At 40.6% G+C, this 121,896-nt stretch overlaps 4 protein-coding genes across 5 annotated transcripts; 3 read left to right on the top strand and 1 right to left on the bottom strand.

Annotated features, from left to right (window-relative positions):
• Positions 1–457: 457 nt before the first annotated feature.
• On the bottom strand, positions 458–88,607 carry prdm6 (PR domain containing 6). Its single transcript, XM_076729884.1, has 10 exons — positions 88,492–88,607; positions 85,910–86,390; positions 85,651–85,747; positions 74,102–74,250; positions 72,797–72,955; positions 52,117–52,244; positions 26,520–26,644; positions 17,184–17,559; positions 5,955–6,131; positions 458–749 (listed from the first exon to the last, which is right to left on the bottom strand). The coding sequence occupies exons 2-10, from the start codon at positions 86,372–86,374 to the stop codon at positions 635–637; spliced, it is 1,791 nt and encodes a 596-aa protein (XP_076585999.1). The 5' UTR covers positions 86,375–86,390; positions 88,492–88,607; the 3' UTR covers positions 458–634.
• On the top strand, positions 28,016–38,067 carry LOC143320595 (uncharacterized). Its single transcript, XM_076730393.1, has 3 exons — positions 28,016–28,085; positions 35,900–37,339; positions 37,412–38,067. The coding sequence occupies exons 1-3, from the start codon at positions 28,016–28,018 to the stop codon at positions 38,065–38,067; spliced, it is 2,166 nt and encodes a 721-aa protein (XP_076586508.1).
• LOC143320345 (GTPase IMAP family member 8-like) lies at positions 43,841–48,934 on the top strand. 2 transcript variants are annotated; one of them, XM_076729882.1, is made up of 4 exons: positions 43,841–43,900; positions 44,007–44,079; positions 44,733–44,808; positions 45,360–48,934. In XM_076729882.1, exons 3-4 carry the CDS (start codon positions 44,781–44,783, stop codon positions 48,125–48,127), a joined length of 2,796 nt encoding a protein of 931 aa, XP_076585997.1. In that variant the 5' UTR covers positions 43,841–43,900; positions 44,007–44,079; positions 44,733–44,780; the 3' UTR covers positions 48,128–48,934. The 2 variants fall into 2 exon arrangements, with proteins under 2 accessions (XP_076585997.1, XP_076585998.1); XM_076729883.1 differs by lacking the exon at positions 44,007–44,079 and having other exon boundaries at positions 43,867–43,900.
• Positions 88,608–97,704: 9,097 nt separating the features above from the next.
• Positions 97,705–103,875, top strand: ppic (peptidylprolyl isomerase C). Its single transcript, XM_076731450.1, has 6 exons — positions 97,705–97,945; positions 100,159–100,272; positions 100,798–100,891; positions 101,195–101,262; positions 101,462–101,578; positions 102,543–103,875. Exons 1-6 carry the CDS (start codon positions 97,841–97,843, stop codon positions 102,669–102,671), a joined length of 627 nt encoding a protein of 208 aa, XP_076587565.1. The 5' UTR covers positions 97,705–97,840; the 3' UTR covers positions 102,672–103,875.
• Positions 103,876–121,896: the final 18,021 nt, after the last annotated feature.

Genomic DNA, 121,896 nt, shown 5'->3' with positions numbered 1-121,896 from the left:
TACTTACACAATAAAACCAATATTTCTTGACGCTGAAGTCAGCTGACAAAATCAGTATAAATACTGACAACACCTGCACCCTGAGAAGGCCTACACTGACATTTAAAGTAAGCAATCACAGAATGAGTCAGAGGCGACAGACTGCTGCCGTAATCTAACAGGCTTACGTTGTACTTTTCTAATTGCTCAGTTTCAGTTTCTTCTGTGTGCTCATTAACTGTATCTGTAACTACTGATCAGTGTTCTGGTTTCACGATAGGAATATTACAGCAGATGGGGAAATAAAATCATTGAGTCAATAAATAAAAACTCCTCCTGTGTGCAAATCATGGAGGCGACTGTAAAATCATTTTTGTCCATTCAACTGCTGATATCATTTGGCGAAGACAGCATGTCCGCATCCCTGGACAGTAACAACACAATGGAGGCCTGAATCAGTGCGGACTCATGTCACTTTTGATTGAATCCCTCGTAAAACACAAAGCAAGCACTTTCAGATTCATCCGCTGCTTTTTTGTTTTTTTAAATCAGCAGTGTTAATGTGGATGGAGGGCCAAAAACAGAGAGAGAAAGACGCGTTTTCAAATTTAGCTGCCTTAATGTGGGTGTGGTGTCAGTATTTTTCATTCGGGGGTTAATCCACCTCGATGGACTCGCTGCTCTCGTTCACTGGTTTACACTCATTGGGCAGTCGCTGATGGCGGCTGAGCTGAGTGGCCTGTGTGAAGCTTCGGTCGCAACGCTCGCACCTGTCACACACACGCACGGAAACACACAAACAGAAAGAGAAACACACAAAAGACAGATAAGAAACAGTGATTAGTTTGAGAGTTTGTATGAAGAGAAGCTCAGAAAAACACAACACTGTGGAAGAGGAAGAGCACAGGACCACACAGAACAAACACACAGATGCCACCTTCACATCTGTCAACACACGTGGACACACACGTGGACACACACACACACACACACACACACACACACATATCTCCCTGTTAACTCTAATATCCAGTGACGGTATAAAGTGTGTGTGAGGCCCAGTGGAGCAGCAAGCTGTAATTGTTGCCCTGATCTTCACAACCTGACCAACAAATTACACACATACACAGGCGTGCGCGCGCGCGCGCACACACACACACACACACACACACACACACACACCAGGGTCCACCTGTCAATAATCCATCTAGTGGTCTGGGGAGGGTATTCCCATCTCACACACACTTAAACACACAGACACACACACAAGCACAGACATCTCAAGGCCTGATAAAGCAGCGTCACTGTCACTTTCAATTGAAAGAGAGAAGAGAGGGAGCTTTTAGTGTGAGCTGGATGGGGGTTAGGGGGCAGTTAAATGTATATAAATGTGTGTGTGTGTGTGTGTGGGGGGGGGGTGCTCTTCAAAGAGAAAGCTGTGTTGAGGTATTGGACTTAGCAGCCCTGAAACAAGACTAACATGCTGTTAGATAGATAGGAGGAGGGGGAGGGAGGGGCATGCTAGATAAGAACTGCCGGTTGAACAATCGGAATTTGAAGCTCTTAAACTTGAGTTTTTGCTCATTAAATTTCATAAAAAACAGAGATAAACTAAAAATCAGTCTGCTAATAATTTAGTAACCTGGTAAAAGTCAATGTTAAGTGTTAATCGCATGTGTTAAAACTTGTGTCAATGGAAAAAAAATCTGGTTAAAGTTAGATTTTTGCTGGAGACTTGACTTCATGGTCATACATAATTCATAATTATTTGGCATTTAGAGGCTAAAAGTAACACCCTTTGTCATAATACATTAGTTAGTACCAGGGATCACGTCAGCTGGTGTAGTACTTCGGCAAGCTAGCCAACGAACAGCGAGCTGTAACTTAGCTACGCTGTATAGATCAGGCGTTGGTTCCTTCATAACATTAGCTGATAGAGTTTGCAAACAGCAAGATAACCAATTTACCAGCCAGGTCAGCCCTGAGAGTCTGGACTAATTAGAGGGCATTATCCACTCAAGACAATATTTAGCGAGCTAGCAGTTTTCCCATGTTAGCAAGCAAGCTAAAGTTAGCTAACATCAGCACGCTAATATCACATTATGTTTCCCATGCTTTGCAGACATGGTAGCTTTGACTTTGGACTTTGTGTTGGACTCTCTGGTGCCCTGAAAGATCCACGACAGTTTTGGTATTAGTCAGTGACACAAATTTGAACTCTAAAGTTTGAACTAAAGTAACCACACTTTGGTTAAGTTATGTAACTATTTCTTACAGATAATTAATTTATTAAAAAACATACAGAGAGTAAGAGAAATCAATTAATTTTCTACATCTTCCTATCACACTACTGATTGTGGTGAATATTATAACCTTGCATGAATGCATCTGTTAAAGAAGGTTGGAGTATTTTTTAGTTATTACATGAAAGCCAAGTATTGCAGTTTGTAATTAAGTATATTTAAATGTATGTGTGAGACATCTTACAGTCTTGTACACAACAGCATTCGTTCTGAAAAGACGTTTAGCAGATGGACCTTCCATTTGAGTCTTTCTCATTTTGTAAATTTTCTTACAGCACAAGAAAAACAAAACAGAGCCCTGACTGAACTGAACTGCTCTGCCCTCAAGGTGGTCATTCCTGCTCTAATTCATCTGTATATCTACAAAACCCGCAACAGCGACTGACATCAAAGCTCCTCTGAAGCTTCTCTGTCACAGCAACTTATCCACCAGGACAGACACGAAGACGGTTCTCTGGCGCAACAAAGAGCGGAGCTGAAACAAGGCGGCTACAGTCCGCTGGCTATCGACCAGCCACTGTCTGTTACCGGACGAATCCTTCTTTTCTCAGCGGGGAAAAATAACGTTGAGCACTTTGTCCTGACAAAATGACAGAGGCAGCTTTAATCACTTTCCCTCAAGGATCAGTGAAGTTTCAGCTCACTTCTTAATCTTTTCTATAAAGGGGACAGGATGGGAAGTAAACAAGTACAGATTGTGTTCAGTCACATACTGATAGGACTGATGGGACCAGAAAGAGGCAGGGGGACGTGTACAAATCTCCATTAACAGCAGGGTTAAAATTTACTGTTGGAGCATTCAGGCAGCTGCTCAGACAAATCATCACATCTGTTTTTACTAAATCTGACCCAGAATCTGATGCTTGTAAGAGTGTTTCTGATGAACCTGCAACTTACTCAAGTTTTTCTTCTTGTTATAAGTTCTACTGAGTGAATATCTTTGATATCAATACATCAGCAATGTGAAAGTGCTGCTGTCTGTGCTGTACCCACTGACAATCACAACCACACAATCATGCAATCACAGCTTTTTCTTTTTCTTTTAGTTCATAGTTCTAGTTCTCCTGCTACAGTTAGACCGTCGCTCAGACTCTCACCAAACTTCCATTTGAATCCATTTTCTGAATCCACAGTACACAACCAACCTGGCACCAAAAAGCATAGAAACACCAACTAGCTGATAAAGATAGATGAGATTCATTTGTACCATTCCACCTTTAAGGCCATTCTTGGTAAATGTCCTGTCTTTTTCTGTAAAATGCTTTCTTCAGTAACAGCTGTTCTACTGTGTCATCTAGATCAGGAGTGTGATCCTCAAGAACCTCTGAGAGCTGAACCTCAAGCTCCAGCAGCTTCTCAGCTCTCTGCTTTCAAATGTGAAATCATCTGAAGTGAAATTAAAACTGTGGAAACTACCAAGAGGAAACACGGTGCATGTTCCTGCTCTGCAAGAACAAAAGCAGCTATGACATCTGAATATGCTGCTGAGTGAGAAAACTCCTTCAGGCGTTTGGTGAGAGGTTTCAGGACATGAACACTGCCATATTTCATGTGTCTTAGGTTTTTTCTTTAGTGCTAAATGTGTTGAGATTGAGAATGAGTGTTGCATGAATGTTTGTTTTTATATAATGTGTAAACAAATCTTGATTTCTCATGTAAAGGGATAATGTGTCTCTCTGAATTTGGGACTTTCATCATTCAACATTCATCAGGAGGACACAAACGCTCCAGTGGGATTATAATGTTGTTATACATCTGCTGGATGTGGATGTACGCAGTTGTTTTTGATCTGTTATCACTTAAACTTTACTTTCAGATGATGATATATAGGTGCTGTGTTTCTGTGCGTTTGAGTCATAAAAAAAAACAACAAAAAAAAAGTTGTAAAAGTAAGAAGAGTATAATGCAGCTACTGCATGTGCAACTCAAGTCCCACCAATCACAGGAGAGAAATCAGGCTTTTGTTCACACAGAAGGATGGAGCCACTGCTCAGAGATCAGATTAAACTCTTCAGACAACAAAGAACATACTGCATATACTCCAATGCTGAGCTTCAGCGCTACAGGAAGTCAAAAGTTTAAATTGTTGCAGTTTAAAGCAGCCCTGAACAAGCGGGAAAGACAAAGTGCTTACACAGAATACAGTAGAACAATAGAAGAGCGGCGAGAACAGCAGCAGCCGTTTGACAGGCTCCACAGTCCAGCGAGTCTCAGTGCTGAAAAGCTGCCGACCACACAGAATCCCTGCCTCTGTCTCCTCAGCGGGAAAATAAAGTTGAGCGTTTTCCTCCTGACAAAGTGACAGTGGCAGCTTTAATCTATTTGCCGCACCGTCCAAAAGGAGATAACTCCCCAAGGCCATCGATCCGCTAAAGATTTCTGACGCCCGTCCATGATTGTCTTTGTCCCGCTCCGCCTCCACTGAGACTCTGAAGTGCTGATGAAAAGGTTCGGGGTTTCCTCCGATTGCTTATTAAGAACGCTGATTTGCTTTAACCGGATTTCTCTCCGGCGCCTGTCGTTTCACTTTTTACACCGTGATCTCTTGTTCCTCTGCGCTCTTTATCTCATTTTCTTACTTGTTCTTCCTGCCCTTTCGCTCCCCACGTCAATGACAAGTTCGGATTCCTCTGATTGCTTATTAAGGAAATTAATTTGCTTCCCCCTGATATGTGTCCTTCAGATTTCCCACAACTCAAATCCCTTATTTTGCTGTCTTCACTTTCTCTAGTATCTCTTACTCTTTCGCCCTTTCCCCTCTCTCACCCTCCTGCCCTCTCCCTGAATGCTGACCTGTGTGTCCACTGGGGGAATCTTTATTGTCCTCCACCACTGACGGGATGACAGCATGACAACAGCAGCTTTCAGAAACCCCTAATTGCAGTGTGGCTTGCCCTCTATTTATATCAGTCTTCACCAAGTAAAAATGGAAATGAGCAATCTCAGGGTGCAAAGATTCATTACCAAGCTGCTAAGTGCTGTGATTGAGCCGCTTCTGTATTTACACTGAATGATGTGTATGCATTTTCACTGAAGCTCTCATCCACAGAGGATCACGATTTTCCTCAATGGCCAACATCACAGGAATCATTGGTAAGGAGAGCAAAGGCTTGAGGTCACAGCAGCTATGACAGCAGATGTAACAAAATACTCACATAACCACAGAGGGATCACGAATAATGGAAAAGAGCTACAACAAGAAAAAAGGTCCAAGAAAGGCAGAGCAGTTTTTTGTTTGTTTGTTGGTTTTGTTCCCCGAACCGGACCCTCACCTCTTTTGAGTTAAAGAACTAAAATGTCAAGAAGGAAGACAGATCTAGAATAAAGATTTCAAATTTGTATTTAAAGTCCCCAAAGGGCTCATAATGCTTTACTCTGTGCACATTAAAATATATTTTTTCTAACCTTCATGGTGAGGCTGCATGGGTTGTATTTGGATCACTTAAAATGAATTATGCAATATGTAGAGAAAGTGAGATCCCAGACAGCCAAGTTGCCAGGTGAAGCGGTCAGGAGGGTGTCAGTAGGTGGTTAAGAGGATGTCAGTAGGTGTTAGCTGGGTGTCATAGGTAAGTGAAACTGGTCAGGCTAGCCGGAGTCTGCGGCAAGCAGGCAGGAGGGAGCAGAAGGTTGGGTGGGTTGGATGGGTGGGGGGTACTCACTGTTACTTACTTGAACGGCTTCTCCCCTGTGTGCGTACGAATGTGGTTGTTGAGCGTTGTGGCACCAGCGAACGCACGGCCGCAGTATCCACATTTGAAGGGTCGATCGCTTGAGTGCGTCACAACGTGGTTCCTCAAATCTGACGGCTGAGAGAAGGACTGGGAGCAGTGGCCACACTGGTATGGTCTGAGAGAGAGACAGGTGAGAAAATAAGGGGGTGTGTTTGTGCGGCCTGTGCTCCTTCCAGGTCTTGTAGTGCAGAGCTGGAAGTATGATGGAGGTCTTGGTGGAACCTGGAAGATGCTCAATGATGCTCGGCAAATTTGAATACATGCTAAATGTTGTTTTTACGGTAATTATATTGTGATTGTGCTACCAGCTCTGATTCTTTATAGCTCTTGTTATATGATGTAATTCTATTATTGTATCCAGCAAAAAAGAAGACAGAAAATGGAGACCTTTGCAGATAATCTGTTTGCATTGGTTGCTTTCATATTGTATGTCTTTTTGCTGTTTGTGTGTAAAACATGTATTACTTTCTTTTCTACAGTTTAGGATCATGCACAGTAGTATGCAACAATTGTTTTTATTATTAAAATGATTAATAGTTTCTTAATGGAACATCACTGACCTACTGAAAGTCTTATTTTTATGAGGTATTATCTTGTGGAGATTAGTCATTTCAGTGGTGCAACATGAAAATATAAAGACAAAAGAATAATTCATTCATTCATTTCTTGTACTTTGTCGTAAAGATACTTGATAAGTTTGTCTTTATTACTGTCTGCCTGCTGTTGCTCTGTTTCTCCAACTTTTCTCCTGATGCAGTTCTTTTCTCATTGAGTTTAGCCCTTCCCAAATCGAAGACATCAGGATAGAGAGTGTCTTATATTATGCAGATTGTAAAGGCCAAGAGACAAACTTGATATTCTGGGCTAAATAAAGGTGACTGAATGCAAAGTAGATTCACAAATACAGCTAATTAGACAAAAAACTCATACAGAGATTAAGCATGTGGACACAGAAATAGACAGAGAGGCATGAGGCAAGGAACCATAATGTAAGGTCTGCAAACACAGATAGCCTATACATACACACATACACACACACATACACACACACACTCGCATGCACACAGCAGGAGACACTGCTCCGGTAACCATGGCAGCATGACCCTCATCAACAATGCAGGCCGAGATCATGACTGGACCATCTATCACTGTGTGTGTGTGTGTGTGTGTGAGTGTGTGTGTGTGTGTGTGTGTGTGTGTGTGTGTGTAGTTAGAGAGAGTAAGATAGAGACAGCAATAGAACAAGAAAAAAAGATAGAGATAGATATAAAGAGACTGAGTGTGTGAGTTTGAGTGTGTTAGTGTGTGCGTGTGTTTGTGTGTGTGTGTGTGTGTGTGTGTGTGTGTGGGGGGGGGTCCCAAATGGGCACTTGCAGTAGGACTGAACCAGACTGAAACAAACAGCCAAACAATAGCTGTGTGTCTGCTAATAGAGTGTCCTGCTTCCATACAGCAGCAGATCTAATCTTACACCATTTCTATTTATTGAGTCCAACACACAGTCTGTTATCATTATCTACTTATTTTGATTTAACTTCCACGACACTTCCAGTGTGATCACTTCCTGCTCATATCTTGCATCCTCTCTCAATTTTCCCTTATCATCTTTCCTGTTTCTATCCATTTACAGACATGGGAAACCTGCTCTTATTCCTAATCAAAATATTAAGAGGTAGCAATCTTGTAAGCATGAAAAATCAGGGCCATTTCTTTGTTACTCAACTCAAATATTCAGAGGCACATTATTCTATTTGCAGCTAACCACTTCCCAAATAAAGCATAAAAGGAAAGAAGCAGACAGTCCAGAGTGCGCCCTTATAGAAACCAAAACTAATGGTACGTTCAGACAGCTCTTGTCAAAAATGTTCCCCTGCTAGGAAGATTTGGCAACAGCATTTATGGAATGAAATATCAAATTCAGTAAAAGTAAAGGGTAACTAATACCTGTGTAATCTATAATGCATTAAATGTTATTTAAGTACTTTTATGGACTAAAAACATCATCGTAACTACACTTGCTCCTTGACCTTAATATAATACAAACAATAACACAACACTAATGGTCTGACCACCACCTCTAACTTATGACTGTGTTAATGAGCTTCAACCTCAAGCCCTCAAATTCCACAAAAGTGACTTCAGTCACAGCTGAGTGATGAAAGTAACTCCTTTTTTTCCAAGACAAAATGTGATTGTTTTTGATATTAAATTCTCAGTTTTTCTTCAAAAAATTATTTAAAGTACATATGTCTATTTTCCCCACATACTGAACAGCATTTTCACCTTACAATCCTGACGAATTTTAACATTACAGTCCTCTGTGCAGCTCTCATCACCATATTCCACATGGTGTAGGCAGGAATGTCTTTCTCTGTACATTACGTATCGTGCCTGTAAAGACATATACAGTATATGTCTTTACTTTACCTTGTTTGTCACTGTGTTCTCTTCTACCGTGTTAGTTAAAGTGTTTCTGCGGCAGTGCGACCGGGACAAAATCCTGTGTGCTGCCTGTAGTCAGAAAATAAAGTGATTCTTATTCTGAAACCAATAAGACAAAACTCTGACATCAGTACCTTACAAATAGGTAAACACCCCAGAACTAGAATAAAACAAATAGACCAACATCTTCACCGCTTCAATAAATCACAAACACCTACTGTACCCTGAGAGGATGTCGAGAACACACACACACACGCACAGAGGAAAGTAATAAGAGTAAAATAGTGTAATATAAAATCGAAAAATTCTCACTTGCAGTTTTCCACATAAAAGGCGTCTCGCCGTGGGGGTCGGTTCATTTATCAGCCGGCTGGTCTATAACTTCACGCCTCAGTGGGCCGCACCACTATTTATTAGGTGGGTTTTCTATGAAGAGCTGCATTGATTGTGAATAGTTTAAGTTGATGAATGTGTGGATATTATTTATTAAGGCAGCAGGCCGGGAGATTAATGCCCGGTTATTGTTTATTACAGTGGAGAGAGGAGGAGGAGGAGGTGAAGCATAAACACCTCCATCACACACACATGCATGCACACATACCCACACACACACACACACACACACACACATACAGGTATGTGCATATGTAACCAAAATATTTGTATGTACAAGCACACGCAAATATGTTCTTGTGCACAAATGAATACAATCTGCAAACTGTTGCTAACAATCACATGTAGACATGAATTACCACATGGTTTGGGTATTTGTACTGTATTGTTTAGTACATTGTACATACTCATAAAACCTGCAGCTCACAGTTCGACAAACCCTCAGACTAATTCACGGAACTTAAACCCAAGTTGTAGCTGTAACCATGACAGACAAGCAGGACGGGAAAAGATCCTCATGTTATCTCAAATGTATGAGGACACTGAGTCTCTTCTGTGGCACAAATACAAAAACACACAAATGCAAACATATATTCAGGCTGCGTCCATGTACCATTAACACGATGTGAAGTCCCCTCCTTCACATCAATAAGACAACTGTGTTGACACAGCGACGATCGTGATGCAGCGGGTCCCAGCAAAAAACACAACTTTGCCTCAACTTTTGCCACAACGACATCTGCAAATACACTGCACTGGTCAAAGACAGGCAAGCACACATTCCTGATCGATCACTGATAAAAAAGACTGTGAGCTGATGTCCTCAAACACATGGATCTGTCACTCAAAACAGATTTCAAGGTACCAAATCAGCAACCTCTTTAGTTGAGACTCTGGTTAGACTCTGGTCCAAATACAACAGAAAAGAAGTTACAAGTTGAACATATAACTAACAAATATCTCATATATTTATAGTTATATATGTAATCATATGAAATGTCAGAAAATTCAGAGGAGAGAAGGAAATCCTCATCCTCCGCAGCAAATGTTTTGGATACGTGCTTGTCAAAATGATCAAGTCTATTATCAACATAGCTGCATATTCATCAACTGATTGTTTCACTTTTTCTTTCACTCATATTTCAGCAGATCTTAAAGCTGATGATATAAAATCATGTCTGTTTTCTCTTTTGTTGCTAATCTCCATTACAAACAAGCCTGTTCCTCTTAGGCCGTTGCATTGGACAGCTAACTGAGCAGCATCTCTCTTGGTGCCCATTAGCATCACATAGTTATTCAGTCTGATGGTGTTACAGTCTGTTGACAGCACAGACAGCCACATATGTTCAGAGTCAACACAGCGACAGGCTAACAAAAACACAAAATAGACGCTTGGATTTGGTTCACAGGCAAACTAATAATACTTGGTTTGGAAGGGCGATGAGAGTAGAACTGGCTGCCATGTTGTTCCCAGTTTGCCCTGTCTGTGTGTGTGCGTGTGTGTGTGTGCATGATCTATAAAATTTGTCATTTTCAACACATCTGTGAAAAGCAGTTCAGGACAATAAACCTTGTGTGGCCTTTCAACACAACATGTGGTAACAACAACAGAGTGGGTGTCAACGTGTCGCTGTATGTCCGCACCTTTAACACATGAGCTGATGAAAAAGACAGAATGTGTGTGAGACCCAAACTGCATGCCAGCCAGCTCCTCACAGCTCCAGTTATTAAGACTACATGGGAATGGAGTTTCTTGGCACAGAGACACATTTTCATTTCATCAGAGGGAGGTCAGAGGTCAAGACGGTGGTCATGAGTGGAGAAGCAGGAGGTTTGGTTGTTGCATGTGAGGAACAAGTCAGAACACTGTCCGAAATCTTATTTTATGAAAACAAATGAAAATTTTCCACTAGATAATTTCAACTGTTTCCAACACAAATCAACTTGTTGGATGAACTCTGTTGAATCAAGCATCATTTTCTTGATAGTAAAGTCATTTAACTTGTCCTGCCATGTGTCAAGACACTGACACTTACTTCCAGCTAAGGATGAGGCTGATACTCTTCTTTTAATCAATCAAACCCATAAAGAGACCAAAAAACAAGTGTTATCTGTGGCTGACATAATCTGTACAACACATCACTGACACCCAGAAGCTAGTGAAAACAAATTCTTAAATTAAAATCTCAAATGTCAATATAACTTGTAAGGTGACGGGTGAGCATCATTTCTAGATGAATATATACATCGTCTATTAGGACTTTGCCTCAGCAGCAGTTTGGCTGCGTAATGGAAAATATAAATTATCACTGAGAATTGCAGAAACAGAAGTTGCAGGATGAACGAAAGTAAAAACAAAACAACACTGGATCACTAGCAATTTGCAATAAGCATCACAGACACAGTGCATTCGTGTGCCCTGTAGGTCAAACACTGTTCTTAGCAGAAAGAGGTTTTTGAGCCTTAAAGTTGAGCCTGGACGCAGTGAGTCTGTGTGTGATTGCAGCATGCAGTGATGCAGAATGAAGTGTGTTGATTGACCCGTATGGAGTCGTCTAATCCATATGGAGTTATATCTGTGCTGTGAGGACGACTCTTCTGTCCGCCGCGTATGAAGACATTATTCCCCCGCGACCAGCAGCTATAAATCACTGCTCCCGTCTCATCAATACACAATCAATGGCTCTCTGAACACACTCACTCACTCACACACACACACACACACACACACACACACACACACACACACACACACACACACACTGCATGTGCGTGAGCAGACATGTGCACAAATAAAATGACTGGTAAACTCCCATAGAAACACATAAAACTCCTTCATCTGCTTCTTGCTCTGTCTCTTCCACCACATCCATGTTTCCCTCTCTCTTTCTTCCTCTCTCTCTTTGACTGTATTGACTGAGCTATTAAAGCAGAAAGCTCAAATTATGTCTCATCAACCAGTTGAACTCATCAAGTGAGGCCAGAACGACAAACCAAGCTAACAGCCACTATCATGTCATCACAGCGAGTGCTGTGTTTGGATTATGGGTATTATAGCTTATGAAGAAATTGCAGTCATTAGGGAGAGTTTATTATCTCACCATACATATGTTACCATACATTGCCATACATTTTAACATGTGAAGGGTCTTGTGGCACCAAACAGAGGCACTGGACCCAGCCACAGTAAAATACAACAAAAGGCAAGAGATGATATCTGATAGCCTGCTGGCAGCCAGTTGGTCATGCTTTAAAAATAAAGTGCCATAACATTAAAACTAAATAAATAGATTCATCAAAAAAATACAAATTAAACAAAATCAGGTCCAATACAGCAACTGAAACAGAAAAATGGGAAATTTATATTACTAACAGCATTACACAGAGCTCTACTAAAACCCGTTAAAATGCACTCGTATGCAGATGTAACACAAAGTAGGTTTTTATTATAGTGGCAAACATGACAGATACAAATAGACTTTGAAGGAATTTCTACAAGCCCGTCCATCAAAGTGATGGATCATTATTAGTTACTCCTTCGGCTACACACTGAAAAAAGAATAAAGTCATTTCTCAACACATCTGTGAGTCCAGCAGGGACAACACACATCTGTGTTAGTGTTAAATGCAAATATGTCCTCACTGTTGGGTGATAAATCTCCTAAATGTCAACTGTTTAGCAACAAAGAGAAACAGTCTTGTTTTAGCCTGACATGCAAACATTTTGAGTTAATTGTGTTATTGTGAATTTTCTCAGCTCACAGAGCGGCAAGTCAGCCTTGCAGGTTTGGATTAGATTTAACTCTATATGGATACACTTCAGTCAGATGTTGCTGAATATCAACAATGCTGATCTCACCTCAAAACTACCAGTGAGTTGAGCAGTTAGCCCAACGGAGAAAAGCTCAACTAAAATCATTTAACAATCTCTGAGAAAGACGAGCAGATGATGTAATTAACACTGTCTTAACTATAAATAAACTGAGTCCATCACTCAAATTTTATAAAAGTTGATCCAGTCTATTAATGTGTCAAACTTCAATCAATCATCATCATCATCATTTCGTAATGGCAAATGTGAGTCTTTCCTTACAAGGAACAAAATTGCTTGCTTGTGAATCAAGCTTAAAATATGAACACAACACAAAAAAGCAGATCATTAGAGTCGATCACTGAAGGCTAACTGGACTCAACTACAATCCTTCAACAAATGACCTTCAGTAAACGCTCACTTCAATGAAAACTGACAGACATTTTTGGTAGATAAACAAAATTTAACCACGATTGGATAAGTGGTGATGACTCAGTGTTAAGTGTCTTGGGAATTTCTACTGTAGATGTTAATTAGCATGTTGGAAGCCACACTGGAATCCCAAAGGTGTAGGTGGAAAACACCAATGTCAACACTAAACGTCCTGAAACTGCTGCTATTCTGGAGGAACCTCACGTCTTCAGTGTTTTGCACCGTCACATTTGGTCAGACTTCCTTGTTATTTCACCTGAATAAGCCAAAGGTTGCATCTAAAGTGGGGGTCATCTTGAAGTATATTTTACTTGTGTTTGAGTAACATTGCACATTTTGCTGCCAGTCCCAGATATTTTGTAATTATTGTATTGTACGTGTGCATGATTTACCTGCAAAATCTGACTCAATCAAGGCCTAAATGCTCCTTATTATTCTGTATGTTCTCAGAGCACAAGCTCCACCAAACATTGCAAGCACCATTAAATGAAAATATCATCATGAGAATGAATCCAACATCACTGACATACAAGAAAACATCAAAATCGAAAGCTTTTTCATTCTCATTAGTGGGAAGACTTATTTCCTTGTCAATTGTCTTAGTTCAGGGTTTCTAAGATTTTCCAGTGATAGAGTTAAACATTTAACACACCACATTACTCATTTGAGATTATCGTAGTCCTTACACAAGTAATAGAGAATGTTGAATGTTTAATGCATCACTGGAAAAACTGAAGAACAATGTGCTGAGGCCAAATCATTGACAAGGCATTGCTGGATGGTAAAAACAAATGACAAAATGAACATTTAATTCCTCTATAGAGTCAACTCGATGATGATACACACTTTCAATCAGCTATAAACTTTCTGTCCTTTGATAAACAAGCGTGATTATATCCATATACACATACATGCGTTATTCATAAACAACATCAGCCACCAGAAGGAGACCTGAATCGTGAACACTGGAGATCAAAGTGCTTAGCAAAAAATACCCCATTTTCAGTAAAAGCACTAATGACTCTTTTAAACACCAGCACAGTAAACACATCAATCATAACAGCAGTGGTTATTAATTGTGTTCATTGCAGTGGTTTATATTGCGTTGCTTTCGTAGTCCATTGTTGCTCTGACTTTTTTCCTGATTCATCACTCATCGCCATCACAAAAGTTAAACAGTATCCTGCATCCCGACACCAGTTTAAAACTGAAGCGAAAGCACTTCCAAGGCCTCATTGACGTAAACAAACTGCTCTTCTGATGATGGATTCTGTTGAAATGACACAGAGGGGGAAAAATGACACGGAAGACGAAAAAGTTCAGAAAAAGAAACACTCAGCAGAAAAAAAAACAAACCTAAAAGAGATGGAGCTGAGAGGAGGTGTGTGGTGTTTTTTTGAAGCTGATATAAAGAGCCATCAGTCTTCAACTCCAAATGTTCCCATCAAGTAAACATCAATAAATATGTATGAAGGGAGAGAGGGAGAATGAGAGGGGAAGGGAAGGGAAGAAGGGAAAGAGAGGGAGGCAAATGGTGGAAAAGCCAGACTCCTGTACTCACAGAGCAGCTATACTGGTTCAATGTCTAAAGACTGACACATGACTCTTCGATGATAATACAAATAGATGACTAAATCTAGTAGAAAAACAAAGGGTATTAATGTGGCAACAGCATCAATGCTCCTTGCCATGGATGTTCAACCATCTAAAACCTCCTTGAGGACCGCAAAAACCACCTAAAGGACTCCTTCAACCTCCTAAATGACCATTAGCACCACCCAAAAGACTGTACAACTTCCTCTATTACTGCCTGCCTCCTCAAGGTTCCCTGAATGATCACAAGAACCACCTTAAGGACTCCTCAATGACTGCCATGACCTCCTAAAGGACAACCAGAACTCCTTACAATAATCGAAGTTGCTCCTCAATGACCACAAGGACCCCCCTAAACCACCACTAGAACCACCTACAGGACACAAACAGGACCACACTTCTCACTTAAAGGACCTGTAAGACTTCCTCAAGGGCCACTGGAACCAATTGCAGAACCTCGTCTGAAACTCATCTTGTTTTGTGGCTCCTTTACATTAACACTAACTAACTGTCACTAACTGAAGACCAAAACATTAAGAGTCTTAGAAAAAGAGTGTGGTGTTGTAGTCAAACAACTTAAGCTTTGATGAGGTTTTGACAGTGCTTTCATGTTTGCATACGGCTTAGGTTCATGGGATTTGTGGTTGTTGAATGCTTGCAAAAAATAACTGTTATAACTGCCTCTTAGAAACACTAATAAAGGAAATTCTCAATGGGAACATGCTAGGGCAAAGGCTGTACATGACGAATTTCAACTGAAGCTGATCTGACTTCCCAGTTTAGTCCGATGATTAGAATATTTTGGGGGTTCTTCAAAAGTCTACTCTCCTACAGGTTTTTAATATGGTGCAGCTTACCATGCTGTCATCCTCTGGGGTTCTGTGGACAATGACAATTTGAATCAACAATTGCCTGAACAATTAATCGCAATATGGTCGTGTGCAACATCCAAATGTGATTTTTTTTGATAAGCTGTCACAAAATGAAGCACTGTGGTGCTACAGAGATGCCAAGGCCTACAAATCATATCACAATTGCAGTATCTGTAAAAATAATGGCAATATGATTTTTTTCCTTTGCATATAGTTCAGTATCATCAACATTCAAGTGGAAGCCATTGAAAATATGTTGTCTGGCTAGGGCCAGAGCAGGACTTGAGCTTTTTATATCCGCAGAGTGATGCTGTGATGGGCTTACTGGTCTAACTCCAGTCCACATCAGTGCGAGGAACAGTGCAGCCTTGGAGCTCCAGGACTCAGGTCTGTTTGGCTTGTTCAGCTGAATTTTATCTGCTCCTCTGTCCCATAAAACCTTCCTATTGACAGGCAGCTCCACATCGACCCTCCCTCCCTCCTCCATATCCAGCCCACATTTTTCTTCCCTATGAGTATTAGTTTATTGAATAAGTGGCATCTGTTTTCCTGGCCCCGTCACCGTAAGGCGAGGTATTTCTCACTGACGCACAGCACTGATTTATACGCTGCTCTGACTCTCCCCGCAAAAAATAAAGCTAAGCAAAAAATTTCCAATACATCCTCTGTCCACCCAACACACACACGCACAAATACACACAAATCTCCTCTTCTTCCCTCCTTCCTCCATCCATGCTGTATATAATTAAGTTGGCAGATGTTATACACTCTCTAAACACTTTTACACTCTTTTCGAGCTTATCCACAAACTCCCACTTTCTGTCACACACTAATGGTGCGATGATGAGACAACCAAAGTCGTAAATTACAACTGAATGTCTGGCTCGTCAGCTGACTCTGAAAAACTGTAACAAGAGGTTTAAAAACTTGAATGCTGTCTCATGTTCAGTGTATTAATGAGTAATCCATATGAGTATTCCTGGCTTTATTATAAAAATATATACAGGTGCTGAAGTTGTATAAGTGTCATTTATGCTTCCATGATTCCATAATTTTATTCTCTTATGCCATTAGAAGTTACAGAGACAATTTTAAACCTAGCTGGAGTCTTGCATTAAAATATAATATAACAAAAATATTTGGGAATCGATGGCTGTCTATGCTATACAAATTACACTTATCCAAAATGCTTAGCAGTAAAAATCTTGGTCTTGGACGTGGTCTTCATTTTGAAGCACAGCAACAGCCAATAAAACAGCGTGTGCATCATAGTCTGAATGTTTTGTAATCAACAATTTGCACAATAGGGCACAAAAATTAAATAGAATGCAATGAATTGGGCTCTGGACTCATATTGCAGCAGTGTGAATACAACACAGTTGGCTTGATCTGGTGATTCTGTTGAGAAATTTGATGGATGATTCAAACTTTTTTGGAACTACAGACTTATACTGGGAAGGACATGTCAACATTTTCTTCCACAACAATTCATCTAATCTGTAGGAAAACATCAAGAAAACCATCTTTTGTCTCTGTAATAGTTTTCTGGTCGCGATATTCCATGTAGGGGGTTTATCCAGCATCAGCATTCATACAGAAATAATCTTAATAGATGCTGTCTTACCTGTCTGGATTCTGCGGACAGACATGCATCTGCAGCAGGATCCTCTGGGTGAAGGTTTTGAAGCACTGGCCACACTTCCACAGATGCCAGTCACTGAATTCACTGCTCAGCTGGCTGGTGGAGGTTGGGCTCGCCAGGATCCGCTGGTTCTTTGACCCCAATTGGCCGAAACTGGAGTCCGACTGAACCGCGACCCCGACCTTGTCCAACAGGGATAAATTCCGAGAGCAGGGGGAGTGGGGGAAGACCATGGAGCGCATGAGGGCGGCGGTGGGGGTGGAGGAGGAGGAAGACGAGGAAGGTTTGCCATTCTTGCTGAAGGATTGGAGAGACTCCTGCCTGGTCATGGCCTCCACCACTGTGCCTGGGACGTTTACTGGACACAAAAAATGAAAAGACAGAAATGATTTGGTGAAGCAGTTAGTTGGTGGTTTCAGTGTTTCCCCTTCCACTGCCTTCAATTCTTGCCCTGTATGTCATGACGTTGGTTCACATTTGTTCGCTGCTCTGTGTGTTAAGGTAGCCAAGCAAGCTTTCCCTGTATTGCTATTACTGGACAGATTTAGGGAGCAGAGCAGAGGAGAGACAGGTGAAGAGAGGATAACATTACTTGAGGTGACTACAGCTTGTCACGTTACTGTAAGTGGAAGAAAAGCTTCTGAACAAGAGCAAATTCTGAATGTAATCTTTCTCAAACCAAAGATGGACAGACATCAATCCAAAATGAAATTCAGGCCAAAATATCTGTGGTTTTTAAAGACACCCAACATGTGTCTGGTGACAGTGGATGATAGAAGCTGTGCTGCTGATGGGAAGGAATCTAGCTTTGGCCAGAACACTAGCTGCTCTCCTGCTGTACAGACGGGTGGATCAATTGACCCATTCTTAGTTCAAAGCAACTCTTGAGGTGGCCCTCTACATGTCTATGTTTTATCTGTCACCAGGACACATTTTTGTCTGTGTGCTGTGTTTGATGAATACAAGTAATTCTGATTTTGCTGTTGTGATGGAACCAGAAAGCCAGCCATAATGTCCTAACTGGGGCCAGATCCGCGTGGCTAGCCCAGGGCAAACTGCAGCTCCCACTACCAGTGCATGAATTTATTACGGGTCTAGTTAGGCTGTTTGGAGTTTGGTAGTACAGTTACAGTGACATGCTGTTCTTCTCTGACCACAGAAATGTTTCTCAAACTATGGTTACAGTTCAGGGCCCAGGCGGGGCCTCCTGCCTGTTTCTTGGGGGGGGGGGTACCACATGATAGCAGTTCTGTAGAATTTACTTGGACAAACCCACAATGTCAACTGTTACTGATGCTATTACTATTGTAATAAAGGATGCTGCTACTCTTAATATTATTACCTCTGCACTTACTTACTACTACTGCTACTACTACTGCTACGATGACAATGGATACTTTAAGAATACTGCTATTATCAGAAGACCAATTACTTTTACTACCTCTGCTTTGGCTTCTACAATTACTTAATACTATTTCCACAACCAGTATCAGAACTAGTGCGAGAACATTAAGAACAGTCTTACTTTGAGCTGTCCATATTTTATTTCAATTATTGTTTTAATTATTATAAATTGTCCTTTGTGTAATGTATTCTTAAGGTTTTTATGTTGTGCTCATAACTGTATGTGTTTTGTGAGACACTTCTTATTTCTGGGAGTTCTGCTTTGATAAGTGCTTTGTAACAAAAATATGAAAACAGAAGACGGCAAGATAAATGTATTAGGCCGGGTAGATGAACAGATATAGGATACAGAAGTGTTGCTGGTGAATAAAACAGTCAAGTACAATGACATTAAAAGGAAAAAAACACAATGTATAAAAGTGTGTAAATTAGATTTTGGCTGAACCAGCTGATGCCAGCTGTCCTCACTTGACCCAGAATTCAACTGTGTTCTGTTCTGTGGTCTGACCAACTGACAGACCTGGACTTCATAATCCTTCATTATGTTTCAAATGACATAAAAAGGGCTTGTCTTACTTTAATTCACTGTGGATGGTTTCATTTTTCATTCTGTAAAGCTGGTTTGTTTGGAAAAACTTGGCATATGGACTGGCAGGAAGTGGGATCATCTGACTTGCTCTTTCCAAAACTAGCTTTAGCTTTGGTTCATTATTTTGTCGTTTAGTTAGAAAGCATTCTGAGGGGCCAGCATAGAAGAGTCACTATATTTTTCTTTTTTTTTTAATAACCATGTTAAACCAGTCCAACACCTCTTAGAACAACTTTGCTTCTCTAGGACCCGCAGTACATCTGAGTGTTTGGATATGTTTAGGAACATGCCTTGCACTAATCCATGAAGACTATGTTGTCTTTGCTTTTGTTTTTATTCTCCTCACTCTAACTTTGCCGTGCTGTACATCAGCAGTGGAGTCATCATAACCATTTTCCATCCTTCATCAGCTCAACTCTGCCATCAGGCCACCAGGCTCCATTGATTCTCTAATAACCTTATGAGGAGATAATTACACCATCTGTAAGTTGCCCGACGGCACTATCGACGCCCACGTTACGCGCCGCTCGCCAACACTTAATTCATTTTGCAACAAACATCGCACATACAAAAAATGCAAGTCAATACAGTTTGGGCTGTGCATGAAATGCATCATCGAAATGGGAGAATTATGCAGATGCAGTTTGCAGAGTCTGTGTTTTCTTTCTTTGTAAAGGGTGTGTTCTCATCCATAGAGGTGTGACAAGAATACAAACTGACCACAGACTCTGATCTCAATGATGGAGCGAGTGCAAAGTTTTAAAAGCAACTTTTCAAGCCAAAAGGCAGTAAGTGTTTGATACTTGGGTGGAGTATCCCTCGACCCTCGATCTCTGCATCAGCCTCTCTGTTCATCTATCAGTTCAAGCCTCATTTTAACACTCTTCCTCCTCCTCCTCCTCCTCCTCTCCTTAATGAGAACCACATGACGACCCCTCCCAGCCCATCCTGTGTTTTATTTTTTGTTTATATCTGCTTCTCTTTGTCATTTGGTTTGACAGCATGTACATTACACTTGTCAACACAATGAAGTCTAAAAGCTCCACAGAAAACACAAAATTGATTCGGATTGTGGGATGGAGTCACACTCCTCCTGAAAAGCATGTGTGGACACAGACTGGAGAAAATAAACTTTTATGTCCTCAAAATCAAAAAGATTCTTTCACAATCTGAGCAGAACTGAAATGATCTTTACTCACTGCTTAGAGGAACAAACAGCAATGAGCTGGATAAGTTGCATACATGACTGAACATGGAACACAATCACATTGATCACAAAATGTTATGCTATACTTTAACACTATAGTTTTGATCATGCTGTGCATTTGTTGGGAATTATTTTTATTAGTGAATTCATTCTGATTTGGTGCTCTTGGGTCTTGATTGAAAATAAACTACTTTGAGTCAGTGTATGGTAATGACAAAAACATGTCACATCGGGGCTAAACTCTGGCTCATTGATGTGTTTTAATAGTTTCTGGACAACGATGGAGCTCGATGGCACAGAAGAAGAAGACGAAGCAGACAGATCAGACTTTGATATACACACAATACTTCTTGGTAGCATACATTCATTGCCGGTTTGGCTCTGCGGTTGTACTTACATTTATACATGTATTGTTATACTGACATCAATAAAGTGCAACAGGAAAAAGTTTGACTTTGACCCCAGAGATTCCCCTGTTTGTGTCTGTGTTTCCTCTAAATGTGTCCCTGTCTTCTGCTCTTTATTTCTATGAAGTACATTTCAGATTATATTGCCAAAGCACTGTCAGTAATCGATGATGATAAGTTACCAAAGATGATAAAGTCTCATAAAATCAATACAGGTAATTATAATAACGGCAATAATAATTTGTTAAATAAAGAAGACACGTGAATACGAAGTACAGAGGAGTTTACTGCAGAGGTGGACAAAATGTCTGCTTCACATATATTTTCCCTCTCTCTGTCCTGTCCTCCTCTGAACTCATGCCTCCCTCTCTATTTCTTTTAACCATACTTCTCTTCTCTCCTCTGTCTGTCCTTCAAACTTTTTACTGAGTCCACTCGTGTCTCTTTCTATATCGTCTTTGTTTTTCCTGTCTCCTCTCCCACCATCCTCTACTTCTATTTTTCGCTTCCCTCTTCTTTTGCCTTCATCTCTCCTGTCTTCTACCAGTTTCTTTTCCCTCCTTTCTTCTTCTCTCTTCTTCTCCTGTTCTCACTTCACTCTCACTGCTTTTTACCTCTTCGTCTTCATCTCACGTTCCTACATGCTGGAGTGCAAGTAGTTAAGAGAATGGAGAGGAAGACAGAAGAACGTGTTACAGAGGATAAAAGGAAAAGAAGAGGAAAAGAAGTAGAGGAGAAGAAGGATGAAGAGACAAAGAGGACATATATGAAGAGGAGACAGATTTTTCCTTTTCTGTCAGTGCACATGTTGTTGTTGTTAGGCAGCGGCCGGGCTGCGCAGCGTCAAGCCGACAGGCTGTGATTGGATGGAACGTGCATGAGTAAACAACCACAGGGTGTGTGTGCTTTGATAGTGTGTGCGTGTGTTGGGAGGGTGTGTGTGTTTCTCTGTTGTGTGCTGGCGTGTGGTTTGGCTCTAATGTGTTCTCTGTTTGTCTTTATTGTGTGTGTGTGTGTGTGTGTGTGTGTGTGTGAGAGAGAGAGTGAGTGCTCATGTTCTGTGTGTATTTATGAGTTCTTGTATGTGTATGTAAGCATGTGTACAGGGGAATGTGTGTTTAAAGGAGTGTGTGTGTGTGTGTGTGTGTGTGTGTGTGTATTTGAATTGACTTAAATGAATGAAACATTACTGTCAATTTTTTGGCATCTTTATAAAGCTGTAATTCAGGCTTATTCCAGCTAGAATTTCTTTACATTATTTTTCCCTTAATTTTCTGGATTCAGTCTTGAATGAACTTCTTTAGTTTCATCTTATTCAGTTTAAATCTAAATTAGAACAAGTGCAACAAAAGCATTTTGTCTTCCTCTCTGTTCCCATTTTGTGAGTGAGGATTTGTTCCATTCATTACTGTTTGTTGAATTTCTAACTGCATTATATATAATTATTTTAATGAATTGTTTCCATGATCCCATAACATGGTTTAAACATTAAGGCTTTTTTTGGCCTGAATTATTTTTTTCTAACTAAGGTTTCTTAAAACCTAGAAATTCAACCACGACTGCATTTTTACTCACCGGTGAGTTTGTGTGTCTCCCTAAATGCTGCATGATCCCTGTTAGAGTAGGTTTGGTCATTAAACTGTTATGTACAGATGAACATCTCCAAAACTCACTCAGGGAACATGTAAGGTGTCTCTGCATTTCAAATGGTGGATCTCAGTGGAATTGAAATTCTGACCATGTGATCCAGGTATAGAATACTGATGATCTGTGTAGTTCAAAAAGCTGCCTGGTGCGTTACAAGTTTTACTGGAAATGAATAGTCTCAATGAACCGGCTGCTCCACTCCTGCCTCCTGTGGCTTCAGATTTGTGAGAATGTGGTTGCTGGTTAAAATCTCTGGACTTACACTGATAACAAACAGTCTGTTTCTGCTGCCTGAGAGCTGTTTGGCAAGACACTGAACTGCAGACTGGCCCAGAGCTACATGGTGACCAACAGCAGAACATTTACCTGAAAATGCAAGCATGTATGTATTTTACCTTCCGTATTTTCAATCTAAATACGCCTTTAACACAATGTGTCACTGTGCTTCAAGCTTGTTTAATAATGAATTCTGAAAATATAAAGTCATTGTGTGAAAGTGGACTCTGTCACAATTTAAGTCAACGTCAGGTGTGGTGTGTTTATAACAAGAGAGAGGATGCCAGTCAGAAGGATCTATTTTACAATTTTAACCCATTTCCCTTCAATCTTTCAGTTTTTTTCTTAATGAAGCAAACTGACTAATTCAATGGATGGCAGACATACTGACACACACACACACATCAATTATGTCTCTATCTTGGTTTAAAATGTCACAGAACGGTGTTATTTTCATGCAGCAGGTTTGGGATTTGCCAAATTCATTGACAGACAATTCATGGGTTCTGACATGTTAAATTTCTGTCACTGGCAGGGTGCACATTGTAGCACCCAAATACAACAGACAAGTACAGAGGTACAGAGAACTGTGGCTCTACAGGACAGTTTCCAGTCTGAATGTGCTCTGTTGGCGCTTTCTGCACTGATAAAGGTCAAAACTTTAAATGTCTGTTCCACTGAGGACACAAAGTCACAGTTCTGCCATCTCCAGGGCAGAGTTTTGACATCACACTCATCCTTTGTGGGCACAATCAGCAGATAACGATGCCACGGAAAACCCAAATGCAGTTAGTAGCTAAATGTCCTTAATTTAGAGCAGAGCTGCTGTCTTTCAGTTTGTACAAAAGAAGCATAATCTAATTTCACTTCATTTGGATGTCAACAAGCAAAAGCAAATTCTCCAGTCTTTCGTTGCCTTCTGCCAGTGTGTGTAGGTATACCATGTATGTGTGTATGTGTGTAGAACTGTGTGTTTTGTACATCCATGTTTTTGAGGACTACAGGGATAAAGACAATTTAAGTCATATATACAGTTAATGAGGACATTTTGGCAACTTTTATTGTTTGAGTTTTTGTTAGTTGAAGCACAGGATTTTAGTTTGTTGTGCTGGCCTTCAAATGATGAATGAATTGACAGCAAAATCATCCATGTCAAACTGATAGATCCCTGGATTCTTCACTCTGGCACACCATATTACTTTAGCATACACACAGTATTACCATATGAAACAGGGACTGAGGTATTTCAGTCAGTTAGTAACAAACACACTCTGGTAGACATCAGTGTGCACATTACACTACATATATTAGCTATGATAAGCAGGCAATGTGATAATGTTTGGGACTTATAAAAACGATCAGTCACATAAATAAAGTCATTATTTTTATGGACTGACGTGCTGAACAAATGGAGATTTAGACCTGCTAAAAGTCAAAGGATCACCAAAGTCATTAGGATCCACCCTCTGAGGACCACAAACTGTCTCTACCACATTTCATGTCAATCTATCCTGTGATTGTCAAAATATTTTACTTTGTGTTAACATGTTGTACAAATCAACAGACATGCCCATCACTTCAGCCACACAGCTACTGTGGTTCACACTTCTTTTGTTTAAATTAGGAAAAAGGTTTTGTTAGTAGTGTACTGGCAAAACAGGTCCTCCTAAGCATAGTAATACAACTCTGTGTGTGTGTGCGTGCGTGTGTGTGCAGAAGCTGCCACGGTCCTGTCATGATGAACGATGTCATGTAAAAGAGTCGTTCCATCTGTAAAACAAACCAGTTTGTGGCCAAACGTCTCTAATTTGCAATCAGCACGATCTCATTTAACTGCGACTCTGTGAAAGATGAGCTCCTAATTCAATTCATTTCAATTTAGATTCCAAAGATTAAAACTCCTTCTTCATGTTTTGTTTTTTAGCTCCGTAACTGTGTAAGAAAAAAGGAGTCCAAGTTTGTTTTTCCCCCTGCAGGGAGTTACTCTGTCAAATCCACAGAAAAACAGTTTGAATGGAAAAGATATAAACAGGCTGACTGAGCAGAAAACTGGGGGAGATATAAACAAAAATAAATTAGTGACAGAAATAGAGAGGACGGACTGAGGGGAGCGAGGTGGAGGAAGAAAGAAGAGACAAAGGCCAGGAAAGACAGAAAAAAAAAGAAAATGGACTGTGACTAACAGAGACGAAGAAAGACAGAAGAAAAACTTCACCAGCATTCAAGAACATTTCAACCAGCTGAAATCACCAAAATGCCAACTTTGAGGAAACTTTCACCAAACAGCTTGACTTTGAGTGTCATACTAGCATCTGTTTATAAGCAGTCTAATGTTTATAAAACCTTTTAAGACTGTTTTACAAATAAATATACGGTAATTTAAGTCCAATCAGTGAGTAAGGCGAGCAGCTGAATGTAACAGGGAGCATTATGCATGCCTGGATTTTTACACACTATAAAGCTTAGTTTTTGTTCAAGAAATTCAATTTTTATCAGACAAATTTTGACAAAAATGAAACAAGAATCACAGTAAATGTTTATACTGAAATTAAGATCTCAGAAATTCAGAGTTAAGACCATTTTGTGACTCTTAAACTAAACTAAAATTAAGATACATGAATATTTTGCCAGACACACCATAGTATTTTCTTCACTACAACAAGATAGAAACTAGAAGAGACTCAAAGATTTACCAAAAAAACACATGAACAGAGAGCTTGAACAAGTGACGGTAAAACACAAACTGCTCCTTTTAGTCATTGTATGAACCGTTTCGACAGGACTCTTCTTCAACTCTTGCCAGAAAAGTAATATATTTATTCAAAATGAGTCATTTGATTTTGTAACATACCCTGAAAACTGCCAACCCAAACAAGAACCAGGTGGACTAAGACTGAGTCAAAACATGAACATCACAAAATTGGAGTTATGAGGTTTTCATGAATCATCAGACATGAGATGGACTAAAACGGACAGTCCCAGTCAAAAGATGGAGGCTCACATATGTGTGCACTTTTGTTTGCCGAAGAAGAGGATGCAAAGTTTGGATCGAGAAACGCTGGTGTTACAGCGAGGAGAGAAACAGGGAGAGAGGGGCAGCACGACGACACCAGGCCACAGAGTGCCCATGTTTTAGCAAACAATAGACTTCTTCCATTCTTGTTTTGACTGGCTCAGTTGGTCAGACAAATAAATCAGACAGTGGCAAGTTTGTGAAAAACCTGCCTTCACTGCGTTTGTTTTTGTGGCGGGCCAAAAGCTTTCTTTTCTCCAGTCTAAGAGTTTAAATACTGTCGGTAATGAAATTAGAGCGCCATCCAAAGAAAACTGCAGCTTTTTTCCTGCACACAGACCAGTTGCAGAGCCAGAACATAGATTTTACAGTCACATTTACATCTGAAACATTTGGCTGGTGGTTTTATCAGCGTTAAGTGCCTTGCTTTAATTTTTCCTACCTATTCAGCTAAGATAAGACAAACTTAATTGATTGCACACTGGGGAAATTCACTAAATTCGCTTTCTTGCTCAAGGACACTTCAGCAAGACATACTACAGCAGTTGGGAAATCAAACTTGTGACCTGCTGGAGTTTTAGAAGAGACAATGTAATCTTACAACACTAAATGTCTTGTTTTCTTTCGCATGGGTCCATAAAATCAAGGATTATTTTTAGAGCTGTCATATTCATATTTTGAAGCTGATGCTGATTAAATATAAACAGAGAACTCCAACATAGAGAAGCCAAGAAAAAAAAAAAAGAAAGACAGAAAAAAAGCAGTGTTCTCTCACAGTTTTCGTCCTGAGCGATGCACTGCAGCGGGATACCGAAGAAGGAAGTGTAGGAGTCATTGTACCAAACCAGCAGCTCTGTGCCTCTGGGGATATCCATACACGCTCTGTAGAAGATACAGGACCTGCAATAAAACACAGAGACATACGCATTTCATTTGAAATGTGCCACAAAAACATAGTTTTACTATTGTTATTATCTTATGGATCTTGCAAAACATCAAATACATCAACTCATACATCAACTCATGTTCAACTCATGCTTACTTTGTTAGCTTTCAGACAAGTTATGCTTTTTATAGGAGCCTATTTTTGGGCCTCCTTTGAAGTTTATTGTCACTCAGTTAGGTGTTTGTGCTTGCAGTGACGGGCAAGCTTGATTTGGAATAGTCGGTGCCATCTGTTTATTTCTCTTGTGCAAAAAATAAATAAATACATAAAGTGAGAGAGAGAAGAAAGAATAACAGAAGACACACATAAACATAAGAAAAGCCCCATTGTTAGGTTCACATTCGTTGCTCCTGCATGGCTCAGCTGGTAGCTACCGATGGCCATGAAGAATACCCCACAGGCCTCTGTGTTATACACCTGACAGCCAGGCCTGACAGTCAGTGCATGAATTACAGTTTCATGCAGCAGAAACTGACGTTAGCCCAACTAGCTCAGGTGGAAGCATGGCAGCTTGAATGCCAGCTGCCTCCATCTGGTGTAGCTTCAAATGCATGGAGCGGGCCAAGTCACTCCCCACCTGAATGTGCCCCACCTAGGAAAAAGGCCAAGAAAGTCGACTGTTAAGCAGCTACAGGTGACACATTAGCCTCAGAGTTTGCTGAGATCAAAGATTTGCTCCCTAACTTCCAGCCAGGTAGGTGGGCTGTGACCCGGGTGGATAGCCCACATGCTAGGACCCCTGCACCACTATGATAGGATGAGAATGGCCTGTCTACAAGGGCTTCCTGTAGGCAGTTCTGCAAGAATGGACCAGGGCATGGAGGAGTAGAGGCTTCCACCCATGCTTCCTGTTCCCCTCCCTCCAGGGAGAGGCTTGCAGGCTGCCCCAGACACAGTTAAACCAGTGGTCCATATGGGGCTGGCACACTGAGGCATGGATGAAGCTCCGTCTGCAGCAACTCCGTTAGTGAATTCCCACCATTTTTATGTGATGCCCTTCAAGCTATACATTTAGAAGCATCACAAATGCTGGCCAGATCCTAAATCTTTGTCACCACACAAGAAATGGCAAGGCATTGTCTTCCATGCAAAATGGCAGCAGTTATGGACTAGGCGAGATGCCAACTGCGAATCCATCTATTGTCTCCCTCACTGTGTCAACCAATGAGGTCTTGAGACCTGACACTTGCTGTCCCAGGCCACAGTGTTGCATTACAGATGACTTTGTAGTGAAATGCTATGATGTGCTGAAATGCAAGGGCTGTACTTGACATGCTCTTTGCTGCCTGATAGTAGCCCTTTCTCAGTCCCTGCAATCCTCCAGCATGGATGCTTCAGCCCAGAGCCTCAGTGATGCATCTCTGCAGCCGTTCGCCCTTATGACCAGTGAGCTTGGTAAGCTAATGTCAGTACTTACCATGACTCGCTGCAAGACAATGCTGGCCCAATCCCAACTTTCTGAGCCAAGCCAAAGGGCTCTTCGCATTCTCCTTGTAGTTCCAGAAGAGCTGTTTTGGCCAAGCAGTTCAGTAGGCCTTAGAGCAGAGTATCCAGGTGAACCAGATTCAGCAGCAGTTTGCTAGCCCTCAGGGACCTACACCACTACTGAGACAGCAAGTTCCACAAAGGTACAATTTACCCTACCCTGCCAGCTTGTCCTGGTGGCTACCCACAGACCTCACAATCCTTTGAGGTGTCTCTCACATGACAATTAAGAGGATGGATAAGCAGAAAAAGCCTTTAAATTATACTAAATTATATAATTTTTTTTTTCTTTTTTTTTTCCAGATTGCCCCTAATCTTTGCTTTTTTAGAACTGGTCATAACTGGCAGATGTATGAAACCAGTGACAAACTGGTACATAGCTCTGATTTTATGGGTCACAAGTTAAAAGAGTTGCCAACCACTGATTTACAGTAGCACAGAAATACAAATTTTTCTCTGCTAGCAGTCATAATATTTTACTCTTGTTTTCTCATGAAGATCATTACACATTAAATGCAGCAAGGCAAACTGCAGCATTTTGAAAATTAGGTTTTGATAATTTCTACTTTGACCTGTTGGGGGTGCTGGAGAAAAGGTCAGAGGGTCACTAAAATCATCGAGAAAACTCTCCTCTGAGGACCATGAATATCCACAGATAAATTCATGTATATCTGGCCACTGTGTGTTTGGATAACTCACCTGATGAAAGTTTTGAACAAATCAATAGTCTGACATTATAATCATCCTGAAATAATGTCTCAAACAGGGCAAAAGCAAAGTGCCGATCAACAGAACTGCAGACGGGACAGTGTGAGGTGTCAGTGACTCTATCCAGGTCCGATTTTGGAAATGCTTCCCATCTGATAACAACTTGATTTCACATCTGACCAAACCCAAATGATTTATGGGAAATATCTGGTGTCTCTCACTCTCTTCAGACCAACTAATGACCGTAATGTTGTTCAAACACACAGCCAGTGAGCTGACGGATCCTGGGTCACACCACTGCTAAAACAACACCTCAACCACCCAAAAACATCATTCTAACAACATGAGCAAACTCCACGTTCAAAACCACATTTTCACATTCATCCCAAACTATTTTTAAACAATTTCCCAAATGTTCTTTTCTCCCATCAGGTTGACAGGCTGTCAGACAGACCAGATCATAACTGTGAGGTCACAGGTTCAACTCCCACACGACTCTAATGTTTTCCTGCCAAAGTACCTTCGAGCCAGAAAACTAATTACTCTTTGCAAACAGCTTGGGACAACCACTTAAAGTGAAAAGAAACAATATTAAATCCAAAGCATAACTGATTTTTAATGTCCAGATAATTCAAAGCACATTGAATGTCTTCATATGAGAAACGTTCAACTAATGAAGTTTGACTTCAGTTCACTAAAATGCCTCTTGATGCAATCAAAAGCTCCATTTAAACATCAGATTGTTAAAATACATCCAAAAGCAAAGTTCACCATCAAATCCAAATCTGCCCAGTAAAGAAATACACAAATCTAACCAACTATACTGGAGGTTTTTAACATTTTAGCCCACTATATGTAAAAAATCATGTTGATTTTACAGTCCTGTTGACCATTTTCTAAATCAATCAATGTATTTTAAACACCGTTTTCCATCCTTCAGGGCATAAATTGGTTTCATTTGCTTTCTATGAAAGACTTGCATAATCTGCAGATAGATGAACCATCACAGTCACATTCCGGACAACTTTTCCTTCTTCTGTCAAAGTGACTCTCAACGGAAGAGGGGAGAATAAACAATGGGAAAGAGACTTTGAGGAGGATAAATAACTAAATGAGAAAAAAGACAAATAAACAGAAAATTGTAAGAAGGAGGGGAAGGTGGGGAAATGTCAGCTGTGTGACATTATGCTTATTTAATGAAGTGAAGACACACCAAGCTAAAATACAATGAGTGAGGAAATGAAAAAAGAAAATAAAGAGAGAAAAAGAATTCAAAACAGGAAAACAAGTAGAGAAATACTGCTGACGGAAGAAGGATATTATACATGTATTTCTAGAGGAGAATACTTCTAAGTGCTTCCAAAGGCAACTGGACTTGTTTGTGGTTCTAGAAGACATTTCGCCTCTCATCCAAAAGGCTTCTTCGGTTCTCACCGACTGGTTAGGAGTCTCAGGCATTTGTTCGCGGGCAGGATCATAGCTCCACCCAGCATCAGCACCACCTCCTCTGTTCAGTTATGGTCTTTCCAGTTTGACATGGATGGCTTCTTTCACTCCATTTTCAAAACATCAGTCTTCCCTGGCCATACTTTGTAAATTATTGTCCCCAAAGGAATGTCCGATGTCGTTGAGTTGTAGGTGGACTGCTGAGTCTTGACCTGAGGTGTTGGCACTCCTGTGTTGTACCATATGCTTGTGAAACGGTTGTTTTGTTTTGTTGCTTTGCTTCCCCAGTGTGCAAGTCTGTACATTCCTTGCTGCATTGTACTGCATAAACTATATTGCTCTGCTTGTGTCTAAGTGTGTTGTCCTTGGGGTGGACAAGCTTCTGCCTTAATGTTTTGCTGGGCTTGAAGTGAACAGGGATTTGGTGTTTGTTGAAAATCTTTCAGATCCTTTCAGATACTCCTGCAATGTAAGGGATGACACTGTTGTTCAATTTATTGTGCTTTCCTTCTCTTTCTGTTCGGTGTCTTTTTGGGTTCTTGATGAAGGCTCAGTTTGGGTGGCCATATATTCTGAGCGCTTCTCTGATGTGTTTCTGCTCCTTATCCTTGCCGTCGGTCCTTCTGGGCATGTTCTGAGTTCGATGTTGTAGGGTTCTGATAACCCCCAGCTTGTGCTCAAGAGGGTGATGAGAATCGAAGAACAAATACTTATCAGTGTGCATGGGTTTTATGTATGTCAATGTTGAGACTCCTGTCCTCTTCAATGTGCACTGCATAATCCAAAAAGGCCAGGCTGTCCCCTCTGACATCTTATAGCTGCTGGTGGGATCACCACTGTGCATCTTCCTTTAATGGCCGGCAAGATGGTGATGTTCCAGGCTCTCTGTAGTGATGTCAGTGCCTTCCTTCACTATTATGCTGTGTATACATTTACAGAAATTTTGCCTCCATAAAACGACTCTGACCATTAACACCCACAAGAAATCAGAGCATGTATGACAACATGAATGCATGTTGACAGACACTGCATTCATAGACACTACAATAGCAATACCTACTCAACTGTCAAAAAGTTTAAAAACAAAGCTCCTCCTGTTTATGGCGTTTTTAGGTGTATTCTATATGAATAATACACAAAGAAGTGTATAAAATCCAAAGCAAATAGGATGTGATGTCATTTTGTATTTCAGAGTTAATAGTAGTATTTTACAATCTCACACAATAGTGGAATTGTGCATTCCCTGTTAATGACAGTAAGTGAAAGTGCTGATAGATATCAGAAACATTTGAGGAGAGCAGTTAGTTGAGCCAGACAAGTCAAAGTGAGCCTGCTGAAGATCCCTGTTTGCCTGTGTGTGTGTGTGTGTTTTATTAATTCTTTCCACACCGGGGAGGGGTGGGGTGTTTGTTGGGCCCATGTGAAAACACAGCCAGGAGGGACCAGGCTGTAAATCAAACATACCATATGACCTCCTAGGATAAATAGAGTACATCAGGTTCACAAACATGCAGCGGCTTGTATGCATTTAAAACAAATGTATGTGTTTAATATATACATGCTGCTACATTCAGGCAGGGCAGTGTTATAAATCAAACACATCCAACAGACTCTCAGGTATGAAAATAAAGGTCCCTGCTGCGTCCAGCAACGTGGTTGAATTTAAAATCATTCGTCTGGGACACAGTATCATCAGCTCTCTGATTTTTTTTCCCTCTGTTCTCTGTTTTCATACAAAGCCAAAATAGCTGTATAATCAGCCTTTAAATAATAGCCTACATATGAACACTGTGAGGCTACAAATCAAACAACTCAAATACCTTACAAAGTGTAATAATGTGTCTACATGTGTAAAATTGTGTTTATCTAAAACATTTATGCTGACAAAGTTCAACAAAGTCAGTCCACAACTTTAGTGTGGTCTGGCCCAACTCAACGGCCATTTTCAGGGGTTTGCTGAGTTACATCCAAAATGACTGTACAGGCAATTAGATCATCCTCTAACAAGTCAGAGCTGCAAAAAATAGCAACAGCCAGTGAACTTTTATTAAAGCTACTCAACAGAAAACATAAAAAACATCTCAATGGAGAAAGGCCCTCAGTCCATTTTTCAATGTTTCAAACTGATGTTTGAACTTTTTCTCTGACCAAGCATTTTGGGCATATTCAAAGTCCAATTTCTAACCAAAAGAAGAAGGAAATAAACCAGAATGGAATGCAGCTACAGGACAGGCTGGGTTTGAATAAAGGGGTTAGCTGTCACTTCTTTTGAAAACTTGCTCTCTTGATGTCATCATCAGTACCCGTAAAGAAAGCTGAATTCCAACAATCAAGGGTCTCTTTTTTAAGCCGGGAGACTGAAGACTGATCAGTTGCACTTCAAGTTGGAAAACTTTTATGTGCATCATACAGGTAACCAAATGCCACTTTGATTCTTTTCTCTGGCTGTATAGTGGCATGGATGAGCTCTACCAGTTTTTCTGAGCCTTGATGAGAAATCACGTGCACTCAGGCACCATTTAAGGGGAATTCCAAATTCTGTAATATGTTGGGTTTTTTCCTGTGGGAGGCCCTCAAGTTTAAGCTAATGTCAGTCTCTACAGGGGTCCCATTTTCTGATGGAAATACAGCACAACCACAGGTCTTACCTAGCTATTTAATCTATTACTTGAACTTTGTTTTAGAGGTGTGCATTTTCTGTGCTCGTACCTTGTCGCCAAACTGCTCTCGGTGTCACTCCACCTGTTTGCACCATATGCCCCACCCTGGTTACAAGATAAGAGGTTTCAATAACCCTAGTGTGGCATTTTAGTCAAGATTGTTCTGTTTGCACATTTAAGCCTAAACTCACTTCAGTTAACCCCATGCACACAGTCATACTAACTGTGTGCAAGGCAGCAGATCTAATGATCCATCTACAGAATATCTATCTTAAACAGAGCAAAAAAAAAAAAAAGTCAAGTCATGAGCAGTTAATCAGCCCACCAAACACAGCCAGGGCTGTTTCATTGTTGTCATACTTGTGCAATGACAACAATCAATGCGTCTTGGCATTCAAAGTCTCTCTCTCTGTGTGCAGGCCCTGCCCATTCATTGCTGCCATACCTAACTGCTGGCAAAAAGATAGTCGTGGATGAGTTGATTTTATTTATGAGCTGGGACGCGCTTTGAGACTGAGTGAGATTTTTATCTGGTGAGTAGATTAAACATGTAATAAATGCAACAGATAACCAATGAGAAGGAGAAAAATATACAGAATGTGTGTAGCCTACAAACTTAACTTGATTAATCAAAACAGTTGATTGATAATTTGCAGGTGTCAACTGTTCAGACCTGGCAATATGACGGACCAGAATATGTAACAGTAGTTATCAGACTAACTACAGCATATTGTTACACAAGACATGGCATGACCTCATCCAAAACTATGACAAAACTGCAATAAACCTCAGGTAAGTGCAACATGTTTGACTATGTGAAGAGGAAAGGATAAGTGAAAGGATATATATATTTATATATGATTAAGTATATTTTTGTTAAGTTTTAGCATATTCCGTATATTTAAGGCACAATGTGGACATAATTGTAAAACTACACTGAGCAACACGGTTGACTGGTTGCCTAACACACATAAATAATACGAAAAACACATAATTCAGTGCTTGAATCGTTATATTTACTTGTCTTATTTACCTCTAAGTTTTACTATCATAATTTAACAAATTTCTGTGTTTCCTTGAACTCAACAGGCACCAACTTCAGTTACATACCTGTAATTTCTCTAACATAAGATGGCAACATCAACATTCAGTAAGTCTATTATGAATTCATGTCATAGATAGGTCTGTCAGCAAGGAGGAACGCTTTAATAAAATTTATTACACAAACAGAAATTAGATCATATAAAAAAGATGAATGAAGGCAGTGGGCCAAACCTAGTCTGTGACAGTAGCAGGAAAATGGAAAAGGAAAATGCAAAGTGAACAACCTTCAAGTTTTAATGTGTTAATATCATCTTTCAATTTATTCTGATGGCATACATTTTTGCCTTTGCTGTAGAGGCGCACATTGCTGTTAACCACACTGTCATTCTTGATACTACCACGAAATAGGTATTTCACAGAATAGCCAACTATGGTTGAGAATCAAAACCACTAGTCAACACTGTGCATCGTTACAGACTAATTGGTCTTCTGTGGTTTTGGTACAGTAATAAAGCAGTGGCAATGCACCTACAGCAGATATGAAGCTTTTGTCATAGAAACTAATTTATTTTTCTTCTCTTACAGCACCTGTTTATTATCCACAAAGATAGCTGTAAAATGATGCCATTACACTGAAACACTATTAGTGTTTTAAATATTGACACAATATTGTTTTAAATGAATCGTTGTAACGTAACGTAAAAGGGATGACTCAGTGTTTGCTAAACCCACTGCACTCTACCTGCTGAGAATTAGACAGTTAGTGTCAAGTCAAAGGGTGTGATTTCTGAGGTATCCCAGTTGACCAGCAATTAAAAAAAGCAATTAAAAAATTGTACAACCCAAGGACAGCAGATATAGACATTTCTGAAACTGAGATAAATGGCACAATATCATCGGCATATCAGATAAGATCATGATAAGAACAAAACTTGTCTCTAAATTGCTTTTAAAAAGTCCACGTGACTAACATTAATGAAACGACAACAATGATGTAAAATTTGTAATGCTGTTATTGTTATTGTTTTACAGCATCTGAACTCAGAATTGTGATGTTTGGAAAAAGCTGGAATGAAAAGATAACACTAAGCAACTTCATCACTGGAAAAAAAGATTGTTCTCATCATACAATGTTGAAGCAATCTATGCACAGAGACTGGACAAACCAATCCTTAACCGTAGTGAAAACAGCAAATGTCTTCAGTCTGCCTGTGGATAAAGTGAGACATGAGATGAAGAAGTGTGTTGCTCAGTGCCCCCCTGGACCAAATGTGCTGCTGCTGTTAGTGAAAACTTCTGATTTTACTGAGAAGGACAGACAAACATGTAACTTCATCATGAGCCTCTTTGGTCAAAATGCTTTTAAATACTTGATGATTATCATGACACAAAATTATATGCGAGAGAATTCTTCAGTCAAGCAACTCATCCAAGACTGTGGACAAAGACAGCACAGAATCAACTTGGCTGATTTTGCTGACTATGATCTTCAAGAACTGATTGGAAAAATGCAAAACATAGTGAGTGAAAACAAGGGACGATATTTAAACTTTACTGATCAGACTGATCTCATGGAAGCACCTGAATGTCCAAAACCACCTCTTAACTTGGTATTGTGTGGGCGACATGGAGACTGGAAGACTTCAGCAGCTAATTCCATTCTGGGAGAAAGAACGTTTGGTCCACCTGTTGACTCATCGGAGTGTATTAAAAGTGAGGCAGAGGTGTGTGGACGGTGGGTTTCCCTGGTGAAGCTGCCTGCCTTGTATGGAAAACCTAAGGAGGCAGCAAGGAAAGAATCACTAAAGTGTATATCACACTGTGATCCTGAGGGTGTCCATGCCTTCATTCTTGTTCTGCCTTTAGATCCCCCAAGTGAGGAAGACAAGAAAGAGTTAGAGACCATCCGAAACATTTTCAGCTCTAGAGTCAATGATTTCACCATGATTCTTATTACTACAGAGGCAAATTGTAACTTTTCAGTGGCTGTGAGGTTTCTACAAGGTAACGGAGTCATCCAGCAGCTCTTTCAGAGCTGTGGTGGACGATATGTTATCTTCAACAACGAGGACAAGAAGCAAGTCTCTGAGGTGTTAGATACTGTGGAAAAGATGAGAGTGGTGGGATGCAGAGGCTTCACAAAAGATCTGTTTCCGACAGTTACAAGGCATGCATCTTTATATCAGGCAAAAGGTTCTAAATATCAGAGTAAAGAGCTTCACAGGATGGTGCCAAGTAGAGAGTCCTCTGGGATGGTGCAGAGCAGAGAGTCCTTCGAGAGGATACAGAGTAAAGAATCTCTCAGAATGGTGCTGAGAACCGAGTCCGTCCGGATGGTGCCAAGAAGAGAGGAGTCCTTTAAGACAGTGTCGAGCAAAGAGTCTCTCAGGATGGTGCCGAGTACTAAGTCTGTCAGGATGGTGCAGAACAGAGAGTGTCTCAGGATGGTGCTGATTGGGAAGACCGGTTCTGGAAAGAGTGCCACTGGAAATACCATTTTGGGAAAAGAATGCTTCAAAGCTAAAGCCCGCATGACGTCAGTGACCAGGCTTTGCCAAAAAGAAACAGGAGAGATTGATGGGCGGCCTGTCGCTGTGGTCGACACACCAGGCTTGTACGACACGACTTTGTCCAATTACGAAGTTCAACAGGAGCTTGTGAAATGCATCAGCTTGTTATCTCCAGGACCTCATGCAATCTTACTAGTGCTGCAGATTGGCCGCTTTACAGAAGAGGAAAAAGACACTGTGGAACTGATCAAGACATTTTTTGGCAAGGAGTCACAAGACTTTGTCATTGTTATATTCACCAAAGGAGATGATCTTAAAGACCAAACAATAGAGAGTTACATAGAAGACGACAGAGAGGGTTTTGTCAAAAAACTGGCCACTGAATATGGAGGAGGATATCAGGTCTTCAATAACAATGATCAGATGAATCGTTCTCAGGTCAAACAGCTGCTGAACAAGGTTGAGGCGATGGTGAGGAAAAACGGCGGTGGCTGCTACACCTCAGAGATGTTCAAAGAAGCAGAGGCAGCCATAAAAAAGGAAATGGATAAGATCATGAAGGAGAAAGAACCAGAGATACAGAGGGAACAGCAAGATCTTGAAAGAAAACATCAAAAAGAAATGCAAGAGAAGAAAGAAGAATTGCCAGAATTAATACCTAAATTTGATCAAGATGAGGGAGGCAAACTAGTTAAAGACAAGGAGGAACATATACAGAGGGAGATTGAAAAGATGAGGAGAGAAAGAGAAAAAAGAGAAGAGGAGGAAAAGAACCAGAAAAGGCAGGAGGAAATCCATCGACATGAATGGGAACAAAAATTTGACACTGTGGAGAAAAAACTAAAATGTGAAACAGAAAAAAAGGCACCTGTTGCCAGGATGTTATTAATGCGGAACAGAGCACACTTGAGACAAGAACGAGAGGCATGGGAGCAGGAAAGAAGGGAATGGTGGGAGAAACGATATCGAGAAGATAAACAGACACAAGAGGAGGAGCGAACACGACTTAAAAAGTTCAGAGAAGAGCACGAGCGGGAATTGGAAAGATACGAAAATGAAAGAAAAGAAGCTAGAATCAGAAGAGAACAGCAGGAAAGAGAACTGAAAGAAATACAAGAAAACTATAAAAAGAAAGCAGAGGAAATAAGGAGGAAAAACGTAGAGGAGACCAGAAAGCAAGCTGAAGAATGCAATGAATTCAGACGTACATACATGAACGATCTTTCAGTTGAGGTGGAAAAGTATGGAAAGAAAATGGAGGCTCTACAGCAGAGGCATCAAAAACAAAATGACACGATGATACGACAGCTGTGCAGAAACAAAGCATACCAGAAAGACTTTGACAAACTGAAGGAAAAACAAGATCGAGAAATAAATGAGCTGAAATATGCATATGGTGATGAAAAGGAAAATCTGAAGAAAGAACTCAATGAGCTAAAGAAAATACACAGGGAGGAAATAAATGACTGGATGCAGGAACATGTGAAAAAAGCCACAGAAGACAAGGCTTGTTGCATTTTATGAGATGTTTCATTTTTGGTCACAGTGATATGCGGTGATAGGAACTCATGTATCAAAGTGTTCAGATTCCTGTATTTAACCTATGTCGGACATAAAAATAACAATCTGATAAATAATGTTCTATCGTGCTAAGTGGAGTTTCTGTGAACAGTTAACATTTACTCCAGCTCATAGTTTATATAACTTCCGTTCAACTGATTGTAATACCTGATCAAGTTTAACTTTGTGCATGTACATTAGCTGTAAAGTTTAGTGTGTAACAGACAGCATGTCAGGAAACAAAAGTCTTTTGCTCAAGTTAAACAAAACCTGTAATCTCACATTTAGCTACTTTACCTTTGCCTCACAGTTCAGAGATATTATAGCAAATGTTCAGCGTAAACTAGTGAAACCTGATGACAGAAGCAAATAAATGAATGCGTAAGGAATGTAATCCCATCCTTATTTTTGTTTTACAAGGAAAGTTACTTTTCTCATTTGTAACTGCAGTCATACAATGTAAGCAAACAACCAGGATCACACTGTAAATGTCTTTTTTTATTCTTTAGTTCAGCTGTATTTATAATTACAGAAGGCTTATACTGTGTTTGTCATTTTTACCACATTTTATGCACAATAAGATGTCTTAATCAGTCGTATAGAATGTTTTTCCTGTGCACAATCTGCAAATATGTTATCTTGTTTCTTAACACACAATTCAGTATTTTGAAAATGCACAGATGAATAAAGTGCTCGAATCATTACATTTTGATGTAACTTTTTTTCATAGAGCTGATACATGAAAAGCAGTGAGCATGTTCTACTGTGACAGAACAGTCTTTACTGAAGTGCCCATACTGAAATATACAGATTGTCTTTCTATAAATACATATAAAAACATTCATTGCTGCTTATGTTATTTCAATACACTTTTCAGTGTGCCAAAGGAAGAAATATCCAATCTGAGTTTTTACCCATGACAGAAAGGTATTCTAGAAGGATCTATAATGTCCATCTTTACTTGCATGACACTGTTCTGTACGGTGGTTGACAAGATCAAATGTGCTACAATGTACCTAAACATGTCTTTTTGGAGAAACATGCTGCAGCCTCAGAAATGATGCAAATTCAAAAACATATCCAAAACAAAGACAACAGAAGTGTGTTGCAAATGACAAAGCATGCAGCAGGATGCCAAAACAAATACATTAACAACAAACACGCTGCAAATACAGAAACAACACAAAGTCTAAAACACACAAACTTCGAAAACAAATACAGAACAGAAGCTCTCCAAGCTTCTCGGGGGAGTGACCAGTGGAACATCTTGACTTTCAACCCAAGAGAGTGACCCAACGAGAGAGTTTCTGATGCAGGAAGAAAAGCACTAAGGCCACAGGTAAAAAAGAAAACATATCTTTTGTCATGTCACCTCTTTACTCCACTTTTCTTCATGCATCAATCATTTGCACTTTTTTGCTGAGTCTGTACAAGTTACTGTTGAGACTTTCTTTTAATGCTCTTTAAGATGCACTCGTCAACCTTAAACTGATACTTAATGCAAGCAAAACAAAATCTACACCCATCCACACTCAATGATAGCAATATTGAGAGTCACAGTGTAGAAATTTTGAGGTGCCTGGCTTGATGAATCATTTACATTTAAACTTGATATTGAAAAACTTATCACAAAACCCAGATTTTTGTACAGACACAGATCCAGCTTCCCCTTGAATTGTAGTTAAGGTAGTCTTCCCATCAGTCTTTGACTATGGTGATAGAATCTACAGACATGCTGCTGCTTCCACTCTCAAACCCCCACACTCAGTTTATCATTCTGCCCTCAGCTTCATTGCCTGGAGATTCCTATGACATTCACCACCAAGTTGGTTGATCCTCTCTGGCACAGAGGTATGATAAACACATATCCACGAATCCCATATTAGACATTCACCAACTTATATAAAATCTATGCAGAACCACAACAAGACCACAACATTTTTACGCTGCAAGTCCTGCGGGCTTATTCTGAACTTGGAAAATCTGCCTTCAGCTTTTGTGCACCAAACACATAAAAGTATTTACAGCACATTCTCAAGGTTGACACTTTCGATGCAAACTGGTCCTTTTTTTAACTGTGTATTTCTCTGTATCTCAAAATCATTGCAAATGGGAGAAACCTCAATGGTTTTTTTTTTTTTTTATCTCACTTTGAATTTTAATCTGAAAAAGACAACTGCAGGCAGAGAACTGATGCAAAAAAAGGACAAAACAAGAGGGTTGGGAAAAAGAATGAATGGTGGGAGAAACGATATCGAGGAGACCACCAGAGACAAGAGGAGGAACAAACACGACTGAAAAAGCTCAGAGACAAGAAAAGAAGACAGGAAGATTGAATCAGAAGGGGTCAGGAGGAAAAACAATTAAAGGAATTACAGGAAAATTATCAGAGTACAGTGGAGGGAGAGGCCAGAAAGCAAGCAGAGGAATTCAGTGAGGTCAGTTTCATTGGTTTGTTTTAATAACATGTTTACCTGTGGTGGCACCCTGCTGTGGACAGGTTTCACTTACAGTTTGTCTTGACGGGAAAGCAATTGTGCTCAGCCACGCCTATTCCAGTCTTCAGGGAAATTCTAACAGGTAATTGAAGGCTCTCAGATTCATGCCAATATCTCTGCTCACACTCAAGTCATATTTCTCTGACAGAAAAATACAGAGGCCGAGGTTATCATCCAACTGTTGATGTTATAGTAATGCACGCCTCTAGAATTGAGTGAAATTTTGAAAGGTTGTCCTTTGGCGTACTTTGATGAAAGATGAGACAAAAACAAATTCACTTGGTGAGCAGACAATCACAAAATAAATGTACCAAAAAATAAGTTCATAAAAAAATATACAGATCCATGCTGTAAGCCCTCATCAACATAACATTTACAATTACACAAACATCCCGATTCATTCAAGCCTTTGATTCAACCATCTAAAAAAACCAGCAAACACCACTTCTCACCAGCTAGCTGCCAACATGTATGGGTCTACTAAGACTACTCAAACTGCTAACAAGTTCCTTTCAGAAGGACCAGAAACACAAAAGGCTGATTATGAAAGAATGAACAAGTAGAGGTAAAGAAAAAACCACAACATTGCTCCGACTGTAGAAGGCTTCACTTTCTCAGCCTGTTTACTTTAGTTTTATGCCACTGTTGACTACATTTGGAGTAGACCTTTATCAGAAATGTGTCTCAAACTCATTAAATAATTTATCATCATATCTTTGTTTAACTTACTGACTGTGCTAAAGGACACACCTGTGCAGACAGTACCCAATGATCAGACCTTGATAAGGTCTTTACGTGCCTTAATATGCTGATTTCTCAGTACTCTTCCTAACATAGACAATGGCTTATTTAGGTTTCTGAAACCATGCAAACACATAATACACTCCAAAACTCTGATAATAATTAGGATACTTGTGTGCATGTAACACACTAATTGTTTGCGCTCTTTTTTAAAGTTAAACTCACAGCAGTTGATCCCAAAGTTTAACTCTACGTAACTATATGCTTTCCGTAAGATAGCAGACTAATCAAGTGAGACATAATGTATGAGAATGTTACATCATGAGAGTCAGGAAAAGCCAGTTAGTCAGTCAACCATGCTTGTTCATTGTTGTCATACCTGAACAGAGCCCTGCCTTCTAACTCTGGAGAAGGTTATCTCAGGTGAGCTGATTTCAGCGTGAAACTTTTACTTTAATTATCAAGTCTGGTGAAGAGTTAGACAATAAGAATTTTATCTTGTGCCATTTTTACTTAATGCACCAGCTCCTACAAGTCTACACTACAAAAATGACTGATATGGGTGTTCTGCCTCTTCTAAGATTAGGGTCTAATCAATAGGGATGGTTTTAAAAAAATAGCATTGTAAATAACATTATGTTGATGGAATAAAAAATGTGGAAAGTCTGAGAGGAATCACTTCATTATTCTCATATAAGCACAATATTGTAACAGGCTTCCAAAGTATTGCAGTTAACGTCATCAAGAGCAGTTAAACTGCTTATTACTGTTTGTTTCATACTGCAGTTCAATACACTAAAGACATGAATGAATGTGTGGTACACACTGCACTGAAGTAAGAACTGTGAAATCAAGAATCTTAATTGAATTGAATTATGAGATTAGAAAAGATTCCCAGCCATTAAGTTTAGGCAAACTACTACTACCTAAAATTACTTGGTTAAGGTTAGAGAAAGATGGCTGTAATGGTTACAAGAAATAAAAGACAACTGGTAGCAGGACACGGGACATCTCCAGTGTCAACTTCAGACACTTGTACGACCAACACTTCACTGTAACCTCCTCTCTAAGGTGTTCACACTGCTTCTACCTTTGCCTGTGAGAAGGGACAGTCATGATTCACATGACAACAAGAAGTTTCTTCTAGAGATGCCAACATCAGGTTTTTCTTGATCTTGACTGTGATCCCAACCTGAGTGTTTTAATGTTGGTATCTGGCTCAGTGAGGTAACAGGTGTAGCCTACTCTTTTTGGCACACTTTATTTCTACCTAATCTAAATGCCAAAGGTATTGGTTCAAAAAATGTAAATTGAATGAAAGCAAGTTTAGAACTCCTGAAATGGACTTGACAACAGCAACACAGTCCACTTGCAATTAACTGTGTCTTAATTGGTGACAGATGATAGGACCTGCCAGGACCTGTGACATTTGTCATCTTAACCAGTGAATGCATCAGTCTGTAGCCTGCTCTTTGCCTTTGCGTTAGAGTCAGAGCTTTGCAAATCCATGTATTTACCAACCTGGACACCAGAATTCAGAGTCACTTGTATTAGTGCCCCCAAATAATTGTTCACACGCTGATTTTTTACTCACACATACAATAAATGCATGCACTGTAGGCTCTCGGGAAGGGGAACAGCACTGCAACACTAGCAAGCTGAGGTGGACAAAAGGTATCTGATAGGGTTTACTTCACTTGTATCCAATCCATTGAAATATGTGTGAATCGCCCCAGAAATGATCCTTAGCATTAGCTGGGGACATCTCTCGTTGCTCCTTGGGAAAGCATACAGATAAGCTGTTTTAATCGTTTATTCATGTAGGTTTAGTGTTTGTCACATGAATGCAGATAATCAGTCAAATTCGTGTGCCATAAAACTAGCTTCAGGGGACAGGGCCTTGCTATTGCTCTCTCTACCCTGGTACAAAATAGTTTTTTATTGATAATATGCTCCTACCCCAGACAAATTCTAGTTACTTAATTTCAATCTACTCATGTGAAAAGAATGATTATGTGAAGACTAATGTGTGGACACTGTTGCCATGTGGCCTTTCCCTGCAGGGCGTTCTCTAGTGAACTCTGTCTACATGTGTGCCAGGAGAGTTGTCGTGACTCAAGTTGAGCTGATGCATCTGCACACCTATGCAAACAGACATTGATCAGTGATTAGAGATCTAGATAAGGTCTTTACATGTCCTGCTATATAGTGGTGTCTCAAAACTGATATAAGGGCTCGCCCAATAATAACCAGTATACTTGTGTACATTCCCACTCACATCTAAGATAAAACCCACCACGGCTGATTCCAGACTTGTGCTAGCATTTTTGTAAGGTCTACAACCGAAGATTGATCGTGAGTCTTTGTGCTACAACTGAGCAAAAAGAATGCTGTCTTCAAGCTATCAGTCAGTCAATCAACCATGGCTGTTTCTTTGTCGTCATATCTGTACAGAGCCCTGCCTACAAATTCTGGTAATAAAAAGGTGGTGTCGGGTATGCCTATGTCACTGTGGTTCTGTTTCTTACCTTGAAGAGCTTTGAGGAAGAGTGGCACAGGTGAGTGAACTCAACAGAAATAAATGCACTAAATATATAGCATTGATATATGTGAATTATAAAAGAAGACATCCTTATTAAATTGATTAATTGTAACTGTTTGTAGGTAACCCTTGGGTGTGTCAACCGTGCAGACCTGGCGATTGGATGGATGAGCATCACAGTTTGTAGTTGTCAGAGTCAGTACAATATTTTGTAGAGAAACACATTGTGTGCTGTGCCAAAATGATTAAACCAAAACTAGTATAAAAAACAACTGAAAACTACTGCAGGCAAATGCAGCGTTTTCTTAACTGTGGTGAAAGAAAATAGAGGAGAAAAAAAATACTACCATCATATAAGCCTGCAAGAAATAGGATGTTATTTTGAAATGAATTAAAATATCTGTTTATAACTTAATTTTTTAATTATTCTTGTATTTACTGACAAAAAGTTATTCATAATGCTTTATAACAAGAACAAGATATTATTAAGCACATTTTATGAAAAGCGTTTGCTGAATTAATATACTTATCTGAAGTATGTTTTATTCACTTCTGCCTACAACTAATTTTACTAAGTTGTAATAAACGGACGCCATCTCACTGAAGGTTGTGCATTACAGCTCATACAGTATGTAAGATATGCTTTTAGTATATATTTAAATTCTACATTTACTTTGATATTTTTGTGACCAAAATACAAACTTTCTATTAAAAATATAAATTTGATAGAAATATATTTTTGTATATTTCTTGTAGAACCTCTTGCTAAAAGGTTTTCCATTCAATAATCATCTGTGATAAATATTATGTTTTGATAACTTTGCATTGTGTTTCTTGAAATCCAACAGACACCAGCAGCCCGTCACCTTGAACCCCTGTGACAAGCTTCCATCATCATGGCAGCATCAGCATCGGCAACTCACGGTAAGTCTAGTCAGACTTATCAACTCATACTGTATCACAGATACAGTCAGTGAGAACGCAAACTATAACAAATGAAAGACAACAGTGAGGTCACAGAGACAAGGAGGAAGACATGGCAGTGTGCTAAATGTACTGCAAGCCAGGTTCAAGCTGAAAGAAATGAAAGATGTTGACCTTCAGGGGGTTAAGAAGAAGAGAAAATGGTTCCACAGCTTTAACACTTAACTGAGAAACACAAACTTAAACTGACAGGATCAGGTGACATACAAAGTATATAATACATACATCACCCATTAAAAGAGCAACTCATATCTGTCTTGAAAACCTGCAGGGATACTTATTTTTGAAATCTATGAGTGAACCCAATGACTGCAGCCAAATTAATTGGGGGTGGAATTTTAAGAGCTAGAGAGAGAATCAAAATTTAATTCAAAACTAACCTGTTTAATGACGCACTGCATGAATTACTGACACAAATGGAAAGCAGATAATAACAATGATCAAAGTCATCGTGGAAATTTATAATGCTTTTTGCTGTTGTTGATTTACAGCATCTAATCTCAGGATTGTGGTGTTTGGAAAGAGTCAGAACAAAAAGACAAAACTAATCAACTTCATGACAGGGAAACAAGATTTCCTTCCTCTGAAAATGCCCATGAAATCTACAGTCACTCAAGGAGAGTGGAGGAAAATACCCTTAACAGTAGTGAACACCTCAGACATCTTCAGTTTAACAATGGAAAAAGTGAGACATGAGATGAAAAAGTGTGTGGCCCTTTGCCCTCCTGGACCAAATGTTCTCCTGCTGTTGGTGAAGCCGTCTGATTTCAGTGAACAGGACAGAGAAAACTTAAATTTCATTCTCGGTTTCTTTGGTCAAGATTCTTTTAAATACTCGATAGTCATCTTTACACATAATGAGGAGGGAAAGAATTTGCCAGTGGATCAACTCATACGAGATTGCAGACGAAGGCAGCACCGAGTGAACTTTGATAAAAAAGATCTTTCAGAATCTGAACTTGCAGAACTCATCGAAAAGATGGAGAAAATGGTGTTTGACAACAGGGGAGGACATCTAAACTGCACTGAAGGGGCTGATCCCATGACAGTATCTGAACCTCTGAACTTAGTGTTGTGTGGGAGATCCAGGTCCCGGAAGACTTCAGCAGCTAATGCCATTCTGGGACAAAGGAAGTTTGGTTCCCATTCTGACTTGAAGTGTGTTAAAAATGAGGCAGAGGTGTGTGGACGTTCGGTTTCCGTAGTGGAGCTGCCTGCCTTGTATGGAAAACCTCAGGAGGCTGTCAAGCAGGATATATTTAGTTGTTTCTCCCTCTGTGATCCCGGTGGCATCCATGCCTTCATCCTGGTCCTTCCTGTGGATTCCCTCATTGATGAAGACAAAGAAGAGTTAGAGACCATCCAGAGGACATTCACCTCTCGAGTGAATGACTTCACCATGATTCTGTTCACTGTGGAAACAGATTACAATTCTCCAGATGTTATTAATTATGTAAAAAGGGACAGAGACATCCAGATGCTCTGTCGGAGCTGTGGAGGACGATACATTGTCTTCAACATCAAGGACAAGCAGCAGGTCTCTGAAGTGTTGCATACTGTGGACAAGATGACAGCCATGGGATCCACATGCTTCACAAAACAAATGATGGTTCAGCCTCGAGAGAGAAGGAATGTAACTTCTACTACTAAACCAGAGGTGCCAGAGTATGAAAATCAGAGCAGAGAGTGTCTCAGGATGGTGCTGATTGGGAAGACCGGTTGTGGAAAAAGTGCCACTGGAAATACCATTTTGGGAAAAGAATGCTTCAAAGCTAAAGCCCGCATGACGTCAGTGACCAGGCTTTGCCAAAAAGAAACAGGAGAGATTGATGGGCGGCCTGTCGCTGTGGTCGACACACCAGGCTTGTACGACACGACTTTGTCCAATTACGAAGTTCAACAGGAGCTTGTGAAATGCATCAGCTTGTCATCTCCAGGACCTCATGCGTTCTTACTAGTGCTGCAGATTGGTCGCTTTACAAAAGAGGAAAAAGACACTGTGGAACTGATCAAGAGAATTTTTGGCAAGAAGTCACAAGAGTTTGTCATTGTTATTTTCACCAGAGGAGATGATCTTAAAGACCAAACAATAGAGAGTTACGTGGAAGAAGATAGTGAAGAGTTTGTCAAAAAACTGATTGCTGACTGTGGAGGAAGGTACCATGTCTTCAATAACAACGATCAAAAAAATACTACACAAGTCCACCAGCTGCTGAACAACATAGAAACAATGGGGAAGAAAAATGGTGGCAGTTGCTACACCACAGAGATGTTCCAAGAGGCTGAGGCAGCCATTCAAACTGAAATGAAGAGGATCCTGAAAGAGAAAGACCAAGAGATGCAGAGAAAAAAGGAGGAGCTAGAAAGAAAACGTGAAGAAGAAATTCAAGAAAAGGAGAGGAAAATGAAACAAGAAAGAGCAGAGAGAGACAAATCACTTCAGGAAAAGAGGGAACACCTCAACAAAGAACAGGAGAAACGGAAGAGAGAAGAGGAAAAGAGAGAGGAAGACAACAGGAATTGGAAAAAGTATGAAGAACATCTTCGACAGCAATGGGAGCAAAAACTTGAAGCTCTAGAGGGAAAAATCAAATCTGAGTCAGAAAAAAACACAAATGCTGACAGAAAGCTGATGCAAACCCGAACAGAGATGAGACAAGAACGAGAGGCTTGGGAGAAAGAACGAAAAGAATGGTGGGAAACACGACATCGAGACGACCAGCAGAGACGAAAGGAGGAGCAATCACGACTCGTGAAGCTCAGAGAAGACTATGAGCAGGAAAGAAATGAATATGAAAAGAAAATAAAGGAAGATAGACTCAGAAGACAAGTGGAGGAAAGCAAATGGAAAGAGACACGAGAAAACTATGAGAAAAGAGAGCAAGAAATGAAGAAAAAAAACGCAGAGGAGGCTCGAAAGCAAGCTGAAGAATTCAACGACTTCAGACAGAAATATACAACAGACTTTGCAGCTCTGATGGAAAAGCATGGCAAGGAAATGGAGGACATGAACCAAAAGCTACGAAAGCAGACTGAAATCATGAAGGAACGGCTGCTTATGAAAAAGGAGCATCAGAGAGACTTCGACAGACTGAAGAAGAAACAAGAACAAGAGCTGAATGAGCTCGAACGAACAGTCTCTGAAGAAAATCGGGATGAAGAAATCAAAATGCTGAAGAAAACACATGATGAAGAAGTCGATGTCTGGGTACAAGAAACTGCGGAGAAAGCCTTAGATAAGTCTTGCAGCATTTTGTGAGATGCTGTCTTTTTGCCTACAGGTCTCAAGGGCAGCACGGCTTTACTTATGTATCTGAGAGAAAATTTGGTTTTGAAGACTTAAATCGTGAAATAAGTCAGAATTTCACAGTTTTTCTTATCCTGTTGAACTCGAGTACAATGTTTATCTGCTGATTATGTACACTTAATGCTTTTATCCAGTCCTTCATGTACAGGAATTATATTACTCAATCAAAGCAAGGATTGACATACAAATACTGTGGATGAGCTTGTTCTACAACGTCTTTCATTGGAAATGGTCGTATTTTTTTTCTTTTGCAAATTAAATAAAACTGACATTGTGAGAGATTAAGTGATGCTGCAGCAAATATTACCTGCAAACTAAAAGCTTGAATAAATGGTGACTCATGATAAGATCAGTGACACCTGACACAGAGGATACATACTTTAAAAAGCAGGGTTTATTTTTTTCTTATTTTAAAAGGTATCCAATAACTGTAATAATAAAAACCTTCAGTCTCACAAAGTTAATGTCCTGTCTTTGGTTCAGTTGTGTTCATTGTTGCAGAAGATTAACACCATGTTTGTCATGTTTGATTGTACATTTATTTTATGTAAGGTGAAATAACTTTTAAAAATGTTCTTACCTGATCAATCCCAAAATGAATCTTTGTTTATGCTAATAAACTACAGAATAAAACTGAACAACAGTAAATATGGTGTTTCAATGGCTGTCGGTCTAATATTTTGGGGGGGGTTTTTCTTATAGAGCTGATGTGTGCCATCGAGTTTTGAAGATTTTGTATAATCACAGGAAGCACAGTCTATACCATTAAATGACATTTCAAAATTGTTTCCTTTTTCCATTTCATTTTTTGGAGCGAAACCAAGATGGACATTGTATTATATCACACCATATCTGATCTAATGTGACATCATTATCAATATTAGACAGACTTCAGAATATTAGATTCTGCCAATAGATCTCCCTAAATCTTACACACTGGTCCTGTAATAAAAGAACATGAGATTGAAAATGTATCTGTATAGATTTTAGGTACATCAACTGGCCAGAAAGAGGTGGTGAAGATGTGTTCTTATGACATTTAAGTTGTTTTGGTACCATTGGTACTTCGAATGGTTTGGTTATTTTTGTTACTGTAACTATTTTGACATTCAAGCACGAGCTGAAGTAAATCGTCTCTGACAGTCATAAATAAAATTAAAGGAAAGCATTTTTCCAGGGATGGACTGTTTAGGATTTATCTAAAAAAGGTGCACCAATAAACTGGTAACAAAGTACTAACTATCAAAATAACTATGAACTATATTTACTGTCATTGCTTATTACATTATGTGTGTAGTGTGTGTGTGTGTGTGTGTGTGTGTGTGTGTGTGTGTGTGTGTGTGTGTGCGCGCGCAAAGACCTGTCTTGCATTTCCATCTCTTTTTTGAATTGAAGACTAAAGCCTTAATTTTGAATCAGAATGGGTGAGACAGCCAGACTGTTCTTGGAAGGTGCTTTTAAAAGGTATATGTCAAGTTTAGGTAGCAAATTCATTTATTGGAGTGGATTAAATTCATTGAATGGAATTTGCTGGGTAAGGATATCTGCTTAGTCTGGAACAACAAAAATATTTACAAACACTGTGTGCGACCAGCACATTCCTTAACTGCTGATCTAGGGAGGACAATGAAGAAGCTCCAACACATCAGCTGATGCAGTCTGAAGATACTAAACTTGAAAGCATTTCTTTTCATCACATACTTTCTGTATCTACATAATCAGTCCCTGCTTGAGCTGGTTTTACCAGATTCTGACTCTCAATCGCTTCTAGGAAAGGTTCTTCAGCACACAATCTTAGCAGACATGTTGCCATTGGTCAGCATGTTAGCTAACATAGTAATCCTGCTCCTGTCCTCGCATAGATAAAACCGATCTGGACTTAAATGCTAATTCCTTGTCAGGAAGGAATGGAAACCTCAGAATAGTTGACTCAGGGTTTGAGCAGATCAAATGTGAATGCTAGCTACAGTATTAACCATACATAACTTCGGGGTTTCCTTAACTTTTTTATCTTGGGACGCAAAATTCAAATCCATTAGTCCCAGGTACTCAAGCTGATGACTACAATGATAACCACCATAATATCACTGCAAAAAATAACAACTTATGATGAACGACAACCCCTGACTGATACATTAACAGCTCTACAAGAAAAGTGCAGATTATCAGCGTACTCATTCAGATAATAGCTGTGAAAACAGCCTTAGCTATAGTCTATAAACTGGGGCACACGTAAGTGGTACGCAGGTATGCATGCGCAACAAAAATCAGAAATGTTTAACATTATTTGTTTTAAAATGTGCCTTTGGGGTAGCAGGCAGCAACTGAATTGGGTTTAGGTTATAGAGTGGATAATGTCATGAAAGGGACCACTTTGAGTGGACACTGTAAATAGCTGTGAAGCTGTTTCAATCCAGCACACTGCAGTAAAGCAACACTTAGGGATGAAAACCTTCATAAAACTCAACAGAAGAAGAAGAAGGTAGCAAATGTTCTGATCTACATGTTTTTTGTCTATGCAATAAACCTACTGTGAGAGATGTCAAAAAATAACAGACATTAAGCGGCTACTTCCAGCAGCTACGAGGAAACATCAAATCAAACCTGAGCAAAAGAGAAGACTGTCTGACAGATGGCTCAGAGATGTGCTGTACCTTTAAGCTAACCATGAGTGCAGAGATGTTTTGCAAGATATGTTATTCACGTTCACATCCAGCAGACAAAACAGGTGCATTTTATAAGGGCTCAAAGAATTTCTATCATCCATTACTTGATAGACACAAAAAGAGTAGAGATCTGACGCAAGAGCATGATGAGAAACTGAAAGACGTAAAGGAGCAGCATGTGGACAAAGTGACAGCAGGGCAGGAATTATACCACGGCCAAACGGCCAGCGCAGTGGATGCCCCGTGGTGTGGCCATAATGCCGCTTCAACCACACCGTCGATTTGACATGCCCTGTTTTCAACTGGCAGTAAACAAAGTCATGTTCCCAGCGTCTCCGTCATCAGCTGGACATCAACAGATTAGCAAGATTACTCCCATTCTGTAAACACTAACAGGTAAACCGCTACCTAACAATTAATGTTATATGATATGCACAAGCAAAACACTGTACGGTGTAAGTATTACTACTTGTGTTTTAAAATTTATAAGTGTATTGCCGCACAGTGTTAGCTAAATATGAACATGCACAGAGCTTACAAGTTGCTACTTGTCACTTACCTGTATTCGCGTTCAGTTTACTGATGCTGAATTGACAAGAAGACTGTCAGCAAATGACACCTTTTATCTTGTGTTTCCACAGTAGTGTTTTTGCAGACATGCAAGTAATTGTTAATATGTGACATTTCGTAAAGGGAGTTTGGGGTAATACTAAATAAAAATTTGAATGGTTGAATGGACTAAACAATAATGTTAACTGCTAATGGGGGGGGTCACTTTTAGGATGCCAGTTTACCCTTACATATCTTTTAAAGGTCTGATGTGATTACAATATTTTTTAAATGATTCTGACTGCTTAAGTATTTTTGTTTGTAGACACTTCTGACAATCTGACACTTCTGTGGAAAACTGGTGTAGACAGGTGTTGTATTCAGTCCATTCACGCGTTGCTGGGTAGCAGGGGTGTAACAGTTGGCAAAATTCATAGTTCAGGACCTTTGTTTTGGGGTCACAGATAAATTCTGTTTTCTCTATGACCAAGTGTATTATCTTATTTTACACCACATATGCTATTTGTAAATCCTGTTCTCAGTCAGCTGAGGGTGCCCAGTGGTGACTGTGAACAAATGTTCCTACTCCAGTTTAGTGTATATTACAGAATTGCATGGTATTGGTACGTAGTACATGTATTTTTACACTCTCTTGTTACAATAGAGGGAACTTTTAGATGACAAACACCCACCAAATGTCAGTCAAAGGACTAGACTTGTTCTTACCTGTACTGCACAACCATCATGTTCTGCTCCCCACAGTGTCTGGCACAGCGGATATACCTCATCCAGCTGGACTTACTTGGATCATTACCATCAATAAAGTGCTGTAACGTCCCATCTGCATCATAGATCTGAAACACACAAATATGCGTGGTCAGAACTGAAAGCAGTACATATACAGAAGAGCTCTGTTCATTATGATTAATTGAGTACTATAATGACTTCTATGCACTCTGAGAAATAAGAAAAATCATTTATCTGCCAACCACCATCCTGTCTCCATTATCTTTCAGCCACTGCACTACTACACATACACTGTCCTAAATTCAGCTTCAAAAGGGATGCTAAATTAGCAAAAACCTCACAGTAGAAATAAGAGAACAATGACATGAGACATTAGACAGCAATGCTCTCATTCTGCCAATCTTAATTTAAAAACATTTATGTTTACAGGTTTTTCCATTTCAAAGCATTTCCATGTCACATAAACCATCAGAACACAATATTGAGTCAAAAAATAAATTAAATTTTACTGTCCTTGAGAGTTCAGTTTTACTTTTCTACATTGTTTATCCAAGTACTTCCATTTACTACAGTTTAAGATGGACAGTGAAACAGCCTAATGTCACCTGGCAGTTTGGATGCTACTCAACACTCAGCATGCTAACAATCTAAAGTGGGAAATCTAATCAGAAAACTGTTGTAGCTAAGGGAAGCTAGAGTTACTTCCCTTACCAACTTCAATTAGTTGCTGGAAAGATAATATTAACCTATCATTAGTAGTATGAGGGAGCTGCTAAGCAAAATTAAATACGAAGAAAACCGTGACATCTTAATTTTAATGGAGCTAACGTTAAGCTAATTAGCTAACACTGGACTGAGTAAAGGAGTTTTTCTGTACTTTACAGTAACTAAGAAACATAATACATATCTCTCTGAGAAGGAACGAGAAAGGTGTCTCTATTTACATTGAACTGTCATTATTTTGAAAACACGGACTCTTTGCAAGGTTACTAACCTGGGGCAATTTAGACAAGCAACACGTAGCTAGCCAGCTAATATTTTCTGGTCGAGAGAGGGCATCAACGTTAGGCGCGACCGTTTCACCCAGGGAGGTAGTGCCATCTAGTGGTGAATCCTATAATTCTATTTTTATAGTGTTTTCAAATCAAAGGAGCAACAGATGAAAAATAATCATCTAGCTCAATTTACTTAATTCTTTACAGTTCTTTATTCTGTCCTGTCACATAAATTAATAAATAAAAATAATTCACCCTGGAAACATTTCGCTCCCAGGCAGCTGGGAATAGAAAACTGGGGCAAGGAAGGTGAGGACGGGATTAAAATTCAGTATAAACATATAAAAAATGTAATAACCTGGCAACTTAAAGAACTGTGCATTAATTAAGAGGAGGATAGAGTAACATCATGCCATTGTGTTCCTAGCAATGTTCTGTTATCAAATATTTTGCAAAGAAAGTGATATTTTATGTTTCATATATTATTAACTATGGTCTTCCTATATATCCTAAATACTTTTTGCTTATTGTACTCTCTGTGACTTCAAGAATGAGGAAAACAAGGTGGTATATTTCCATTATTTTCCTGCCAATTATATAATTTGTGGTGTTTTAGGAAAACCCAGAAAAGCCTGCCCTCTGCCATTGGTGAAAAGGACTATCACTCACTCTCAGCTCGCTCTCTATGGAAAAATTAACATTTGCAGTAAAGGACTGAAGCCACAAGGACCAAAGAAAAGTGGCGTTCATTCAAGATTCTCCCATACAAAACCTCTGTTTGTTTTTTCATTTTTGTTACTCATTCATTTATTTTAAGCACAAAATATAAACACTCGATTTATCTATTTATTGTGTTTCTATTGTATTGTTCATGTATGTTGTTGGCTTTTTGGAAATTTTTCAAACATAAGTTTATTCATATATCTACAGTCTTTTTCTCTTTTCTTATTGTCCTTCAGTACAAAACCACATATTGGATATAGAAGCATTTGGAGAAATTACAGATCTAAAAGAACAAAGGTGAAGACAGTCAGATATTCAGATTAGAAGACGAGCTCGCTGCTAAAGATGTGCACTCTCTTCTGTGTGTCATAGATCTCAAGAGAAAAGATATAAAAACTTTTACATATAGATTCATGGATAACAGATCTGCAGCTTTGGGGCTTTGGGTGAAGTCTGGAAGATGAAGAAGTCCCTGCAGACATGTCACATCTGAAATCGTCTGACAGTTCACTCCTACAGTATTTACTGTTTAGGACATACAGTATTTCATGGCATTCAGTTACACTTTAAACAGGAAAAAAGCTCCACACGCGTCAGTGGAAAAGATCCCAAACAGTATTTATACCCACATTAGTTTAAGTGATGAACTGTAAAACTGTAGGTAGTATATGCATATTTATGGAAAAGCAAAGTTAAAAATCAGTCCATTTTCAAAGATCCATCCCATAATTGTGTGATCATGTTTCAGTTTACCGTCAGAGTTTTCTTAAGAATGAACGTTTGCAATTGAAAATGGTTACATGTCCTGCACTTGCAGCTCAAACAAAAAGAAATAACTCCAGTTGATTTGAAATGTTTTAAGTAAGCCTTGGCAACAAATCATTAGCCTCTTATCCGCAGTCAGGCTGAAACTGTGATTATTAAAGGCCTGCTGGGTGTTAAACCTTATACAAACCTGATTTACGCCGGCTTAAAAGCTTCGCTGTTCCGTCTGCCAGCGTCTCGGCCATTAAAAACAAGTTCTGAGGTCTAAAAATATGTTTTCAGAGTGACAGTGGAAGGTAGAGCGTGAAACAAGATACATGAACATGAAGATTAAACCAAACAAATCTTCATTTAGAAAAAGAGTGAGGAAGAGGCTTTTTTTTTTTTTTTTCCGTTGCTCTTGCAGCAGAGTATAAGGGTGATGCTATCAGTCCGTCCACAGCAAAACACAGCATGTCAGCAAGCAGATATTCTGCACATATTCATGGTCTCCAGACAACAAATCCTAAAAATGGAAAACTGGATCATTATAGATTTAGTTAACATGTTTCCAAGAGCAGCAGGAGATTTGACTGTCTGCCAGGGGAGTAAATTTCTTTCTTCGTCCACCAGAGACAGAGAAAAAAGCAAAAATAAGAGCATAAAAAAACAGTAGTTTATTACTGTGCATCTCTTGGATTGTCTGGATTGATATATTCGTTAAAAAAAGAAGTGAATCTGTTCTGAAACTGAAGAGTGACAGATGCTTCAGAAAGCGTGGACCGCACTGAAAAAGCTCTTAAACTTGGGATTGGGGTGGACTTTCAGAAACACGGGATCCTACATTTCCCACAATTCAACTCTTTAGTGTCTATCGTCAGACTCTCCCTGTCCAGTAGTCACCAGTGTCTTTTGCACTCCTCCAGTTTGGAACTGTTATAAATGTACTCTCCAATCACAGCCTTAGATAAGCTCGATGACATCAGCATCACATCAGCGGGCTGATTTTGTCAGACTCCAGGGACACAGAAGTCCTCATGCGACTGTTTTCCCAAGCTGAGGAGATCTACTGTGTATTTGATTTGCTTCAGCCTCTCAGGGACACCAGAGGGGCTTCAAGTATGTCCCTTCGTTTCTTATTAGCAACATTCAAAAGGAATCTTTACACTGACTTCACTTGTTTGACTTAGTAAATAAATCAACTGTTGGTGGTGTGAACTAAGCTGTAACATAAGAATGAAGAAAATCTGGCTTTTACAGCTGGACAAAATCAACAGAACAATAAAACAATTTAGAATAAAAGCAAACAAATCAAAAGAGGAATTCCCAGCGACAATAAGCAGTTAAAATGGTCGATCTGCCCCAGCCTCTCTGTGTGTTCATTATTAATCCATCCCTCCATCCATCCGTGGTGATGCAGTGTGACTGTATTGAGGAGGCGTTGAGCGCGTTTATAGGGTGATGACCTGAGCCAATAGCCGAGCGCTCCGCTGTCCATACAGCCAACAAACGATCAATGCTGTAAATGACTGCGCGAATCAAAGCAAACAGCCTCACTTATTATTCTCTGCATGTAAGCACTTTAATGTCTGTCTGTCTGTCTGTCTGTCTGTCTGCTGACCGTCTGCCTTTATCTGAATCTTTGTCTCATCTATTTGAGAATGTAATATTGTGCATTTTATACATGTATATTCTACAACTTTTCATGACTTTTTGTAGTTTATTGCACGAATAAAGAACATCTTTGTGTCAGAAATTTTAAAATGATGTTTAAATTCAGTTCATTTTTGAAAAAGTGACACACTGTAAGTCTGCTGGTGTTGCAAAAGCTCTCACTGACGTGACTGTTGATGAAGGTAAAGATTACACCTTTAAATCACTTTAACACATTTTTCAGAGCATTTCACAGGGAGGGAGAAGGGACGGGAGGCAATGGGGCTGATAGGAAATGTGATATTACTTTGGCGACATATGAGGTGTCTAACATGGGTAGGAATGATCCTCATCAGTCTGGCAGTGTGAACATGCATTGAGTGTGTTATTTTCTCTGCTGCCTGTAATGAAACTCCTGCACTCTGCTGTTGTTTAAAGCTTTTGTTATTCGCAGCCATTTGTCACTGACATCTATTCAAACAAATAATAGTATGTTTAGCAGCATCCCACGTCACCCTGCTCCACTTTACTCTGTGCTGCCATGGGTCCAAAGGGGTGGGAGCACCTAAAGGCTGCATGGCAACAGTAAAAAATAAAAAGTTGCCAAGTTTTGGGGGACTGAAAAAGTCCTTAAGGCTCTCTGTTATTGTTAGATAGTCTAAGTCATGGCTCCAATCTAAGGTGCTGTAGACCAAATGTCAGTTAGTTTAAATGTTAACGTGGTATAACGAGTCAGTTTTGTTGTCAGTCTATAGCCTGAGCACTGAAGAGTCCCCACATACGATCTTAACAAGCACCTACCAGACATAAACTTCAGAAATGTTAGTTAAAAAAGTCACTTTCTGCAGCCACTGTTTGAAAATCAATAAGAAACTGTAAAATTAGCAGGTTAATAGTAAAAATACAGTTATAAAATCTGTACAATGGTACTTTCTGACCACTAGAATGCAGTAAATCAAACCCTGAGTGGTGAGCGTTGATATGTGACTGGTAATGCAGTTGTTATGTGTGATGTAGATATAAACTAACACCTAATGTTACAAACCAGACAGTGTGACTGAATGATGGATATTGGGCAATTCTGCAAAATCCCTGGTAAAGGACACCACTGATGATTTTTAACATAGCACAGAACTATCTGTGGTTAGGTTTAGGCAACAGAATGTGGATCTTGGTTACGATCAGGCAGACATTGTGGTTTGGATTAAGTGTTCATGAGGGAAAACACTTTTTGTTTTGTGCTTTAAATCTGTTTTTCAGTATCTAACGAAGACTGTCATCATCCAGTTTTGGGTGCCTGAAAATAACCATAAAACAGAATGCAGGAGGCATTAAAAACATATGTTGTAAATTATCAGCCTAGTTTATAATGTTTACATAATTCCTATGTGTGTTGTTTCGTGTTGCATTTATACAACTGGCCGAACATGCCTGAATATTTATGACATTCAATGATGGCGTGACACACTGAAATTTAAATTTCCTCGTAAAGAAATTGATCAAATTATCTCTTCAATTAACTTTTTTTAATTTCACTCAGTAGTAAATAATTTTGCTTTCCTCTCATTGGCTGTTTAAATGTGCACTTTGAATTTCTTCAGGTGTAATACAAATAAACGTCCCTTGCTGTCCTTAAAAAAATAAATAAATAAAAAATCAACACAAATAAATTGTCAAATATTAAATGCATCCATTTAACTACTCAGCAGTTATTTGTGAATTTCTGCTTTTGATTCAGTCATGCTCAGTTTTAAGCTGTATTAATAATATGTGACATCATATCTGCCTTAACAGAAGCACCTGTGTGAGATCCTCTGTGCCGCACAGTAAAACCTCTGAAGCTGTGGTGAACTGGAGCCTCTCAGACCAGCAGCTGGTTTCTAGCCTGATGCTGTTCTGTCAAAGACATTTTGGCGGTCTGTGTTTATCGAATCCATCGCTACAAAATTCCATCTGCAAGACAAACGGCCAAATATAACATGTTGTTTAGTTCAACGGCTAGAAAATGTTGCAAACACTGCCAGGCTATCGGCTTCACTTCACAGCTCCGGCTGTCGTTTTTCCATCTGAGCACAACAATCGTGACAAAACTTGATTTTTTTTTTTTGCTCCAGCTTCGGTTTCTTAAAGCTCAATAAATTCTCCTTGTTTGACCTTCAGTTTGTCCGGGACAGATGACCCTTTCAGCACGGCACTGCTTTATATTCACACTCTGAGACCACACATCATCTGAGCTGCTGCTGCTGCTGCTGCTGGAGGAGCCGAGGCTTCGGTGCTTTGTTCAAAACGACTTCAGGTTAATCTCCACTACGGCTGCAGCTAATGATGATTTGCAATATCGATTAATCTGCCAGTTATTTGCTCAATTAATCCTTCTGTAAGATGTTTGCAAAAAATGTTAGTAAGTAGTGAAGAATCAGAATTTCCACCAGTCCGGTGTGATATTCAGTTTACAACAGTGTGAAACAGAACCTGTGAATGTTTGCTTAGAAATGACTTAGTGCAAAAACTCTGCAGAATCATTTGGTGCGTCCAACTTTAGAAACTGAACACAAACTTGAATCAAAATCTCTGAAATGTCTTTTAAATTTTTTTGTTGATCCAAAGTTTCCAAAGATACAAAATGAGTCATTTTGGGGCAATAATTAAAATGAGGTACAGGGCATTTCGGAATCACAAAGGCATTTTGGAGGATTATTCAAGAAGTCCTTACATACATTTAAATGTACTTTATTTTTCTGGCTTTTTCCCTTTTATTGGACAGTCAGCAATGAAGAAGCAGACAGGAAAGAAGTGACATGCAATGTGTTCTAACCTCTCTGCTACCAGAGTACCCCATGACCTTGCTCATTTAAATAAGTGAAAATTTGAACTCTTTTAATGAACTGCAGGTCTAATGAAGATGTCACAGAGTGACAGAAAGTAGAATAAAACTATTTATTCACCCTCAGCTTTATAGTGAAACTGAAGTGGAGGACGTCAGAGAGACAGAGAGTCTCATCTGTCTGTCTCTGCCTCTTCTGCCTCTTTAGATTTACAAGAACAAGAAGACTGGAGGTAAGAGGGAAGGATTAACACACACACACACACACACACACACACACATACACATACACACACACACACACACACACACGCACACGCACACTACACTGACAGACTGTGAATGTTTCTAAGAGGGTGGATTACAGCTCACTCTTTCACTCATTGATCTCTGCTGTCAGTGCTTCACTTACAGCTCTGTCACTGTGTGTGTGTGTGTGTGTGTGTGTGTGTGTGTGTGTGTGTGCATGTGAAAAGTATCCTATGTTAAAGTAAAACTCTAATTTTTATGAATGTTATATATGTAGTAGAATATATAAAATGTGCTTTTATTATATCAATAGCATAAAGTCTGCTCCCTGAGGAGGGATCAGCCTGTTAAAAGATACGTTAAAGATGCAGCACATGTGAACCTATGTGACACAATATGACAATAAAAAACAATATGCTATAAAGTAAGCATCAAGCATTTGACAAACTAATTATATGAACAATTTAAATGTATTTAAAATGAAATTATGATTTACTGCGTGATACACTGACATGACTCATATATAAAAAAAAATCTTCTTAAACCATCAATATATGCTCAAAATGTTCCAAATATTAATTTCAACAAAATATGACAAAACACACTGGTTCCCTTTTCCATCGAGCTGTTTATCTTTGTACTCACAGTGGACATGAGTGACAAACAGAGCCATGTTTCACGCCTGCACAGTTTGGTGGTGAGGTCGATATTTAGAGGATAAGTTCCACATTTGAGAAATGCATTTATTTGCTTTCTGGTGAGAGAGAGTGAGATGAAAAGATTGATAGCTCCCATGTTTGCATGGTAAATATGAGGCTACAGCCAGCCGCTGCTTGTCTTGGCTCAGCATGAAGACTGGAAACAGCTCGACCGGCCTTTAAAGCTAACTGAGTAACAAGCATAAACTCCAGGAGGCGAAGGCTCCCGGCCAACAAATAATCCAGCACATAACCCCTTTAGAGAGGTGAATTGTCATATTGATATTTCACTTTTAGTTCGAGTTCAACGGTGAAAGTAACTAAATACTGTACTTAAGTACCATTTTGAGGTACTTGCACCTGACAGCTACAGTTAGTCCATACTTTTCAGCTTCAGACTTCAGACACAGAAGCTTATAAAATGCAGCACATACAGACTAACCACTGGCTCCCAAACTTTTTGGTTTGTGGCCCTGTACAATCAAGCGGTGTCTACTGTGGGTGCCTCATCACATTTCAGATGTCTGAGTTGTCAGCAGCTCCACCAAAGAGACGTTTCACCTCTGAACTTCTCACATGGTTTCATTTAAATAGCTGTCCAAAGATCCAATGTTAGATTATGAGAACAGATTTATGTATCACAACTTTGTTTTTTCTTCTTTTCTCCCATTAATCAGATTTATCTGACCCTTTGGAGGGGTCCGCACCCTACATTGGGAACTACTGGACCAAAGTTAAAACTAGCTCCACATCTAGCAGCTACAACAGTAAATGACTTACACATTGATGCATCAGGATGAACAATCTAATAAAAATCAAATCAGTTTTCTGTAGAATGAGAACTTTTACTTTTGATGGTATTTTTAGATTGGTGTATTGGTACTTTTATTTAAAGATCTGAGTACTTCTACCACTACTGGGATTTAACAACAAATTGCACATTAATCATGAGCTTCAGAGATGCTGGTAGGTGGATTTTGTTACCTCTGGATTGAGCCCGGCTAGCTGTTTCCTCCTTTATGCTAAGCTAAGCAGCTGCTGGCTGTAGCTTCATACTCACTGCACAGACACGAGTGTGGAATCGATCTCTTCATATTAGTCTCAGCAAATGTTGAAATATGAATTTCAATGACTATTCCAAATAATAATGAATCCACTCTCGAGGACAGCAAAAACTTGTTGTGCCCTTTTTGTGCCGAACACACTTTATTTCTGCTTGACGGCTGTTGGTGAGTGATCTGCACAGCTTCAACCGGCAGCTGAGTGCATGAGTGTGTGTGTATGTCTGTATGTGCATGTGTGTGAGTGAGCCAGATAAAGTGTGTCTGAAATTTACTAACACTGTTTTGACCTTTTGACCTTATTAGAGAGAGTAAATCTTCTCCTTGTCTGAACCGAGCAGACGCTACAGAGATACCCTGTGTGTGTGTGTGCGCGCGTGTGTTTGTGTGTGTGTGTTTGTGTGTGTTTGTGTGTTTCCAGACAGGAATGTGGGTTCAGTTATCAGTTAAAAACACTTAACTGCAGCCTTGAAACCACACTGGCATGTAAATGGCTGCTTCACCATCAGACGACGATGTGTGTGTGACGAGAGTGTGTGTGTGTCTGTGCGTGTTGAACATGCTTATCACTGGGTGCGTGACGTGTGTATGTGTCAGTAAGTCACTAATGCAGCTGTGAGTTATCATGTCTTAAGGTGTTGCGACACACTTACGACACTCTCTCACATAAACACACACACACACACACACACACACTCACAGAATCAAATGGGAGTGCATTTGAAGCTTTTTAACACAAAAACATCTCAAATCCTCCATCAGCAGAGGTCCGCAGGTCATTCTAAGTTTTCTCAGGATTATATGATGTTTCAGTTTTGGACACTGGCTGTTGTGAGGTGATATCTGGAGACAAGATTCAGTATTTTCAAATTTGAAGAAGAAAGTAAATCTGCACATTAACAAGACTCACAAAAACAATGTTCCCCCAAGAATTACTTATTGAGCCATCTCTGTGCATAACTGAATTAGCTGGTTGCAGGAGGGTCATACAGAGACTTGTATCTGCTTTAGAGAGTATTTCAGAAAATTGCTTTTGGGGTTTTTTCCTCTAATAAACTTTACTGAAAAGGTTAAAATATTCTAAAATGTACATTTCAGGCGACAAGTCAATCAAAGACGAGAAAATCTGAGCAATCTTTTCGAGATTTCAGTCCCAATCCTCCAGTCCCCCCTTTTTTAATCATCCCGGTAATAAGGAAATGAAGGCCAAGCTAAGTGTTTTCTCTGATCTCTTCTGGATGAAACCAAAAGCATCATAGAGATAAGATGATGTTAATTCTGTTGAAAAACGATGGACTCAGATAGTGATATCAGAGTGGACTGACCACACCCTGAGTACACTTCTGCAGCATGGCCTGGGTTCATTCAAAAGCCTGCTGCTGTGGTGCATGCAAGGACTGGCAGAAATCTTTTGAGGATAGAGAGTCAGCTGCTGAAAAGCGTTGTACTCATCAGCCACTGCGTGTTATCAGAAGATAGAACTCTGACAACAAGTAAAACGCAGACATGGACACTCTGTAAAGGAAAATGTGTTCAGCAATCAACTCTCCTAAAATCACATGTTGGAGCTCCCCACCAGCACACAAAAGCACCACTTCAGCAACATCTACATTGTCAGTTGTAGGATGGTATGTTTTAGTTTCTGACTGGTTGTCTTGGTCATTTAATGCAACACAACAGCTGTTTGTCTCATCAGCACAGAGGATGCTTAGATGCTCAGTAACCAATCAGTAGTATCTGCAGACAGAACATCAGTGTCAGAAAAAGTCCAACTGTCAGTCTCTTCTTCTTCTGTTCTACAGAACACGTTGTTGTCCCCTTCTTCTTTTTCAGTCCAAATCCTGTAAAACTGTTCCTGAGAGCCGATCAATGCTCACACACTTCTCTTCTACAGCTAATCAATGCAACTCCACTAATTCTACTGTTATCTGCTCTCTTCATCGGCCTCCTCCTCCTTATCTTACCATGTCTCCTCCTCACTCCCTCCTCCCCATCTCCTTCCTCCTTCACCTTTTCCTCTTTTTCCTAATCTTTGCATGTCTCATCCTCCTCCTGCAGGTGGTGGACAAAAGGGTGGACGCCTCATGAAGAAGGACTTTAATTCTGAAGTAACTGACTCCATAACAAAGGAGGGTTTATTTCAGGCCGAATGCAAATCAGCAGCAGTTGTGAGTTGTAAAAGAGTTCAGCAACCAGCACTTTGGTTAGTTTACTGACAGGGCAGCAACCAGGATCTTAGAAGTAGTGAGGTTATGTGTCCCCCAAACAACACTGCTTCACCCCTATACAAAAAGTGCCAAAGTGGCTAAAACCTGTAATATCCCAGAGAAAGGGGAAAAAAAATCATCTATTTTCTAATCTGCAGGAACATCTGTCAGAATAAAAGAGAAATAATTTAATACTCTGAAGTTAAGAGCATTTAAGGCATGGTCTCACAGCACACAACCTACAATACATGTTTGTGACGTGTCTTTGTAGGAGAACAGTCTGGCACAAAACACCACTATTCTGCATTAATAGTCAGCTTTTCTTTGTGCTTGTTTGTCAAAATCTACAAGGATCAGCTATGGAAGTTACTGAGCCTTTAAAAAACACATTTGTGAGCTGTTTTTAAAAAGTTTTCAGTTAAATTTTCTGTAAAATGTTGTAGTCTTCAGTACAAACCAACGGGCTTGGGATGAAGTCAGAAAGAACTGAGCGACACAGTAAAACATTGATGGTTTTGGTCTTTTCATGGGATATTTTTGATAAGAACACATAAAATAACTCCAGCCTTATCCTTTAAACCAGTCAGCATCATCAGGGCCATCTCTAAACTGCACTAAAATAACTAGTGCTGCACTAGAATTGCACACGACTAATTAAGCTCTTGCTATAGAGACACAAACATGTGAGACATCCCTTGTGGATAACGCACGCTCTAAAATGTGTATTTTAAATCTCTCTAAACCACACTGGTCTGCTTTATGTTCAATCAATATCTCATATCTTTATCTCCTTTTTGATTTACCCTTTTGTGCACTTCCTCCTTAACCTATAAATCCTCAGTTTCTTCTCCTTTGTCTCATTCATCCCCTCTGCCTCATCTCCCTCAATATAACAGCGTATATTGTGAGTGAAAAACCTCTGTTCATACGCAAATTCCATATCCATCTGTTTTGGTTGTCTGTTGCCACTCTGGACGTTAGATCATCTGTAACCAGAGAGTGCATTCATGGCTGGCTTGCCAGGTGAAATGAAATGGTTAAATAAAAGCAAAATAAAGACAGGCTCCTTCTCATTTATCCTGTCTTTGACACACTGGTGTTTAGACTTTCAGATCTTTCAGTTTTTTAAAACACAATCTGTCGTTGAGGAGTCCATTTTTCAGCAGTAAGCCTCATAAACCCTGCTGCCATCGCTGCCATCACCGCTGCTGCTGCCATGCCCAAGAGCAACAGTCTGGGCCTCCACGCATCTAGCAAGCGTCACCTCACCATCTGAAACTGTGTTCTCAGCGAGCGGCAAGCAGACTCATAAATCAGAGGGGTAATAATCGTTCAGAGAAATGGATAATATTTGGATAACCGACCCTGATTCACCTCAGTGTCAACAGCAGCCGGTTTCCCGTCTGAAGGCAGAGCTGCTGCTTTCTCACACAACAAAGAGGAGCAGCAAGGAGCAGCAGAGCGTCACGCACCAACACACCCAGACTGATGTACCACCACCCACAGGACTGCATACCACTACCCACTGGACTGAGGGACCACCACCCACAGGACTGAGGGACCACCACTCATAGGACTGATGTACCACCACCACCGGGACATGGATTCTCACCACCCATAGAACTGGCGTACCAACACCCACAGGACTGACGCACCAACACTCACAGGAGTGACATCCCACCACTCACAGGACTGATGAACAACCACCCACTAGACAGATGTACCACCACCAACATCACTGATGTAACATCACTCATAGGACTGAGGTAACTCCACCCACTTGGCTTAGGTAAGCCCACCTATAAAAGGTACCAACAACCATTCAATGTCAAGACAGCGACTGCCACAGCCCCTGTTACAGAGCTTCACAATGGCTCTACAGAAACCATTGGGTGATGTCATGGAGACTATGTCCATGTTTTATACAGTCTTTGAATCCAACCCACTGGTATGACTCCAACTTGACCATTCATCAACCCTGCCCACCTGTCCCACTAAACCTCACCCCATTGTCCCAGTGAGCACCAACCTCTGGTCTTACCTACCTCATCCCAGATAAGACAAGACAAGATTTTATTGATTCCACACTGGGAAAATTCAGAACTGAAAAAAGCCAAAAACAGCAAAAGCAGTGGGACAGAAGGGTCAAGATAAAGCAGTGCAAAGAAGTCCGCATCCGGAGGAATATGAGGTGGATACATGGCTCAAACAAACTAAGGCCTTTCACTCAAGAGATTGCTGTTGTTCTGTGTAAAACTGAAAGTCAATGTTGACTTATTTTAACTTGTGTAAGGTACTTACGTTGTGTAACATGGATAACAGTAACATTTTTAATCCAAACCATGATCTTTTTCTAGACCTAACCAAGTAGTTTTCGTGCCGAAACCAAAGGAAATTTTGACCATTTCACAATATTAACCACGTGATGATGAAGGTCCAGCATGATGAAGGTCTGGTGTGCTTGTTGCTGGTAGTCATTGGCAATTGACCTGCTCAGTTGTTTAGGTATGAGGACCTGTTTTCCTGAAACAACAGAAATAGAAACTGGAATAAGAAGAATTACTGTATTTGTAGGCCAATGTAATAAGTTTTGAAGGTGGAGTATGTGCATGAATATCCTGTACATATTCACTGACTCCCATCCTCTTGATCTGCCTTCATCAGCTCATCAATCTGACAAGCCTTCAACACCAACCTGGTCAACAACAGTCAGACAGTAGTCAGAGTAAAGTTTTCTTCCTTTGGGACAAGGAGGATAAATAAGGTGTATGTATAGAATACAGATGATGCCAAAACAGAGGAAGTAGATAATTCTCGTCATACTCCAAGTTTACAAAAGAATTCCCTGTATGCTTGATTTGGGAAGACCATTTTTGAACATGTCTGCCCAGTCAAGTGCAAAGCTAATTTTACTGATGAGCTGACAGAAGGTGGAAAACATCCAGAGGTGGTTTCAAACCAGTGACATGATGAGAACACGTAAGCATTTGTGCTGTAGCCCATCACAGTATGTGACGACCCTACAGATACAGACACAGGAGAGGAAACAACCAGCGGCTCTATCACTGTGTAAAAACACACTGATCAAACATGCTGCTGGATTATGAAGAGTCTACACACATGTACACACACACACACACACACACACACACACACACACACACACTCTATATATTATTCTAACATGAAGGTCCTGATGGAAAACCCCAGTCTTTGTTCTCGAACCCCTGCGGTTACCAAGCCTAGAGGGTGATGTCACACAGAGAGGAGAAATGAACTGAGTTAACCCGACTCACCGAGTGGGTTTAACCAAACAGCGCAGGGATGAGTGGTGGTTTATAGTGGCCACAGCCTGACCTTCAAATCACATGATCTCTGGGAGCCAGAAATGTTTTTTTAAACTTTAAGTTTGACAGGGACGGTAGAGATACATGATGATGTGACATGACGGGAGAGAGGGGAGAGAGAGGCCAAACCATGGTTATAGCCATACAGGGCTGGCGTGTTAAACCCTATAGTGCACCCGGACACCACGGCATTCTCTTTTTAATATAGAAGTGTGGACTCCTTATGTGCCTTTGTTCCTAGAGTGAAACATTGGGTTTGATGTCATGCTAAAAGGAACTGGGCAAAAACAGATTTGAATGGATTCAATAAAGGATCCACTGTAGGTTTGCCTGTGTGTCCATGCTGAGGGGTTCCAACAGAGAGGCAAAATGCTGACAAAAATCATCTTTAAACAGAAGATCAAGCCGTGGAGGAAGTTGTGGACACTGTTGTGGAGCCCCTAAAGAACAAGACCAAGGAGGGCAAGAAGCTCAAGAAGAAGAATGAGTTGGAGGAACAGAGGGACCCTGACTGTCAACTTCCAGCACCAACGAAGAAAAAGGAAAAAGACAAGTTGGCAGCAGACCAAGTGAACGGCCACATACCTGAGACCACAGACCTGAATGGTAACAGTAATGGTGTTGAAAAACCAAATATTACATATGCATTGTCACATGCATAAGAAGGCATAGGCCTTTTCAGGTACTTCATCTGTAGCACCACTGCATTCAGAAATGATTTAAAACACCTCAGTGAGCCACACTGTAGCTGGGTGACATGTTTCTTCATTACCATGAATACACGCACTGTCGTTTATTTTGTCCATGTACTATCATGCCAACACATCCTCACACCTAAATGACTTAATAGGCCAATTGCCAATGACTCTCAAAACATCATTTATCACTGTTGGACAGTATAAGCAAAAAGGTGGACGTTTGTCCTTTTGTGCTGTGAAACAGTTGCAATTTGCTGAGGTACATATCAATATTTGGTTAGATTTAGGAAAAGATCACAGGTTAAAATAAGTATGTTACCGTTGCGTACGTGATGTAGAGTAAGCAGGTTATGTAACTTAAATTAGGTCAGTGCTGACTTGAGGTTTCACACAGGACATGAACAGTGGCCTCGAGGGTGTCAGTCCTGTTTGTTTGACTAATCCGTCCTCTTTACCTTCCTCCAAATGCAGACTTCCTTGATTTCCTTTGCTCTTAAATCTTTTCACATTAACAGTTTTGTTCCACAGTATCCATGAGTTCTGAAGACTCTTTGGATAAACTTAAAACCCACTGAATTGCTGCTCTATATCAGTGTGGTCATCACTGCTTTCATTCAAAGCCTCCATCGATAAAAAGTCAAACACCTCACTGAAATCCAACCAACAGGAAACCAAAAGAGGCAATCTGTCATCAAACCATTGATGATTATGTAATCAAATCATGATGTCAATGGTGATCAGAGCCTTTAATAAAACCCAGAATACAGACTGTTAGACAAACATTGAATAATGACATCAGTCAAGAAAACATTACAAAGCCTTTACTGGATGCTGTGACCACAAACCACGGAAAACAAAAAGTCAATGGGGATTCTGTGGGGAATACAGTGGGAATACGATGATGGACAGACAAATACAAATGGACAGACCAGCGGGTGAGTACAGATGGACAACAGTGATTCAGTGATACGAAACAGACCAAGAAAATTGATTTATCTGTTTTAAGACGTATAAAGTCAAGATATCAACATGCATTTTGGAATTCTCTGAATCCTCATGTGTCTCATCAACATCCCGCACTAACACAATATTTTGCCTCAAACTGTGCAGCTGAAGTTTTCCTTTCTTTGCTGCTCTGAACTCATGATGTTTGGGGCTGTTTTCACTGACTCTGCGCTGACAGCTCGTCCAGTCTCAGATCTGTCCAAAAGAAAACTCCCGTAAAACCCCAGAGGACGAGGTCAGAGCTGTGACTTCAGGACGTTTTTCATGTTTTTACTGCACATTCTTTTCAATCAGGACCACCTCGAGGTTCGGACTGGGAGGTCACCGGTTCGGCTCCTCGGGAAAATCCAGGCAAGGAGAAAATGAGAAACTGCCCGCCCTTCCATCAACAAGTACAGTCAGACAAAAGTACTGTAATGTGGCTCGGTTATGAGTCTGAGGTTCTGGTACTTCACTGGAATGCAGTACTTGCTGTATGGGAGACTTTCTTACACTTCATTTCACAGGGAAATGTATTTCTCACTATATTTATCTCAGGGCTTGACTTACTGGTTACCTTGAAAATTGGTACCGTGGGTATTCGTGATGTCAACGTCATTTCCAGTGGTGCTGGCTGGGAGCAGTTAACGAAGAAATATGGTGATTTCAGAGTTGTTATATCTGCTAGCTAGCTCACTACAACCTGTGCAGCTTCGCCCATCTCATCGACACTTGTTGCCATTTCTGTGGCAATTTGAAAGACAGCTCTTCTTCACAACCATTGATGTACCGGAGGAGGGCTGTACAGCACTTCCTTGTTGAAGCTTTCCCAAAGTTGGAACCAGGCTAAAGTTTCTGGAACTTTACTTGAGAGGCACAGAAAATAGCACTTTTTATCCTTTCTTAACTATCTCCCTTTTCCTTGCTCCTCTTTTCTTGTTTTCTTTTTCCCCTCTTCTCTTCTTCATTCTCTATTTCTGTCCATCACTTTCCTTCTACCCTTTTCCTTCTCATTTCTTTTACTTTCCTTCCAGCATTAATTTCTTTTTTCTTTCTTTCGTTCTTCATCCGATCTGAAAGTGCGTGAAAACGTTCTTTACTTTGGATACTTCAGCACGTTTTACTGAAGTTCTTAGTATAGTGAAGTAAAACATTTAAACATTTAAAGCAGGACAGTAAAATAAGAAAGTAACTACATTTCAGTGGCAACCAGCAAATATTTTCATTATCATGTATTTCTCAATTATTAAAAAAATAATAATAATAAAATTAATAATAATACTTTAGCATTTCCCAGACTTCAGGATGACATCTTAAGAGTTCATGTTTTTTACAACCAAGACCAAAATCCAATGGTATTTAGTTTAAAACAGAGAAAATCCTCACAAACTGGAACCAGAGAAAGAAACAGAAATGGTTTTCCATCAAAAGATTGAGCTAAACTTCATCTACTTCATCAGCATTCTGTTGAAAATGTGCTTTAAGGGTTTAAGGATGCTTTACATCAAACCATAAACAGTATATGGGGTTAAAAATCACAAAAATAATGCTGATATTAAAGTAATATTGTGTCGTGTTGAGATCTCTTCCTCATGACTCTTCACCGCAGTACAGAAACAGTCCGTGATAAAGCTCCAGGTCAGACCGTTAAAGAGTTATTCCTCCATAAACTCCGACTCAAACACTGAGCTCTGCCTCAGAGGAGATCAATTTGTCGAGTCGTAAAATACTGCAGCACCAGAAAATCCTCCGCTGTTCCACCCAGACGTAACGGCAAGTGTCTTAATTAAAACTGGCCATTCCTGGACACCATAGACAACATGACACAAGCTCCCTGATTGGCTATAGGACAAGTATCTCTTCCTGTTTTGGGGAGCATCAATAAGAGAGTTTAACAACCAGTGAGCTTTAATGGGATCTGTGTGTAAAGCTTCTTCATCAATAGGCCTAATGACCGGTTTTAGCCCGGCAGCCGATAAACTGCCGATGGTTAGAGCCAGGTTATCGGATCAGCATTTCTCCAGGGCCGAGGGTTTCAAAGGCTGGTTTGGGACCCCACAGTGGGTCGCTGCTTGACTCTGCTGTGTCCAATTACAACAATTGCTATAAAATACCTTAATATGAGTGATTTCCTTCCAAAAATGCAGATAACAAAGAAGTTTATCTTCTTGCTTCTCTTCTTAACTCAGAGAGTTTTACTGCATATGCAAGAATTATTAATATCTAAAACCTCCATACATTTTCAGAGGACAGTTTTTCCAATCTTCTGGGTGTTTTTACACCCTCTACATACTGTATACCACATAACCTGTGGAGGAAAAAACTCTTTTTCCTGAGGTGAACATCAGTGTGATTGTGGTAATTTTCTAGGAACGTGGCAGTTCAAAGGTTCACTGTGTAGGAGTTCAGGGGATCTACAGGCAGAAATGAAATGTAATATTCATAGTTGTGTTTTCATTACTTTTGAATGATCAAAGCATCAAATCCAAATAGGTGTAACAAAAAAAAGAGAAGAAAACACAAAGAATCTGTGTGTAAAGAATCTTACACACTGAATTATATAATTATATTTTAGTCAATAAATAAATAAAAGTGTGGCTAATGCAATGAAGGTCAGTGTGGTTGGACATTCACATTTAAATCTAACAAACAGCAAGAGATTTCAACAAAAGAGTCAAGGCATTTGGGGAAAAAGCTGTTTAAGAAAATAAAGATGGAATTTTACATTATAAAGTCTTAATTTTAACAGAATTAAGATATATATGAGAATTCATTTTTGATACCCAAAAAATGTTTCAAATTGAAAAGATAGAGGTCGGGTGGAGGATTAAATGTTTCTATGAATGACTTAAAAACAATCCAGTGTCCAAAAACCTAATTTTAGAGTGATTTGCATCTCTAAAATCATGGCCAATCAAAGTGATTTAGGAGGAGCAGCTCACCTGCCCATCACATAAAAGAGCAGCGAGCTCGTGGATACCAGGAAAGTTGTCCGCATATAGTTCCATCGTATACCTCTTAAAACTGTACCTGCTCACATATGTCAGATCAAAGACTCTCGAACAGCTGTTTGACTTTAACAGCTGGCAGTGATTGACAGGTAACTGTCCAATGACTGTAGACGTCTCTGCACTGAAGAGTTTGCATAAAGAACAGATTACGTGTGAAATCCTGCTGTCAGTGAACTAACCCAGCTCCTTCATGTTCTCTGATTGAGGCACAAATCCTGACACGACGAGCTCCTTCCTCCTGCTGGACTTGGCCTATGATGTCTCACATCCCCCAACCCCCCACGACCTCTGACCTCTGACCCTCTGCAGCCCCCCCAAGCCCATCTCCACCCCCCTCTCCTCCTGATGTGCTGCTGCGGTCAACAGCAGAGAGACTGATGTCCGGTCAACCGACGTCTGACTGACCTTTACCAGCTCAGCCACAGGGGACTCATCTATCTCTCTGTCCCCCAGCATCCCTCACTCCCTCTCCCCCCCATCTCTCCCTCGAATGCTAAAGCAGCTGTTTATAACTGCCACATTGACTTTCCCCTGCCACTGTATGTAAATACAATCTGCTCTGATCAATGGACTGAGAGGTGACATGACGCTGACCACAGGCGTGCGCAGACACACACACACACACACACACACACACACACACACACACACACACACACACACGTAAACAGAGCATGCACTATATGCGCATAAAATCAGAACAGTCAGTGCAGGGTTGTCTGCAGGAAAGTTCCATTTAACACTTTTTTAAAGACCTTTTTAAATTGAATGCCTGCCAAATATCAACCATAATATGAAAATATGAAGGAAAACCTGAATGGAAGATATCCATTAGGATTGTTTATTATTTGTCCAGCGCTCCCCGCGGTGTAAAATGATCATTTCTAATGATATAATTTAAATTAATGCAACCTGCATGACAAATGCATGGATGGATTATATTTAAAAAATAATTACAGGTGTCTCTTGACAGCCGGCAATCACATACACACAAATCACAGAAGCATCGTCTCTTACTTGCAATACATAATACTTATGAACTAAATTCTGGAGGTCTGCTTCCTGAAAGAGAAAATGAGGACAGAAGCGAGTGGCCACATGTTGAGGCCTCAAAAATAAATTAAAAATACAAATCTGTCAGCTTTGTTTGCCTCTCAGATAAATCTGTGGGAAAGGGAGTGTACCTTTAATGTGGCATATTAAAGGCAACAATAGTAAATCTAATTTTATGTGGAGAGGGAACGTATAACAATAAGCTAATGAATTACAGTTTAAGTTGCATTAGAAGGTGAGAAGGGTGTGTGCTCAGTCACAGTGTAGTCATAATGTCATTCTCACACACACCTGTTTTTCTCCTGACAGGGATTCGACTGATCGTACGAATTAATGCTGTGAGGGACTTTGGACACGAGCACGCATCAAAGTGTGCACGACAGCACCCTGACATCCACACCCGCTCTCTTACCTCCCACAGGTGCCTGCTGTTTCTGATGGCTCCAGACTGCAGCTTGTCCAGCAGCAGAGGGACTCCCTGAAACGGGCCGATCCAGGTTCCCTGAGGGATCCTCTGAGCCGCACAGATGCCATAACCCAGACCAGGAACTGTACTGGTGCACAGACACACCTGCACGCACAACACGGAGCAAATATTTCTATTTTTTCAGTTTGATTCTGTGTATACAATTTATTCCTTAGCACTTCGAAACTATTCAGGTCAGTATTCTGACCAGGTTATCAGCTGGGTACGCCTTGCCTGTCTGAACAAAGAGCGATCCTGATGACTGATGGGAAAAAAAGTTTAAATACTGAAAGTGAAATTTGACAGGGAAACACCAAACATGTCACCAGGGAAGCGTATAATAAAGTTTTTGCAGCAGCACGTCACACAGTGAACCACAGCTAGCTGATGTTCTGTGTGCATGTAGCACGTTCAGCGTGCACTGTGGGATCACTGGTGTTGTGCAGATAAACAAACGGCAGCTGTGACCAGCGGCAGAAAGTAGCTAAAGTCAAACTCAACTCAAGTTACTCAAGTACTGTACTTAAGTACGAGTAAGATAAGTGATAAGATACCCAGCAGTATATAAAGTAATTAAACTTATTTGCACATTGACCAGCTGTGACATTTCTGATGATTACTGACACACTGATGCATCAATAATGATCATGCTGTGATATAATATGATTCTGAGATGGTCATTTCTGCATTATACCACTGATAGTACTTCAAGTATGCTTTGATGCTAATACTTTTGTACTTTTACTGAATGCAGGACTTTTACTTGAGTAACAGATTTAAGTACTTCCTCCACCATTGTCTGTAACAAACTGACCAGAGACAGTGCTGCGTTCACTGTCCTCTGTGTGTCCTCAGGACAGCTGAGGCAAAAGGTATCGTTCTGCTTCATTACATCCTTCTGGAGCTCTTCACCTCACCAGCTCACCTCTCTGTGGCTCTGTCTCTTTCCCTCTTTTTCCTATGGACCCAAACCAGGCTGGTAGACTGACGTTGCACAGCTCCGCTGCAGTGTTTTTCCTCCAGTTTCACAGACATAACGTTAGCACCAGCTTTCTGGGCTACTTTATAAGACATGCTGCGTAATGTATTGTTACTTTGCCCATTCAAAAAGGACAGTGTGGAAGAAGTTCTCAAATCTTTGACTGAAGTTAAAATAGCAATATTACTGTGTAAAAATACAAGCACAAGTCCTCCATTCAAGATCTTACTTCAAGCAAATAAGCAGATAGACAGAAAGACAGCAAGTGTCACCTCTCTGGGCAGGTCTCTGAGCCAATCAGGGACATCCGGCAGGGTGACGGGTGCCGCCGTGCTGCTGGTGCCGACGAGTCGACGCAGCGAGTGAAGAGGGCCGTGCATCGGACACTCGCCGTTCCTGTTGTCTGCGCACATGTCACAACCTGGAAACCGAGGAGGAGATTTTACTGATTCTTACCTTTTATAACAAACAGTTTGAAAAAATACACTTGAAACAATATACATGTGCAGCAAAGAATTTTAAAACATAACCTTTATTTTAATAACATACATTTTTTAAATGGAAAGAATGCTTGAAGCGAAGTGCTGCGTTTACACTCTGAGTTTTAACAATGAGTGTGATTTGTTGTTCTATTTCAGGCTAAATGTGTGTTCATTTCTTTTAGGTGTCATTACTATAACACATCTTTCTGCAATGCAGCAAGTCCTTTAATTCAAGATGATTTGAAGAAATAAAAGCAGAATTAACCTTGAATTTAAGACATTTTAAGACTTTTAAGGACCTCAACTATATCTTGTGAATAAATATGTATTTAAATAACACTGATTTAACATTTTTTTATGAAACAGCAGTGTAGTTGAAATAATTACTGGAGTTTAACGTTACTCATTTCCCTCTATTGGAGCTCTGAGTAAGAATGATCTGCAGCTCTGTCTGATGAGGTGAACTGTTTTTTTTTTTTATTGGTGCTTGTGGTCAAAAGTCACGTTTAAAGAATAATTTAAATCTTTACAAGAGCAGTATGTCATTTAGTCATATAAAATAACCTTCTGACAAAGTGAAAAACTGAAACTGAAGAAAAAGGAAAGAGGAAGAAAAAGGAGGATTGTGGAGCTGCTGTGTTTGAAACCGTCCTAAAAAAGTCCAAATGAGGAAAAAAAGTCCTCTCTGCTCACTGTTTTTCCAGGTTAAATGTGGCGAGCAGCATTTTGCTGGGAATTAGCGAGTGTCAACATTTACCCAGAGATGCAGTCTGACAGTAATGGATGTTAATTGACTGCAGCAACATAATGAGAGATTATTATCTGGACACAAAACTCCCACAGAGCCACACAGAGCAGAGAGGCTGAGAGGAACAGGATGTTAATGTTGGGTTTTTCCTCTTTTTCCCAAAATGAAATATCCGCCGTTTGAGAGAGTGACGGCCACTTTTACACCATGATTGATTGAAGTAAATTAAGACATATTATGGTCATTAATAAACCACAAAACGTGAAACAGGTTCACAGTCGAGCAAATGGGAAAAATTCTACGGACTGAATTCTCCTCGATCCTGGAATTTATTCAACTAAAATAAACAAAAACGTCATTTTTGTTTCAGTTTTGGGTTGGACGTCTACTTTAACCTGCTCTAATCACTTCAGCTCTCTTCGTCATACAGGGTTTAAAGGGGTCCTGTACGTAGTAGATTGTTACTCAGTATAGATATTAAAAGGCAGACACACACACACACACACACACACACATATTCTTATTTAGGAATGCTGGGAGAACTACTTTTGAACTTCAGACGCAGTGAGGCTAGTTGTTTGCATCTGCTTCCAGTCTTTATGCTAAGCTAAGCTAAGCTAAGCACATTCTGACTCCAGCCTCGTACTTACATGAGAACACATATTTTTCATATTGTTAAATGAGTGACATGGTGAGCAGGTAATCTGTTCATGCCACTTTGTACTTCTACTCCAGCACATTTCAGGGAAACGTTGTACTTTTTATGAATAATGAATAATGGTATAATTGTTCGGTATAAATCAAACTACCCAACAGTGAACAACTGAAGCAATTAGTCCATTAATCAGTCCAATGACAGAGAATTATTTGTGACCTCCTTTGATAATTGTTCAAGTCATTTTTCTTGTAAAAACATTTGATGGTTCCAGCTTCTCACATGTGAAGATTTGCTGCTTTTGCTTTGAATAATTTTCATTTCTTTTTAGTGATTTGGAGCTTTGGACTGTTTCATTATGAAGGCTTCATTTTGGGCTTGGGGTAACTGTGACGACATTTCTCACAGTTTTCAGAATTTCTACAAACTTAAAAATGTAAATACTCAGCGGATGAATCCATGATGAAAATATTCATTACTTGCAGTCCAACATGAACAGTTCAAAATGAGCTCCATCACAACCAACTACAAGAGCAAAAACCTGCTTTTGTATTAATCATTCACTAATAATAAGATAATGATGCATCAAAATATAACAGAAGAGACATTTTTCTGCATTGAGTCTTATTGCTTTTAATATTTTAAACACATTTTTTCCTGTTTATACTTATATACTTTTACTTTTACTACATTTTCAAAGCAGCACACTCTCTCAAAGCTCCCAGTGAGTGACTGTCAGAGAGAATGTGCATGTTCTTGTTTCGACTCTAATCCAGACTTGTCTTTCACTGACGTTTCAACTGCCAGATTTAAATATCCAGACAGAGCTTGAACAGAACAGTGTCAGCTGCAGATGAGCTGTGATCATCCGTCCACAGCGACACACTCAGATTGTTTTCATAGCGCTCGGGCCTCATTAGAAGGTTCACGGTGCAGAGAGACGACAGAGAGACGGAGGAGACGGTGAGGAGTTCAAGCTCAAACTGCTGATGACGTGAAAGCTCAACGGACGAGTCGTCGGTCTGCTGCTGAGCTCGACTCTGTGAGGTTCGACTCGGGGTTTCAGCTCAGAGCAACACTGAAGCTCGGATCGGATCCACGTTCGCACAAACTGGAACGCTGATCCATGTAACGCTGCAGCTGCCAGTACAAACTCTGCTACAAATACACACAGATGGACAGGAGGCAGTTCAGTTAAAAATCATCTCTGGTTCGTATTTATTTTTAGTTATTTTTCGATGAAACAGTTTCTCCTTTAAACCATAATTCTGTCAATTTTGCTGAGCCAAAGTTTACACACTGTTAAACATGTGACCTCTGGCTTCTTTTGTTAACTGAATGAAGTAGAAAACCATGTTTTTGATATACTGTAGATACTGAAACTCAAATGCTGAACTCAAGTAAACACAAGTTAATATTAACAAGGAAAAAAAGCATAGATCTACTACTCATACAGTACACTTATTACCACTCATTTAGTACTTCTACCACTAGGACTACAAATCTGATGAATTAACTTATTTTCCACATAAAATTTGATTGACAAACTTAGAAAATATATGTGCGGTTCAGTATGCTGACAAACATAAGTTATTAATACTGTGCATGTTTTCATGCTTTGTGTGTGTGCGTGTGTGCGTGTGTGCGTGTGTGTGTGTGTGCGTGTGTGCGTGTGTGCGTGTGTGTGTGTGTGGGGGGGGGATACTACAACAAATTCAAATACATCCTGAAATTTTGGTCAAACATATGTAGTTGTATCTTTAGTACTGCTTCTAATAATATTAATGTATTTATTATTGCTACAAGGCTGATTTATGAGATGTGAAAAATGTACACAAGGTTTGAAAAACAATTTCAGCAAGGTTCACATTCAAGAAACTTTCCAGAGCATTCAGCCAAATCCTGAGGTCAGGAGATAACAGCTGAACTGTTTGCAGCACAACTGAGCAAAATCCATCTACAGAAACAGACATTTTGTTAATCATTATTTGTAAAACTACTAGTTCATATCTATATGCAACTCACCAAGAGGCAACATGTCTATATTTTTGGGATGGTGTATATTACAGACTCTGTTTATTGATTTTTAATATTTGCATTATTTCCTATTTTATACGGCAGCTGCTGCATAAAGATCTCTTATTTTAATTCCAAGGTCAGTGTGGAAAGGTTTGGAAAAAGTACATTTCATACTTATTTTGAGGCCTTCTAGTGTCCGTGCTCATACTTCAGGCTTGTTTAAAAAAAGCATGTGTGAAATTCATGTTTTCACATGTGAAATACGATCATTCACACGTGAAATGCTCCACAAACCTTGTGTGTGACATACAAGTGAAATTCGTCCTCATGTGAAGTATCTGACAAACACACGTGCTTATTGTATGTGAATTCAACACTTGTATGATGACATTTATGTGACATTCTGTTCAACATGTGCATGTGTGAAGTTCACACGTGCTTTTTGTAATGGTAAATACTAACATTACTCCTAAACTGACTGCATATACTAATACCACAGGAAAAGAATAACACACCGGCGCTAAAGTGCTGTCTTCATTTCAGTAAACCTATTGCCCCTTCCTCCTCTCCGTTCCTCTCTTCCTCTCTCTTAGACTGATGAACTGGCTGTGAACTTGTTATGGCATGCTCTCCTCGCTGCCCATCATTCAAACTCAGTATTCTGTTACATCCATCGCCAGTGTTTAGACAGGTCCGCTCTGCCTCTGATCTCTGAGCGCCGGACACCGTTTTTATTCCCCGACGTCTGTGGGCACTTCATACAACTTAGTTTCCACAAAATTGTGGCGGGGGGGGGGTCTTAAAGCACACCTGGATCATCTGCTTCCAGCATGTCAGTGACCTAACTTTGCATGTATTGAGACTTTGAAGTGCAACTTTCCATTTCTACATGTATATAATCTGACTCTAATCCAGAGCGATTAAATGCAGGGATACATCATTTCCTGACTCCATCACATGCACCAAACAGTGAGAAGCCTGAGGCTGCGTAGCAAACTCCTGGGTCTCTCCTCAACAACCATCACATGTCATAAAGACTATCGATAATAGCTGCATTTGTTTCCAACACAGCTGTGAGTCCAGATGCGGACGGACCACACAGCGAGGCTGCACTTCTACTCTGTAAACGCACACTGAACAAACTTCTACAGAGCATTTTAGCCTCATTTAGCTCCTGGTTTTGGATTTATGGCTCCGTCTCAGTGTTTCCAGCAGCGGCAAACAAGCTCTGATAAACCCACTGTGCACGACCCGTTCAGCACCAAACAGACACAGCTGCTGAAGAAAGCGGAGCATCTAGCAGAGCCAGACTCTCTTCTCAGAGTTGGTGGAAACCAAACCAGAGCTAAAAGCAGAGTGAATATTGGACTTGAATTCATTGGGTAGACACAAACTCCAGTGAGAGATAATGTTGCTCAGTGGCTGCCAGATGTGGATGAAATCATCTGTTTGCTAAAATGTTAGCCTTCACAGCTTTATAGAGTGCGTTTTTTTGTGTAGCTTGCTTAGCTCCTTAGCTTGACTTGTAACAGGGATGGAGATGCTTCTTGTAGCAGTTTCCTGTTGGACGCTGGACAGGTGGGCATTACACTGTTTATTCGGCTGTATCTCTTAAAATTTCTGGGTGTATGATGCCATTGTGGATAATATAAGGTGTTTTTTTTAAACAATATTTTACAGTTATTCAATTCACTGGATGAGCCAAAAACTGACATTTCTGTCCCGACTTAAATCAGAATCAGAAATCAGTTTAGTGCAAAGTTGGTTTACAGATACAAGGAATTTGCCTTAAGGGAAAAGATTTACAATAAAAAAATCTGTAAAATAAATCTCTTTTAAAAGGACAGGAGCTGGACAGTGGTTAAAAGGAAGAGAATGGCATGAGCAAAATATTGACTCAACAATGTTCTGATGTTCCAGTTTAAAGAATACGTGCACTACAAGGGCAACGTCACAATCAACAGGTTTGTTTTTGTGAAGCATAAAGTTCGAACATTTTCCTTTATATTTCTTTATATTTCTGGTGGAGTTTATTGGAGATAATTCACATTTGGATGTGAGTAAGATTATACTTTGTTGTATGATATGTGTGTATTTACATTTCTATAGCTACACCTTAGTTTGCTCCTGATTTGTTTGAAGTTTGAGCAACTACATATATCAGTGTGACACATTTGTTCCATGGACTTCATTTTTCAGTCAACATGGGCATGGCAGTGGTTGTTCGGAGCAGTTAAAGTTTGTCATGTTGGTTAAAAGGGTTGTTATTCCTGTAAGTTGACGTACAACCGCCTGTACAGCCTCATGGATCTCATCCACACTTGTCACCATTTTTCTGGCTCTGGCACCGGCGCGTGACATCCCCATTCTTAATCCTTACAAAGGTCTTGTTGGCTTTTCAACCAGGAAATCAACTGTCCATGAGCTCAACTCCAGAACTTTTTGAATCACTGAAAGAAAAAAAAAAAAATCAGTACACATTTTGGTTTGGTTGGAGGAACCAGAGCAGATGATGTTTCTCGGTCTTACAGCGAGCTGCAGGTGTTGTGTGCAGTTTGGTTGAAGCTTAAAGTTCAGAACACAAAAAACAACAACGTGCTCTGTAACAGCCACCTTGTGGGGCTGGTAACAGTGGAATAAACTAAGAGAGGTAGTAAAATATGGTGATTTACAGTAATCTTATAATACAGGACAGGCGTCCCAGAACATGGAGGAATTATAGATATTTACTGTTTCCTGACTGCTGTCAGGGGCCCACTATGTCTCTCTGTGTGTGTGAAGAGTGATGAGCAGGGATTCAAGTGGGACAGCAGTATGAAACATGGTTCATTATGCCACATTAAACATGGACGTTTATTAGACACAGCGGCTTGAAACTAACAGACAGAGCTGTGTGTGTGTGTGTGTGTGTGTTTATTAAATTACGATAGAACTGCCAGCTGACATTTGGTCCAGATGTAAATTGTAAGAAGCCATCCCAGCTTTCAGATAACTTCCAGTCATATGTTTTATTTCTTTATAAGACCAAAATAAAATCTACATTTATTGAATAGAAAAGTCCAGCCGTTCTATGTTTTTGCCCATTTTTGCTCTGGGACAGTAGATTTGATAAGCTGATTTATAAATATGCAAGTTTTTGATTAAGTTTGAACTTTCTATTGCCTTGAAAAAATCAGTAAGACAAAACTATGATGACATGTGAGTTTTAAGTCATACAGTTTAAATTAAAAAAAAAAATTACATAGATACATAAATTATATTTCTCACATTACAAAGACAGAAAACCTGCAGCTACTAAATATTATGATGGTATTTTTTCTCCAAATCATCAGGTGATTTTAATGTGTGGTTGTTATTTTCAGAGGCAAAAGATGCAAAACGCAAAAAACTGGATGCTGCTATCACTAAAGTGATTGACAGCTCTTTTAATATAAAACATAAAATCAGACAATAACTACATTCTCGCTGTGGTCAGGTCCGTCACCAAATTCATCAATCAAAGTCCTCCCACCAAAATTTAGCCACCAAACCAAACTCCATGCAATTTTCTGAGCATTTAAGGGAGCATTTTCACACAAAAATCAGTTAACTCATCACAAGCAGCACAACTCAGTCTGTACAAACAGTTGTATGTCTCACATCTGGGAAAAAAAAATAAATAAATAACCCTGATGATGTCACATTGATGTCATTAGGGTTATATCAGCTTGTTCATTGAGACCACAAATTTATAACAGAAAGTCTGCGTTACTTACTGGAGGCATGACATGTGACAGTCATGGGCATTCACCATGGAGAGAGAGTCTAATGAAAAAAATGGCCAACTTGCATTATGGGAAATGTAGGATCCAATGTTTTTGGAGTTCACCACACTTTTGTCTTTTTTTCATTTAACTGTTTAATTGTATCTCCCTACATTATGGTCCAAATTGTTATTCTGAAGTCATATCCACCCTACACATCAAGTCAGTTTTTTTTTTTTTTAGATTAAATTTACTACAATCTCAGTGTTTACAGTGAGGAATTCTGCTGCAGAGCAAACATATTTCAATTCATGTTTTTTTTGCATAAGATAATCAAACTCTAAGATATTCAGTCTAAACGTTGTCTGGATCTCCCTTTAAAAAAATTTCATGTGTAATGTGTGTAATTGTACAATGAAAATCCCTCCTCAGGTCAATAATCCCACCACATTTACGGGAATATGAGTGAATTCCTTTGAGAGAATTGTAAGTTAAATTTCTCATGGCACTGTACGTGTTAAAAGTGTAAATGAAGGAAAAAAGAAATCTGTGCAAAAACATTACAGTAACCGGAAAAATATTGATTAAAAAATACAAAAAATAGGATTATATTCAGCATCAAATATTCAAAAGTTAGTTTGGACAGTTTCTGCTTGTTGTTATTATTATTATTATTATTATCATTATTATCATTATTAATATTATTATTGCTACTACTACTATTATTATTATCATCATTGGTGTTAACATTATTATTGGTGTAATTAATAACCGAGGTCTTACAGTGACACATGAGGGAGTGTGGGAGTGTGTGTGTGCGTGCGTGTGTGTGTGACTGCTTTATCTACACCAACACCCACCCACACACACTTTCTCTCTCTCTCTCTCTCTCTCTCTCTCTCTCTCTCTCTCTCTCTCTCTCTCTCACACACACACACACACACACACACACACACACACACACACACACACCCCAGGGACCTCAATACGGCCGTGTTGGGATGATAAATAGCGGGCCGGTGGCCGGTGATCGATCCCCCTCCTCTCTCTCTCTCTCTCTCTCTCTCTCTCTCTCTCTCTCTCTCTCTCCCTTCCACAAACACAAAACTATATACGGCAATTAATTCCTGCTTGTCCCTCCATCCCTCATCGGCCCTGCCGGCGCGTATCGACGCAGATTACTGCTGATGGTCCGTTTTATCACCACAGAGTATACAGCGAGGAGCGCTCATACACACACACACACACACACACACACACACACACACACACACACACACACGCACGCACGCACGCACGCACGCACGCACGCACATAGGAGCGCGCGCCTATCCATACACACATGATCTCAGGCCTGAAACCAAAAACAGCGACAGTCACTTTACTACAAACTCTGAAGTCACGACGTCACATCGTGAACCTGCAACCTTATATCATAACATTATTGTCCAAGTATTAGAATAAAAATATATAAAAATACCATGAAGATATTATTGACTCACTAAAGTCGCACTAGATTAAACCCGAACAACAAACACTAAAAGTTTAAGTATGTTAAAGGTCCAGCACTAATATTAATGAAATACTACACTTAGTAAATGCCAGTGAGGAAGACAATTTATCAATAAGATGATTACAAATTTAATATAGGCTAGAGTCCGAAAACACTATTGAGAGAAAAAATAAAACAGGCTCAATGTGCAGCACAATCCACTTTAAACATAATATTGTGGAGATATTAGAATCGCAGTCGTATTTCTATATTACTAAAAATGCATGAAGTTCAACAAAGTCATCATAAATGGACTGTTGCGCACAGCAGGCGCACTGAACTAAAACATGTACATCAGAAATATTATCATAACAAAATACGTTTGAAAAAATTCAAGAATTAAGAAAATAGTCACAACAAATTCGAAACATTGCGGAAAATAGATTACTATGGTAAACCAGAAATTAGAGAACAGCAAGAGGCCATCAGATGACCGCTGAACTCTGCAGTCACACCTCATGAGCGAAAAGCATCAAGTATTACGAGATTTCTGTGGTTGAAGCTCCTTCAGATCTTCTTTTCAAACGCCAGTTATTATCGTTGTATTATTGATTCATTCCCTATCGGGAACAGATCGCGCTCAGCACAGTGATAGAAATAAAATAAATATTACAGGATTATAGTGACAGATAAAACAAATGAAAGGCAACACGCACAAAAAGCAGTCGTGGAAATAGGAAGGGTTCAAATTTCTGAAGGCAAGAAAGCAGCCAAAGCATAAAAACTCAAAGTCCAAAGAGACAAGCGCGAGGCTCCACTTTGATCTCCACGTGCGCAGCGGGACGCGCAGCGGCTGCCGGTGAAGGCGGCTCAAAGCGGGACCGTGTGCGGCGATGAGACGCGCCAGATTGAGGAGATTTCAACAACACAGCGGTGTGTGTGTGTGTGTGTGTGTGTGTGTGTGTGTGTGTGTGTGTGTGTGCGTTTTTACGCATGACGGCGCCCTGTCAATATCCGTCCACACACGTGCGCGCGCGCACGGACTCATGAGCAGATGTAAAAGTCATGAAGGACTTCATCAGTTTTCACGGAGTAGGAGCGTGACTTCATGAGTTCGCCGCGGCCTTAAAACTGTGCGAAGAAACCTGAAAGTGAACCATTTAAAAGCTATTTAAGCGGCTCGATACTAAAGCAGGGTAAAAGAAAAGGAAAAGGGCAAACAGTCCAGCCGGTTTAAACGCTTCTGACGAGCCGTTTGGTTTGCTGGAGTGTATTGGAATTGAAGAAAACTCCCCTGAAATAAAACTAATCGTCAGTTAATCGATCGCTTTGATTGGAGTTGGAGAGATAAATCATTAGCGTGTGCATCCAAAAAAAAAAAAAAAAAAAAAACAAGTAAAGAGGCCATCTGAAGGCAGACAGGTGTAAACCCCGATGCTTATTTCCATGGAATCTGAATAAGGTCTGGTTAATATTAACTCTGCAGGCCTACCGCTGCTGCTGCTGCTGTTTGAGGGTTTGGAGCCCGGCCAGGCTGCTGACCTTTGACCTCTGACCCTTCACACCCAAACCCTCCTGCAGCTCCTACTGTCCAGCACTGCAGCTGTCAAACCAACTGTAACATCTGACAAACCCCTACAGAAGACAACTACCAGTAAAAAAAAAAAAAAAAAAAAAACTATTTGTAGTAAATAGCTTTCTGCCTTTGGCTGCTTTTAAACTGAGGCGACAAGTTGACCTGAATAAATATGCCTTGTAGTTGGAATTTTAAGTGTTTATTACACTTTAAACTGGTGGAAATTTTATCTTAAAAATGTTTAAAAGTGGGAAAAACGTACTTAAATTATCATTCAATTATTCTTTGCCTAGTTTATCATAAATCACTGATTTTAAGTGATTATTTAGCTGGAATTAAGGCCGGAAATCAATTTTGTGGAGCTTTGATTAGATACATATCACAGAAATATTTTAAAAAGCACTGTTAATGTCCAATGAAATACCAAATATATTTAGAAATCTTTAGAAATGTAGTTGCACAAGAAGACTAAAGAAAATATATCAAAGTCAATATTATAGAAATAATTAAGAATTTTCTTAGGATTTTAACAAAATAATTTCTTAATGCAGTAAGAGATTAATGACAACTAAATAAAGAACAATAACGTCACAATTTAGCATCACACACAGATAGTTCTCGCACATGGATTAAAGATTTATGATAGAAATATGCAGCAGCAACGATTCAATTACTGTAAAGTAACTACTGATGGTCAAAACACTTAAACTCACTACAGAAATAAACAACAGCAGTACTGAACACGGCAGACACTGCAGCCTTCAGCAGAATAATAGGAATATCACGCGAAAATAACGGGAAATATACCGAATGAAAAGTGCAGATGGTTGAAAGTCATCGCTGAGCATCACAGGCATAATCTATGATCCAGTGAGAGTAAATATTATACCAAGTGCCTGCATGTAAACACACACGGGGCGTCACATATAGTGTGACTGTAACATCCAAGTTCAGCTGCCAGGTCTTTGTCATCCTCTTCCTCCTCTCCTGTCACCTCTCCAACGTCCAATTTAAAAAATAATATGCCCCCAAAAAAACTACGTAAGCTCCAGTGCCAGTGACAAGTCTGTGTGTGTGTGTGCGTGTGTGTGTGCGTGTGTACATACGGTTGTTGACCTCCCCTGTGTGGTTGCTCAGTGGGATGATCTCCATCCTCTGCTGTCCGTACAGGTAGTAGTCCAGCTCCTCTGACGTCAGCTTGAACTTGGCCGTCGCTCCTTTGCTGCCCTCCTCGACTCCTCCGCTGCTGCTCTTCACGCTGGACGACACCACGCCGACCCCGCCACAGCTCTGCTCTTTGGTGTGATGGAGAAGCCCCGCTGCTGGGTTTTGACCCTGCTGGTTCTCTGGGGGGACGACCACCACCAGGTCTCCCCCTCCTCCTCCTCCTCCCGGTCCTCCTCCTCCTCCTCCAGGACCTCCAGGCCCAGCACACACCGGGGCCAACGCCTGCCCGAAAAGTGCAATCTGCTGGGGGACGGGCAGCTGGGAAATCCCTGCTGAGGTGGAAATGGAGATGGAGGAAGATGGGGTGAGAGCTGCTGCTGCTGCTGCTGCCGCTGCCGCCGCCGCCGCCGCTGCAGAAGAAGCTGAGGAGGACGATGTAGAAGAAGCAGAGGAGGAGGTGCAGTGTGTGGAGGCCAGGAGGTGGCTGTGCAGGCGGGATGGGCGCAGGCTGTCCACAGGGATGGAGAGGCGGTCAGGTGGAGGCTGTGGCGGGGCAAGAGGAGCCTTCAGCTGCGCCTGGGGGAAAAGCTGCTGCCAGTGCTGCAGGTAGGACGGGTCCACCTTCAAGAAGGCCGAGCCGCTCGGGTCACCCGGCTTCAGCATGGCTTTCCACCGGCTGCTGGGAGGAAGATCAGAGAGGATGAGGTGTCAGTCTTCAGCATCAAAACACACACAGAAGTCAGGGCAGGATGTAGACATGTACGGGACACACAGAGGGTCAAATCTGTTCACTGTGTGCGCGAGTTCTATACCAGGGAGGTAAACCCAAACACAAGACCCACAACAACGGCATCAGACTCACTACAAACATGTGAGAACATGTGGGAGGCAGAAATTTACAATCCAGATGCCAAGTCACTGTTAAGATGCGTTGTTTTTACTACTTAACACTTAACACATGAGAGATTTATCAGATTTAAGAGACAAACACACTCAAACACGTCACATGAATCACTGCATTTCCACATTAAAAATCGCCTTTAAAGCAGTTTATGAGACAACAGGACTCAAACACTAAACCCATATCAAAGTGTTTGCACCGAATTTTACTCTTAAGGTGCTGATCACACATCGAGCGCAGAATTCAGCCTCATCCCTCACGTTGAACTCTGTTTTCTGTGTTCAGCTGAGGCAGATCATACCTGATCTCACCCTGATTTACAGCTTTTTACCACCTGCTTTACACTGAAGGTGTTAGTACAGAAAACGGCATCGTTTCAGCTTCGTCGCTTTATCCTGAATCACACGTTGGTTGTGTTAAAATTACATGAACACAAATGACACGTTTAACCTCATTCTGTACATTACATCCACATTTTCCTGTGCCGTGTGCCATCATGCTCCAGTTCAATTTTAGACTTTTGGTAGTTTATGGGAAATGTAAACACATGTATGTGAGAGACCTTTACAATATGTCATGATTTTAACTGCATTAAAATGAAGTTTCAGCTGTTAAGTGCAGCACAAAAAGAACACTGTTCCAAGTTAAATCGACACAAAAGCCTCAAATGAAGCACATCCAGGTTTTAAAATGTCTTAAATACAATAAATTTTTGATCTTAATCACTCATTTTTATTCATCTTTATTGAAGTTATTTTTTAAACATTTATTTGAGTCTAATCCCACATGGTTTCCCTCCTGTTCGTCATCTGTTTCAGTCTTAAAATTTAAGATTAAAGATTAAATTAGACACAGATGTCCAACATTTACATTTGTGAAATAATTACAAGAAAGAGAGTCAGAAGCTCCTCAGCTAACAGGAGCCTTAGTTTACGTTTCAGGTGTTTCAGATGATCCTCACGTTGTTCAGTTTGAAACGCTTCACTGTTTCAGCCTGCGGGATTCACTGATGTTTTAGGAGAAAACTGATTTTGTTCTGCTGATGAACATCAACTCTTAAGTGCGCTGTTTAAAACAAATACTCAGACAGTTTGGAGATTAGTTCAACATGCAGTATAAGATGAGTTTAAGATGGACAGACAGGTTGTTTCTGTCCTGAACAAGTAAATCAGCTGCTGCATCCTATTACTGCTTTCAAAACGGTAAAAATGTGCGACATTTTTTTTAAATTTAAGACGAGTGAGTCCCCAACAGAGTCAGAAATCTAAGATATTATCAGAAAAGGTATCATCTTGTGCCTTTTCAGCCAAATTTCACATCCTGAAATGTTCTATTTTTCCTTTTCATCCTGTCTAAAAAATGAACAGTAACGTTTCTTTGTATAAATAAAAACGTCTTTGGCGCAATTTCTGAGACATAAAATGTGCGTAAACTCTACAGCCAATAAAACACTCTGCAAACTGACTTCAGGCTGGTTGACCCTCCGCTTCAGCTCCGCTCTCTCGGTCTCGGATGGTTGTTTTAGCGCGGATTTTACGCACGCCAAGCGCAAAAAAGCCCGCACCAAATGAAAGCGATGAAAACTGCGAGCGCACACTCTGGTACACTTTGGGTTAGTTTACCAGGCAGTGAGTAAAACTTTCAGCACAATGAATAAATAGGTCCGGTTAAGTCCAGTCACACCGGCGGTCCGGCGTGCTATCCGTGGCCGAACAGAGACAGCGCTCGGCGGGAAGAGACGCGTGGGTTTTCCCGGAGTTTCCCGGGATGTTGCGGTTTTCTTTTTCTTTCTTTCTTTCTTTCTTTTTTCTTTCTTTCTTTCTTTTCTTTTTTTTTTCATTTGTTATGTTAGAGTTGCTGAAGCGCTGAAGAGGCTTACTGCTGTCAGAGTGTGTACGGCGGCTCCTGGGCGCTGATTTCCGGGCAGCGGTGGAAGGTTCGTCCCTCCTCCGGGCTGCGGTGAACCATCGAGGGGAGCCGGGACAGTTCGCTGCGTCCTGCGCGTGTCCGGAGCCAAAACTACCGGAGCAGCTGCTGCGCTAGCCTCTCTCCCTCTCTCTCTCTCTCTCTCTCTCTCTCTCTCTCTCTCTCTCTCTCTCTCTCCCATCACTTGCCCTCTCCCCTCCCTCTCCTTTATCTCCCGTAGTCTCTCTCTAATTCACACGTATTATTTCTCTCTGTCTTTCTCTGCACTCTCACACTTCTCCTTTCTCTTCTTTTTCTTTTTGTCCACCCTCATCTCCAGCTTTCTATTTTTTCTGTTTTCTCCTTCTCAGCGCTGCCTTTTCTGTTTTCCTCCATCTCTCCCTTCCATTTCTCCAGATTCAGCTCAGTTAAATTCAATTCAAATGATCTTTATTGACAAGTACAAATGTTCATAGCCTATGGTCACTGTGGCATAGGCTCTGTGCAAATCTGTGCATGTGTCCATCCACCATAGCAGCAAATCTAACTGTTGACTGGAATATATGTGGTTCACAGTAAGTGAACACTGGGCCAGTCTTATCTTTATGTTTGTGTTTTATCTGTCCTACTGATGGATGAAGATCCTAAAGAACAGACGCACCATCTTTCCACACTGAACTGACTGACTTACATGTAGAAAGAAGCTGATGGAACATTTAGTAACATGTGTTTCATGATGTTTCTGTTTTTTTGTTGTTTTTTTTTTTACAGAAACCCTCTGAAGCTATCAAACTGTAGTTTTGGAGTGACAGAAGATGTTACCAATAAGTTCTCCAACTTAAATGATAAACCATGGTGAGCCATGGTTCTGGTTAGTCATTGAGTTGTAGCTTAGTCAGGTTTAGATCCCAAAATCTACTCAGCCAAGGTTGAAGGATGAAGATGATGGTCCATCCAACAATACACCCCACCTCCTTGCTAATGCCCTGATCATATTACAGGATTGTTTCGCCTTTGGAGCTGGTCATTGTGTCAGATCAGGTGATTATATAACCAATCAGAGCATTTAAGCCTTACACAACTTGTACAGAGGTGTCAGGACTAGACTTCACTGTTCCACCAAACACCACCATCACCATCATTCCTTGTCACCATGTTTTCCTCATAGTGAAATATTTCCCTATAAATGTCCCATATTTTTAACCTTTCGAAACAAACAAAAAGTTAGTCGAGTCCTCCGGTAACGCAGGTGCAGTAAGTAGAATATTAGTTGGAACATTGTCACTCACTCAAACGGCACCCACCAATAAAATGAGAAGAAGAAGAAGAAGAAGAAGAAGAAGAGGAAGGATGACTGTTAGCTGGATGGAGCAGCTGCCAAAAGGCTTAAAGTTTGCGTATCTCACTAAATGGGACGTGGCCCTACATGTTAGGGGGATGTGCACAGTGGTAAGGTGGTGGGACGACCCAAGACGGGATACGGGATATTTTCCCAATCTTGACAGGTATGCTAACGGCCAATTTCACCCAGTTCTTTGTCCCATCACCTCTTGTCTTAACTGTGTAAATCATGTCTCTCACTCGCTCTCTCCTATTTGGACTGATCCATTCCCTCAAAGGTCGGCTCTGTCATATATACGATCAGCATACGTTTGCAGCATCGCTGTCCTGTGAGAACCATGCATCTGTAAAAAGTCAACTTTTGGCTTCTCATTGTTATGAGCTCAGAAAAACAGCCTTGTTGTCAGCTTTTGATGAAGTATTTTAAACCAAGAGGGCTTAAAGCAGTTTATTTAGCTTAAGAACCCATAAAGAAACACTTAATCCTTGAATTTATCAGAAACATTCATATTCAGACCAAATTTGGAGATGCATGGTTTTCACTGGACTGCAATGGTAAAAAACATCATGTGAAAAGTAACAAGTAACTAAAGCTGTGAGACAAATGGAATGGAGTATGAAGTAGAATGTTGATGCAGTGGAGTCGAAGTATGAAGTCGTATAAAGTGGAAATACTCAAAGTACAACTACCTTGAAATTGTATTTAAGTACAGTATTTGAGTAAATGTACTTGTGTCGCCTTTTTAAATGAAGGTTTGAGCCTGAGGGGAGCTATAACAACATGGTGTTAGTTTTTCTACTGAGACAGCCATCACTCTGATGACCACAAGAGGTCTCATCTGAGGAGGAGGTGAAGATCAGCTGTTTTGAGAGTCAACCCTGTGACCTGCCTGTGTGAGGGACTGGGTGTCAGCTCCAGTCTCTTCTTCTTTCTCTCCATCCATCTTCTGAAGAACTTTGAACCTGTTTGTCACTGTTGCAACTAAGATTATCATTACAACATTTATTATTATTACTGCTCTTGTAGGTGGTCGTCATGCTGTCAGCTCACCTCAGCTCCTTTATCAACCTCTCACTGTAATTCAGTGTGTGTGTGTGTGTGTGTGTGTGTGTGCAGATAAGACAGATTACAGCCGAGCTCATTGTGTTTCTAGGTCTGACTTGTTATCCACAACCCAGAGCTTTCCCACCCGTCTGCTGCTAATGCACACACACACGCGCACACACACACACACACACACACACACACACACACATACACTGTGTCAGGCATACAGTACATGTGTGTACATCAGTCATTGTAAGCTGCCACGGATAAGAACATCAGCTAAATGCCTGAAAACGTATATGTGTGTGTATGTGTGTGTGTGTGCGTGTGTGTTGTTATGACTGGCGTCGCCTTGACAGGCCCCATTTGTCATCCTCGGGACCTCTGGTGGATTGATAACGAACAAAAACACAAACATAAGCGTCTGAAAATGAACTCTTGTCAGCTTAAAGCGACTTTTTCAGCGCAGAGGAATGTGGAGCAACAACAGGCCGTCTGATTGGCTGAAGCAGAAGTTCAGGGTCGACAGTAGCCAGTGGGGAATCACAGAGTTGGGAGTTTGAATCCTGGCTCCTCCGGTAGGTAATTTAAGCTTCATTTTTCTTCGTTCCAAGCCTGTTACTTTGATTTTTAAATGGTGACACTGCACATATTGCACATAAGCTTGTGTTTATGTACTTCTTCCTTTGGTGCTACTTTTCTATTCATGGAAGGGGCTAAAACTGCATCTCATTGTGGAAACCTACAACGACAATAAAGATGGATCATGAGCCAAAAATGTCCTTTACGTGATTTGTAGGAAAACCAGTTTTTGACATTAGGAAGTAGGATGGGCTCTCAGTCCCCTTCTGCCTCAAGTTTTTTTTTTTTAGCCATTTGACATTCCTGAGTCACATTTCTGGCCTCACAATGACACAATTCTAATCACTTCTCACTAGATTTGAAGAAGTACTTTAAAGAAGTACTTCTGCATGATTTTATTCATATACGGTGGCATAATAATACTGAAGACGCTTGACTCCTAACTGGCCACTTTAACTCTGTCTGTTTCAGCTATTGAGAATAACCTAAGCCCAAACTTTCAATGCTATAGAGACTTTAGAGATTTCTAGTAATGTTATGGAAATTTAGGCAGTTATATATGAATATTATATGAAAATGTTGCGCTTTCAGTAGGATTTCAGACAATTGTCCCTGATTTGCTTCAATCTGATTTGGGTCATTAGGCTAACAAAATTATTCACAGCAAGAAATCTATGGAGGATCAGAGAGAAAATGAGAGTAAATGTATCTCATGCTTTTAGTCTGTGTGATCTTGACAAATAAGAAAGATATTTTAGTCTGAAAATGGCTAAAAAAGGAAACATTCTTACACACTCTGCTTGCATTCAACACATTTATCGAATCAGCTCAATTATGTAACATTTTGGTCCCTGCAGACCTTCTATAGAGCACGTTTCTCTGTTAAAAACCACAATTGGAAGGAATTTTTCCTTCATATATATATATTATATACAAGATATTGAGCTCCTCTCAGATGCAGCTGCAAAAGCAGTGCTGGATGTAGTAGGTTAATCGGTTCACAGCAGCAAAGATACAATGCAAGCCAAGAAAAAACACAGGAATTCATAATTATGAGTGGGTATCAAAAAGTATAATGTTTGGAAGTCTTCCACAGGGACGACAGCTGTTTATTTTAGAGCTTTGTGTGGTATTATTTATAAGATGTTTAATGGTAATACAGCTAAAGTTAAAATGTCCTGCGACACAACATTATAATGACTCTATTTAGACGTGATCAGTGAGCAGAGGTCATGAAGGATGAAATAATCATTCTGTCATCAGCAGAGATTGATGACAGGCTTTAAATCTTTAAATGTGAAGCAGCCTCACCGAATGTCCTTCACATGAATGTTTTTAGAGAAAATTTAATTTCCTCTCATGTAAAGAAACAAAAGATACAGCAGGAATTACTACCACAGGTTCAGTTTTTTATGCCTAAATGTGCTGATCAGTTCACTGAAAATAAAAGGTTTAATATTTGCTTTGACATTTGGCTGACGTGAAATAAAACAAGCCACTGATTAATTGGACTCTTACGTGAAGGTACATTTAAATTGAACTAGTCTGATTTAATCATTAAAATGATACTAAAGGCATTTTTACACAGTTTAAACAAGCAGAAGAAGAGCTTGAGGTTAACTATTAAATGTATAAGTTGACGTTTGCTCACATTAAATTTCATATCATTTAGGTTTTAGGACACTGTAACTCCCCATGAATCGACAGCTTTGCTCACTACGTTAATGCTGATGTCACTTTTGAGGCTGTAATCTTTTTCTTTGTCAGTATTAACTGTTACATTTGAGCTGTTTATTGCTGTTTTTTTTAAATTGTTTTTATGTATTTTTATGGATGAGCCTACTTGTTCTAAATGTATTGTCTATTATTTTTCTACATCATCATCATCATCATCATCATTAGAACATAATTACGTTTCTTCTCCGTACTGTGGCTGGGGATCCTCTGTTCGAGACAGAAAACATACAGAAAGAAAAGAAAAAAGGAAAAGGCAGAGCAGCAGGAGAATTAGGTGTTTTCATCCATTGATTAATGGCTCTCTAAAGCAAAGCACATCGGAGGAGCCGGCCGATCAATAAATTAACTGCCCAAATTCATCATTTTCTACAACAAAAGCTAATTATTTAGACGGCTGCAGGAAAAGAAAAAACACAATATTAACAAGAGTTCATTTAGCAAAGCCGTATATTCCTGCATGTGAGAGCGCTGCAGAGCTGCTGTTTACACTCCGACGAGCTTCATATTCAGCACGAACACGCAGAGAGTGAAGCAGGGATTAGCCTTTCATGAGGATGAAAACAGATTTAGATAAAAGATGGAGGTAAGTATCAGTGTTAACTACACACAAGAGACATTTCTGACCAAGATTCATCCTTAAATGGAGCCATCTTTGATGCATGTAGTTATATCCGGACAGGATAGTTTAAAAGACAAACTGCTTTTCCGTCTACCACTTGAGTTCAAAATGACATTTTTCCAGAACTGTTGGACGTATTGTTTGAAACACACACGTTCACGTTCCCCTCAAGATAAACTGTAATAACGTTAACTCCAAGACATTTCCTTCCAAATTCGTGCAAAACTAATTCTTTCCATTTTCTTTCCCATCAGCCTCAGCAGTCTTTTGTCTTTTTGTGTAAATGTTAGCAAGCTAACAGGCTAAATGAAGATGGTGAACATGGAAAACATTTTAGATGCTAAACATCAGTTTGTTAGCGCTGTTGCTCTGAGCAGGCTAGCATGTTGATATTAGCCTTTAGCTCGAAGCACCACCGTGCCTGAATACAGCTCACAGAGCTTCTAGTATGGCTGCCAACAACCGTGAAACGAAACCCTTTTGTGCTGTGGCGCAAGGTAGCTGTTATACATTCTGATGTGAGACTGAGTTGAAATCAGGTAGCTACCTAATGAGGTACAGCTACCGGGATGTGTTCGTCCAGAGACTGAGTGTGATAAAACACTTTTCTGAAAACACTGGATGATTCCACACATTACAATTCATGCAGCATGAAAGCAACGCGTCCTTATGTTGTGTCCAATCATGAACCGCAGTGTTGTTGGTTCGAGTCCATCTGGGGCCATTTGTTGCATGTCAGTCCTGATCTCTCTCTGCCCTCCTTTCTGTCATCTCTCTCTCTCGTTAACTATGTAAAAAAAGACAAAAAAGCCACCCCATAAAACACTCCTACAATGTTTCTGGTACTTTAATCTGAACTATTCACGTTTTCTGATTTGTTTGTGTACTTCAGTGCAAGACGACAGGATCATAAGAGTAACCATGACATGTTGAATAATCACACATTAAAGCTCTTTTTAATGTCATCACAGTGGTCCCACTCCACAACCATATCCTTGTGATTTTAACACTGACTGAGCCTTTGATGGAAAATTACGCTTTAAAGGCTTCATTTCCACTTGGTGCTAAATGAGGCCGTGTTGGTTTAAATCCATGAGGGTTAGTTAGCGCATAACTGATGGTAATTCAATTAAAAGGCTGGCATGTTCCCTGTTCATTTACACACACACACACACACACACACACACACAAATACATGTGCAGCCCCCCTGTAACCTTGGTGTGAGAGCCTCTTGTCCATATATAAATATACAGGTTTTAAACCAGTGTCACTTTCATTTACATAGGAGCAAGTTGTTAAGGTCCTGCTTTGACATTCAATTAAAACGTTTACATTTCTGCTTAATTAATTCGGCGGATGGCGGGAAGAAAAGACGAATGGACGGGCCGCTTTGACAGGAGACCGATAACCGTGTGTGTGTGTATGTGTGTGTGTGTCCCGGCTGTGGTGTTAAGGTCACGGCAGGCTGACTATTATAATTCATCTCTATAGACATGTATTCAGCTGGGACTTACATTCTCTTTTTCAGCTTTATTTCCTGCAGCTGAAGCCGAGCTGAGCAGAGGTGTTTTTAACACAGTAAAGTGTTTTAAAGCTGTAATACCCGACTGTATGGACTTCATTATCCCTCTGTTTATTGTTAAAAACTAACTGCTACAGCTGATTATTGATCTCTGCATGCAGGAAAATGCATTTGTTTGTCAATCAGGAAGAAAGAATACAAATCCACAGAGCTGCAGGATCATTTTTTTCCTGTGTTGATTGCAAGACTGGAGCTGATTTCTGTGATTTTAGACTTTATATGTCATATGTATTATTCATACATTAAGTCTATAACTATATATATACAGTATAATTGCATGTACTCATGTATCACCCACTACGTTACATCAGGACGTCTCCACCAAACTGCATTCCTAGCAGCATGCAGACCTTCGTATTGGGAAATACAACAGCAACACTTAGTTTACAGGTAGTAATTTCCAGATAATTTGCCGGAGAGAAATATGTTATCTGGTTGTACCATAAGGAAAATAATAGGAATACAGTTAGAGTTTTGCTAGCAGTTGTCGACCGTCAAAGGAATTTCCATGAACGAGCTGCTCCATATACACAAAACCTGCAGAAAATGGGCCAATAATTATAATCATAATCATAATAATCTTTTTGTTGGGTGTCAGAGGCCTCAGACTCATGAACTCAGTATTTTTTAAATCCTGGCTACAGCCCTGGTATACTAACTACAGACAAAAACAATACTGTTTGTTTCTTTTTAATCCACTTCACTTTAAACAACGTATTACGTCACGTGATGGAGGATTATTTGTTAGCTGCATTATGTAATTTTTCTTTTGTCTTCCACAGATCTGTGTTTTTAGTGCAGCAGTGTTTTATATCTTCTTCAAGGTGATACCTTCGATGCTTCCTGCTGTCATAGTGGATAATGACGCATGTTTGCATGTGATCAGTGAGAGTTAAATAATAGAGGGTCGCATCTGTGTGTAATGAAATGATTAGGTCCGTCTGTTGTTGCTCCTCCAGGAGACAGGGGGCGCTGTTAATGATAATCATGCAGATGTGGCTGGACGAACACTTTGTGTTGTATAAAACTACATTTAAATGGCTGAGACACTTGTGGACCTGTTTGCTTTAAGCTTTGACATCATGCGTTTATGTTCCCTCACTATGACTCTGTGTTCCTGCATCTGTGCTTGTATGAGCATCCAAATGTGTGCAGGCTGACAGGTGTGACATTCTGCTTGTTACTACAAATGATCAAACACACAGATGTTAGTGTTTCTATCAGCTCGGGATGTTAAAGGTCGACACAAACAGGACCGGTAACCTTTATCCAGAGGAGGTTTGATTGAGATAAGAAACATGTTGTCTGTCTGTTGTCTGTTGTTCTGCGGGAATGTTTTTCCCTCTGTCTCATGAGGGCCTCATATTCATCTTGAGACCCCTTCCAGGGTCTCAACCCACAGGTTGGGAACTGCTGTATCAACAGTGAGTTTGTTTTGTTTGTTGTTTGTAATCTCCTACTTCAAAATGGAATCGTCCTCATCATCCCTTGATGGTCTGAATTGATCATGTAAAATAGGGAACAAATGTTTTAGTTAAATCTACATACATTTCCATGAAGGAAAAGTAGTATTTCACTAGAGATCTGACCTAAGACAACGTTCCTCTGGCACCATCAACCTCCTGACCGAGGACAAGGCTGGACTTCCTGTGTTTTATTTTAAAGACTGATGACATTCTCCTCTGCATTTTCACCTGGAGATACCAAAATGAATTCAGTATTTTGCTAATGTTAACCTGTGATAGTGGTGCTAAAAGCTGCTTGCTGATTTCCATAAGATTCCCACAGCTGTCCCTTAACAATATTAAATAGGATGCTATGCCATCACAGGTCACTACTAGCTAGCGAGCCAGTTTGAGGGATGGCTGCTAACGTTCGCTGGCACTATCTTGAAAAGCAAACTATGGCTACATGAAAAAGTCACGGATGCTCTATTAACCACTTCAGCAATGCACTATTAAGCTGCAGCCAGCTTCTCTTCTCGGCTAATGCTCACAAAAAATAAATGCTCACAGAGGCTACCTGATTTCATCCTGCAACTTTTGGAAGAAACCAACACCATAGGGAAAGGATTACTTTTTGAGGTATGATCTATGACATAAGAACTAGTAATATAAAATGATCACAACTACCTAATACAGGAGCAGTTTGTAATATATAGAATAAAATAAAAAAATAAATAAATACACTTATAGATACCCCCGCACCCCCAGTTTGAAAGGGCATGACGGCTGTGGTGGGCGGGGCTTTGAGCCAGGTCCAGCCCACAGGGGGAGTGGTCTGCTGATGCAGGCGAGTTCGGAGCGCTGTTTCCCGGCCAGCCTCCCAGCTGTGACTCGCTGTGATTTCTTCCTCTTCTCCCCCCTCTCCGTTCCTCCCAGCAGGGGCCTGCCACCGCTCTTCTTGGTTAAAGATGGAGCTCCGGACGATGATACCCGCTCTCCTCTTCCTCTCTGCTGCCTGTCTGCAGTCTGTGTCCGGCGCGGCTTCACGGACAGGACCGAAAGTCACCGAGAAGGTGGGTGATGATATTTGCCGCATTTATTTGCATGAGTCCTCTCTCCTCTCCGAGCGCCATCGGCATCCGCTCACTGCGAGCTGCTGCACGCGCTGCTGGACCGTGGACAATAACGGAGATACAGGACGACCCCGCGCGCACACGCGCATACACACACACACACATATTTTGAGAGGCGACGTGTCATGTGTCATTAGTGAGAGGCCTGGACCGGAACACGGAAACACACAGTTGTCTCATTGCATATTTAGACATGTAAATACGTTATATATTCCAGAGTATGTGAGATAGCACGCATGCACGCACGCACACACGCACACGCACACACGCGCACACACACACACACACACACACACACACACACACACACAGAGTTGTACACGTGTCTTTCCAGATGCGCAGTGCGTTTGCATGCAGGCCGTTCACACTCAGGCACACACAAACAGGACCTGACTCTCATACTGGTGTGTGTGCCCTCTGTCCAGACTTCAGTGTCTTTCATGTTCACATTAGTTTAATGTGTCACATGTTTTCATATCAAATTGTGTCCAGTTATTCTGTCAGAGTGTAAATTAGTAAGGACTGAGCACTCGGCCTGTCAGCATCTGCTTTTATTCTGAGTGGTGTCAATCAAACAGGGATGTGTCAATGAAACATTAGTATGAAGAGTCAACGATAGAAAACAACATTACAAACTGACGGATATTCTTCATTAAGCAGTGATTCACATCGCTTGTATAGAAGCACAGTGGAATTAGACTTTTCTGCAGGTGGACCAGTCAAACTTTCTCTCAGGTCAGAAATATTACAGGGGCCCTGGAGAACATTTGTTCCATTTGTTTAATTAGACATGTATTGAAGCTGTTCTGCCCCTCACTGTGTGTGTTTGTGTGTGTGCATTCTTAAAATCATAAAATACCTCAGATCCCATGTTGTGACCGGTGTTGTGCTAAAAAAAAGTATTTAATTAGTTATTAGTTAAAAAAGTAACTAAACTTACTTTAGTACTTACTTTCATTTAAAAGTAATGCATTACTTTAAATGCAGCCATTAGTAATAGGGCTGTTTGATATGACCAAAATCTAAAATCCTGATATTGGTCACTTCATATCCAGGCAATGATAAATATCAGAATAAAGCACATTTTTCTATAAATTCAGTGATATATACACACAATAAGAATTTTGAATTCGTATTCATCAAGTAAAAGGTACTTCCTCATATTTGATTATTTTTCTCCTTTTAATTAGAATAAACAAATTTTCAATTCAAGCACTTTACCAATATATAAAATACGAATGTATGGTAAAAAGAAAACACCTTTCACTACAGCTGCAAACAAAATAACCCAACATCTAAGATGATTGTTTTATAAGATGTTACTGGTGTTTCAGACTGATCTGTGGCATCATTTTCAAAGTACGGTGTCTCATCTGGGTCAGACCTTTCATACCTAAAGTACATCCATACGACACTCTTTTAAGTACAAGGAGTCCTTCTCCTGTTTGGAATGATCCCGTCTGTTTGTTTATTCCCTGCCTGCATCCGAGCTGTGCACAACGCGAAGCGTCAACCAAATAACCAAACATTTCCCATCATGCATCCCTTGTACTTGACTGAGTGGATAGTTCAGTGAACTGTTTTATGTTCCTAAATGTAGAGTTTCACCGTTTGTAAGGTGTGTGTTCACAACATGGTGGGTTATGGTGGTGTTTGTCTGCTATCAAGATGAAAGTAACAAGTCCATTTAATTTTCTGGAATTGGAATTGCATTATTTAATTAGAAAAAGTAATTAGCTGTGTTTCTCATCACTACTAAAGGCAGTTACGCTTTACACACGCTGGTTGCGACTGAATCTGCTTACACTTTCTATGTGGCCAAATGTAATGTTTATTTCTTTAAACATAAGCATAATATTTCCTTCTGAACTGTGGTGCAGAGACATGTCAAATAGCAGAAAATGGAAATACTCGAGTAAAGAGCAGGTGCAAGTCAAACTTGTATTTAAGTACTTGAGTAACTGCACTTTACTGCATGATACTTTCCAGCAAATAAGATTAAAAGCAAGTTCAATGTTTTGCTTTTAAAATAGAACAATGGAGCTACAAAAACTACTGAAGTGAGCGTTTCTTGTCACTTCACTCCTCTGATTGGTTGACAGTCTTTCTGTGTGTGTGTGTGTGTGTGTGTGTGTGTGTGTGTGTGTGTCCAGGTGTTTTTTGACATCACTGTGGCAGGTCACGAGGTGGGGCGGATCGTCATTGGCCTTTTTGGGGAGGTCGTCCCACTCACTGTCAATAACTTTGTTGCCTTGGCAACCGGAGAGGTAGGTTGATGGTGTATTCAAACACGTGCACACACACTCAAACACACAGAGTCAATTAGCAAATTAGGTTTCTACTCTCCACATGTTTCTTCCAGTAACTCAAAAAGTAACTCCTTGTCCTCAAAAACTTCAGTATTTCATCTTAAATAATCCTGCTGTGCTTCACTTTCATGTTTCTAGTCAATGTTGCACACTGGGTGTAATTGAATAAATCAAACACTGAATATTTTTGCTTGAAATTAAATGTATATATATTTCATTTCTTGGTTTGGTTGTGTATTGTGCGTAATTTCCACACCAGCATTCAAAATGTTGAAATTGAAGGCTTATCAAGCAAACATTATTAATTTTTGTTAATTCCACGTGAAACCTTTGTCCCTGCTGAATCTCCTGTGCTGCGATCCTCTACATCTTCATCATATCCTCTTAAAGCTGCTCGTTCCCTCCTCCTGACTGTGACCGTGCAGTGGTCATCGTGTGTGCTTGCCTTCATGCAGACAGTAAGCTTCCTGTGCATCTCTGCAGAAAGGCTACGGCTACAAAGGGACAAAGTTCCACCGAGTCATCAAGGACTTCATGATCCAGGGAGGAGACTTCACAGTTGGAGACGGAACTGGAGGTGATTCTCTGCTTGATGTGTTACTCTTTAAATATCAAACACTCGCTTTCTCTGGGCTTGTACACTGAATTCAGAACATGACTAACACTCCCCTCCTGCAGCACAATCCACTCCTCTGCTTTCCATCCAGCTATACGCACACTGTCTGTTTCACACACGGTGCACATGATTCTGCATCGCAGGCCCCATTTGTGGCATAGAGAGCAGTGCAGTAGTTTGTGTGGATGCTAACTTTCTCATTAAGTTCACACAAGGTGCGAAAAGCAAGTCACCTGAAAGTGACCAAATTCTTTGTCTATGCAGGTCACAGCATCTATGGAACAACTTTTGCAGATGAAAACTTCAAACTCAAGCATTTAGGAGCAGGCTGGGTGAGCACACACACACACACACGCACACACGTCTGTTTTTAAAATAACATTCAGTATTAAGAAACGATGAGCCAAAATGATTTGAACCTCCATTTTCCTCCTTTCATTCTGACTTCACTGAATGAAGTCTTGCTTGAGGATTGGCGAGGTGGCTAAAACATGAATTGTGTGTGTGTTTATGTTTGCGTTCATGTACCAGGTGAGCATGGCGAATGCTGGTCCAGACACTAACGGATCGCAGTTCTTCATCCTGGCTACCAGAGCGCCGTGGCTGGACGGGAAACATGTGGTTTTTGGCAAAGTCCTGGATGGGATGGTGGGTGGACCCTCAGACACTTTTCAGAACTCTGCAGCATGAATATACCATCGTCAAAGTTAGTTATGACCTGTGGTTAGATTTACATCAACAGATATGACATTTTCAGAAAAGTTTGGCAGCTGAACACTCATAAGTGGAGTCTGGCTCCAGAAATGTCGGAGGACAAATGAGAAAAGTTACTAAACTCATTCTTAAACAAACAATACATACCGTTCATTCGTACAGTCCAAAGGAGAAAAGGGCCTCTGCATGAGGTCTGCCTGCTTATGTGTTCTGAAAGTTGTGCCACCTGTGAGCAGACTTCCTGTATAGATTCAGAGGCTCCACCCACACAGGAAGCAGCCCGGGCCAGGAAGTGAAAGTTTGGGATGGGTGGAGGTTTGTCACTAAAGTCCCGCCCTCTTTTAAAGAGGACTTTTTGATTTTTTTGTACCTGATAGCAACCAACAGCATCTCACCACTTAAACCAAGCTTTTTGCAGCATGCCCCCCTGCAGAAGCTGAAAAAAGTTCATGCCCCCCAACCCATATTTTCTATCAATGGCTAACAATGATAGGGATAGCAACTCGTAAAAGAGGATCCATGCTGAATTTTAGTAAAGCCAAGGTCAGCATGATAGCATCAGCAAACATGTTTATTCTCCTTACATAAATCATGTTCATTCATCTCAGGATATGATAACAACCAGAGTTGATAAGCAGCATCAGAACTGATAAAATCTAAATAATACCCATCCCTAACTGCTGCAAGTTTACCTGAAGGATAAAGAAGATCAGAACAAAGATTTAAAACTGAGTTGCCCCAAAACATTAATAGACACTCCTCAGGAATGTAAAAGCTGGACTCTGCCCTCACACTGCTTGTTACAGATGATCTCCAACATAAAACCTGCTGATACTAAATGAATCTTTTCCATCTGTGCTCAGTGCATCTACCCTGCTTCTGTGTGTCTCCTCTGCAGTCTGTCGTTCACACCATCGAGCTCCAGGACACCAACGACAGGAACCTGCCGTACACTGAGTGTGTGATCGTCAACAGCGGCAGGATCGCCGTCAAAGAGCCCTTCATAGTGGAGGTGGAGGGCTGGTAAATGCCACTGTGAGGAGGTTTACCGTGGAACAAAGAGAGCATGTGATTATGAAACACTGGTGATCAATTAGAAGTCCAGTTTGCAGTTAGCCATATTCTCATTTTCATATTATTTTGCATGCTGATGTGCGAACACTAACATGCTACAAGGGCTGGGTGTTGTACTGATACAGTACAGGTACTGATGCCAAAACAGTTCAATACTCTAAGGAATATAAATATTTTCTTTTTTTATTCAACAAAACATAAACTTGCCAAATTGTGACAGTGTCACTCACGGATACAGAGCAGCCCGTCCTCACCTGGAAAACGGTTGTGAAGGTGAACGTGACTTCTGATCGATCTCCACTGTATGCAGACGAGATTTTCATTAAGTTATTAACACAACATATCACACATGGATGTCTAACAACTGTCTGTGAAGGGAGGGAAGATTTTTATCAACTTTTTGACAGAATACAGGACAAAGCAAAAGAATCTGTAGTAAATTAAAAGCATCTACTTGTTAAACATACAACTTAAACTGAGTGTGGAGGTCAGATACAGATTAACAGGTTAAACTCATCATAGGGAGTACAGGAATACACAAACATTGGCATGTCATACTATTCTCTATGCTCAGGCGAAAACCTTATGTCTCCAAGATGGCCACCTTTTTAGGCTTGTGTGCCATGTTTTGAATTAGACTCAATTTTGCCAATGAAGGACTTTTATAATACTCAGATTTTGGCCTTTAGTGGCCTTTTTAACCAAAAGGTTTGGTGAGCCTGATGGCATGATGTCAAGGAGATTGACTGATGTCACTAAAAAAAAACACAAACATGAATCAAACAATACACTCACGGTGCCATGCCTTTGTTCTGATGGACCTTTATTCTGCAAACCCAAAATGTCCCATTGGACCCAAAGTCCACTCTGGTGAAAACCATGATCTTCTCCTAAACTTGACTACGCCAAACCAAACTATGCCCATCGCACAAGGTTCATTATTCTTTAGCATGCTGATGAAGATCACCTGACTTCAACCTTTCCTGCACATTCAAATAATACACCAAGATATTAAAAGCCAAAAAAAAACTCCAGGGAGAGTGTGTATTTACAGAACAACAGCCCTCTGGAGCAGTGGACATTGGTTGGATAACAGGCTAATGGGCTTTCGGACCAATGGGACATTTTTCGGACTATTGGGGTTTTGGAATAATGGGCTGTGGAAAAAAACGGGCAGTCCCCTCACATATAAGACTAAATGTCACATACAGCATTTATGTGATGTGCTCGAAGGGGGATTTTTGATTTCATTCACAATTACGTGCCATTTATTTGTGAAGTACTCAATATAATACAAATATCAAAAGCTGGAGATGTGAGGTTTTCAGCTGACAGTGACGCAGTGTGTGCAGAGAGGAGTTGTGTCAGTTTGCTGTTGTGCGTTCACTCTTTATCAGACTCACTGTGGTTCATGCTAACGGTTTTCCACGTTAGCGTACTTTGTGACTCAGACATGACGTATATCATGGAGACTTGCACTTACAGAACGATGTAGCTCCTCATGAATCTCCTCTTGCCAAATCATTCTTAATTTGCCAAATTTGCTTGCCCTTTCTATGCATATAATCAATATCAAAATACTGTGTCTTCATTCCAGTATCTGTTAACAAACATATGCAAAAAAAGAACTTTGTAGCAAGCATCAAACGCCATTCTTGCACTTTCTTATTTACGATTTTTATCGTTCCATCATTGAAATGATGATTTCTGTTGTCGTGTTTTGGTTAAATGGAGTTAAAGTACCCTTTCCTCCTGATGCATTATGCATCATATCATGTTTGAAAAAACGACAGCACAAATTGCACAGGAGGAAGATGTTTTGTGGGTATGAATAGTGTCTGAATACTGTTGCCGTCCTCAGTAATGTTCTTAAATGTAGTTCGTGGTGTGTTGTTACTGAAAATGGTTGTTGATTTCATTCTGACTGTTAAAGTTTTAGCCTTTTTGTCATCGTTCTTTTTAATGTTCTTGTTGTGATGTCAGTTAACCCGAAACGCTCACGGTAGCATTGTGATCTACAAAAATGATGACTAATACTCCTCATGCCACTGAAGCTAATGCAGCATCTCAAACCTCTTTAACAAACATATCAGAAGTTCTGTTTTCATTGTTTCTAAACGCAGCAGAAGAGTGCCAACAAGTGGATTTTCTACAATAAACAACATGCTGCTGCAACACAATCTTACACTTTTTATTTTGTGTCATTTATTATTTCGTCTGTGATCTGTTTTTCCGCAGCCTTTGAGTGATCCGAGTCAACTCTGTGAGACAGCAGACGTCACATAAGCATCTCGTATTTAATCAGGTGATCATCAGTCAACGGGTGATAAAAAACTGCTGGATGTAAATAATGGAAGGCAGACATATAGTATAAACTCCACTGTGTGTGTCTGTAATCAGGCTGGACATGATGTGAATCAGGATGTCATAGTCACAGTCTCCATAGGGACACATTCTTATTGGACGATTGTGCAGAGCATGATTTAAGTATGATGCCAACGTTCAGTGCCAGGGCAGGAAGTAGAGCGTCATTTACACTTGTTTTTGAAACCTTTCCAATCTTTCACAAACCTAATGAAGTGCTTTAGCTGCCTAACGTTAACACCACACTGTAGCTGCCATGCATGGATGATAAATGATAAACGGCATAGTTGAGAATAAGATGGAGTTTCACGGAATCATCAGATATCAGAGATGAACAGAATGACCAGCTTTACATTTGTGTGTAACTGTAAACCAAGCATATACCATCCAGCAGCTTTCCTGTGAATATAAGCACGCTCAAAGTACGAAGGAAATTTAAAGCCGACGTTGAGATATGACTTGTTCTTCAATGTCCATCTCGCTGCGTCTCAGTTTCATTTGCCACTGACTCAACCTGCAGGGAAATAGAACAAAACTAGTTTGTTGTACACAAGTAATTAAAGGGGAGGGATAGAAAGAGGAGGAAAAAGCAAGATGTTCTCTTGCTACTACAGGTCTTTCTCTTTGTCTTCTTTTTATCTGACAACCAACAAAACTGGGCATCACAGCCAATATCTGGTCAGCAGTGAGAGGACAGAGAGTCTCAGCCTGTTAAACTCTCTTCTGTTCCCCTCCTGCTCTCATCTGCGCTGTGCTCTAACACAGCTCATGATAAGTACTTTACAAATGTTTCTGTTGCTGTTGTGTGAAATGGTGCAATCACTCTCGATTTATGATCGTAACATTATTTGATAAACTCAGCATAGATACAGTTTCATGGAAACACCTGCACTGTGTGATCAGCTATACTGACATTTAAAATGAGTGATCACAGATCAGAAGTTTGGACATAACGCTGCTGCCACCCGGCCCCTGACCCTCACTGGGCAGGGCTGTCATAGCGTGTGTTTACATGCATACATGCATAGTGTCCTGCTGCACATGTAAACATCACATCCTGGTTTCAGACACCTGGATATGCTACCTGGAATAGTCCAATAGAAACCAGGATACTGTGGCATGTAAACACCTGATCCAGGTTCTTTGTTGGTACAGAAATTAGTGTCTGAGACGGTGCAATATCAAGACACAGCTACACACAAAATGATCAGAACCCTGGTTACTGTTAGAGTCATGTATACAGGGTCATGTATACAGGATATATATGACTAGATTTCTTATTTTCTTGTAAACATTATATCTCAAATATGATCAAAAACAGGATGGGACTCAAAACCTGGATACTAGTGCATGTGAAAGCACTTGATGTGCAAAAGTTTGGCTGACTAGTAAAAACAAAGGGCCAAAACTGAGAGAAACACATTCCTAAATTTGACCATCTTTAATGTAGACGTGCATTATAAAATCTAAAATATTCAGAACATTCAGGTAAAACATGACGGGAGGTCGTACAGTAATTGAGCTGAGTGAAGTACAGCCAAGAAGAATCCATTACTCACATCTAAAGGAGCTGCAACATGGATATGAGGCCTGTTTATGGTTGGAAAGAACAGAACATGTGAGTAAAACAACACTGAACTACTTTAGATAAGTGTCTGCTGAAGAAGAGAAGCTCAGCTGCTGTAACATTTCCAGTGAACATGAGAACCAGGACAGAGCACCACAGTGCAGCCACGCCGAAGTCAGACTCCAACTTTGTCCCGAATAATGCAGAGAGCCTCTTTTGTCTCTCATTTGAACCAGTCGCGGATCTGTTTGAGGAGTGTTGGCGTTAAACGGTGTAATTATCATCGGTAAAAGGTGAAGCTGCAGAGGAAGGCCGAGAGCTGACAGCTGATCTCTCAGCGCTGACACAAAACTGCTGCTAATGAGAACTACAGCGGGTGATTTGTTTTCCCCTGTTCTACAACACACACATACACACACACATACGAACAGATAAACAGATACACTCCCACCTTCACACACACACACACACACACACACACACACACACAGGGGAGGAAAACATCTCTGAACACAAAGGTCAGAGCGGAGCAGAAATCTCTGGAGGAAGACAGGAAGTCGACAGAAAACAGTGAAATGTACCGCCGCCGTCCACTCGACGTGCTCTGAAAAGTCAGATCTCCACAAATTAAGAAAATAATCCTTATTTTCACTTCTGACTCATTTCTTTCTGAAGCAGCCTGAGCTTCTGGAGGACTTTCAGCATCAGAAAGGCTGCTTTGTGGTCCGTCTTTCCACTCGTACTTTCCTCGAAAGCTGCCGTATAAAGTAGTACCGACAGCGCTGAGCGAGCTGCTTGGACAGTGCGGTGAGCTGAACGAGCTGTGACTCTACAGTCAACGACGCCTCACTGCACTGAAGATAGAAGATATTGTTTTTAATTGCGATTGTTTCTGTGTTGATATTTGATAGATTTATGTGTTTATGCACTGTGTTTCTTGTCTTGTATTTCAAATGGCTGCTGCAAGGAGAGTTTTCCTGCAAAGGTCAATAAAGTGAAGTGAATTGAAGTGGAGTGGAGTGAGCTGTTCACTCTCTTTACAAACAAAGTCAATACTGTGTACACGGTCAAGCCTGGAGGACAAACTAAATCATGTCTTCAGTGAAAAGAGATGATATGATGACGAGAAAAGCCACAAACTTCATGTCAGACTGAGCAAAAGGTGGATTTGTGCGATCGGGCATTTAGAGAAAAGATTCGTTTGTATGCACTGACGTGCTGGGATCTGCCAAAAACCCGCTAAGATGTGTTGATTTGAATCAACACACATGCAGGAATCAGACGGCCTGTAAATTTCAAACTAGGCTTAAAGGATTGGTTTCAACTTTCAACATACTGTATGTATTGTGTGTGAAAGTTGTATTCAGATACACTTAAAACATCCAAAGCCATCCTATACATGGGCTTAAAAGTGTCTAGATAGATACAGATGCACAGATGTTGTTTTAACAACATTCAAATGGATGCAATATTGCATCATGAAGGTCTGAACAAATGCAGTCATTTAAAGCCTTTTAACAGACATCTATATGAAACTTAGACATCTTTTAGATCAAATTCATCCTGTTTGTTTTTGGACGCCTAAACATATTGAGATTCACACATCACCAAATCAGTGATTATTGAGTACTGTCCCCTCTCTGCGTGCAGTTTAAACTGATGATGCACTTCTTAAAATGAACTTGTGCTTCACTTTTTAAAGCAGATTTTAGCACATAATGATATGTGTGCCCAAATGTGACTTATAAAAGTATGTAGAATTTATAAAAGTCTCTATTGTCCACCTACACATAAAGCCTTGAAGGTTATTTTAGACATATATTATTATTTTAGACAAAAAGCGACACACACTCTCTGATTTTCTGATCATGCTCTGACCCTCTCCTCTGGTTGAAACATCTCAGCTGAGTCGAGATTTTCTGGCTCTTGTTGTTTCATTTTTCCACAGGACCACCAGGTGAGATGGACGCACAGACGGACAAACTACCACCTTAAACATCCACCACCTCTCCTCAGCACGCTGCAGAGAAACCCCTCTCTGTTTGTCAGCTGATATAACAAGACTGTCTGAACCCAACGGAGCAGCAGAGAGCCCGAGACGGAGGGCAGAGAGGGTTTTAGAGGACGAAAGAGAGAAACAGGAGGCGATAGAGAGACACAGAGAGAAAGAGACAGAGAGGAGGGCGAGAGAGAGAAAGTGGTGGTAGGTTTTTAAATGGTCCGGAGGGATGCGTGTCGAGGAGGAGGAGGAGGAGGAGGAGGAAGAGGAGAGGAAAGGGAGGCTCCCACAGCGACTGCTAGTTGTTATATTGGGGATCTGTTAGTGGATCAATGAAAAAAGAAAGAAAGAAGGAAAGAGAAAGAGGGAGGGAGAGAGGCTGTGTGGAAGGATGACAGGCCTCATTACCACCAAACCTCAGACAGTGATGCTTCTGTGTGTGCGTGTGTGTGTGTGTGTGTGTGTGAGTTCATATATGTGTGTGCTTGCAGTGTGTATGTGTGTGTGTGTGCCCAATCTTACATGTATACTGTGTGTATTCCCATGCCAGCAGATATCTATTTACATGCATGAGTGTGTGTGTGTGTTTGCCAGATTGTCTATCCTTTCTCTCTGTGTATGACTCTGTGTGTGTGTGTGTGTGTGTGTGTGTGTGTGTGTGTGTGTGTGTGTGTACGCTCGCTCCCTGCAGGCCTCTGTAAGAGAAGGATGATGGGACAGAGTTGTTTAAAGGTCAGCAGCAAACACATCATCAGACAGAGAGAGCAGCCCTGAGAACTAACAGCTAACCTGCACACAACCGAAACTGAAGCGACTACAACACGACTAATACACAAGTGTAAGGCTGCAATCAGCCTCATATCAAAGCATAAGGTCATCAGTCATAATGACATTGTACTCACCGACTTAAGCAAATGCAAACAAACTCACAATGACAATGCTAACACGCTGATGTTCATCATGGTCAACGTCTTAGTTTAGCATGGAAACATTTGCAAATTTATGCTATTAGTAAGCACTAAACACAAAGCGCAGCTCAGTCTTATGACAATCCAGCCAATAGTTGTCAAGATATTGTGCTCTGAACCATAAATGTCAACGTTCGGGTGGTGCTAGAGGAAAAGTCAGAGGGTCAACAAAGTCATAAGGGTTCATGCTCTGAGGAACATGAACAACATTTCATGACCGTCCATCCAACACTTCACTCTATTATTTCACTCTGGAGCAAACTGACATCAGCATCCATGAAGCGTCTACGGCTAAAAACCTTGTAAATGAACCTCATGTACAGGGCTCTGTGGAACAGTCCAGATTATAAAAGTTCTGTCCAATGAGTTGATCAGAACCCCAAAACCCTTCCCAATAAATCAATACATTTTCATTTATCAATACGGTTTACACTGGCTCCTGGCTTTAAGTGTGACCCCACAAGTCTTTTCAGGCTCAAAATCTAAGTGCTGCCAAAATGTAGGTGCCTATACAGCATCTCCAAGCCAGAACGCTCCTAGTGGGACATGGCCGGAGGACGTAAGCCTCTGCATTGAACATGCTGTCAGCGCTTGCATTGCGTGCACTGACTGAGCTGAGTGTTTGTGCTGGATGGGTTTCTATCTGTGCCTGGAAGGTTGAAAATCAATCCAAAAACTTTGGAAGGAAAACGTCCTCAGTTAAACAATCTACTGCCGTTTGAACTCAGATCTTTCAGCCTTTTCAAGTCAGAATGTTTTCCTTTCTAAAGAGAAAACTGTAGCTCTGTAACTTTGCAAAGCACATAAGGAGGTTTGTCAGAGCTATTTAGAGACTAGTCACAATCCTCATGAGCAAAGTTCAAGTGAAGTGCTCCAGGTCTAATACTGTGTCATTGCACAAACCTAATAATTAAATACTCAATTAAACATCAGGGATTCACCAGGTCAAAAATGCTTTTACTTTAAAGTCTTTAAAGAGTTTCCGCTTAAAATTCATAACGATACATTTGTTTTTGATTTTGCCTTCTTGGACACAAAAATATAGCGTCTCTTTTTGTTTCCGTCGCGTCTCTGACACGTTTTTCGTGTTTCCCTTTTTCCTGCTGGTGGTTAAATGTTCTGCATGCAGTCGTTAAAAATACTACTTGTGATGCTACCACATTGGTCATAAATGAGCAGCAAACATGTGTTCAACGTGTAAAAAAGCAAAAAAAAAAAAAAGTGAACAAATCACCTCTAAAGAGTGAACAGCAGGTCTCATTGCAGCTCACGTCTCGTCTCAAACGTGCAGCTCTGGGTTTTGCTCTGCTCGAGTAAAACATCAGTAAAGTAACAGAACTTGTGCTGGAGTTTGGCGTCGTTGCAGGATCTGAAACATCTCTGAAAGATCTCCTGTTTCTCTCCTCACCTCCACCACATCAGCGACACCTCCGTCATGTGCACCTCCTCTCTACTGGCCGCTGTCACCACGTCGGCCATATTGACCCGCGGGTGACGACGGGGAGTCTCGCCCTCCTCTACAGTGACAATATTCACGTTCTTTTCCCTCTTTTCTTCCACCTTGTCCTTCCTCCTCCTCTCTGTGTGCAATTAGAGAGAGGAATAATCATATTGACAGGGCTGACAGGTTGGGGCAGGAGAGCAGGAACATGAATAGTCACATGTGTCAAAAGCAGAGCGAGGGGGAGGATGGGCGGTCAGATGTATCAGTGTGTCTTATTGTAGCTTTGATATTATGACAATGGCACACAGTCAATTCAAATTCTGAATCACTGAGGCCACCAGGTCCAATAAACGCAGAGGAATTAGTCTGCTGACATTTCTACACAGACATATTGACATCTCACAGAGTAGAACAGTGCAGTAGAGACTAGCAGACTAACTGTAGGCTACTGAATTATATATCGACATACATGGAGACATTATATACTGTATTTATATGGTGGCCATAGAAGACTCTCATGTGTGACTGGCAGGCAGGTGTATATGGAAAAAATGCATTTCGTGTAGCTTAGCACAAAGACTAGAAGCAGGGGTTAGCATAAAAAAGCGAAAAAAACACCACCTAACAGCTTCAGCGCTGTCTGATTTATCTGACGTATCTTGATTTAACAGACATTGCGCAGTATGGCTGCATTTCATTACCTGCAGGCCTTTGTTTGTCAGTGAGCGGTCAGTCAGCAGCATGAGAAAACAGGTGGGCAGGAGCGTGGTATAGAGAGTGAGCTGGCACAGAAGATGTTCTCATCTGAAAAAATGGCACACTTTGTTTGTTGAGATGTCTAAAATGACTGATGTTTACATTTAGTGGAGCAGGACGTCTAGTGGTCACATGAATATACTGTCAGGAATGAAGCTGAAAGTTGTCTGACGTTACTCGGGACTCATGACTTGGACACTGTCCTCTCTCTGGCTACAAACTTTTCTTCTCTTAATTACAGTGTATGTTATATTTGGGTTAATTCTAATAGCCTAAACCTTATTTCTTCTTAACGGTGTGTGAGCTATATTCATTCTCCAGTGATCTTTATCCTATTTATAGCCTACTCCTTCTTACACTGAAAGCTTATTTTCTGCTCTTTCTTTCTTATATATATTCATGTATTAAACCCAAATTCCTCTCTCCGTATGCATTTCACCAATTGTCCAGTAATTTTTCTCCATCTGTATGCACTTCTGCATTAAAAGCCTCATTTTGCCTCCACTCACCCACACATACTAAAAGCCATTTTCCGCCTTTGTTTCTGTTTTAACTACATGCATTCTACCATTAAAAGCTAATTTTCCCACCGCCTCTCTCCCATCTATATGCATTGCTGCGCTGAAGCCTAATTTTTCTACTTTCTCTGCGCCTCCTCTCCTCTTGGGCTCCATCAGTCCGGAGGAGCCGTCCGGGGAAATCGTTAGCGCTCCTTCTCTTTAAATTGGGGAGGTGGACGGCAGGTGAACATCGCATTGATCGCCCTCTCAAGGCCTCTTTCTCTCCTCTCCCCTTCATCCCTCTCTCTCTCTCTCGCATCCCTCACCACCAATTGTCTGGCCTTTACTCCCCCCTCCTCCCTCCTCACATCACCGCCAATTGCCGGCCATTTTCCCCCCTCTATCTCTTCCTTCTTCTTTTCTTCAGATGCAAGCGGAGGTCACAAATTTACAAGAGAGTGTGAGGTGGAGGGGTGGGGGGTGGGGGGTGCTGTCTATCTGTCTAACAACCACCATCATGGGGCGGAAAACACAGATATGGGGGTTGGGGGTTTGGAGGGGACGGGGCAGCAGGGGGTTATGGGACAGAGATGGTGGGTGGCGTGGGAGGGGGGTCGGAGTAAACATAGTGATGATTTCCCCTGAGTTTCGTTCATCCGGACCGATGAGGAGGGAGAGAGACAGAGAGAGAAAAGGGGGGAGAGAGGGAGAGAGAGAGAGAGAGAGCAGCTGCTGTCCTGTCACTGCCGGCAACCGTAACTGCTGTGACACCTCCTCCTCCTCCTCTTCACAATGAGAGAGAAAAGAGAGAGGGATGCTGCGAGAAAATCGAAATGCTGACACACACACACACACACACACACACACACACACACACACACACACACACACTCAGCAGGCCCCTCGGACACCTCTCATCGTCCAATTAGAGTCCTAACTGAGAGGAGAGGAGAGAGATTCCTGTCTTAGTCATTATTTTTTCTAGAGCACCTATTTGTTTTAGTTTTTTTCACTTTTCTAGTTTTGCATTAATGGCTGCAGTTGTGTAAAATGTTCTTTCCTTTAGCGGTTTACTCGCTCATGAGTTTTAAAATGGTCATACAGTCATGCTGTCACACGCATTGTAAAGAAAACCAAACTGTAGATACACCAAAGTCTTGAGACCTGATGTTTGCTCTAGATAAAAAGTCAGAGAATCACTGAGGTTGTTGCAGTCCTTCCTGAGGGGGGAAGGAACTTCTTTACAAAATTTCATGGCAATTCAGCCAACAGTGATGGAAGTGGAAGTAGTAGTAGTAGTAGTAGTAGTAGTAGTAGTAGTAGTAGTAGTAGAGGCACTGATTGAGCGTATACTTTTCCACTTTGCCAGTAACTTTTATGACGTTTATTTGCATGATAAGTAAAAATTGTTGCACAGATTTGAGAGTTTTTCCTTCAGTACCAAAGTTTAGAGCTCCAGCACCTCAGTCTGACACCAGCTGAGCCTCGTGGTGTCTTTTCTTTATTTTTGAACCACACTTTCATTGTTAAAAGGAAATTTTCCAAATGCCTTTGGGGCTGCATGCAAGCTGACATAGCCCTGATGATGTCATAGTGATGTCATCAGGGTTATTTTTGCAGACTTGACAAAGAGAGAGAAAATCAGTGGAGTGTTACTTGAGTTAGCAGTGCAGCTGCACTGTCCCGTTGAGCTACAGTAGATATAATAACAGTCGGGGTGGAGTCGGTAATGGTAGAAGTTATTAACGTTGTACTTGCCCTTGTTTTAGTACTAGTCACAGTAGTAATACTGGTAGTCACAAAAGCACAAAGTAGTTGTCACTTCAGTACAATTATTAGCGGTTATAGTAGTCTCACATCAGTAGTTTTAGCACTAGTCGCTGTGTTAGTATTTGTAGAAACAGTCAAAATTATTTTCAGTTACCTCTCCTCTTTCTTTTCTCTTCACTGTGCTCTCTTTACTCTCTCTCTCCTCCTCATCTGTCCTTTTTCTCCCCCCTCTTTCCCTCTCTCTCCCCTCTCCCTCTGAAACTAATTAGCAGTGAAGTCCGGAGCAGAGGGAGGAGCGAGGGAGGGAGACATGAAGAACGAGAGGAGGGCTGAGCAACCAGAGGAGGTGAAAAGAAGAAAAAAAAAGACACTAAAAGTGGAGAAAAGATCCATATTAGCTGGTTGCAGCCCTGCTTAACCCTGAGCTGTAAGCAGCCACAGCAGAGAACAGAAAGAGTTTCTATTTGTCCTTCACTGGTGTTTTCTTCCTGACAACTACTGCTCGAGAGCTAAACGTCACTCTGCCAGTATTTCTGGGCGTCTGTCACTGGTCCGTCTCATGGAACAGTTGCACTTCTGCTTTTACAAATGTATGAAAAGCTCTGTGAGGCTGTACTCAGGCACAGAAATGCTAAGCTTGACAGAGACTCTTGTCGAGAGGCGCTGACAGATGTGAAAAGTGACACTTGACATCCTGAAATCTTGGATTTGCTCCACAAAAAAGCCATAATTAATAATTTGATTCTCTGTCTCCTCGTCCTCGTTATCATCTGACAGAGTGCTGTGTGTGACGGCACATGATAAATTATCATTATTTTGCATTGAGGAGGGTCGTGGCTAGCTCACACTGGGATCTGATACTGGCTAAGGCTTGTGTGAATGCAGCCTAACTTCTGGTGTATATCCCTGAGGCTCAGTAAAGCCCTCACCTGTACCTGTTGGTGTTATAGTAACACAACATACATTAGAGTGTGATGAAATGGTGATTCATGTTGGTCAGTCCTGTGGCAGACTGAGAGTTTGTTGCCGTTACTGATTTATGCTGTCTGGGGTTTAATGTTTTCAGCCTCCATTTATTAATTAATCAACAAATTAACTGATTCATTCATTATGGAGGGAGCACACAAATACGACTTGCTGATAAATTAAGATATTGAACTAAGCATAGGGATGAATAAGGACCACAAGTATATGCATATATATTCAACTTGAACTGATGAATGAATGAATGAGTAAATTAATTAACAGGTTATTGTCGACAGAAGGAATGAATGAATGAATGTTCTCAAAAATGAGTCAAAAGCACAGTGAGGGGGAAATAACTAGTCAATACCAATAAAAGCAAAATTCATTTTTAAAATGAACTCTGCATCAAGCCTCAGACAGACCACATGGAAGATGGTGATTTCCTACTGTTTCTGTGGTGATGAAGGGCTGATGATGAGGCAAACGTGCCAGAGAGAGCTGAGCATGGTGAAGGAGACCCGCTGATCCTCACTGACAGCCAAACAAGAACCACTGAAGGTTCATTGAAGCAGCTGGTTCAGCGCTTCTCCAGGAGGATGAATCCAGTCTCAGACTAAATGAGGCCACACACAGTGTGTGTTATGGCAATGTCGTGTTCAGTGGCAGGCTGCAGCGTTTGGATGCTGAGCAAAAAAGTCCAGAAAAGAAAAATAAATAAATAAATAAAGTTTAATTACTCAAAGAAAAATGAGAAATTGCAAAATAATAGATGGCTAATGATACTTTGGCTTTCAGGCATCTTTCTTCTTAGTTTAGAGTTCCTTTCTGGAGCAAGAGAAGAGGAGAGAGGAGAGAGAGAAGCTAAAAGGGGCAGAAAAACAAAGATAGAAGGGCCTCCAGCAGGTGCTGCAAGAGTTTTGGAATAAAGAGGATTCTTGGCGCTCTTTATTAGACAGCATTGATTACTAATTACTTCCTTTGTGTGTAGAGAAGAACTGGCCTCCATCTGTAAAGAGGAATACTTGAAGGGTATATTCACTCGTTCTGTCGTCACTGTGGAATATCAAGCAAACCAGTGGGAAACAATTTAACACAGAATAACATCAATACCTTCTAAAGTCTAAAGTAATACAGGCACCAACCAGTGTCCCATACATCCGCTCAGATGATCCGCTCCTTCAGCTCCTCCACACATTGGTTCCAGGGCACATGGACGCAGTCAGAGTGAATAAAGGGAGAGGAAGAGACAGTGGACACATTCATGGAGGACTGTGGCTTTTCCAGGTCGGTGCAGTCTGTATTAGAAGAGAAAAACAAGGTTGTTATTAAAACTTTTTCCCTTGGTCGCTGGTGGGAAGAGGCAGGGATTTTTTTTTTTTTAGCTCTGTCCTGTGTCCTTCTGACATCCTTTGCTTTTAGCTCAGAGGACATTGGGTCTGTGTTTGTGTGCTCCTGCACCTAAATAGACTGATTAAAATGTCATAATGTTTCTGAAAAGCTTTCAGCTTCATCATGTTTTCCAGGGTTCATTGTTCTACAGCGAGAGGAGGATTTGCTGCTGTGCATCTCCTCCTCCTGCTGAGATCTGCTGAGATGTCAGTAAACAGCTGATCGGCCGCACTGTGTGACGCTGCGGCCGATCGATAACATTATGCAAAATAAGAAAAAAAATATATAGAGAAATGCTTGAGAGGAAGAGGAGGAGAAAGTGAGAGGAAGTTGATGGAAAAACTGCTTAAATAACTTGAACATTCTCTCTGTGTGTAGTCAATGTTGAGCATCAACAAACATACAAATATCACAAATAACTCTTTCTCTGTCTCATGTTTGGCCATTTTATCTCCAGGAGGCCGAATAACTTGCACGCTTCTTAAAATATTCTGTTACTTTTCTTGTAAAACCTCATGGGTGTGTTTCTCACATTAGCTGCATTTTATTAGCCACTTTTTGACTCTTTCTGGCACTATGCATTTATTTGAGAGTAGATCCAAGAGACAGACAGCATGGAGAGAGAGAGCCAGGGGACAAGGGGCCACAAATCCTCATCCTCAGCTGGAACTGAAGTGAGGACGCTGCGACGGTGAAAGCAGCATGTCGACAGCACTTCAACCCTTCATCAGTGGCACACGGGATGCATTCAGGTACAGTACAGTTGTGCGCTACAAATATTTTGGCAGCCCTCACGAATGTTTATCAATGTAGTTACATGCATGGTGTAAAAAAAAGCATAAGAATATGCCTGATAGGCTCACAGCCTGTCCACACATACAGACTCAAACACTGAAGTGATGTCCACCAACAGAGACCTAATGAGCCCAAACCACCACATGTTGCACTATATTTACGCTCAGTCATTTTATTTGACAGTTCAGATTCTGGGTATGAAATTTATCCTCTATGTAGTGTCCTCAAAAACTAGAGGTAGTGTCTATGCTTCTGCTAACAGTCCCACAATGCAATGCTTTGTGTTTGATAGATGTGCGACCCTTCACCTGTCAGCGATGAGTCATAAGTCTCTGAACTCTAAATGCACTGTTCAGTAAATTGAGCTGGGGTGACAACAGCGTAAAAGAACTTGGAGGAAAAGATGTTTCCAAAGCCTCGTCTATAAAACTTTAACAAGGAGGGAGGGAGGACGGTTCTGGGTTGGACCCTTCGGGCTGGGCGGAGCATTCCTGCTTCATGGCAGCGACCTGTTCTTTGGGGCGCAGCTGTGTTGGGAGAGCTGGTCGGAAAGGTGGGAGCTGGTCTGGAGTCAGTCTCAGATCTTTATCTCTCTACAACAGCATCATTAAACAGAAGAGCAGCAGAACTCATGTCTTAATTTAAACATACCGATGTTTGAAAGTGAGCAGACGTGAAGGTAAAAGTAAGCTTCCGGTGTCGCCTTTTCAGTGATGGATCTAAAACTTTCTGGTTTGAGAACAAGGCCCTGCCTAGAACCTACACTCTATGGGTTCTTGCGGGTTCCAGATACATGAAGCTGCAGGTTACGGGTTGTTAAGTTGCTGTGGTGGAACAGAGTCAGTGTATTGAGCTGTGGGTCTGTCAGAGTGTCCACAGCAGTCTGAACAGATCCAGTGTGACACTGACGCAGGACTGAAGCTGCTGACTGCTGCTCTGGACTGTAAGACCTCCACGAGGTGGGCGGCTGTCAATCAGCTGCTCGTGCTGCTCGACCGGTCGGACTTCGTATTCTCAGATCTCAGCTATGAACTTGGCGAGAAAACTGTTATTACGAAAAGTAGAATAATAAACCTCAAGTTTTCATGAACGGCTATTATCCTCTAATGTTGTGCCATAGATTTGAACCACAGCCCCGAAAGAGAGGTTTTTAGATTTTCCTTCTTTTTGATTGAATTCCTCATGTTGTCTCAGCTGTTTGTATCAGGGACGACACGCGCTTGTTAAAACTGAAACCACCTACAGAGAGAGAGGGGAGGGTTTTTACAGCGCTGATGGAGCTCTCTCTCTCTCTCAGTGGGATGGATGGATTTTTCGTCCTCCTCCATCTCTCTTATTGTTTTCACACACCAGTAGCATGAGATGCTCCACTGAATGGCCTTAACACCCCGCGGACACGTGTGTGTGTGTGTGTGTGTGTGCATGTGTGTGTGTGTGTGTGTGTGTGTGTGTGATCTTAACTCACAACAGGAGGTCTAAAGATCAAGCACAAACACACACACACACACACACACACACACACACACACTTTAATGTACTTTACTTTATTGGTATGATTTTTAAACAGAAAAAGATATTGTGAATGCACGTGCACACACACACTTGCTCTCTCTCTCTCTCACACACACACACACACACACACACACACACACACACACAGTGATAAATGCAGTGCTGGCAGCAGATCAATGCTGCCAAACTTTGGTTGAGCAAACAGCGATCCATAAAGAGGACTAACACTCGTTTTTCTATCACTCCGTCTCTCTCTGATTTTGTCTTTTTCAGTGGTCAGATTGTTGTCTTTCAATCTCTCATCTCCTTCTGTCTTTCGTCCAAAGCCTCCAGCTCTTCATCGTTCTTCCCTCTTACTGTTCATGATTCTTTCGCTCTGTCACTTCTTTACCTCCTCATCTTTCCTTTTATCTTCTTCCACTGTCTCCTCTTTCTATTTTTGATCTGATGTATTTCCTCTTTTTTTGGTATGCTTTGCTTCTTCCTCTCAATCCCTCCATTCAAACTCCACCTCGCTCTTCATCTTTCTTTCTCTCTGAACTCCTCCGTCATGTCCCATTGTGTCTTCTAATGCTTTGATCTCTCTCTTTTTTAATGCTTTCATTCCTCGTCCATCCATCTCTTTTGTTCTTCAAAACGTCTCCCTTCATTCTTTCCCTCCTCTTTCTCTATTTCCTGCTTTGATGACTCTGTCTATGATGGCTGTCTCTGATGGAGCTTTGAAGGAGACATGTTTGTCTTCTCCTCCTTATCCCTCCTTCCTTCCCTCTTGTCACATTCTGATATTCATTCTGTACACAGTCATCTTCCTCGTCTCTTTTCATCTTCTTCTCCTATAGCCCGTTTCTTTTTCTCTCTCCATCTCTGTCCCTTCCTCTATTCTTTCTCCTGCTTTCCTTAAGGACAGATCTTCATATCTTTCCTCCCCATAATCTTTTATCCTTCCCACTTTCTCACTCAACGTTCTTCCTCTTCTCCTCTATTCCTTCCTTCTTCTTCTTCTTCTTCTTCTTGTTCCTCTTCTTCTGTCTCCTCATGAACCCTCGTCCTTGTCTCCCTCTTGCCCCCTTCCTTTTTTGTCCTTCCCTCCTTTCATCGTTTCCTGTTTTCTTCCCTTCATGTGTAATTGTGTCCTCTCCCTTCCCCTTCCATCTTCCCACCACTTTTCTAAATGTTCCTTTCCTCCTTCTCTCCCCCTTATTCCTCCTCTTCCCCTCCTTCATTTTCAGCCTCCTTCCCTCTCATGTTGACTCTGACTCTCATGTTTCCATATGTCTAGGTCTTTTCCTCCTAATGTTCTCTCTTCTCCTTTATCCTTTTCTCCACTCTTACTTCTCTTAATTTCCTTACTTTCCTCCTCCTCTTCTCCACTCATTCCCTTCTTTTCCTCTTTTCCCTCTCTTTTTCTTCTCCTAATTTCCTCACCTCTTTGGTTCCTCTTTCATCTGCCCCTCCCTGCCTCCCCCTCCACCTCCCTCCCTCAGTCCGTCAGATATTGTTTAAAAAGCGGAGCTGCAGTTTGATGGTTAAAACGCTGGCAAATCGATACCTTCACACATGACAGAACGCCAGCGGACGACAAGACGCAGGGCGAGGGAGGCAAGGATGAACAGGGAGAGAGAGAGCGAGGGAGGAGGAAGGAAAAAATAACAAGCTGACAACAAGGAGGCCCTTATTTCCACAAGCTGAGATGGATGGATAGCAGGGGGACGAGTGTGTGTGTGTATCTATCTTTTTATCCTCCACCCTCTCCTCCCTCTCTTTTCAGTCTATTACTTTAATCTTTTTTTTCTGTTTCCCTCGTGTCACGCTCTTCTTCTCCATCTCTTTTTCTTTCTTTCGTCCCTCCTTTTTGACTTCATCCCTCCATCTGTCTCTTAAATTCTTTCCCTCCTCTTCATCACTGTTTTCATCCCGATTGTCAATTTTTACTCCTCACATTTTTCACCATGTCATGGTGGCTGATTTTTAGACTGATTTCTAGATTCACCATATTTAAAACAGACCAGTTTTCGGTTCTGAAAAATGTTAAAATAGTAAGTTAGTAAATGAATGAACGAATAACAAAGTGATAAATGAATTTCCTGAACAGACTTTTATTCTGGTTGTTGCCTTAAAGCAGAGACTTTTCTCTAATCTCTAGTTTCTGGTTCTTTGGCTGCAGACTGTGTGGACAAATGTATCACATCAATTAAAGGAAAAACTCACAAAACAATGTTTTTGCAGTGTTCCTCCAGTGACATTTTTAAATTTTATTTTTTATTGTTCTTACCATCAATTTCTTTTATATGTTATCACAGCAACAGTGAATGGAAAATTTGAGAGAGCAACACTGTTATTTTTTGCCCATTCATCCCATCACCTGAATGAACCTTGAGCTGAGTGTCAGCTTACTTGATTGAGCACCAATTCAAAATGAAGCAGCTCTGGGTTTTGGATGAGGACTTCAGCTCCATTTGGGGAAATCACGAGACAAACCAGGGTTGGCTCGCCTTCATCCCTTCATAACCTTCTGCTCTAGTCAGATTTGTAAGGGTGTGTTTAAGCTAAGATTCTCAAACGCACAACAGATTCCTGGATATACCGCACCAGCTGATCAACACAAGCGCTGTTTGCTCAGTTTTCAGGGTGAAGCTGCATGTGAGAAAGTCCAATGACAGAAAAGGCAAAAAACAGAAAAAAAAAATAGAAAAATAATCAAGTGAGGCAGGATGAAACAAAAGAGACACTCCAAATGAGAATGAAGAAACAAATTGAGAAAAAAGAGGAGCTGTGGTGGAGGAACGGACGGAGGGATGTAAAATAGAAAGAGAGAGAGAGAGGGAGAGAGAGAGAGAGAGAGAGAGAGAGAGAGGGAGAGAGAGGGAGAGCTGATTAACCCTTTCTCCAGCCATTTGACAAATGAACAAAATCAACCGGAGCCACACTGCATCTATCACTGCTGATACACACTCACTCACACACACACTCACAGGGGGGCCCAGAAATAACTAGTTTCTGCTAATAAACCCAACTAGCATGCCAGGACACATTACTCTGTCATAGGCCACACACACACACATCCATCTTCTGCAGCAAGAGAGAGAGCAAGGGGGGGGCGGGGGGCGATCGAGCTTCACTACACGGGCAGGAGTGATGGGGATATTTG

The sequence above is a fragment of the Chaetodon auriga genome, chromosome 5 (assembly GCF_051107435.1).
Source record: "Chaetodon auriga isolate fChaAug3 chromosome 5, fChaAug3.hap1, whole genome shotgun sequence".
Lineage (NCBI taxonomy): Eukaryota > Metazoa > Chordata > Actinopteri > Chaetodontiformes > Chaetodontidae > Chaetodon > Chaetodon auriga.
The sequence above is the reverse complement of the archived record's forward strand: the minus strand, read 5'-3'. Positions and strand labels throughout refer to the sequence as shown.

Coding starts and splice junctions, on each gene's coding strand:
- LOC143320345 (XM_076729882.1), top strand. CDS start 44,781: ATGGCAGCATCAGCATCGGCAACTCACG. Junction 44,809..45,359: donor ATCAGCATCGGCAACTCACG/GTAAGTCTAGTC, acceptor GTTGATTTACAG/CATCTAATCTCAGGATTGTG.
- prdm6 (XM_076729884.1), bottom strand. CDS start 86,374: ATGCTGAAGCCGGGTGACCCGAGCGGCTCGGCCTTCTTGAAGGTGGAC. Junction 85,748..85,909: donor GAGGAGGAGGGGGAGACCTG/GTGGTGGTCGTC, acceptor GCGACGGCCAAG/TTCAAGCTGACGTCAGAGGA. Junction 72,956..74,101: donor TCAGAGACCTGCCCAGAGAG/GTGACACTTGCT, acceptor TTGTGCGTGCAG/GTGTGTCTGTGCACCAGTAC.
- ppic (XM_076731450.1), top strand. CDS start 97,841: ATGGAGCTCCGGACGATGATACCCGCTCTCCTCTTCCTCTCTGCTGCC. Junction 97,946..100,158: donor GACCGAAAGTCACCGAGAAG/GTGGGTGATGAT, acceptor GTGTGTGTCCAG/GTGTTTTTTGACATCACTGT. Junction 101,263..101,461: donor AGCATTTAGGAGCAGGCTGG/GTGAGCACACAC, acceptor TTCATGTACCAG/GTGAGCATGGCGAATGCTGG.
- LOC143320595 (XM_076730393.1), top strand. CDS start 28,016: ATGGATGCTTCAGCCCAGAGCCTCAGTGATGCATCTCTGCAGCCGTTC. Junction 28,086..35,899: donor CCTTATGACCAGTGAGCTTG/GTAAGCTAATGT, acceptor TTCTGCCTTTAG/ATCCCCCAAGTGAGGAAGAC. Junction 37,340..37,411: donor GAAAAGGCAGGAGGAAATCC/ATCGACATGAAT, acceptor AAAAAAAGGCAC/CTGTTGCCAGGATGTTATTA.